Genomic DNA, 118,146 nt, shown 5'->3' on the forward strand with positions numbered 1-118,146 from the left:
TCCATGCAATATAGGTAGGAGGCTACATCATCTGGCCCCTGCAGATCTAACTCCTTCTCCGGCCATGCTCCACTTTATTTTTTAAGCCCCAATATAGCCGGGTCCTGCCTCAGAGCCTTTGCTATTAGCATCCCCTCTTCCTGGAAAGCTCTGCAGGCTAATCTACAGCTGTCTTCTTGTTAAACTTCAGATCACTTGTTTAGAGGTCTCCTCTGGCCATCCCCAATCTATGTCACTGCTTGCCGTATCACTGTCTTTCAATCTTCTCACAGCACTTATTAAATCTGAAAAGATCTTCTTTATTCCTTTCCTCTCTTTAAAACATAAGCTCCACAAGGGGCAGAAAAGTTCTCTTCTATCGGAGATGCTTTGGCCATGACTTTGGACAGTTCCTTCGATAGTTGTATAAAACCCACTAGATGCCCTGACATCAAAAGAGGGCACAATTCAGCGGACACACGCCGCTGGTGTGCCCTTCTCAGAATCGGGAGAGGGATGCCCACTAGCGCTGTCAAAGAGCATTGCCGCGCGTGACGTCAGCCCCCCCAGAGCGGGGCCGTGATTGGTGATTGGAATCTGGGTGGAGCAGAGCGCCCTTGGCCCCGCCTCTTACTCGGCCTCTTGTACGCATGCGCCCCGGCCGCAGCCTCCCTGCCGCGCCATTTTGCCGGGGTTTGAATGTGAGGTGTGGAGCGGCGGTTGGAGTGGAGAGTGCAGGCTACGGTCCGAGACTGGGCTTCCCTTCTCCGTCCCCGCGTCCCCACGAGGTGAGGCGCAGGCCTGCACGGCCTGGTATCGGGGCCTCTCGGGACCGGACTGGGGGAGGGTGGAGGCGCTCTCTGCGCTTCCGAACGCTGGGAAGCCAGGACCGCACCTCCGGGCGAGAGCGGAATATTGGCCCGTGTCTGGCGCAGCGCCCGGGGGCAGGGGCTTCGCCCTCGCGTGTCGCCTCCCCTGGCGACATCCCAGGTCTGAGGTGCAGGTTCGGTCAGCAACCCCACCCCCGCCCGGGCCTGTGAGGAGCGAGGGCGGCCCGGGTGAGGCCTAACCCGTGCGGCACGAGCGCCCGCCTCTTCCTCTCCAGCGCCGCGCTGATTGGCCGCGCTCTCGGGGCGGCCTGCTCTCATTGGTCGCACCCGTGCGTCCGTTCTCTGCGCGCCCGGCCGCCCGCAGCGTGAGGCGAGTGCGGCTGCGGGGCCTGGCCCGCTGAGGGGCGGGCGTGCGAGCCGCCGTCCGGGCCGTCGCCGCTACCCTGGACCTCCCTTTCCCGTTAGGGCGGCGGCGGCGGAGCGCCACACCGCAGAGGGCTTCGGTCTCCGCGACTGTGAAACGGGCCCGGTGATCTCACTTTGCTGAGTTGCTCGTGTGGGTTAGACTGTGGTCTGTGCCCCCGAGGGGGTCCGTGCACCTGTGGGGTGACCCAGGGTCCGCCCCTTGAGGGAACACCTACGGTGTGGTAGTTCGGAGCATTGGGATTCAGCTTAGGAACGGGAAGGCCTGGATTCGTTTCCATATTTAACCCCTCCTTAGGGCTGGTCACTTCATCTCTCCGAGTTTCCACTTCCTCATCTGGAAAAGCGGGGTTGAAAATATCTACCTCGTAAAGTGGCTGCGGGTCCCCTGAGTTCCTACCCTGGTTTACCAAGCCCCGTCTGGGGTGACCGGTGTCCACCTCTCCCACCCACCTCTTCTCCTCCTTGACCACTGTAGCCATGCTGCTTACGTTTTCTTTTTCATACATGTTCGGAGCGCATGTCCTCCAGAAAGCGTTCGGACGCGCCTTTCGTTTGCTTGGACTTGCCAGCAGCAGATCTTTGCAAGGCTGGTTCCCTGTCCTCCAGGTTTCACTCACATTACTCGTTTTTTTGACCAACCTTTTAAAGGATCTGTTTCAACTAATCACATCACTCTAGTTTTATTTACTTAATAGGTTTCTATCATGTTCTAGGACTTCCCTGGTAGGTCTGACGCTAAAGCGTCTGCCTACAGTGCGGGAGATCCGGGTTCGCTCCCTGGGTCGGGAAGATCCCCTGGAGAAGGAAATGGCAACCCACTCCACTACTCTTGCCTGGAAAAATCCCATGGACGGAGAAGCGTTCTAGGCTACTGTCCATGGGGTTGCAAAGAGTCGGACACGACTGAGCCACTTCAGTTTTTATCATGTTCTGGAAACACTAATAGTTTACTTGGTTATTGTTTTTTCCCAAATTGCGAAAGCCGATACCTTTACCTGTAAGCAGGTGGCCAGTGCTTGCCACTTGGTAGATGCACAGTATTATTCCTGGAAGTAGTCGTGCCCGGGAAGGGACTTTCTGCTCGGATTCCGCCGGTGCTCTTTCTCTCCTCCTCTTGGGCCGCCACAGTGACGCATTCTGCCCTTTTCTGTGTGTCTCCATTTTTCTCATGATTCGTGGGACTGGATCTACCCAGCTTCTTACTTTTCTAGGACCCTATATTTCTTTACACCAGTGCAGGAGAATTCTTCGTCCCTTCTGTTTACTTTGATTTTTGCTGGTTGGGAGCTAGGATAGAGGAGAACCATTTTCTGTAGAGTATTAGATAGGTTTGGGGGCAGTGCTCTACCTTTGGTATTAAAACTTGATAAATAAATTCATTTAATCCACTTAATCTCTTCTTTTTTTCCATAAATCCACTTAATCTCTTTGAATACAGTGAAATTTCTCTTTTTTGTCTCAAACAAAATGGACAGTTCCTTCCCTTGGGGAGCTTATATTCTAGTGGGGGAAAGACACAAGATTACAAATAAATGACCTCAATAATTCCAGACAAGTGACAGATGAAGGCGACTTCTCTGAGGAGGTGGCATTTGAGCTGAGACCAGCTATGGAAAGATGAGGGAACAGATCATTCCAGGCAGAGAGAATAGAAAGTACAAAGGGTTCAAGGAAAATGGAGCTTTCAGAGAGTAGTATGTGAAGGGACAGGTATCTAGAGGTCAGATCACATCCGGCTTTGTACAATGTAAAAAATTTGGATCTGCATCTCAGTGGTACATTCCTGTGATTAGAAAGCAGAGGGTGGACTGAGGTTGAACTGTGTTCTTAATGTGTGTGTGCCAGATAGTTTTCATTTATTGGATCTCTCTCCCTTCCCCCAGATGTAGGGCCTCTGGAGTGGTTCTCTAATGCAGAGGAAATATCTTAAGGAAGAGGCATACATCTTGGGTCAACTTACGTCACAGATGTCCGTGTGGTGGCCTTGGAAAGCAAAGCTTTTATTCCAAACGTCTTCATCTGTAATTGAGGACCTCTGAGAAGAGGCTAGACTTGGGTCCAGCCAGTCTTTCAACAAAAAGTCTGGCATAATTGATTTATTGTGGTACAAAAAGTGAAAGTCACTCATTAGTGTCCAGCTCTTTGCAACCCCATGGACTGGAGAGTCTGTGGAATTCTCCAGGCCAGAGTACTGGAGTGGGTAGCTGTTCCCTTCTTCACAGGATCTTCTCAACCCAGGAATCTAACCCAGGTCTCCTGCATTGCAGGCAGACTCTTTACCAGTTGAGCCACCAGGGAAGCCCATTGTGGTACGTGTTTTTCTTGTATTTTTTTGGTAGAGATTTCCAGAAATAGCTCAGTGGAGAAGTAAAGTATCACCCTTCATTTAAAGGCAAAAGTGAATTTTTTCATTTCTAGTTTGTCTTTAAAGTCAGTAATGCTTTTTACATTTATATATTGCACATATTTCAGAATGTCAGTGTACCTCCACCTCTGGCAAATAAAGATAACTAGACCTTGATCTTGCTGATGTATTGTGAATACCTGTGGAGTATTCTCTAAAATTACCTGATTTGTCATATTTTTACAAATCAGGACTAAGCTTTGGATTTAGAGACACTGTCACTGAGGAGACAGAAAAGGGATTTTTTTGACATTTAGTCCCTTAACATTAAAAATATAAGATTTATGTAGTATTTTAACTTTTGGGGGTTGTAGCATGCATGTTTATATTCCTCCAGCACCACCACCACCGCCACCACCACCACCACTACTACCACCACGCGCGCGCGCGCGCACACACACACACACACACACACAGAGTTTTAGCACATGTTTATATTTCTTCACCATTGTGCGTGCGCACAGACACAGTTTTAGCACACATGTTTATGTTCCTCCACTACCACCACACACCCAGTTTTCCCCCCATACACTTTTTTTTAAACCCTAGCACTTCAACTTCGTCATTTTGTGGGGGTCACTGTGCTCTTAGAATCAGTTGTCTCCAGCTCTTCCTGTGTCAGTTGACTGAATAAATGTGAAGAATGATAGTGCTTTTTGATGGGGGAAAAGAAGATCAATAAAGGGTATGTAGCTTTTGACAATAGCACAAATACATAGTACGTGCTCTTCACTGTTTTAAGAATCTAGGGAGATTACAGTGGACAAAACACAAAGTCGTTGCTTACAGTCTAATGGAAGGAGAAGCATAGCAAACAAGAAAACAGTTTACAGGCCTGATAAAATTTACCTGGAAAAGCAAGATCAGAGAATGGATGGAGAGAGACTGAGCTGGGTGCTGTTTTAGATAGGATGGTCCAGGGCAGCATCTCAAAAAGAAGAGACCCGAGTGAAGCAGGGAGTGAACTACAAAGCTCTCCGGGGGCAGAGCTGCTTAAGCAGAGGAGACAGTAAGTCCTAACTCCCGAAATAAGCACTGGCAAATATGAACAATAATACAGGATAACATTCAAACTCCCATCTTCTTTGAAACATTTTTGAATGAACAGAAACTAATTATGTCAGTATGTTGGTCACTATTTATCTGACAGATATAACTTGAGTTCCTACATTATGTCAGGCTTGCTAATAACTGATGCTCAGAGAATAGTCTCCAATCCACACTGGATCCATGTTTTAGCCGGTTGACTGACCTACTACTAGCTTATCCATTAGTTCATGCGCCAAATGCTTAGTGAATACTGTGTGCCAGGCAACGTTGAAGGTCCTGGGCTACAGAGATGAGCAAGACCTACAAAGTCCCTGCCTCAGAGAGCTTACAAATAAGAGATAAAAAGTCAAAGATATCTCAGATGAGAATAAGTGCTGTGAACAGTGCGACAGGGATGAGGTAGATGATGGTTGTGGAAGGCTTTTTTGAGGAGTTGACAGTGGGCTGGATAGATGCCTGATGTCAAATTAGAAGGCAGGGTTATTACAGTCAGGGAGAACTCTCATCTGGTTTGAGGAACAGAAGGCTTTGGTGGCTGAAACATAATCAGCAAGAAGGTCGGAGATAAGGTTGACAGGTGCCAGCTTGCGTGGGACTCTGTCATGAAGAAAGTTAGTAAAATGCAGATTTATTAAGGAGTGTGTTTAAAATTTAAACTCAACAAAATAGGTTCAATTAACCTCTGTAATCCCCTAAACACACATGCTACCTTGTGTAAATCCCAAAAGGTAGAATAATTTGCATGTAGCAAAAACTGACTTTTTTTTTTTTTTTTAGCTTATATATACTGATGTAAACGGTTTTCCTTGGCAACAGAAAACTTTGATGTTTGCATAACAGATTCAGCATTTCAACACAAAAAAGAATGGGAAATGAATTGATTAGATCACTGCTTTCCGGCCTGTGTTCCATAATAAAATGGTTCTGTGGCCAGGCTCTGGAGGAAGCTCTGGAGTAAACAATGTTAAACGGGTAACTTACTCTTTGGTTCTTGAAGCTTTTAAAGTGCATCTCCAAAAGAGGGTGAATATGATGCATAGCATTTTCCAAACCTTTGGTGTAAGAAACAGGAAGGGTTGCTTCTCAGTAAGTTGTGTGTGTGGTTGAGTGGAACTTCATGCCCATAGAGTGGTTTGCCCTGGATTAAAGGAAGTGAATATATAAGTGGTGGAGTCTACCAAATCAGCCAGCGTGTTGGCTTCCCTTGTGGTAAAAACGAGTGTGTTGAGAAGAACACAGATAGCTTCAAAGATTGGTCTCCTTAGAAGGCGGTGGTTTCTGGCTGTGGCGGAGTACTCTTCACAGCATTAGCTGTAGCCCTTTATGAAGCCTGTTAATCATTTGTAATTTCTGGGGACCCTGTCCAACCTCTGTCATCATCACAGGGGATGTAATACATTAGATGTAGGTTTTTTTGGTCAGTCATAGCATATTCTGTGATTTATATTTAGTTTTAAGGTTTAAATATTTGAAAAGTTGCTTTTCATTGAGATATAATTAAGATGTAACATTGTTAATTTTAGGTGCACAACATAATGGTTTGACGTGTATATATTGTGAAATGATCACAATAAACCTAGTTAATTAACCTCCATCAACACACAAAGTTACAAATTTATTTGTCTTGTGTTCTGAACTGTTAGGATTTCCTGTTCTAGTAACTTTGAAATCTACAACCCGCTGCTGTTAACTGGAGTCTCTGTGTTGGACATTGCATCCTTGTGATTTATATGTTTATTTCGTAACTGGAGGTTTGTACCTTTCTGTCCACCTTCATCCATTTGCCCCTGCCATGCAGTCAACCACCAATCTGTTTGGTTTTTTTTAACCAGTCTGTTTGTTGTCGTTTTGCCACACACCACAGTGTGTGGGACAAACAGAAGCCATGCCACCTGCATTGGTGGGCAGAGTCTTAGTCACTGGACCACTGAGGAAGTTCCCTGATCTGCTTTTTATCTATGAATTTTTGTTTTTAAGATTCCACATAGAAACATGATCATGTGGTATTTCATCTCAGTTCAGTTGCTCAGTCCTGTCTAACTGTTTGTGACCCCATGGACTGTAGTATGCCATGCTTCCCTGTCCATCACTAACTCCTGGAGCTTACCCCAACTCATGTCCATCATGTCAGTGATGCCATCCAGCCATCTCATCCTCTGCCGTCCCCTTCTCCTGCCTTCAGTCTTTACTAGCATCAGGGTCTTTTCCAATGAGTCAGTTCTTCGCATCAGGTGGCCAAAGTATTGGAGTTTCAGCTTCAGCATCAGTCCTTCCAATGAATATTCAGGACTGATTTCCTTTAGGATGGACTGGTTGTATCTCCTTGCAGTCCAAGGGACTCTCAAGAGTCTTCTCCAACACCACAGTTCAAAAGCATCAATTCTTCAGCACTCAGCTTTCCTTATAGTCCAGCTCTCACATCCATACATGACTACTGGAAAAACCATAGCCTGGACTAGACAAACCTTTGTTGGTAAAGTAATGTGTCAGCTTTTTAATATGCTGTCTAGGTTGGTCATAACTATTCTTCCAAGGAGCAAGCGTCTTTTAATTTCATGGCTGCAGTGATTTTGGAGCCCAGAAAAATAAAGTCTGTCACTGTTTCCCCATCTGTTTGCCATGAAGTGATGGACCAGATGCCATGATCTTAGTTTTCTGATTGTTGTGTTTTAAGCCAGCTTTTTCACTCTCCTCTTTCACTTTCATCGAGAGGCTCTTTAGTTCTTCTTTGCTTTCTGCCATAAGGGTGGTGTCATTTGCGTATCTGAGGTTATTGATATTTCTCCTGGCAATCTTGATTTTAGTGTGTGCTTCATCCAGCCCAGCATTTTGCATGATGTATTCTGCATATAAGTTAAATAAGCAGGGTGACAATATACAGCCTTGACGTACTCCTTTCCTGATTTGGAACCAGTCTGTTGTTCCATGTCCAGTTCTAACTTGCTTTTTGACCTGCGTACAGATTTCTCAAGAGACAGATCAGGTGGTCTGGTATTCCCATCTTTTGAAGAATTTTCCATAGTTTGTTGTGATCCACACAGTCAGACGCTTTGGCATAGTCAATAAAGCAGAAGTAGATGTTTTTTCTGGAACTCTCTTGCTTTTTCAATGATCCAGCGGATGTTGGCAATTTGATCTCTGGTTCCTCTGCCTTTTCTAAATCCAGCTTGAACATCTGGAAGTTGATAGTTCATTTACTATTGAAGCCTGGCTTGGCGAATGTTGAGCATTAGTTTGCTAGCATGTGAGATGAGTGCAATTGTGTGGTAGTTTGAACATTCTTCGGCATTGCCTTTCTTTGGGATTGGAATGAAATTGACCTTTTCCAGTTCTGTGGCCACTGCTGAATTTTCCAAATTTGCTGGCATATTGAGTGCAGCACTTTCACGGCGTCATCTTTTAGGATTTGAAATAGCTCAACTGGAATTCCATCACCTCCACTAGCTTTGTTCATAGTATTTTTGCTTCCTAAGGCCCCTCCAGGATGTCTGGCTCTAGGTGAGTGATCACACCTTGGTGATTATCTGGGTCATGATCTTTTCTGTATACTTCTTTTGTGTACTCTTGTTACCTTAATACCTTCTGCTTCTTTTAAGTCCATAACATTTCTGTCCTTTATTGTGCCCATCTTTGCGTGAAATGGTCCCTGGTATCTCTAATTTTCTTGAAGAGCTCTCTAGTCTGTGGTATTTATTTATCATTTATTTCACTTAGTATACTGCCCTTAGGATCCATCCATGTTGTGTCAAATGGCAGGGCTTTCCCTTTTTGTGTGTGGCTGGATAATATTCATTCTGTATGTATACTACATTGCATTATCCATTGAGGAATACTTAGGTTGCTTCCATGTGTTGACTGTTGTTAATAATGCTGCAGTGAACAGCAGTCAACGGGAGTACAGATATCTCTTCCGGTTAGAATTTTCATTTCCTTCAGATAAATACCTAGATGTGGAATAGCTAGAACATGTGGTAATTCTGTTTTAAATTTTTGAGGAACCTCCATACTTTCATAGTGGCTGCACCAATTTACATTCCCACCAACAGGGTACCAGGGTTTCCTTTTCTCCCCATCCTTGCCAAATGCTTGTTATTTCTTGTCTTTTTTATTATAGTTGTTCTAACAGGTGTGGGGTGATAATCTCATTGTGGTTTTGATTTGCATTCCCTTGTGTTTAGTGATGTTGAGCACCTTATCATATTTTCTTTGGAAAAATGTCTAGTTCAGTTTTTCTGCCCATTTTTCAATTGGACTCTTTCTGAGTTGTACGAGTGTTTTGTTTTGTTTTTAATTTTTTTGTTTTGGATATTAATTCTTTATCAGATATGATTTACAAATATTTTCTCCTATTTAGTATGTTGCCTTTTCATTTTGTTGATGGTTTGCTTTGCTGTGCAGACATTTTTAGTTTGATGTCGTTCCACTTGTTTATTTTTGCTTTGACTTAGCTTTTGTGTGGAAAGTTGCTTTTTAATTACAACCGCAACTGTCACCTTATGAACCCCAAAATTATCTTCCCAGGTGCAAATTCTCAGTATGTAGTTTGTTGTCAATACCTATGGCTGCCTGTTCTACACAAAAGAATTTACTATAGTTTCTTTAATCTCAGGACTCAATGGGATGCTTATTTTACTGCTTAAAAATTTTAATTTTTTTATTGTGACTTTTTTTAAAAAATCTAATAATTTATCTTTTTAACCTTTAGTTTGTGACATGTTTTTTCTTCTGTATCTCAAAATTGTCTCATCTCTGATTCAAAAAAGCCCATCTTCTGGAACCTTGTCTTGGCTAAGAATAAGGCTTATAGGCGATACCCAAAGCATGTCAAGTAGATGACTTTCAGAGAGGAGGACATCTATAATGTAAAATGATTCTCTTATGTGAATCCCTGTATCTTCACGTGATCAATTACCCAAACCTTATTTTTGTTTTAGGCTCAATGGCAATGGAGCTCAGTGATGCAAATTTGCAAACACTAACAGAATATTTAAAGAAGACTCTTGATCCTGATCCTGCCATCAGGCGTCCAGGTAAAGTGAATAAATGCTCTTTGTGGTTGATTTATTCTTTTTTTTTTTATTAGTTGGAGGCTAATTACTTGACAATATTGTAGTGGTTTTTGCCATACATTGACATGGATCAGCCATGGATTTACATGTGTTCCCCATCCTGAACCCCCCTCCTACCTCCCTCCCCTGATTTATTCTTTTTTTTTTTCCCCTGATTTATTCTTAAAGGACAGGTGAGAGAAACCTTTGTGCAATCTGTCTGTTTGTAAATTTTTAAAAAGAGATTAACACTTGAATTCTTAGGCATAGTTTATTTTTCATTTTCTGGCCTAAAGTGTTTAGATAGCTGCTTACGGCTGCTATAACATATGGTAGTGGATTTTTTCCTTGTTTGTTTGTTGTGTTTTTGTTTCTTGAGTAAAATAACTTTTATACCTTTTGGGATAAAAAGGACTTGTAAGTTTAGGATGCTTTGTTCGTTGACCTTCCTGAAAATCCCTACACCTTCCTGTTTTAGAGATAATATGCAGAACATAGAGGTAAGAGTTAATTGCCTTAAAAGTGTGTAAGTGAACGAAACTAGGTAATCCCCATGTTGGGTTTGATTTAATTAATATTTTAAGACCTAGGGTTCCTCCCCTTCTCCTCCTCCCAGATTTGACCAGTTTTCATTAGAGATTTAGTGTAAGCTAAACTTGAATGCCCATAGGAGTTGCACATGAAGGTAAAATGGGGGGGGGGGGGGTGCAGGCTGCGGGGTTAACTGCCGTTGGTTAAGGGGTAGTTATTATTAATATTTGGAACCATCTAACTCAGGGGGATTCAAACCAGTCTTGCAAGATCAGATTTCCAGCTTTGCTTGAAAAATACGGATACTTATATGAACCGTTGTCACTTTAAAATGATATTGATTAACTTCAAAAACTTTTGAAATAACACACGAACCAAACAAACAACTTCTGGGGGCCACATGTTTCTCGTGGGTAGTAAGCTCATGATCCTTGCTGTGAGCCATATTAACCAGAAATGCTCTTAATCTGCTTCTTCAGAATTTACTGATGTGCATTCTCACAAAGAGAATTTTGGAAGCACTCCATGAAGACCCAGATGAATGTGTGCACATATGTGTTGTACATTATATATAGTAAATAGAATTATTTGTTTATTATTTACATGTTAATGCATCCATCCTAGTCTAGAAAGGCCTTCGTGATTTCTGTGAGGGAAAATTGTGATTTTCCTGTTAGTGCTTAAAGAAGTAATTTATTCTTGGATAAAAGGAAATTAATGGTTCTAGTCTTAGACTTCGCCAGAAAGCCTCTGCCAACATTGTTTAATGAAAATTATTTTTAATAACTCTCTTTGTAAGGTGGAGGTGCTCTTGTCCTGAATCCAGGACAAAATATAGGAATAAATGGTTGTTTCTGAGAAGAGTTGCAAACATACATTTCACAGGGATTGCCGGATATGATATATTGACCAACCAAATATTGAAGCAACCAAAGCCTTCTATAAAACCGTATAAACCATAGTTTGTCCCCTCTTGAAAAATTTTTTTCAGTTCAGCATTCTTTATCTTTCAGTCTACTGTTGTGTCACATGGTAGACACAAAGCAGGGAGGATTTGAGGGTGGAAGTTACACTCCTGGACTCAATTAAGAAAGAAGGTGTTAAATCATACTAAATTGTAGAATAATAGATGCCAACTGCTGACCTTTTCAGCAAATAGTGAACCTTGGACTGGATGCTGCCTTATGAAGCTTAAGATAGGAAAAATTAGAAGTGCTATAAATTGTCATGATCTAATCTGTAAACCCAGGAGATTTATTATCCCTAACTGTAGTATGAGTTTTAAATATATGAGTAAAATCTTTGTATAAGGTTATTGATGATATTAGAAATGTTTAGTTTGAAAAGAATACTGAGGACTAGTAGGATAGAATAAGGACTGGACTAAAACTTTTTCAGTGATGAAATCTGCTAGCTCTGTGATCTTTGACAAGCTTACTTAATCTCAGTGGCCTTGTCCTTAAAGTGAGGGTAATACTACCTACTTCTCTGGGTAGTCGTGACAGCTTAACATATGTGAGTCAACATCAGACCCATATGATTAATAATAATATATATTAAAATGAATCAACAAATTTAACCTTAATCACAGTCCTATAAAAGAAATGTTACTGCCATTACGAATAGTACTAATAATAATCCTTCTGGAACAGGACAGGGTATATGATTTTTTTGCCCTAAAGTTGCTTAATCTCTCTGAAAAGCAGATTCTCTTTCACGTGAGGTGATCATCTGATAGGCCACTTCATAGGTTTGTGAGATGAGTTATTGGTGAGTTAATGAATAGTAAAGTAAACTGAAAACTGAGATATTATATAAATTTAATGTAATATCATGTACAGTTCTAATCTTTCTATTTGTTGATGCTTCAGTCAGGAATATACATAGTTCACATATACATACAGTCATAAGATTTGGTTTTAATAACACATCTTCTAACATGGGAATTGTTTTCCAGCTGAGAAGTTTCTTGAATCTGTAGAAGGAAATCAGAACTACCCACTGTTGCTGTTAACATTACTAGAGAAGTCCCAGGATAATGTTATTAAAGTGTGTGCCTCTGTAACATTCAAGAACTATATTAAAAGAAATTGGAGAATTGTAAGTATTTTGTGAGTGCCTAGTTTAAGACCCTTCATGTTTAGAAGATTTATGTGGGCAGCGTTCCTGAGTGATTCAGACACAGATTAAAGATAAAAAACAGCACCCTCCTCACCAAATGCTAAAAAGTCAAACCCAAAAACATACAGAAAGTATGAAAATACCATAACCAAGTGAGATTTATCCCAAATATGCATGGCTGTTTCAGCATTCAAAAACCCATAGACTGAGAAAAGGTAAGTCACATTATTATTTCAATAGGTGCAGAAAAAGCCTATGTCAAAGTCCAACATCTATTCATGGTTAAAAACTCAGTAAATCTGGAATAGAGGGGGACATTCTCAGCATGATAAGGACTGTGAAAAAGCTATAACTAATATACATAATGGTGAGAAACTTGAAACCTTCCCACTAAGATCAGGTGAAAAGCAAGGTGGTCCCCTCTCACGGCTCCTTTGCAATATTTCGTTGGAGGTCCTTGATAATGCAGTAAGTAAAGGAGTATACCATTTGGGAAGGAAGATATTTTTAAAACTGTCTTTGTTCACGCAAAGTTCCCATTTTATTTAAATTCATATTAAGTGAACTTCATAATCCGGCTACTCGAGAGAGTGAGACTTTGTTTTAACCTCCAATTTGTGTTCTGTTGTTGCTGTTTTGTTCTGTTTTTTTGTTTGGTCACGCCCTGTAGCATGTGGGATCTGAGGGATCAAACCCGTGCGTCCTGTGTTGGGAGCATGGAATCTTTAACTACTGGACCGAGAGGGAAGTCCCGTGGTTGAAATTTAACTTCAGCTCTCTGCTGAAGAGACATTATGTGGAAAGTTACCCAGTCTAAATGAATAATTGAAGCAGTTTCTATTGTGGACAAGGAAAAATTGCATAAAGTTGGAAAAACCACATTTTAAAAAAAAAAATATATATATATATATAAATATATAATGTGTATAGTGCATTTGAAGTTTTTGACAAGGGATTTGTCCTATGTCTTGGATATGGAAATACTTTCTAATTATAAGGTGAACATCTTAATATTCTGCAAGTTTAATGGGGACTTTCCAGGTGGCTCAGTGGTAAAGAATCTACCTGCCAAGCAGGAGATGCAGGTTCGATCCCTGGATCAGAAAGATCCCCTGGAGAAGGAAATGGCAGCCCACTGCAGTATTCTTGCCTGGGAAATCCCATGGACAGGAGCCTGGCCGGCTACAGTCCATGGGGTCACAAAGAGTCAGACATGACTTAGTGACTAAACTGCCACCACTCCAAGCTGAATCTTACTGTGCTCTAAGTTTAATGATCAGTATAATGTTATACATTGAGAAACAGAAACAGGTATTTTCCCTACCTTAGCTTTTGACAGAGGTTCTAAAATTGGGGGTGATTTTGCCCATCTGGGGATATTTTAGAGATTTTTTTGGTTGTCACTAGGGGTGGGGGTTGTTTCTGACAACCCGTGGGTAGAAGCCAAGGATACTGGTAACCAGCCTACAATGCACAAGAGAGACCCCCACAACCAAGATTTATCTGACCCAAAATGTCAGTAATGGCAAGGCTGAGATAACCCTGGGTTAGGATAAAGAAAAAGGAATGTTTTTAGTAATAATAGTAATCACATTTAGAAGGTATTAAAGTTGACAGAAATGGTCAGTTTTTCTAAAAATCAATTTGACATCTGCTTATTCATTGAGTCTTTTTTCTTAATTCCATAGAAGAATTTAAAAATAGTAAATACTGTTCTTGAACTTGTGTAGTCAAGTGTTCTCACATGTGGTGAAGAAATGAGTTGATGAATTTTAGAATGTTTAAAAATCCACGCGTCTACTTGTAGACTTCCAAGCCCCGTCTGTCTTATTTGGTAAAACTAGTTAGAATCTCTTTGGGCAATCTTGTCCTGGTTGCATTTGAACTGATAATGGTCAAGTAGTACTCACTGACAAGACCTTTCTTTAACTTAAGGTAATGATCAAATTGAGGATGAATATGGGCTGAGTAGCATATATCTGAAGATTTTAACCACGTTTTGATTAATTATCATATAGAACTGAGATTCTCAATTGACATCAGAGAGTTAGAGAAGCTGATTATTAAAGGAATCTGTGACCCATTCATACAGAAGAAAAGCCCTGTCTTCCTCTGTTTTTCTTAGGAAACCAGGAAATGAGAAATGGTTCTGTTTTATCTACAAAGGCATACAGTCATGGGTGTGAATTTATGTTACTTGCTCATTAATGTTTTGCTTTTAGGTTGAAGATGAACCAAATAAAATCTGTGAAGCCGACAGAGTAGCCATTAAAGCTAACATAGTGCACTTGATGCTTAGCAGCCCGGAGCAAATTCAGAAGCAGGTATGTGAGGCCCTGCTTGTTAGGGGGCTTGTTTGTAGAGGTTTCATCTAATTAGTGTCTTTCCACCCCCAGTTAAGTGATGCCATTAGCATTATTGGCAGAGAAGATTTCCCTCAGAAATGGCCTGACTTGTTGACTGAAATGGTGAATCGCTTTCAAAGTGGAGATTTCCATGTTATTAACGGAGTCCTTCGTACAGCACATTCTTTATTTAAAAGGTATTGATAATGTAAATTGATATTTCAAAAATACTTTTTTCGGGTGTTTTTGCTTGTGTGTATTTTTGTGACTATTGTCATTCTTTTATGATAATTCTAGAATAAGAACATAAGCCTCTTCATTATCATGTTTGTTTCTTGTTAAGTGTAGGATGTTTATTTCATATTGCCCTGTTACTTACAAAATACCTGGTCTTGATAAACTGTGCTTGAATTCCCTTTTTATTTCAGAAAGCTGTCTGGCCATAGATTTTTGTCTAATCTAGCCTTGAAGACCTAAAGTCAGTTAACAAAAATTTGTGAATTTACCTATTTTGCATTGATTTTTTTAGATATCGCCATGAGTTTAAGTCAAACGAGTTATGGACTGAAATTAAACTTGTTCTGGATGCCTTTGCTTTGCCTTTGACGAATCTATTTAAGGTATGCAATAACATTTTGGTGGTATTTTTTAGTTACTTAATATTTTAAAGAACTTCAATATTTGTATAAATTTTAAGAGATTGCTTTGAAAGTTTATTTGATAGGTCATGGTTTACTTTTGAAAATTGAAAACTTTCAAACCTATATCTAAATAGAGAATATGGTATAATGAATTCCCGTGTATTGACTGCATAAGTTTAACAAGTTACTAGCATTTTGTTTCTTTTTACTTTGTTTTATCTTTTTGATTTTGTATGAATAGTTAAAAGCAAATCCCAGGCATCATACTATTTCACTCAAGTATTTGTGTATCTCTAAAGGAATAGGTCTGTATTTTGATTTGACTGTTTATGGAATTTAATTTATATACACCATTGTATAGTACATAAGCAGCTTCCCTAAACATGTTCTTCATCTTTCTGAGAATCCTTTAAGATTGAAAAAGAAGTAATGTCAACCCTTTTTGCCCCCCATAAGGAAAGAGGAGAGTTTGGTCTCACAAACAATAAAAAGAGCCAGGCCTCAATAGTTTTTCTAACTCGAGAAAGGCGGCTCATTTCCTGTTTTCATAAAGGAAAGGTTGTGTGATTGTCACAACTTCTAAATTATAGAGTATGTACAGAATTTTTCATGGTTAGGATATCTTACTTATAGTACATTCTTACTTTCAAAAATAAAATTGGACAAAAAGTGATCATTTTTTTCATCTATTGGATTGGCAGAGATTTCTTAAAAGTTTTAGCCAGGAACAAGTAGAACTGGTTGGGGGATCTTTTAGCCAGAGTGCACTGAAATGAATACTAGTGTCCTCCCCATTGGATTATAAATGGTACTAGCTTTCTGGAGTTTTGACATTTCAATGAGAAAACCATAACATTTGTATTTCCTGACTCCAGGATATAGTTAGCAACATTTGTTGTGTGTCTTTTACATAATAGATGTGCACAAATTACCAAGACCTCTTATGTGTATTTTCTCATTTGATATATATTGGATAGGTATTAAAGTATTTTTCAAAAATCTTAAATGAGTGCACACTGCTATTTAAAAGCCAAATTTTGGAGAAGATATATAAATATTGAGTTGGCCAAAAGGTTCAGCATAGTACAAAGTTTTTTCATTAAGGTTTACGATACACTAAAGCCACCTTCCTAAATTCTTTTCCAAGGCCACTATTGAACTCTGCAGCACCCATGCAAATGATGCCTCTGCTCTGAGGATTCTTTTTTCTTCCCTGATCCTAATCTCAAAACTGTTCTACAGTTTAAACTTTCAGGTAAGTTTTATTTCTTGCTTTTGGTTCTTATTCTTTGATGTCAAATGTAAAGTTTTTCACTTGATAAAGACTTCTTTGCTAGCATGATTTCACCGCCCTCGCCCCCCAAAGAATAAGTATTAGTTGTTTTGTTTTCTGATTCCCCCCACTTTTTATCTACAAATTCTGTTCTATTTTATAGTACGGTTCCTAGACATGCTAGTGGGTAGATGTTTCATAGGGAAAAGTAGCATTCTCGTAGTCTAGTAAGTTAGGGAAACCCCACATCCTAAATGACTATTGGGGTGTCATCCTATATTCTATTTTATTGAAGACACAGAGCATATTCTCAGGCCTTCCTCTTATTCATTTAAGTGGGTATTGACGCTGGGGGAACCCTGTTTTGATTAGAGGCCTCTGGCTAGGTAATACCAAAAAAAGCTTACAGCTTTTAATGGAAGCATATCAGGGAGACAAAACAGGGAAGAAGCAGGCTTGGGAAAGTATAATGAACCAGAACCTCTGTGTTTCACAGGAAACATGGCCACAATCTTAAAGTAGAAAATGCTTGGTCACCCTGTTGCTAGTGAAGTAGTGGCCTCCAGTCATTGTTTCTGTTCTTGAGTCAATACTTTAAATAAGAGTCAGGGCTTCAGGACAAGAAGGCTTCAGGACAGGCTTCAGCCCTGTCTTACTGGTACAGTTTCCTATAGTGAGATTTAAGAGGAAGGATGTGGCCTTTTCGTTGACTTTAGCCAGAGCCAAGTACCAGACTTAATCCTCCCAACATTACTCTCTCATAGTGGTAGGGACAGCATTCCTAAAAGGAATAGATAGAATGAATAGGAGATAAATAACCCAAAATGGCATACCTTCATTCGTGTCCACCTGGACAGCAATTTGAGAAATTCTTAAAGGATACCACTGGGTTTTGTTTTTGTTTTTTTTAACACCTTTGAATTCTACTTCCTAAAAGTCAGGTAGAATGAGGTGCTTAATAATTTGTTAGTCACGAAAGCCTAAGTAGGAAGGAGGCATAATCTTTACCCTTGGGGGATTATTCCTCATTAAGAGGGCAGCACTGTGCCACAGGAAATCAGTAACTGTATCAGCCAGTAAGCCTGACTTGGTGGTCATCTTAAAAACATTGCAGTAATTCAGAAAGGAAAAGAAATGTATTGGTAAGCACTGTGTTGGTGTAAGGAAAGTCTTTAGCCTTAGCTTGACCTTAAAGGAATAAGTAGATTTACATTTACATTGGGACGGGAAATGGGCGGCATCCTTTGTGGTTGAAAGCTTATGGAGACAGTCAGAGTGGTTTACTCAGCTGGAGCAGCGAATTCTTGTCAAAGTAGATATTGGTTGACACAGCTGAGAAATGTGGACTTGAGTCTATAGGTATGTGGAAAACATGATAATTATTTCAACCCAAAGTCTCAAGTCACCATTTATTCTTTAGGATCTCCCTGAATTTTTTGAAGATAATATGGAAACTTGGATGAACAATTTTCATACCCTTTTAACATTAGATAATAAGCTTCTGCAAACTGATGTAAGTACTATTTATTTCCTAAGTAGGCTTTTTTAAACTAAGAATTATTTGAAATACAATATTAAATGTCAATTATATCTCAGTATTTTTAAATGTTAAAAAAGAACTATTTGAGTACCTCTGAGAAGATTGGAGAGAGGATAGTTAATTAGTCTTCAGAAAAATGTAAGTTATTGGAGAACATTAGCATTGTGTTTATTTATTTACTCTTGCATTGTTAATAGATAAAATTCTAAGAATGCAAGTAAAATTTGATTATGTGGGATGTTCCATATTTGATTATTTATAATGTGCAGAATTACTCTTCTTGTAGTACTGACTCAAGTCACAATTTATAGGTAAGGCTATTTCATTACATTATTGAAAGTAAGTCTTCAAGAATATTCACATTGTGAGCATTTTATGAAATAGAAAATCACTTGTCATTGAAGATACTAAGAAAACTTAAACCTTTATAATAACAGCCTCTCTTGCAAAAGTAATCTACAGTGTGGGAAAGAGGGTACATTAAAGTTTGTAATGTGTGTAAGTTTCTGATCTGGGTTTTGTAATAAGTGCTTTTCAACATAATAACACTTCTGTGTTATTCATTTGCTTGTTTATTATTATGATTTACTCTTTCTCAAGAAACAAAAAATGTAAAAGGTGATATAGTAAGAATACTTCAACACCAGATAAAAGTTACAATTGATGATGCAGATCTGTTTGGGGAGTGGTGTACAGGGGGAGAATATTACTGTGGGTATACAGCATGTTTTACCCGAGATTTACAGAGAGGATGCAACCAAGAAGAGGGTTCCTAAAAAATAATTCCTTTAGTCCACTAGGGAAGAAAGCACCCCCTCAGAAAACAAGCTTGTCTTTACACTTAAATCTAAAGGAAGTTTCTCACATAGGATTCATTTAACTGTGTGTCATCTGTGATATTTATGCTTTGAGGAGCTAGCTGTACTTTTTATCTCTTCTCAATTTGAGTTCTTTGACACATAATATAGCTAGCTCAAAAAGTATCTGTGGATTGCTGCTGTATGTCTTAAGGATTATTCTATCAGTCGCTGTCATGGTTGCGAGTGGGGCTGGCAGACTTCTCCTGTAAAGGTCACTTCCTTTGGACTTGAGTACTGTATGCTCAGCTCTGCAGTTGTAGGTGAAAGCGGCCATGGGTAATACTATAAGTTGTCTAAATGAAAACAAAGAATGGGTGTAGCTGGGTTTTAATAAAACTGTACTTCAGAAACTAGGCAGCAGCTTGACCCCTGCTTTAGGTGGTTGTTTAACATTTTACAGTAAACGTGAAAGTGTTAGTCACTCAGTCCCGTCCGACTCCGCAACCCCATGGACTGTAGCCCACCAGGCTCCTCTGTCCATGGGATTCTCCAGGCAAGAATGCTGGCCATTGCCTTCTCCAACATTTTATAACCAAACTATTACTTGTGAGAATGTTATAGTATTAACTTATGGGGAAGAGAGCATATTTTAATATATTTGAAAATGAGAACCTTTTGAGAGATAGCAAGACTACGTTAGAAATGGAAGTGTGATATGATTGATGTTTATTACTCAGGTTTTTTTAGGAGTATATTGTTTTCAATTTAATATGTAAATATTTTGTAATTCAGCAACCAGAGGGCTTTATTTAATTTGAAAACTTCTGATAACTGTTCTCATTGATGAATAAATAAGAAGCATTTTCATATTTTATTTATTTGAAACACCAGGTAAACAAATTTGCAGTGGCTTAGATGTGTTTACAGCACTTTGAATTTATAATTTTTGAAGAGTTTGGCTACTCTCCATGTTTATGGTAGCATTGAAGTTGTATGTTTGAGTCTTCTGTTTTCTCTTATGTGAGGATGAAGAGGAAGCAGGCTTACTGGAGCTCTTAAAATCCCAGATTTGTGATAATGCTGCACTTTATGCACAAAAATATGATGAAGAATTTCAACGGTACCTGCCTCGTTTTGTCACAGCCATCTGGAATTTACTAGTTACAACAGGTCAAGAGGTTAAATATGATTTGGTAAGATGATGGTGGAGACAAATAATTAAGACATCCCCTCCCTCCCCCATGAAGTAAATGATTCAGTTTGCTCTTAAATATGCTTATTTTTGTGTTTTATTCCAGTTGGTAAGTAATGCGATTCAGTTTCTGGCTTCAGTTTGTGAGAGACCTCACTATAAGAATCTCTTTGAGGACCAGAACACGCTGACAAGTATCTGTGAAAAGGTTATTGTGCCTAACATGGAATTTAGAGGTAATTGTGGAAAGCTTTTTCAGGAGATTAGTTAAAAGCTCATTTTTTAAAAGAGTAAATTAGTGTTTAAATTTATGTTAGTATAAAATTAATTTAATTAACATTAAATTAATGTTAGTGTGAATTTAAGAAGTCTTCTCTGTGTTGCTTTTTGTAACAAATTCAGTCTGCGTTTTATTGGATTTAGTATTTTACCAAGGCAAAAGCTATTTTTGAATAGCTGACATGAGGCTAAAAGTGATTGATAACTTTTAAGTACAGAATTGAAGCCCATGTAGTTCATGCTTTAAGATTAAAATAGTCCTAAGAGTATTTGTATCGGATGTCTTTCTTATGAGTAAGAAGAGCAGTCATTAGATCATTCAATCTAGAACAGAATGAGGAAATAAAAGTGTAACATGGGGTTCTATTTCCTTTCCTTTTCATAAAACCATATTCAAAGGACAGATCTTTATTCTGATACTGTCCTACTTGTTTTGGTGTTGAAGTGACTTTTCTGAAATAATGGTGATGGTAGTGGTTAGGCGGTTGGTTGTTTAATGTCTTTACTTGTCAGAATAAAGAGCTGGCCTCCCTGGATTGTCTCCAGCACTTGGGAAGTTGGTGATAAAGTGCAGTTCTGTGTACGCTCACATTAGAACAGTGAGCCTGTCTCACAGCTGTGTAAATTGCCTGTTACCTAAGCTTTCCGGCTAGCACTTACTGCTCTAAGAACAATTAATAAGAGTATGTGAAATAGTCACTGGTTGGCAAAGAACACTTGTGGTAAAGCACAGTGGTTCCACATGCTCTTCTGCATACCCAACTGTAAAGCTAGAATGACTTGGCTGTCTTGTAAGAGGTGATCTGAAATGTCATCTGGCTTTTGCAGCTGCTGATGAAGAAGCCTTTGAGGATAATTCTGAGGAGTACATAAGAAGAGATCTGGAAGGATCTGGTATGTTGATTTTTAACTGTTGGTCTCTTAGGAGCCAGTGTTAAAGTAGCTCTTTTTTTGATAGTTATGGGGAAGTAAGGGAGTCAGGGTAAGTGTCATTTCAGCTGTCTTTCTCTGGAGAACTGTTTTCCTTCTTTAATTTGTGCATGGTAAAAAGTAGCCCTTATATGAGCTATATCGAAGTATCAGATGTTGAATCATTTGTCTTCTCTTTTTTTATATACTTACTCGTATTTATCATACTATGATATTTTAGTTTCATTATCGTTTTTTGTTTGTGGGGAGAGAATTTTTTTTCATTGTTTTTTGTTGCTTACAGCTACCAGATGGCAATTTGTTTTCGTATAAACTTGATCAGTTGGTTGGTGGTTGCTTCTTTCTCCCATGATGTATTTCCCTTTGATTTTGTAGATATTGATACTAGACGCAGGGCTGCTTGTGATCTAGTTCGAGGATTATGCAAGTTTTTTGAGGGACCCGTGACAGGAATCTTCTCTGGTTATGTTAATTCCATGCTGCAGGAATATGCCAAAAATCCATCTGTCAACTGGAAACACAAAGATGCAGCCATTTACCTGGTGACATCTTTGGCATCGAAAGCCCAAACACAGAAGGTAACTTTTTTCAGTATATTTTTGTTTCCAAAACATAGTTGTCCTTTAGCACGGAAGTAAAAAAGAAGTGATGTATTTCTGGTTATATAGCCTACTCTACTAGATAATGTGTTCCGATTAGAATTCATAGTCTCTAGAAATGACTTTATATTGATGTATTAATTACATGTTTCTTATAGACCACAGTATAAATGGTACACTTGTTTCTTTAGGTGAGACTCAGTATAGGAGACTTGCTAAGCTTAAATTTAGCTGTTCTTTAATTTAGGGAAGTTTTTTTTTTTTTTTTAAGTTTCTTTATTATCTATTAAGCCAGTCTTATTTTATATGTAAGCAGCTTATGTTTTGAAATATTTATCTTTAACCTGGTTTTCTAAAGCTGCCTAAATTTCCATTGTGGTAGATTTATACAGGTAGTTCATGTTACTGTTATGAATGTTTTTTAGCATGGGATTACACAAGCAAATGAGCTTGTAAACCTGACTGAGTTCTTCGTGAATCACATTCTCCCTGATTTAAAATCAGCTAATGGTGAGTTTTGTGAAATGTTTTTAATACAACTTACAGTGTACCTGTAATCCTTACGTGCACTATTATTTTAAACTACCAAATGAATACTGTCCTGGCTCTATATCATTCATGATACTGAAAACGGTGGCTCCTATCCTTGCAGTTACTTCTGTTGGATAAAATTTCAGATGGTTGCCTTAGACCTTGCCAAGGTGAAATTAACTTTCCCTAAAGAAAATGTTGCTTATATAGAAGGAAAATAGGAACAAGTGAGACTGAATTGTCAATCAGTTTTGTTATCCTAATAATTTCACACTAGAAATCATACTTTGGGTTTTGTTTTCCTTCTCATTAAAAAAAAAAAAAACTCTTGGGAATTCCCTGGCGGTCAAGTGGTTCGGACTCTGTGCTTCACTGCTGAGGTCCTGGGTTCAATACCTGGTCAGGGAATTAAGATCTCACAACATGGCCAAAAATAAAAAAAAATGAACTCATAAAAATGAAAGTAAATTTAAAGCACCTGAGACTAATAGATGCTCAGGATACTTTCATATGTTTATAAAAGTATGTTAATCAAGATAGATAGATGTATTGTGGAAATTTAAAATCACTAAACAGTAGGGATAACATAAAGAATTTCCATGTTACTGTCATTCAGCTTCAAGAGTTTTTGACAATTGGCCAATATTCTATCCCTTTTGCTAGTTAGTGTACTTCCCACTGCTCGTGTAAGCTCATTTAGAGAGATTTGCTCCTGATTCAGAATAGCTCCAGTTCTGGGAAAAGATACTGTCATTATTTCCTGTGGCCCAAATCATTTTTGTTCAATTACATAAGTAACATATGTTCCTTTGTAGTGAAAATTAAACATAAAGGTGAAAAAAATAAAATTATTCTTAAACTTACCAGAATTAATAGTTGTGTGGTAGATCATTATATAATTAACTAACCTTTAATTACTTGACATTTGCTTACTGGAACCATGTTTTTAAAATCTATATTGTGACTGATTTGAGAGTAACAGTTAAAAAACTGACTTTTTATTTCTTTTAATAGTAAATGAGTTTCCTGTTCTTAAAGCTGATGGCATCAAATACATTATGATTTTTAGGAATCAAGTAAGTAACTTTTCATTTATACGTTACATGCCACTTTCTCAAGAGCTTTATTGTATACCAGCTTCTCTTCTCTTCTACTGTGCAGTCATATTTGGTATCCACATCTAACAAAATTAACAATATCTCCTTCAGAACTTAAGATACAAGGCCGTGATTAATTTTTCTTAGTTTCTCAAAAATACTGTTCACACATTGCTTATGGTTGATATGTCTCATGTCCCTTAGTTTGCAACAGAGGAGTCCTTCCTCCCCTTTCTACGCCTTTTTTTTTTTTTTTTTTTTTTTAAGGAAACCAGTCATTTATCTTGTAGAGTTTCTCATTCTGCCTTTGGCTGATTGCATCCTCAGTGGTATAATTTACCTCTTGTTCCTCTGTTCCCTGTATTTCTCATGTGAGGTTAAGAGTGATGATCACATTGTTTATTTGAGGTATAGGTAATTAATATAGAATTCACCATTTTTAAATGTATAGTTGTGTGGTTTTTATATTCTTTTGCACAGCTAACATTACTGCCTCGTAGAGTAATTAATTACCAATTTGAATGGGGAAAACTGGATACAAGTTTCTCTGTTTTTCCCCGTTATAAGTTCAGAGTAGTGAGTTTGGTGCCTTACCAACCTCCAGAGGACAAATGGGATTTTTCTTTTTTTACTCTCTAATGCCATCTTTGGCCAGTAGGGGCCCCATTATGTAGGGTTTTGTATCTTCTTTTTTTTTTAATTGGAGGATAATTGCTTTATAATATTGTGTTGCTTTCTGCTGTACATCAACATAAATCAGCCATAGGTATACATATGTCCCTTCCTGTGTCTTCTTGACATAAATTTAGTAACTTTTTAGCAGCAGCTTTTCTTTGATAATATGACACTGTTTCAGGTTCACCTTGTATATTTCCTGTCCCAGACCTGAGTTTGCTACCCTTGAAGGTGGGAAATGTTATTTAGAGACCATAATCTAGATGCTGGGGAAACTGATTCTATGCTTTTTCATGAAGAGATCCGGGAAATAAATAATACCAATATTATCAACAGAGTAATACTACTGAGTGCCATTTGATTTCTTTGTGTATGTTATATCCTTAGCATATTATCCTGTTGGATGGATAGTCAAGAAATGACTGTTTAAAACAACTTGAAATTATTCTGCATTTTTGCCACTAACTTGATAAATAATTAGATTCATACTTGTGGTGTTTTGTTTTTTGGTGGGAGACCTGAGAAAGGTTATTTTACATGCCTCCAAAGTCAGGCAGGGTACATTCAGAAAGGTCTAGCTTTCCTCCCTGTTCCTTCTGTCTTCCTAAAGGTAACCATTTTTTACTGAGTTTTGGTTTGTTTCCATTATTTAATTTTGAAAATATAACCTAAAATTGTCCTATATCTATTTATATATTTCCCGCTCTCCTATACAGAAGAGAGTTTGCTAAACAGTTTTTCTGCATTTTTTTCTTTTTTGGCTGCACCACATGGCTTGCGGGATCTTAGATATTCTAAAGTTTTAGAAGTTTTTAATGAAGAGTAGTATGCTTATGTTTATGACTCCCCTCTCGCCTTTGTTTTTTAAAGAAGAGAAAATGGGGCACAAAGAACTTGAGTGATTTTTCTAAGAAACTTGCTAGTGGAAAGTATAGTTCCCTAAGATGAATTAAATCAGTCTGCTTCTCCATGATTTCTTTTTTACCCTAAAGTCATAGTTTCATGCTCCAAGCTAGATAATTGGTTGGAAAAGTGAATGTGAGTTGAACCATTGCATGGAAGAAGTAGTTTTGATTTCTCACCTGTATCATATCATCTCCATTATAATAGTAGCTGGAAATTAGAATCAGATTCTAACTGATTTTTAAAATTAGGTTCTAACTTTTTAGAGTCAGCAAAGCACTCTCTTCCAGTTGGCTTTTACTCAAAGACTGCATCAGTGAGTTATGGCATATATATTGTTGTCTTTTTCAGGTACCAAAAGAGCATCTTTTAGTCTCTATTCCCCTCTTAATCAATCATCTTCAAGCTGAAAGTATTGTTGTTCATACTTACGCAGCACATGCTCTTGAGAGACTGTTTACTATGAGAGGGCCTAATAGCGCCACTCTGTAAGTATTTGACATGTATATTTTTTCATCTTGGGGTGGAGACCATCAGTACTGGTTAGAGATAGCTCAGTGTATTCATAATTTCATTAGAAGTTAGAAAAATAAATGTGAATATTTCACTCATTTATACAAATATGTCTCATTCCAGAAGGATTTGAGACCATGCCAGAGTAGCTATGTTATGACAGTAACGTTAAGTGGAGGAGACTGGAGCAAAGGAAAGTAACTGGGGTGTGAGGTTAGTAAAGAGAGGTTTGTCAGAGTACAGTATAGTAAGGAAACTCAGGACTTCTTTGTGGAATCCTGAGAAACCTGGTGGGTTAAAATGTCCATAATGTCTGTGAGATTAAAATTAGAATGGTGATTCAGAAGGCGTCTCAGAAGCAGGCCTTGGTTCAGGGAATACTGTGCAGTAGCCCTTTGACCTGGCTCTTCTTGTCATCTTTCTCAGTGCTGAGACAAGACAGAGCTGAGTGAAAGTAATTCTCTGGGTGTCAAGGCAGTGGCTCTTGAGGCCTATTGCAAGGATAAAAAGAAGGGGATTGGATGGTCTGAGTGCCTTTCAGACCTTTCTTCAGCAGTGTTATTTCTTGAAAACTGAGCTTTGGGTTAGAGATGGAAAGCATTCTGGGTTCTTTTCTTCATCAAGAACTTGAAGTCCAGATACACTCAGTGGCTAGTTAAGGATTATGGTTATCCTTTGAGGTGAGTTAAGACAGTACTGTCTTCAGGCTCAGAATTTATGCAGAAAAGAGTTCTGAACTTGCCCTACCTCCTGGAAAGCTAGGTGATTGAGAGTCTGAGTTCCGTTCTCAACATTGACGGGTATAAACTAATGATGACCTCAGCAGTTTAGACAATGTTGGGTTTGCCTGGTTTGGGGTTTGTTTAATTGTGATTGGTCTCAGACATGCCTTCTTAGGAACTTAACATGAGTACATGTAAAAGAAATCTTTTCCTAAGCGGTGTACCAATTGTCAGTGGTGGGAGATGGCTCGCTTTATGCCAAGAAGTGTGATTTAGTAGTTGCCAAGGGTATTCCAGAGTGACACTCAAGAGTTGGTGGTGACTGAAAGCTGTTTTTTCATCTATAGCTTTACAGCTGCAGAAATCGCACCGTTTGTTGAGATTCTGCTAACAAACCTTTTCAAAGCTCTCACACTTCCTGGCTCTTCAGAAAATGAATATATTATGAAAGGTAGGCCATTTCCCTGGTATACAGACTCTAAGTATCTAATCTCATAGACTGCAGGGGTGGTCAGCACTGAGTTGTAGTTTAGGTTATGTTGAGAATTTGGTAGGTTTAGATATTTTTAAATGAAAAACACTACTGTTAACAGTGTTTTCAGAGAAAGTTTTACCCTAACTTGATATAGAACTCCTCTTATTAAAGAAACCATTTCAAAAATAAATAAATAAATAAATAAACCGTATCAAACTCCTTTTTTCTTTTCCTTGACTGACACTCGAGGGCAGAGATGAGCTGGGACTGCATTTATTGACAGCATGCTCTGCTAGGTCTGGGTATGAAATCTGGGTGTGTCTGATGGACCCCACACAGATCTGCCTTCATAGATACCACTGCCGAGGAAGCAGGCAGCTAGCTGTAGGCACCTGTGCTGTGTTAGGGGAGTGTCTTAGTAACAGTTCTGGGACATTCCAAGAGTCCAGCACAGTTTATATGACACATAGGAAATGGTTTGGAGAAGGAAATGGCAACGCACTCCAGTATTCTTGCCTAGGGAACCCTATGGACAGAGGAGCCTGGTGGGCTGCTGTCCATAGGGTCGTACAGAGGTGAACACAACTGGAGTGACTTAGCAGCAGCAGGAAGTGCTTTTCGAAGAAACTGTTCCCAGTGCCTCTGGCTTGGTCGGTCAGAACCCTTAGGTGGATGGGTGGGTGTGTGTGCATGTATTTCTGTTTGTAAGTGTGTATCTAGGTATATTTGTGTTTTCAGCACTGTATTTCTCCCAACAGTGATGTGTAACTACTGTTGTTTAATGTCCATTTTTTGAGGCAGCCGACTGGTCCGTGGTCTTCATTGCTGTGTTCCTAGGGTGTTCAGGAGCATGTATGTAGTATGGAGCAGCTTCCCAGTAAAGACTGTTGTATGAGTGAATGCAGGGATTCTGTGCCAGCCCAGTGGAGGGACGCTAATCCATCCTGTAACCTCGGCTTTCTAGCAAGTGGTGTCTACGCTGAGCTGCAGGATAGGGAGCAGTTAGCTACTTGGAGGGCGAGCCTTTGGCATCACAGCAGTTTAGGAGGAAAGAGGATGACTTTCTGTCCTGTGTGCCTGGCATATCATAGATGCTGTACTTAGTAACCTTCTATTCCATTTGTGTAGAAACAGCCATCATGTACTTTTAGCCTAATGTATTTATCTCCGCTGCCCAGTGTTTTTTGGGTGTCTGTTAATGAACAGTTAATTTCACAGCATGGGCCCTCTGTCGCTTGCTGTGTATTTCTGGATTTTCCTCACGCTCCTCGTTTCTCTTTTGTGGGAAGATGGGCAGGTGGCCTTCTGTTTCAGCTTGTGGTGGGTTGTGATATTTCCAGTGGGCTGTAGGTAAAATCCCATGCCACTGGTTGCTGGTGAAGGAGACTCCCTTCCACACGCTGCTCCCTGTGTCTGCCTCCTACTTCACTCACCTCCTCTTTACCCACCTCTTTAGTCACTTCATTATTTCTTACTGTCCCTTAAGCCTTCTGGAAATAACAAATAAATAGATTTTGTTGCCTGATTTTAGAAGGGAAATTTTAGATTATTTTTAAATGTAGAGAGCTATCTGAGGGTTGTTTCAGAGTCTTAAAATTTTATTTTATGAATCAGAAGACTCTCTTCTCCCCCTAAGAAGTGTTATTCTGAGGTTTAACTAAACTGTTTCTGCTCTTGTATTTTACAGCTATCATGAGAAGCTTTTCCCTCCTGCAGGAAGCCATAATCCCCTACATCCCTACTCTCATCACTCAGCTCACACGGAAGCTGTTAGCTGTTAGTAAGGTAACAGAGCCAGCTGTGAGAGTGTGGTTGCTTTTTACCCTGAATGCTTCAGACTCTTTGAGCCTCAGAGCTGCTTGGCAATCAGTCGGACAGGGAGAGATCTATGAATTCTTCCTGACCAGCAGTTAATACATGATTCTGAAAGTGGGGGGTGACATAGATTGGAGACATGGCAGCAGTCACCTCTAAGTGTAAGCCCAGAAACTTGAAAACGTTTTATTCTCACTTTAAAAAGTAACGTGTTCGTTGAAGAGAATTGAGAAAGTACAATCTGAAATAATCTTAGATGGAAGAAGTAGGCTTTGCCCCAAATGGACACAAAAGAGGCTATTCAGATTAATGTCCTTCTTTCTGACTCATTTCCCCCAAAATAAAGTTCACTCCTTCTTTGATCAAAAATTTTTCAGATATTTTGATCCGTATTTAAATATTAATACCAAGTTTTAGAAAAGAAAAATCCAAGTCCAATAAAATTCATGTGCAGATGGTTCTTGTTAATTATTCTATTAAAAGGAGATGAAGTCCTAGGAAGTATTAGGGAGACTTTGAGAATACTGGTCATTTTTCTATTGAATCCTGGGTAAGCGTCTAGGGCCTGCTTGGGTTTTGGGGAATTGAGAGAGAAGAGAGTAAGGTGTCTCCACTTTGACCTGGCCCTCATCTTCAGTTCCTCAGCTTTACATGGTAGCCTTCAAAAGATTTTGATTGAAAGAGAAAATTGAAAACCGCTGGTTTGAAGGATTGCTGCTGCAGGTGTAGGCATACTGAGGCCTGCAGAGGTTAAGGTTTGCCTGAGGTCCAACACCAGGCCAGAGGCAGGGTCGGGCCCTATGTGTCCCAGTTCATCTCCTCCATCACTGTTACAGTGGCGGCGCTGGGGAAGCACACACAGGCCTACAAAAGTTCCTCATAAACACTGGGAGTGAGGTTTGTGCAGTCACCTTCCTGTGCCTCTCAAGTATTTCTCATAAGTAGACATTTGCCTGTTAAAAATGAAGCCCATACTGGCATTAGTATTACTATTTCATTTTCTGAATTTTCAAGTCACTATAAAATTTTAACATCTAGGCTTTTTGTATAATTGGTGTTTTTCTTCTTAATGTTTTCAGTAAGGTTAAATGTGTTTTAGGTAGTGAATTACATTATTAGACATAAGCTTTTTTTTTTAAATTTCAGAACCCAAGCAAACCTCACTTTAATCACTATATGTTTGAGGCAATATGTTTATCCATAAGAATAACTTGCAAGTCTAACCCTGCTGCTGTTGTAAATTTTGAGGAGGCTTTGTTTCTGGTGTTTACTGAAATTTTACAAAATGATGTACAAGGTAAGTAAAGAAAGTTATTTTCTTTCTGGTTGATTAAAAATTATTCAAGTGATAATAAAATGCAACCTGCCTAAGAGATATGTGTCTTTTGTGTCGGGGCCATTAATTCTGAAGCTGAAAGCTGTTTTTACTTTTATCAACAGAATTTATTCCGTATGTCTTTCAAGTGATGTCTTTACTTCTGGAAACACACAAAAATGACATCCCGTCATCCTACATGGCCTTATTTCCTCATCTCCTTCAGCCAGTGCTTTGGGAAAGAACAGGAAATATTCCTGCTCTAGTGAGGCTTCTCCAGGCATTCTTAGAACGAGGTTCAAATACAATAGCAAGTGCTGCAGCTGACAAAATTGTGAGTCAGATTTATTTTGATATAACTAACTTTTAAGATAACTGAGAAACTAGAGATGGCAGATTCTTTTTAATTTTTAAAAAATTTCTTAAAATGAACTTACTATAAAGGGATAGTAGAAAATGTTAACATACATTTTATTAGAACTAGGTATCCTTTAGTTGTTTATCTCTTTGGTAGAAACTTAACATTGAGGGCTTATTATTTGGGATTTCCCCCCTCCCCCATACTTCAGAGGTAAGACAGAGAAAATGCTATTTAGATAATTAAAGCATGCACTTTTCCAAAACAGATCACCTGTTTAACTTTCAGAATAATTAATCCTTGCCTCTTTAACTAATTATTATTTAATCTAATTTGTTGTAGCCTGGGTTACTAGGTGTCTTCCAGAAGCTGATTGCATCCAAAGCCAATGACCACCAAGGTTTTTATCTTCTAAATAGTATAATAGAGCACATGCCCCCGTGAGTATGAATACAGCTTCATTGTACATTTAATTGAGGATTCTGTTCGGGACTCAGAACAATGCTGGATTTATTTTGTTGCTTTTTTCTTCAATTCTTTAGCGAGTCAGTTGACCAATACAGGAAGCAAATCTTCATTCTTCTGTTCCAAAGACTTCAGAATTCCAAAACAACAAAGTTTATCAAGAGTAAGTAAAGTCATATGAGTTTTCCTACAGAAATTTTTTATCATTTATAAATTTTATATATAAAATATTTTAAGATGCTTCTGTTCTCTAAAACTAAGTCATTTTCAATATACTGTGCTCCAAAGGTTAGATTGTAAGTTTAAACATCAAAATATTTTTAATAGAAAAATCATAAAGAACTATAAATCAGAGAGAGACCATATGGAAACCTTTTGCCCCTGTTGGCTCAGATGGTAAAGAATACACCTGCAAATGCAGGAGGTGTGGGTTTGATCCGTGGATCAGGAAGATCCCCTGAGGGAAATAGCAACCCACAGCGGTATTCTTGCCTGGGAAATCCATGGACAGAGGAGCCTGGTGGGCTACAGTCCATGGGTTCGCAGAGTCAGACACGACTGAGTGACTCATGCTAAGTTGTATTAAAAGGCCAGTATTGATGCCAAACTATTTAGCAGACTTTGACTAAATTGCTTATTTAATGCAGTCCTCTGTATTGATACTCTGCATCTCCTTTCGACAGGTTTCTTAGTCTTTATTAATTTGTATTGTATAAAATACGGGGCGCTAGCACTGCAGGAAATATTTGATGGTATACAACCAAAGTAAGTCTGCTTTTATTATTTATCATCCTGTTTTCAAAAACAAAACATTTGACCTCTCAGTCTCTGTTTTATAGATGTCTGTATAGTTCTTGACACAGTGATAGTATCTTTGTCGTTTCCAAAATATTCTTGTGGGGGGGAGGTTGGGCTGTAAAGAAATCACCTGCAAGCATTTTTCTAATTCCTAAAGGTCCCTGCCCCTACCTGCTGTATTCTTTACAGCCAGGGCCTTATGTTGTGTTAGATGTCCGGCATGTCTCTAGGAGCCTCTCTCTGTTAAGGTCAGCAGTAGTTTTTCAAGTGAGAATAGTTTGGATCAGTGAAATTTTGCTCTTGACTTAGTATATATGCATTAAGAATACAGTTAAGCAGCATTACCCATTTACTAGGGAAGGAAGGCAGTAAAGTAATGATAGAGAATAACTTCTTGGAAAGAACTTTATAGATATCTGTACTGAGTAAAAAATAATTCCCGATTGATTGAAATGCGAAAAAGGAATTAACCTGAGAAGTACCAGAAAATACGTTTTCTAGCTATAGGAAGTCAGGAGGAGCGGAGCAGTTTCACTAAGTGCTCATTATGCTTAGACTTGCATGGTCTTTCCATAGAGCGAAAAGACACGCTTGTCAGAGATCAGAATGCCCATGTGCCTTGATATTTACCATTTCCACTTCAAAGAATTTAATAAGATAAATTCTTAATAACAGAAGTATAAACTTAAGAATTTTATACCATGTAGGATTACGGAAAACTTTAACTCCAGGATGTTTGCAACAATAATCATTGGCCAAATCATTTTTTTAAAATACAGCCTTTAACATTCACATACTTAGAGGTATGTAAGCGTAGAAAGTTGGAAAGTTTATAATCCAAAAATGTTAAAACTGGTTATTGCTGGATGGTGAGGTGATAGTGATTCTTTTTTCTTCTTGCTTATCTATGCTCTGATTGTTAGTTTTTCAGATTTCTTGAGTAATCTGAAAAAAAAGTGCAAAAAAAGGTGCAAGATCAAAAAATGGCTCTAAAGATTTTCCTTGAGCGTGGCTTAAGGTGTAGTATTCACAGAAGATGGTGGCAGTTGGTCAGAATAGCAGTTTAATTTTTTTAGATCTCTTCCTTTCTGTTGACCAAAATTAGCAGCCTTTTTTTGTATTTTATTATATTCCTAAGGAGTCACTGAGTGTAAATAAGTTAGACTACTGTAATTAAATATTGAGTGAATTTATTTTGCTTGGATTAACAGAATGTTTGGAATGGTTTTGGAAAAAATCATTATTCCTGAAATTCAGAAAGTATCTGGAAATGTAGAGAAGAAGATCTGTGCTGTTGGGATAACTAAATTACTAACGGAATGTCCCCCGATGATGGACACAGAGTATACCAAACTATGGTAAGTACTCCATTCTGGAGGTCTTGGAAATCCCAGTTTCCTTCCCCTGTGGTAACAAAATTAACCAAGCTGATTCTCTTGGGGGCCAAGAGAATTGGGTTTTGACCTCAGCCTCCTCTGTAGCTACCATCAAATCTAAGACATGACTTGTGGATTCTTCTGGACCTAGAAAGATTTTGTTTCCTGATTATTTTTATTTCTTTTGGCCATGCTTAGCAGCATGTAAGACCCTAGTTCCCCCAACCAGCGATCAAAATTGTGCCCCCTGCAGTGGAAGCGTAGAGTTTTAACCACTGGACCACCAGGGAAGTTTGGGGGGGGGAAATCACGGACCCCTTAGAGAGACTGCTGAGAGTCCCTGGTCCCGGTGATCTATAAGGCTTTTACACAGTCACTCCGTTAAACTGGCTTAAGCCTTTAAGAGGAGAAACTGAATAGGCGGAAGGTCTCACATGCTGTGCTGATGACTCGCCCCTTGATGCTCTGGCTTTTCTTGGCCGCTTGCCTCGCCCTTACAGTTTCAGTCAGGCAGCCTCTTACATCAAATGATCTGACAACTTGAAGCTTATTTCTTCTAACTTAAAACCATTGAATCTCCTCAATTTGACTTCATACACATGGCCTTCTAACTAGCCTGGGTCACACAGCCAGCACTGAGAGTTCTGGGCAAAGGACATCGGCATGCTGCGACCCAAAGAATTGAAGAATGCTTTCCAGTAGACAAAATCACTGGTGTCCGTCTTAATCTCAAGGATCCCTTACTCCTCCTGAGACGATGAGTCTATAGTTCCTGTCTCTGAAGACATTGCTCCTTTATTAATAATTTAAGTCTTCCGAGAAGTTACTTAAATCTTGTCCTCTTCCAATCCAGGACTCCTTTACTACAGTCTCTGATTGGCCTATTCGAGTTACCTGAGGATGATACCATTCCTGATGAAGAACATTTCATTGATATAGAAGATACCCCAGGATACCAGACGGCCTTCTCCCAGTTGGCGTTTGCTGGGAAGAAGGAGCACGACCCTGTCGGTCAGATGGTGAACAACCCCAAGATTCACCTGGCACAGTCGCTGCACAAGCTGTCTACTGCCTGCCCGGGGAGGGTAGGTGACTTGTTACCTCAGAGAGCTCTCCTCTTCTCTGAGCTAATCTGATTCATTCACAGAGCTGTGTGGGCAGGCACTGAAGGTGCCTGTTTTCCTTGTTCAGCAAGTCGACCTCAGATAGTTACAGGCAAGATCTCTCTCTTTAAGTGATAGGCTCTTTTTTCCTTTATGATGTGCAAATGATTTTAGGAGTAAAGACTTTATAAAGTGGAGGATAAAACCCTTTGACTGGAAATGTATTTATTTTGCAGAATGAAGTAATCCTTCCATTTTAAAAATAGAGGTATTAATGTTTTTAAGTGCAACATATTCAGAAATAATGGACCATAGAGTAAACCTAATAATGGTTTTATATTGCATTAGCCAGAAACAGTCTTACAAATTGTCAGAAAATCTATATTTTTGATTGTTTTATTATGGAAAATTTAGGACATAACTTAGTGTAATAAATACTCATGTTTATTACAGACCTTCACTAAGTAATTTGAGAGCAAGCCTTAGGCATCATGTCTTTTACCATGAGTACTTCATGAGGCATCAGTAACCAACAGGACTTGATTTAAGCAGCCATAATACCACTATCACACTGAACAATGAAACAGTAACTCCTGTGGCTCCACGTTTTAGATCTGTCATCTGTTTCCCATCTGTAGGTCCCCTCAATGGTGAGCACCAGCCTCAATGCAGAAGCGCTCCAGTATCTCCAAGGATACCTTCAGGCGGCTAGTGTGACGCTGCTTTGAACTGCCTTCTTTGAATTGGCTTAGTCCAGAATGGTTTCTGAGGACATCATGTAGACACCTGAGCACAGCTGCATTAAAACAAAGCGTGTTCTTTTTGAACTTGTCCATTAAATGTTGTTTTAAGCTGAACCGTGAGCAGATTAGTTTTGTGTGATCATAAATTGAGTGACTTTGTCAGTTTGCAGCTACAAAGACAAGTATTACTAGCTTAGTGTATGACATTGATTTCAGCATTTGCACTGTACTGTTCTGACAATTCTAAAATTTTGACGGACACTGACTGTGGAGACGTTTTTTCTGTTACTGAGTCCTTTTGTTTCGAGGCTGTTGCCATTTGTGTTTCTCTTGTCCTTTGTGTTTTTGTCTTTCCTTAAGCTTTTACTGAAAATGTGAATAAGCAAAGAAATCAGTTGTGTAACTTGCCAAGAAGTGCACATTTCATAGTTTTAAATCTGTAATCAGCAATAAAAAAAAGTCCTAAAATATGTATCTAAGAACATCTTAAGGACAGCTTTTTGGTGCTGATATTTTTATAATGAAGAATTTAAGTTTTTCCTCTCCTGGACTCCATAAAATCCTAATTTCTAAACAATTCACCTTCAGATTACCTAGTCTTTTTTTAATAAGGGAAAGAGAACATCGCTGCAGGTTTGAGGCTTGTGTGTTAGAGGCTTGGCAGCCTGAGCCTTGGGAAGTGGTTTCCTCTGGGTGTGGAGCCGGCAGAGCGTTTCCTCCCGAGGCTGTTGGGACTGCTTCAGGCGGTGCCGGTGTTTGCCCCTGTTGCGGTGTCTGTCTGCTCTGCAGATCAGAGGTTCCTTGGAACTTTCTGAACCATGGCATCTGTCTTGGCAAAGACTGCCAGCCTGGCTCCTCCAGGGTTCCATGGCCTCTGTCTTTAGAGGATAAAGAATCAGACTTACCGACGTGGGGAGGCGCAGTTTTTACGAAGGATGCGGGTGTCTCTTTAGTGCAGTTAGACCGGAATCTGATTCTGTACAGATTATGTGGTGTTTTTTTTCCCCCACCTGACTTGAATGCTTTATTTTCTTCATGTTGGTTTTGTTCTGTTGTTTGAGAGATTTCCAGTTTAATCTAGTTTACTTGTACCTACCAACCTAATTATTTTTTATTTGAGTAGTAATGGAAGCATTAGATCATATTTACTATGTGGCTAAAGCTGTCACTGGCAGATGAATACTGAGATGGCATTGAGATCTGTTTTTAAACTATGAGCATGATCGGGTACAGATGAAGCATCTGAAATGGCAGCGTTGGTGCCGCTTTGGCGCTTGGTGGACCTCTGGTTCTGAGCTTGCCAAAGCTGCTGGGTAACAGCTGAGTGGGTGCTGGCAGGTCACTGTTCTGGAGGACCCTGGTTTCAGCGTCCTCATCAGTCTTCTGAGTTCAAGTTCTGAATTTTTTCCTTCTTCGGTTAAAATGAATGAAAGACCATTTCACTTTGTGACTGCACCTCTTAAAATAGTTCCTGAAGGAAGGCTGGTAGTTGCATTCTTTTACTGTAGCATAGTTCATGAATATTAAATTTTTTTTTTAATGTTTAAAATTGAGATTTCTTACTGCATCCAAGACAGTTTCTATACCTATCTTATAAAAAGTTTAAAAGATGGGAGGCTGGAGTTGCTGTGGTGTGTTTTCCAGACGTCTCGGTGACCGTTCCTCAGTGGTGGTGCCAGTTCTCTGGGTGTATGAAGAGCTGGGTTAAATCACATGTCTGTCACTGAGGCCTTGACCTCCACGGTTCTGTTTCCTCTTCTGAAAAAGGAGAATACCACTACTTATCGTCAGGATGGTTTTAACAAATCAACTTGGAAGTACTTGGGAGAACCTGTAGAGGACTCGTCAGTACGAAGCGGTCAGTTGAGTTGTTGAGGTTGGGGGTGGGAAGACGGGGAGTCCCGGCCTCGGCAAAGCCCTCTTCTCAGGACGGTCCTAGACACGGGGCCGTTGTCACGGAAGAGTCCTTCATGAGAGTCTCCTGCTGGACCCAGTGATTCTCCCGCCGTTTGACCGTATCTCCTCTTTTATCAATGTTTTCCTTGTGGCAAACAGGAAAATATTTTAACAATTAAAAATCATTCATATTCCTACCTTCAAGCACTTTTATTCTTTCCTAAGCAAAGTTTAGATCATTCTGTAAATAAACTTTTATATGCTTTTTAGAAAAACCTTTTACCATTTAAAACATTTACTTGGCAAATATAATTTTCAGTGGTTATATACTTTTATCATTTGGATATATCATTACTAAATTATACAATCATTGTTATGTAGCATTTTTATTTTATAAATCTTGAAGTAGACAACCTTTTAGGCCAATTTTCATCTTTTTTCTGAAGGTGGAATTATTGGGCCAGTTATCCTGTGGGAAAGGTGGTGCCAATTTCTGTCACATGTCTCTGCCCACACTGGGCATTCCTTCGTTATTTGTGGGGCACAACGAATCTGGCATTCAGTCAGAATGTTAGCTGCATGTGGTAAAAGTCTAATAATAAATAGGGAGTCTAGCTCCGCTGGTAAAGAATCTGCCCGCAATGTGGGAGACCTGGGTTGGGAAGATCCCCTGGAGGAGGGCATGGCAACCCACCCCAGTATCCTTGCCTGGAAAGTCCCATGGACAGAGGAGCCTGGCGGGCTGCAGTCCACGGGGTCACAGGGCGGGGCACGACTGAAGCGTCTTGGCACACATGCAGTCTGTTAACAAAGGTGTGATTTGTGAGGCAAACACCAGCAATGTCGGCGGTCTCTCCACCCTGTTGGATTGTGATCTTTTACTCCATTTCAGAAAACCTGAGTATTAGCTCTGCAACCCAACTCTTAATCATTCCTTGCTCTCTGCTCCTTGGTTGAGAAACATGACCTACGTGTGTCATGTGCACCAATGCGGGATGGGTTTGGGTCCACCCTGGTGTGTTCCTGGTGGGAGCATTGAAATCCAGTGAAAAGAACGTACAGGGCAGTCTCGTGTGGGTCCTCTCTCTCAGCTAAGAATGCGGTGACAGACGAACACGCTGCCCCTGGGCAGGCAGCCACCCTCATCCACCCACCCTTCTCTGGGGTTGCTGTGTGATAGAGGAGACTTTTTTAAAAGTTAGAAAAGTCCACTTTCTCCCTCTAATAAAGTGGATGATGTGAGAGCAAAACGTGGCAACACGGAAGGAAGAGCAGAGCAGCCAATGTAGACGGGCCGGGGAAAAGCTGCTCAGACCTGACGACGGGAGGAGGGCTGGAGAGGGCGAGCGAAAGGAGGGGTTTACTTTGTACTGGAAGAGGGTCCGGCTCCTTGCAAGCAGTTGAGTCAACCCTTCAGAGTCTAGAGAGGGAAATGCTGCTCCAGGAAACTGGGTTTCTCAGATGTTCCTAAGACAACAGATCCTAAAGGGTCTCCAGGTGGGTCCGCAGAGCAGCGGGGAGGAACCTAGCTCCCACCAGGTCCCGCCACTCAAGACAGCGGAGCTGGGTGTCCTCGGAAGGCCCACAGCCCCACTCAGCCGCAGCTGAGCTGAAGCCAGCCCGAGTCATGACGGTAGGTCTCAGGCTGCAGTGAGTCCTTGCAGAGAAACCTTCCCAACGAGAAGCCGGGGTGCGGGCTGGAGGCAGCAAACGAATGAGGCCGACTGCCACAGGTTGAGCATTCCAAACCCCCGTCCTAACAGGCGGCTGAGAACACGGCCTCCCGTTTCAAGGACAGACAGGCTGGCACAGTGGCCTGCGGAGCCCACAACAGTGAGGCCAGAGCCGTCTTCCCTGATTAATCATTTGTGTTTTCATATCAGGATAAAAATCACTAGCAGTCATGGTCTTGCTGCTCAGGACACTAGTTCGAAAAGTACCTCTACATTACCTGGGACCTTATTAGAAACGCGTTCTCAACCCCAGACCTACTGCAACAGAAATCTCTGGGAATGACACCCAGCAGCCTCGAAACAGTCTCCCCAGGGAGTGGATGCTCCTGCCCAAGCAGCTGAACAAGGACTGGATGAAGTAAAGTAAAAGTGAATCAGAAAGACACGGCGTGGCAAAAGCTGTGGACACAGAGTCAACGTTTTATGGCCTCAAACGGGAGAAGGGATCATACTTCAAAGATAGGGAATGAACAGCTTCAGTTTTGCATGAAGGGTGGCAGACAGAGCCGAAGGCCTCGGGGCCTCTTCCAGAAGTCATCCGTTCCGTCCCACTGAGCTGAGACAGACAGGAACTCTTGCTCTCGTGGCCCTGTTTCTTGGGAGAGGCTCAGAAGTGGATGAGGGTCTGCGTCCCTGAGAAGAGCTCTGAGCGCGGGAAAGGACAGAATGAGGGAGTGCCTGGGAGGAGGCAGGAAGGCTCCGAGCGTCCAGCAGGGAGTCGGCCGATGCCTCAGCCCCCGAGCAGGGACTCTCAGAAGCGGCGTCAACGCCTGGGCTGCAGGAACAGTGGAAGGTGCTGACTAAGCAGTACCAGCCCTGCACACTGGGGAGCTGCTTCTGGGTCAGTGTCCACCCGTTACAACACCTTGGTCCTTCACGAGGTCATCTAGTTCCAGGCCCTCTTCACAGCACAGAAGACTTGGCCACACAGAGCCACCATCCCCCGGGCTGTCCCTCATCCGGGGCCTCGGCTGAGGGGAGCGATGACAAACCACTGCAGAAAGAGCCGGGCGGGGTCTGGGCCCACTCGGGTGGGGGACCTCGGACGGACACACACAACTGGCTGCCAACACAGCCGAGGCCTCGCCACCACCGCCCCCCACCCCCCTTGGCCATCCACCATTCCGGAAGTCACGGTCCTGGGCTGTGGAAGGTCTGAGCGTTCCCAGGTGTCTTAGCTGGATTCAGCCTGGTTTACACTGTTCTTTGTGACCCACAAGGAGCCAGTCGACAAAATTGTCATCACGGTCCAGAGAAGCATTTTCAGGTATGCGTTCTGAATCCACCAGGTGAGCATACGCTCGGCACACAGGACAGACACATCAGGCAGACAGACCCAGGCTGGGGAGTGTGCACAGAAAAACGAAGGCCCGGGGTAATCCTAGGCCACTTCCTGCGGAGACTGGCAGCTGGAGCCGATACACAGTTGAGAAATCAGCCAAGGGACTTACCTGGCGGTCCAGTGGTTAAGACCCCAACTTGCCGTGTAGGGGACATAGGGTCGATCCCTGTTTGGGGAACTAAGACCCCACAGGCCCAGGAGCAACTAAGCCCGTAACTAAGCCAGAACCAGAGAGTCCAAACGCTGCAATGAAAGATCCTGCGCCACCCAACGCAGCCAAATAAAACACACACACAGCAGGGAAGGCTGAAGAATGCCGAGGTGCCGAAGGCATCAGTACAAACGCGTGGCTTTTAAACAGATGCATGACTTGGCAGGCGCTCTCCTAGCTGCCTCCTAGGAGGCAGATGCTCTCCTAGCTGTCCACGGGGCCTCGACCCAACAGCCCGCTAGCAACAAGCTCCACACGCCCCTCGCTGGCAGCTCCGGCCCCAGCACCACGCTTCATGCCCTCACACCTTCCCTTACTTCTTCAGTTACTGCTCGACAGGACCAAACGTTCATTAGTAGCTGTTTATTGATCAATGGTTTTGATATAAAGTTATTTCAGATCTTCAGAATTTTGCCCAAATGGAATCACAAGCATTACAAAGTTTTTCTCTTAAAAATAAACAAGGGATTGGGGGCAGGTTGGGAGGGACCAACCTAGTAGTAGTGGCATTTGAGAATAAATTAACAAAAAAAAAAAAAAATTTAGTATTACCATTTATTGGTGACAAACACTAAGTTTTACTTACATTCCATGGGGAGAAAAAATTCCAGCGTAAACAATGAATCCAAGCAGTACTTAACTCGCAAGGCTGCCGTGCTTGTCTGGGCCGTTGCGCGGGGCCTCACCGCGCTCATGTCTGTGCAGAGCAACACGACATCAGAAGCAACAGAGTTACAGAGAGAAACGGGTCGTTCTTTTCAGCCCTCCATGGAGATGTAATCAACAGTATAAAGCACTCAAGGAAAATCAATCTGCAGTTGTATATGTGCTACATGGAGACCATATCCTGTAGTGTAGTGAGAGCTATGTGTCCTCAAGAGTTGTATTATATACACACAATTTAATAATCTTTAAAACAAAGATCAAAGTTCATTTAAATCCTGGTGCATTAATGAAAAATAAAATAGAAAAGGAACCAAATGATCGGTTAAAGTTTAAAATTCCTAAGTTGTCCAATTTATACCACTGTGGGAGACTTCGTCAAGGCCAGGACGGTTTCAGCTAAACCAGACGGCACACAATTTGCATCACTGAAATGGTCCTGGCTTAAGTCCAATGAAATAAAAATGTATAACCACATACACATGGATATGATCTTTGCCGGTTAGATTACTGATAAAGTCAGTCTTAGACAAGTTTCTAAACTGTGCTATGTAACTAGATACAATTGAGAAACTCTCAAATGAAAATTTATATAGTGTCATTTCAATCAAAAGAAACTAATGAAACTAAGAATACATCTCTCTTCTGGCAGAGAGCAGTGGTGTGTGGGTACCGCAGGAGGTGTGGCCGGAGTGCGCCGAGCAGCTCAGCTCCGGCCCGGCAGGAAGCGTGTGTGATTTTCTCCAGTGCTCCCAGCCCGGGAGCAGGCGGAGGCCTCGCAGCGCAGTGTCCAGGGTTTCCCCAAGTGTTCTGAGTGAGCCAGTCTGAGAAGGGGCGTGCCTTCTGCTGCTTCTTTCGCACGGCAAGAAAAAAATAAAAAACACCCAAAACAAACAAACAAAAGAACCCCACCAAAACCAACACTCAGGTGCCTGGGGCACGGGCCTGCGGTTTCCCAAGGGAGCCGGGGTGGCTGTGAGCCGCCCAGCCCCCACCTCCTCGGGTCCCGCCGTCTTCACCACTGCCGTCTCCAGGCCTTTACCCATCGTGTCTCTCGGCCCACTGGAGGTATCAGAAATTCCAAATTTTCAAAGCAGTTTCAGCATTTTCAGTATATATGTTGGGATTTTTCAATGATTCATGGCCAGGTAAAGTTCAGCACCTCCCACACCTTTAAGGAAGAAAAACATGAAAATGATCTAAGTTTTAAAATTTAAGAGAATTAAGCCCAGTCATGTTAAAAATGGAACTAGCAGATATCAAGAAGCCTGCTAGTTCAGGCCCTAGTTTATGATAACTGATATACACTGGGGGCTGGGGGCACTTCCCTGGTAAAGAATCCGCCTGCAGTGCCGGAGACCCGGGTTTGATCCCTGGGTTGGGAAGATCCCCTGGAGAAGGGATAGGCTGCCCACTCCAGTGTTCTGGCCTGGAGAATTCCATGGACTGTATAGTCTGTAGGGTCGCAAAGAGTCGGGTATGACTGAGCGACTAACACAATGGAGTGAAAACAGCAAAGGAGAGAATGGGGAGATAGGATGTTACCTCTGGGGGGTGGGGGTGGGGGAATCAGGAAAGAAATGTATTTGCATTAAAACAATACACAGGAAACTAACCCAGAGAATGGTGTGGCTGGACCGCACGAGGGCGAGACTGATCACCCTGGACGCCTTTTAGGGTGACTGTGACTCGCACCACGTGACTGTGTTACCTAGTTAAAGATTTTTTTTTTTTAAAGGTAGCACACTCTGCCCAAAACTCGGAAACCTTTCAGGGGAAAGGGACAGAAAGTGACTAGTCAACAAGTGTTTCACTCCTAAGCTGAGCAGACAATTTGAATTTAATGCAAATGAGGAAGAGAACTGCCTTTCCATGTAAATCAGCTCACTCACACAGACATTGGTCCATTTCCTGTCCTTGGCATCTCTGTATTCTGTTGGTCCAACTCAGACAGCAACTTTAAAATGTTCAGTGCAGCCTAGTGAGAATGAAAAGTCAAAGTCAAGCCATGCCACCACTCAGGACTACAGTGCACGACACTCAACGGCGACCTGGGGGCTTCTACTGCCCGACAAAGTACATGGGCCCACTGAACACCCCTCTCACGCTTGCATTTCTAATTAAAAATACAAATCAAAAAAGTTATCCATGGTTACCTCACTGAATCACACCCTCTGTTAATTTTATTATGTATTACATTACAATATTTTCATCCTGTGGTCACCAGACTACAAATTTGATATCCCCACTTTAATGTAAAACCTATGTTTCTGTGTTAGCATTAGAATACATTCCCCTCAGTGACATAATGAATGCATTATATTCTATCAGATACCATAGTTTATGTCTATTAATTTAATCAATTCCTTTTCTTGGTTTTAGTATTTCTTAACAGTAACAATTTCATCTGAACAGAACATTAAAATGAGAAGCTTTCCAAGCTGCTGGAACTTGGGGATGCAATTCCTTGTTCTGGTCAGAGGTGAAAGGAATACAGTATCTGGAGCCTTTCAGGATCTGAGTCCCCCTCAGATCAGCAAGGGAAGGCAGGAGAGGGTAGGCCAAAGCCCATGAGTTCTGATAAACAGATGAGACATCACGCCAGTAATCTAGAAGTCTTCAGAGATATGAACTCTACAGAGCAGTCCACTGTCCCACAGTCTGCGGAGAACCCTCTCCCTGTCTCCCTGAGGCCAGCAGCAAGCAGGGGACGTACCATGTCGTGGCAGGACTCCACGTCCTTCCCGATACCGTGGCTGATCAGGGGCGGCTGAGAGGAGCAGTTGATAAGAGATACAAATTCGTTCTTGTTGTTTTTGGGGAAGTCTTTGTATTCAACCTACAAAGGAGAGGAGAGCTGAGGCAGGGACCGGGCGAGGAGAGGAGGCCGAGGGGGCGCAGGGCCGTGGCTCTGGCTCTGTGTCCCTGTCTCAGCGTGGAGTGTCCACACCAGCTCCTGCTCTGCGGGCTCAAAAGGCCACCGTGGGGCCTGCTGTGAAGGAGCAGGCATGATACCAGAGCCCCAGCTTCCAGAATCTCCCAAGAACCTAGACATCTACTCAAAAACCCTGGTCTGGAAGCTGTGTCCTTTCCTTGCAGGCAGAAAGGGCCAGCACAACACAGCTGTTCTCACTGCAGTCTAAACTTGTAACGACCACTGGATTAGAGGCTTCATTATGATGGTTGCCCTGGAATTTTAAAATTCACCAAAGGTTGAGAATATTCTTACTGTCCAGGGTTCTAACACTTCCCATGCCTCCTCCCTCCCTCAGAATCACCCTTCACCAGGCTTCCCCCAACCACCCACCCAGACAGAGAGCTTGCTTTAAGAAACAAGGTGCTTCACTCCCAGAGGGGATCGCGCTGAGGTACAGACCGCCAGCCCGAGCTGGACGGTTACCTGGAAGCCCTGGACTGTGGAGAGGTAGTCCAGCTGCTCAGAGGGTCTCGTCAGAGGTCCGTGGGGCGCGTGGCCTGAAGAGACGTTACTCTTTAAAACGGTCTCGGCTGTAGGCGAGGTGCCCCCATACAAGAGTTCTCGGGCTATCATGGCAGTTACCGTGGCCTTGGCAGGGTTCGGAGCTACCCTGGCGAAATCTTTGGTGTGGTGTCCTTGACTGACTCCCACTGCCTGGGCAACCTCGGGCACCATGGGGAGGATCCCAGCAGGCAGCTGCTGATGACTAAGGTAAGGCATCCTAAACTCATCCTCTTTACTGCCTGGGGAGGGACACAGACAAATCAACGCAAGTCCAAATGCACTGCCTGGAAAAATGTTACAAAGCCCCACCCTGGCCCTCCCTCAGCACAGCACGGGGGGACACAGTGGAGCCAAACACCAAACTCTGTAACTCGCTCACCAGGCACCTGCTGCCACCAGGAACCACGCAAAGACCAGAAGCACAGTCAGATCAGGACAGTGTTAATATCACACTTACTAGTCCCATTTTCATCCCCAGAGCCAGGTTCAAAAAAGGTTACTTTTCTTCCATCCCCTGGTTTCTTTATAGGTGTCTTAAAAAAAAAAAAAAAAGGCCATGAGCATCAATGAAACCATTCAAAAATTAGTTCCTGCTGTCCAAAACTACACAAACACCAACCAGCAATTCTCGGTTTATTCACTTTTAAATAAGAGGGCGCAGGCAGAGCCCCGCCTCCTCCCCAGGCGCACACGCAGCCACGTCCGCCTGCCCGGGAAGAGCACCTAAGAGAGGGGCCTCTGCTCTGCGCTCACAGAAGAGGGGAACGTTTAACCAGGAAGCGCCGCAAGACGTCACACTGATAGAGCTGACCAAGAAACTTTTAGGTTGATGCTAAACAATTAAATAAAGACTATTTCCGGGAGTACATGTCCAACTAAAGGGTAAGTTGACAAATCAAAGGAGGAAAATATCACACGATAAAAATTATGCCGAACACAGCAGTCCCCTTTCTGGGAAGATAAAGGTTAGCCTATGATGCCCTGTAAGGTTCTGGAATGGAAACCCCCAAAGCCAAGTCCAGGATCTCTGCAGATTCTCTGGTGAGTGCTTGGGATCCCAGTTACTAACTATGTGGCCACAGCTGATGCCATCCGTCTGCCTCTGCTGACAGCACTGGCCAACAGAACTGAATCAGTCCTGGTATTTTCAAGTTTATCCCAAAAGGACCATCCAGCATCTGGAAACAAGGTCAGCCACGGCTTCTGTTGCGGGTCCTGCTTACCAACCTCGGCAGAAGTTCAATTTTCAACATGGGATCATTTCTATCTAATGTTCAGTTCATAATGAAAAAGAAACCGCAAACTGAGACGATGGCTTGGCCCTGGATCTGACATCACGCTATCCCCAGGTCCCAGGAAAACCAAAGCCTGTTCTAGAATTAACAAAAGCCTAAGGTTGATGAGTCATTTATGGAGGCCTCATTCTAAGAGCACAAATGACAGAATCACACACTGGTTTGGAGCAAGCTGGCCTCCAGCAAAGCATCCCAGACCACAAAGACACTGGAACAGTAATGACCTAACCCAGCGCCATGCCTGGAGCCACGGACGTGCGCCCGCTTCTGAGCACAGTGTAAGGTGCAGCAGGTGAGACCCTGCTCCGCAGGGCTGCTTTACGGCTGGGGCGGGCAGCCGTGCCCTGAAGCTCAGCCCCAGGGAAGCCAGAGTGCCCCGGGTGGTGAGAAGGGCATCTTGCAGTGGGAGCAAGGACACCAAGCCCGAGGGCGCACCTTCTCCTCCGACTTGAGGGCTGGTTTGGAGGGCTGAGACTGTGGGACTTTGAAACCGAGGATCTCCAGCATGTTTTCGGCTGCGTTGCGTTTGGCCACTTTCTTGTTGGTGCCTGAGCCCTCTGCCGCGTGGTTTCCCACCTTCACCTGCAGAAGAAGACAGGACTCGGATCAGTGCTCAAGCCTTCAGAATAAAGACCCGCCAGGAACGGAAAAGAGCCCAGAACGATCAGAAACTGGAAGGCTGCACAGTGCCGCCCTGGAGCTGGTTTGCACCAGCCCACGAGAGCGCATCATGAAATACTGAGAAATTTGTTGGAGAGCTGGTGGTTAAAGGTAGTTATTACTAAACTAATTATATAAGCTTATAATTAAATTACTTTAACCAACAGAGATAATGAATACTTAAAATGCATCACTTCCTAGCTGGACTCCATTTTAAAAGAATCTACGCTCTTGAGGTTCTTGAGACTTGCGCTATGTATTTGCTGTCCACTTGAGGCAACACAGCTCTCTCCTGCTCAGAGGGAGCACTCACACCAGACCCTGGCAGTACTACTTCTCAAGGATTAGGTGACTCTGCTGATTTACCTCTTCTTTTTTTTTAACTATCTAAAAAAAAATTTTTTTTTTATTGCGTTATAATCCACATACCATACGATTCGCTTCCTTTACTTGCACAATTCAATGATTTCTGGTATAGTGACAGAACTGTGTAACTGTCACTACAGGCATGGGTGTTTTCTTAGACATAAGTGATAGTTAACAATGCAGATTAAGCTTTACAGTGTCATCAAGCCTGCAGCCATGATGTAACCAGCACAGCAAACTGAAACTTCTAGTCTTGGAAAATTATCTGATACAGCAAAGAAGCTGTTGGTACTGTCTCTGGGAGTTAAGTTTTGATATGTCTTTGCTGTTAATGTAAATAAAAACAGCAGTCAGGACTCACGCTAGTAGCAGTCGCTCAACAACGACATGAGCAAACCTCCCTGCTGGACCGGAAAGAAATAAAGAATTCACACAAGTCTCATTTTGTGACACTGCTACAGGTGACTGCCACGCTGAAGTCACAGACACAGGAAATGTGCAAGAGGGTATTACACAGTCCCTGTAAACTGTGTGCTATACTTCCTACCAGTGAACTCCACCTCACACACACGGAGAGTCTCCACACCGCACCCCCCCTCCCAGCACACTGCCTCCCCTGAGAGCCACTGCTAAGCACGCAGCACACGTCACGGCTCACCACCCCTCCAAGCTGGTCGCGCTGGTGCTGTCTGTCAGTCACTCAGTCATGTCTGACTGTGACCCCACGGGCTGCAGCCTGCCAGGGGTCCTCTCCATGAGACTCTCTAGGTGAGAATAGTGGAGTGGGTTGCCACTTCCTTCGCCAGAGAATCTTCCCAACCCAGGGATTGAACCTGCCTCTCCTGCACTGGCAGGCCGATTCTTTACCACTGAGCCACCTGGGAAGCTGGTCTTGATGACAGACCAAAACCAAAAGCTTCGTGTCACAAAGGTCAAGGAAACCCTGGCCTGTGAAGAGAGGTGTGAGGCTGAATCCCAACCTGGCATCCACCAGCCATCTGATCCTGGGCAAATTACTGGGCCTCTCCACAAGCTTCAGTTCTCTCTTGTACGTGGAAGGATCATTCCTCTTCCTCCCCTGACGGTGGAGGGAGACACCAGGATAACTGCTGGTGCTCTATAAGCTCTACACTGCTGCACAGTTTTCTGTTTTTCACCAGAAAACACTATGAAATTCCCATCACAAATTCAACTGCCTGTACGAGCAGCTGTTCCCTCTGCACAACCTGAAGTGTAACCCCAGTCCACGGACTCCAGATCCTATGGAAGGATCAGGAGGAGCAGGAACAGATCCTTTACACAGTTTATAAGGCAATATAAACCTCTGAGGGATAACAGAAGAAACAGGCGCCTTCCTGCTGATACTGCAGGCCGGGCGCCCTGCAGCACGCGTTAAGGCATCAAGTTATGGCACAAGCAGCATGATCTCAGTGACATGTGCGGGCGGGGCGAGGCACCGGGCTCAGCCTGCTGAGGGAGGGCGAGGGCCTGGCCCTGGCCCGCCTCTGGCTGAGACGGGAGGACGCCGGAGCCCGGCCAGCCCACCTGCATGACAAACTCCCTGCGTCGTGGGAGGCCCCGCTCGGCGAGCAGCACGTACTCCGGCTCCTTCTCCTTCTTCGCCTGCTGGATCTGGGCCAGCCTGCTGATCGGGTTCATCCCCTGGCCATAGTCGGGGCCGCTCTGTAGCTGAGGAACAATCAGGGTAGAAAGCACGTGCTGAGTTAGTCACAGAAAGGACCCTGCCAATTCAGACACCGGGACATGACCGCTGAATACGTCTATGTTCATCTAATGGCTCAGAATTAATCACATCTTTTTTAAACCTTTTTTTTTTTCATTGAAAGATGCCTCAATGATTTTGATTGCTCTGAGGTGATTTTAGGTCTTCTTAGCAAACCAGCATCACCATTCATTATGAGTAGGCAAGCATCATCATAATGTCTGCTTTTGAACAATAAATATCAATGGATGATAATAAATGAAGAGGTAGAAAATTGGGGTAGTTTTAGGAAGAGTTTGTTCAAAGCCTGCCTTATCAGGATGGGTTTCCAGCTTTCTTAACGATGACTCAAAATCCAGAAATCATTTATACATTTATATATAAATGTGGAAATGCTGACGCCGTGTGGAAAGAACCTAAAATTCCCACAGGGAATCCTCACCTGCTCACTGGTAACACCCACCGGAGGAGACATTAAGTGGACAAAGGAAACTGCCGCAATGTGCTAACTTTCCTATGCAGAGAATGTTAAGTTGTGTGTGAGAAAAACCTGTATTCTGACAGAATGTGAAACTATATGGACAATCAGAACAAAACAGACCCTGGCATTTCTAACTGTCCCACAATGGAATCCCTCCCTTCTCCGGGAGGGTGGGGGATAGTATAATCTCTGAATGGTCCATGAGCATGACTCAAAAACCCAGAAGGTGCATGGGTCCTGACTCCTGGCCCGCCCCAGACACCCCTCTGCCCAGGAGTCTCCCGCACACTCAGAACCGTGCAGCAGGCACGAGACAAGCAGCGGGGGTTCCTCTCCCCGCAGATGACCACAGCTCCTCACGGGGAACACACCTGGGGCCTCCGCCGGGCCCGGCACCTGCCTGACCCGGGGCTCCCGGGAGCGGCACCAGGCAGCCCTGTAAGGACTCGCGGAGGCGGGTGTGTGCAGGCCAGCACCCCGCCTCTCTCACCAACCTTCCAAACCCCCAGCTGTCTTCGGGCAATGGAAACGCCCTCTTCTTTCAGGCACATTCTTACCCTGACTATGGATTTTGTTTTCTTTTTGATTCTAGGCTTCACCCGCTCCACTGTAGGCAGGGGTGGTAACTTCTTCAGCTCCTCGAGAACAGCTATAGCAGCGTTTTTCTTTGAAATCTTCTTGCTCTTCCCTTCACCTTCCCCCACAAACTCCCCAACCGACACCCTGGTCACAAAGCTCTTCATGTGGGGTGGGCCGCTCTCCCGGGCAACCTGTTTTGGAGGGAAAGACTGAGTGAAAGCGTGACAGACACGCATTACCGGCTGCGAGGCACACTGCTCAGCGTGAAACCCAGGGAAAGGGCGATTAAGGCCAAGACTCAGTAAATGAAGGCAGTGTCAATGTGGGGAATTCTGAATGCTTTTTCCCCCCTTTTCTTTCTTCCCCCTACTTGTTAAAGTTCTCAGGTCTGATGAGTCCAGAAGAGCCATGGAACAGGGCGCCATTTTCTGTGCCCACCACCCAGGGTCACAGACAGTCCTGAGTTTGGCGTGCTCCCCTGCAAATGGCAGCAAGGCAGCCGGCCCAGCAAAGCCCAGAAATAAATGCAGCACCAAGAGTTCAAGTTTAATGTTTGCTCTGAGCTGCCAGCCAAGACGGAGCTTATTAAATACTGGCTGCTCTGAGCTATAAAAAGGAATGAGAAAATCTCCAAACACGTAAAGTGATTTCTAGCACTTGGTAAGTAAAGAAAGCAAACTGCAAAGAGTGTTAAAAAAAAAAAAAACGGTGCAGAGTATTAAATCTACATATACATACACACACACATAAACAGACACACGTATGTGTTTATATGCTTCTTTTTTTGCAAAAGGAAACTCAGGAAGGATAAAACACAAACCAATGGAATTAAACAGTTTCCTACAGTAGGTGGGGGGAAGGACTGAGGTAGCGGAACAAGAGGGGACTTCTGAGTATCTTTTTGTGTAGTTTTGACACTTTGGACCATTTACTGTTATACATATTTAAAATATAAGTCAAAAGAAATGGGGGAAAATACGACAATGGATTATGAACAGAAACCTGTGTATTATAATCACACAGAAGGAAGATAAAAATCAAATCCAACCTACATTAGGAAAGATACCCTTGAAAAGAAACAACTGAGTCGGCAGACTTAAAATGCCAGACTTCAAGACTTCCTGTAGTTACAGAATCTGTGAGATCACGGTATTGTTTAGCAATAAACCAACAGATCAATAAAACAGAATGCAGAAACAGACCTGCACATATACAGCCTCTTGATGTTCAGCAAACACAAACCAAAGCAAAAGCAATGGCATTCTCTTTTTTTAATGGCACTGGAGCAACTAGATAACCAAGATCTCAAATTCTACCCAAAACAAAAATTAAGCTAAAACACCCAAATATGAAAGTTAAAACTATAAAGCTTTAGGAAGAAAACATAAGAGAAAACTTCATGACCATGAGGCTGGCAAAGAATTCTTGGACACAAAAAACACAAACCATAAAGTAAAATTAGAATTCCTCAAAATTAAAATACTGCTCATCAAAAGATAACATTTAAAAAGTAAAAAAGGGGGAGTTTGGGGGAGCATGGATATGTATGGATGGCTGAGTCCCTCTGCGGTTTACCTGAAACCACCACCGCATTGTTAACTGCCTGTATACCCCAACACAAAAAAAACAGTTTAAAATCTGGGGGGAAAAAAAGGTAAAAAAGGGAACTCAGAGTATGGGAGAGAATATTTGCAATATATGTACCAAACAAAATTATACCCAGAACACTGAAAGAAATCCTACAAGTCAATAATAAAAAGACAAATACTCAATTAAAAAAATACTTCAACAGGTACTCTTGGAAAGGATAGGGAGCAAGTGGTAGAAGTGTAAACTGGTACAATCACTTTGGGAAATAGCTTGACAATTTTTACATGAACACCTACCCTCTGACTTAGCAACTCTGACTGCACATGCACCCAAGACGACTTAGCACCCTTCTTTATAGTAGTTCTCAACTATCCAATGTCCATTAGTGGAACAATGGACACATTCCATTCCATTCATACAGTGGAATACCACTCAGCATTAAACTACTAAAACATATAGATGGGACTTAACAACAAACAATCCATACTATATTTACATGAAGTCTAAGAACACAGAAAACAAACCTACAGAGACTGCAGAAAGCAGCTGCTTCTGGGTGGAATGGGGCACAGGGACTTAGGTTATGATAAAGTTCCGTATCTTTATCTGGATAGTGAATCATGGGTTTTTACACATGCTAAAATTTAGTGGGCTGTGCACTTAAGATACCTATATTCACTATATAATAGACTGTTAGCACAGAGGAAGAATCATCCAAGAAGTCACGAAAGCAATGCTCTGAAAGGATACACCTTCAGTGTGAAGCTAAAAAGTGTGGAGATAACTTAGACTTTACTTAGGATGTTTGCTGTTGAAGGTGTGGATAAATATATTGATGTTGTTGGGAGCCCAAGTCTCATGATGGGAACAGACCCAAACATGGAGGCATGAAACAGAGGAAGAGCCCTGTGATGACGAACTGAAATTAGAGGGATGAACTTGTGGTTCTGTAAACAGTGTACCTACCTCCTAGTGCTATCTTCTGCTAACAGGGTCTGGAAGCAACGACTTGCAGCAGCAACGAGCCAGCCTCCCCTCAGCCCGGCCCCCACATGCCACTCTGTTAAAGGGAACCGCAACTCCTCGGAAGAACAGCTGAGACCATCTGTATTAGAATTTCCGTTTCTGCCAGGGCCAAAGTTAGAACAAGGAACCTTCCAAGTAAGGCGAAAAGACTGCTGTATCACAAAGGAAGGAAGGTCTCTCAATCAGAAAAGGGAAGCTGAGAGCCAGGACACGGGGACAATAAGACCTCCAAACACAAAACACAAAAGAAAAAAAAACCTTGCCTATTACCTCACGAGTACATAAAAAACTTCTAAGTCAAAATGAAACATAAATCTAAACTTAAGAGACAAAACTTCTAGAAGAAAACAAAAGAGAACGACCTTAGATTTGGCAAATTATCTCAGATGGATTACAATCACCATGAACCAATTAACAAACCTGACCTCTCCAAAATTAAATTATTTTTGGTTTTTGGAAGATATTGTTTAAAAATGAAAAGACAAGCCACAGACTGGGAGAAAGTATCTGGAAAATACCTAACTGAGAAAAGAACTGTATTCAGAATATATAAAGAACACATAAAATCCAATAATAAAACATAACTCAAAAACAGGACAAAAGATAAGAACAGACACTTCTCCAAAGATGTACAGATGGTAAATAGGCGTATGAAAACATGCTCAATATTGCTAGTATGCATGGAGATACAAATTTAAACCATAAGTTACGACTACACCAACTAGAAACCGACCCTATTAAGTGTTAGAGAGGGTACAGAACAACTAAAGCTCTCATACACGGTGAGTGCTGCGCTTTTACGTAGCTCAGTCATGTCTGACTCTTTGCGACTCCATGGGCTGTAGCCCACCAGGCTCCCCTGTCCACGGGGATTCTCCAGCCAAGAATACTGGAGTGGGTTGCCATTTCTTTCTCCAGAGGCTCTTCTCAACCCAGGGATTGAACCCAGGTCTCCTGCATTGCAGGTGGATTCTTTATCAGCTGAGCTACAAGGGAAGCCAAAGAATACTGGAGTGGGTAGTCTATCCCTTTCCAGCAGATCTTCCCGACCCAGGACTCGAACTGGGGTCTCTCCTCCACTGCAGGCGGACCCTTCACCAGCTGAGCCGTCAGGGAAGCCCAGTATACAGCTGCCTCGTCGCCTGTCACGCGCCTTCTTTAACGGAGGGCAGATGCTGAGTCCACATGTTGTATGTATCAGTAGCTCATCTTATTTCTGAGTAGTATTCCACTGTCTGGATCCATTTCCCTGCCAAAGAACATCTTCATGGTTTTTAGTTGTTAGTGATTATGAGATTATGTATGTACGTGATAGCTTTAATCATAATCACTGACAACTAAAAACCATGAAGATGTTCTTCAGCTGGGAAACGGACGAGTAAGTTGTGGTGAATTCAGACAGTGGAATACTACTCAGAAATAAGAAATAAACTACTAATGCATACAACACATGGACTCAAAATCTGCACTACATTAAAGAAGCCACATAATAGGCAATAAGATACCCTTGCCAGTACATCTGTAATCTTTTCAAATGATAACTTTCTTTTTTTCTCCCCCCCAATTATTTTTATTAGTTGGAGGCTAATTAGTTTACAATATTGTAGTGGTTTTTGCCATACACTGACATGAATCAGCCATGGATTTACATGTGTTCCCCATCCTGAACCTGCTCCCACCTCCCTCCTCATCCCATCCCTCTGGGTCTTCCCAGTGCACCAGCTCTGAGCACTTGTCTCACACATCCAACCTGGACTGGCGATCTGTTTTACACTTGACAATATACATGTTTCAATGCTGTCCTCTCAGATCATCCCGCCCTCACCGTCTCCCATAGAGTCCAAAAGTCTGTTCTATGCATCTGTGTCTCTTTTTCCAGATGATACTTTCTAAAGGGACAGCACTGAGCACACTGTAGCTGGTGGGCCCCTGTCCCAACGGGAGCGGTCTGAGGGGAGGAGCAGAACGGGACTGCGGCCTTTCTTATCATGGTTCACAATGTAATTACAGAAAGGTCTTGTCTGGGTTGGGTTCTTTAAGATGGCTTTGTATTTTTATGTGCTCTTTCCAAGCTTCTCAAAATGTTATTACCCACTCCTGTTAAATAAACAGACAAAGGGAAAGCCCCAAAAGACAAAAAAAAAAGGCAGTTATTCAATAATTCCACGTATGTAATATTTTGGAAACAAGCAAAACATATGGACAGACATCAGATCAGTGGCCGCCCAAGGGTGAGGATGGAGGGAAGGGACTGACTGCTAGGGAGCACGGGAAACCTAACAGCGTGAAAGATGTTCTTTATCACAGTGGCGGCGGTAGTTACACAGCTACACTATCAAAACACATCAAATCACATACACAGACAGGACCCATTTTACTTCATGTAGCACTCAAGAAATCTGACCCCTCATCCCCTCACCCCCCAAAAATAACCTGACAGAGGCATGTCAAAGGACATCAGAGCTAGTCTGAAGGGCAATCTGAACATTAAAATGACAAGCGAGAGTAATGAAGTAACATGTAGAATGAATCTATACTAATATAAATTAACGCATTCCCTGGTGGCTCAGTCAGTGAAGAATCCACCTGCAGTGCATGAGACTTGGGTTCAAGCCCTGGGTTGGGAAGGTCCCCTGGAGGAGGCAGGGCAACCCACTCCAGTATTCTTGCCTGGAGAATCCCCATGGACAGAGGAGCCTGGGGTGCTGCAGTCCGAGGGGCCGCAAAGAGTCAGACACGACTGAGCGACTACGCACAATATAAGGCAGGGAGAGATTTTCTTTGGACATGCAGAAAATGAACATTTGACATCCACCACAGGGGTAACTGGTGCTGGGAAGAATCATCAATGACTGCTAGAAACACTGAGGAACTCTCTAAGGACATACACAACCTTCAAGCATCTCCCCACAGGCTATGGGTTAACTACAAAGAGAAAGAAAGTCTCCTTGGAGGGGCACACATCTGGTGCAGACAACAGAACTAGCGTCACTGACTCAGATAAAATGACACCATGCAACACTGAGAAGAACTGACATTAGTTCTGCAGTGTTCCTGTTTTTAAAAAGAAGCACAAACTAGAACTAATCATGAGGCAAAAAATCCAACCAACCCAAATTTAGGGCCATTACATAGAACTGACTTTAAAAAATACCAATGTCATAAAAGACCAAAAAAAGGCCGAGTAACAAATTAAAGGAGACTAGAGAGATGCACCAGCTAAACACAATGTGTGATCCTGTACCAGGCTCAAGACCAGGAAAATAAAGGAGCATCATGGGGACAACGCCAATATGCGAATCTAGGATGTACATTAGGTACCAGTGTTACAGCAGTGTAACGCTTCCTGTGTGGACAATTAGACTGTAGTTATTAAGATAATGTCCGTGCTCTTAAGATGCACATACTGAAATATTTGGAGTCAAAGCTCATGGTACCTGCCTCTTGCTCTCAAATGAGTCAGCTAAATAAAATACAGAAAAATATGTACATTTAGAGAACAGAAAAGCAAAGGTGCTAAAATGTTAAGCATTGGGGATCCTATGTGAAGGCAACAGTCACGGTCCTATCCTTAAACTTTCCATTGGCTCGAAAAATTTCAAAGAAGTGGCAGAGACGGCGAGGAAAAGGCGTGTGAGCCCACATGTGCTGTGCCCCCAAGGCGAGAGCGGGGGCAACTCAGATCAGGAAGCAGCCCGCTGCCCTACAAAGGAGGCTGTGGCAAAGAGCCCTGCTCCCGAGGCGCCCGCAGGCTGATCTCAGCAAGCCCGCCGGCAGCCCCCCTACCCCGACGGCCCGTCTGCCGAGCACTATCTCCCTGAGCAGGGCTCTCCACGTCCTGAGACTAGACTCGAAAATTAACAGTAGCCACCCCAACGGTTCACGTCAAATCCACGCCCATCCTGGGCCCTCCAGCAGCCACTCTTATTGGCTGCTCACATCATAAACCCACCACCGAGCTGTGTCTGCAATCTGACCTGGAACATATTCAGTGGGATCAGGTCACGGCTGCCTCCCAGGGACTTGTCAGTCAGAGCCATAATACTTTTAACTACAACAATTTTATCAAAAAGCAAACCGTCTATAAACTTTTCTGAAAAATTATATGAATGGTTCTGGTCTTCTCCTATTGCTTCCAACATGACATATCTTGCTGTCAAAAAAAAAAACAACAAAAAAAAAAACCCTATTCATTTACTCAGTAACTGTTTCCTGAGCATCCAATATTCAATATACGCCAACTAATCTTCCAGGTGCCAGAGACAGAACTGTGGGGAAAAAATGAAAGCTCCTGCTCAACCTAATAATGGAAGCTAACATGAACATTTGATCAACGTGAGAGCTAATTAATAATATAAGCACTCATATTGATAAACTCAATGCCACACATACACACAAACTGTCGTGTTTTAAAAGTTACTTTAAAAGACAGTCACCACTAGAGGGCACTCCCACAATTTCCTCTGTGACTACCTGACGACTCCCTGCTGTGTGTTCCTTATTCAACAGCAAAGTCTGAAGGGCAAGTCTAAAACCTGAACACAAGTCGGCTGGGGCAGAGGCAATCTCGTCCCCGAATTCCACAGCAAAAATAGGAGTTGGCAATCCCTTACTGAGACCCAGGGAACTCGGGGACCCTCAGGCAGAGCAGAGATCAGCGTGAGCAGGCGAGAAGCATCACTGGGGTCGCGGGCCCTGGCCAGCAGTCACCTCTGTGACCTGAGAAGGCAGGCCTCTCCTACCCAGTCTTCGCACCCCTCCCCCTCAGGTCTTTAAACACGCATTCGTGTGCCACACTAAATCCTCAGCAGGGACTAGTGTGGGGAAAAGTGTTTCTTCCCTTTTCCACAACAGGTTCCCAGGGAGACCTTGTGGCTTCCTCAGGTGGAGCGCCCACCTGGGTCCCACCCAGCAACAGCCCTGTTACTCTGAACGTCCCGTCTCACTGCCTCCCTCCCAGAACAGGGAGAGAGGCCGGGAGGGATGCGGGGCCAGGGAGGAAGACTCCAGCCCCATCTGGCGTGCTGCGCTCTGGAAGGGGGGCAAAGACACTCCTGCCTGCTGGGGCAGGGCGGGGTGCTGCCGCGGGATGCAGGGTGGCCCTGTGACCCAAGGGCAGCTCCCCACCCTCATCTGGGCCTCATGGCAGCAGGTGAGCACGGCTGGCTAGGTCAGAATTCATCACTATTCGAATGAGAGAGTAAGGACTGAACTCAGGAGCCAGCTTAGGGCACTAGTATATAACAGGAGATGTCTTATAAAAGTCATGGAAGTCAGACATGAAATCTGGGGATTACCTATTTTACAGGATAATACATTTCAGGCAGGCTTTTTAAAACAGAAATAGGCCCAAAGAACTTATGAGCCACTTGGAATGGTTTTCAGCGGATGTGCTGCACTTAGTCACTCAGCTGTGTCTGACCCTGTGACCCCGTGGACTGAAGCCCACCAGGCTTCTCTGTCCATGGCATCTCCCAGGCAGGAATACTGGAGTGGGTTGCCACTTCCTTCTCCATTTAAGCAGATGTCCCACCTCAGATTTCATTTGTCTGAAGTAACTAATATGGTGAGCTTAAAGTGCTTTGGAAAACTAATTATATATATACTTTATAATTTTGAAAAACCAAATAATTGATTTAAAAAACTATTAAAACACAATCTTGCATAGCCAAGCACAGATCAAATGAAACAATTTGCAAATAATTTTCCAAAGCTAGGGAAACCTAAAATAAAAATTGACCTGCCTAATCAATCTGGACTCACTGTGTGTTTGAAGGAAACATACACTAAATGATCTTATTTTCCATTTTGAACTAGTGATTGTTAATTACTGTTCTTAGACCATGAAGTCTCCAACAACAGTTTGAGGTTATTAAATGGGCAAACTGGGAGGCACACGCTGGACAATGACAAAACCGAAGTTCTTTTACCAACTGCTCGGGCACTTAAGCGGAGTCTTGATATTTGGGGGGTAGCATACGCTTCTGAGAGTCTTATGAAGGCAATGGACCCTCCATCCAGAAGAAAACACATGGCAACATAAACATGATCCCCTTCAGGCCATTTTAGGAGGTTCCTGGACATACTGAGGCCACCAACGGACTGTCTGGAGACTCACGGCTGCCCTAGGACCAAATACTGCTTTGCTAAATATGAAGTCCAAATCTCAGATACGAAGATTCGCATATATGTGATCATCATTCCAATGTTATTTAAGAATACTATTTTGATGATGAACATCAAGAGTATAATAGATGCATAAAATAAGCTTACCTCAAAATTCACAGGCAAGTTCCGTTTAAGTGCAATCTCAAACACTTGACTTATTTCAGATTTATTGAGATTTTCTTCTTCTGACTCTCTTCCATTTACCTAAGGGAAGAATAACCGGTTAGCAGTTAACACATGTTAGAAAGCTGTCAAGATCCCAGCTGCGATGATAAACCTTAAAATTAAAAGCCCTGAACCTGTGTGGACTGAGCACTAACCCCGTGATCAGGGCGACACGTGCACTGTGTGTCAGTGAGATTTAAAAGGTTTTAAAAAATGTCCTATCAAATTTTAGTCAGTTTGGACCTCATAAATCCACCATAAACCATCCACACATAACAGGGCTCTACATGTAATCAGCCTGATGGTGAGAGCCGCGGCTGCTCGGGGAGCGGGGCTCCCGAAGCCCCTGGATCTGTGTCGTCGTTGCCCCGCCCGGGGACAGGCAAGCCACACCCTGGAAGAAGTCCAAGCACAGACAGTCGAGCTGGGCCACAGCAAGGACAAGGGCAGGTCTCGCCGCCGGGGTGTGTGGGTTTCTTATTTGGACAAAAAGTCGCTAGAAACCACTTTTAAAAAAGATGCAGTGAAAGAGTTACAAAACCACTACGGGTCTCACACGTGACTGCTGCTGGCAAAAATGCAAGATGCTAACGAACAGAACTGCCTGCCGCTCAGTCACGTCCGACTCTGCGACCCCAAGGACGGCAGCCTCCCGGGCTCCTCTCCACGGGATTCCCCAGGCAGGAATACTGGAGTGGGCTGCCGTGTCCTCCTCCAGGGGTCTTCCTGACCCAGAGATCAACCACATGACTTTTATGTCTCCTGCACAGACAGGCAGGTCCTTTACCACCAGGACCACGAGCCTTCAACAGAAGCGGCCTCCGGCTCTGTAACAAGGCTCGTTTACAGCCCTCCAGTGGGGGCTGAGGGGGCAGAGAGCTCCGCACACGTGGCCCACGTGGCCTCTATACTGCGCAGGCGTGACAACACGACAAACAAGATCCGCAGTGACCCCAAAACATGGCAAGGCACCGTGTTTTTCTTATTCCCGGGGATTCTTTAGTCAGAGAAGTTCTGAAGTCCTAGTTTAAAGATCAGAATTTCTATGACAGGAACCTGTGGCTGAAATTACTGAACAGGCAATGTGTAGCAAAATACAGGATTTGATCTGTTGTGTATTTCTTGAGGTAGAGCCTAACCCTAACTTAGGATCCATATTTCAAGCTATACATAAAAGCTCTAAATTAAAAAAATAATTAAGAATAGGATCCTATACACATACATTTAACCAGACAATGTAATTCTGTCTCTCCTTTCGTGATAATGTTTTCTTTCCATCTGGTTTCATTTCACTCACTGCCTGGTGATATACTGTTTACATAGCAATTTCTGATGGTTTAGTAAGCCGGACACATTTTTTCACTTGTTGGTAAACCCTGAAGAGGAAGAGGGCCTGCCTTTTTATGAGTGAATCTTTAAAGCCATAAGTCTCCAAGCAAGGTGTCTTAGAATTCTAGGGTTCCACAGAGGTTTGGCTAAAAATTTATTTTTTAAATAGGTTTAAACAAACCTATTAAAAAGCATTTTAAAAAGTAAGCCTGTTCAACAAATAGTGCTGGGAAAACCAGATTATCTACACACACAAAAAATGAAGTTGGACTCTTACCTCATACCACATTCACAGATAAACTCAATGGATCAAAGACCTAAATGTAAGGGCTAAAAGTATAAAACTCTTAGAAGAAAACACAGGGGAAAAACTCCATGACACTGGATTTGGCAATGATTTCTTGGATAGAACACCAAATGCAAATGTAAATTTTGACTTCATCAAAATTTAAAACTTTAGTACAAAAATCTACCCAAAAAATGTTGGTACACTAAAGGACACAAGAAAACAAAGACAACCCATAGGATGAAAGAAAATACTCACAAATCACATATTTGATAAAGAATTAATGTCCAGAATACATGAAGAACTACAACAACTCCACAACAAATAATGCAATTCAAAAATGGAGAAAGGATTTGAACAGACATTTCTCCAAAGGAGATACGCAAATACCCAACACATCACTACTCAAAGAGAAATGCAAATCAAAACCATAATGAGATACCACCTCACACACATAAGGACAGCCACAGAAAATGGCAAATGTTGTCAAGGTTGTGCAAAAATTGCAATCTTTGCACATTTCTGTTGAAAATGTAAGATGGTGTAGCCTCTGTGGAGAACAGTATGGTGGGTTTCTAAAAAATTTAAACATGGAGTTACAATATGATCCAGCAATTTCACTGCTAAACACATACTCAAAAGAATTAAAAGTAGGTATTCAGATACGTGTACACCAATGTTCACAGCAGTATTATTATTTACAATAGCCAGAAGACGATAATCACACAAACATCCATCAACAGATGAATGGAGGAAAAAAACATGGAACACAGATACAATGGTCAGTCTTAAAAAGGAATGGAGGGGGGCGGGGAGAACGGAATTGTGAAACAAGCTACAACACAGAGGAACCTTGAAAAATTATGATAAACGAAATAAGTCAGACACAGAAAACAAATGTGCACTTACACAAGGCATCTGCAACAGGTAAGCGCAGAGACAGAGGCAGGAGAGAGGCTCCCCGCAGGCCCGAAGACAGCGGGGGTGGGGGAGGCAGAGTTACTGCCGAACGGGCCCACGACTCCTGGACTTTCTATGTGACGTGATCAAAGGGTTTTGAAAATGGATCGTGGGACAGCTACAGAGCACTGTGAATGTATTTAAGGCCACTTTTTGTGCACAACCACATCTGTTGACAGCTGTTTATTTGAAGAGTTCAGAGATTTCTACAATACATGAGCTATTTTTCAAAAAATACATGAGCTATTTACATACTCTCATGATACGTAACTCTGTCAATGAGACTGTTTTCCTTAGGTGCAACCAGAACCAAATTTGGAAATAAACCAGGTGCTGCTGACACAAGACTTCAATTGCTATTCATGTACCCCAATTTTCCTTTTTTTTTGTTGTTCATTATACCAGTTCAATTCCTTTTAATTTTTACTTTTAGTTTTGACCTGTTTCAAACATACAGAAAAGTACAGATAATAATGTAACACACAACTCTACCGGATATAACAAACGGCAACACTAAACACCTCTGACATTATTTTTCTCCTTTCATAAAGAAAACAATGAAATCCTTCTCACACTCCTTCCCACAAGAGAGTTAACCACTACTCTAAAATGGGACTGGAACTTTCCCAGCCATGTGGGTTTTTGTTGTTGTTTTTTAATGGAAAAAAACAATATATAGAGTAATTTGTTGTTGTGAAAATTCAGATAAATCATTCTCACTGACTGCCTTTATAAATACTCTAAAATTCAGACTGACAAGTTCTGCTAATGAACTTAGTCACTTTTGTATTTTGCACACGGAGGTCCCGCCTAGTCTAGAAGACACCTAGTCTGGGGACCCCTGAGTCTACGGGAGCACCTAATCTAGGGGACCCCTGAGTCTAGGGGAACACCTAGTCTAGGGGACCCCTGAGACCAGGGGAATACCTAGTCTAGGGGACCTGAGTCTAGGGGAACACCTAGTCTAGGGGACCCCTGAGTCTAGGGGAACACCTAATTAGGGGACCCCTGAATCTAAGGGACCCCTGGTCTAGGGGACCCCTGAGTCTAGGGGAACACCTGAGTCTAGGGGAACCCCTGAGTCTAGGGGACCCCTGAGTCTAGGGGAACACCTGAGTCTAGGGGGACCCCTGAGTCTAGGGGACCCCTGGTCTAAGGAACACTTGGTCTAGGGGACCCCTGGTCTAGGGGACCCCTGAGTCTAGGGGAACACCTGAGTCTAGGGGACCCCTGGTTTCCCACTGAACCCTAACCCTCTGTCAGTGTTCCTCAAACACAGCAGCGGCAGCATCACACGGGAGCTGCACAAATACAGATGCCAGAGCCCCGCTCCAGATATGTGAACTCAAATTTCTGCAGGTAGGGCCTGGATATCTGTTTTATACATGGTATTTGTTTTTTTGTTTTTTAAAAAGTCCCCTAGCGACCACAGTTGAGATTCACGGCTCGAAGCTACTGCTTCAAACAAAACTGCAGACTGGACAAAGCAGCCAGTAAAATAAAAATGCAAATCAGAAAACAAAATATACATATATCTGGAAGAGAGATTATATTGCTCTTTTACATAAATAATTTTAATATTATCTAGACTGGACAAAATGTTGCAATGGGGGAAGCAGCAAATGACTCAAAAAAAATCCACAAATATCATTCCCAATGAGATGAGGAAACTGTAGCGGGCCCTTAGTCTTACCTTCAGGAAGTGGGAATTACTGTTAACATCAATCCCATAGTGTATGGTTCAGCAATAAAATCTAGGCAACATTAAGGAAAAAAAAACAAAAACATTCTGAACCATGCTTAACCCTCAACATGCCAGGGAAAAACAATCATCACCATTTACCATCCAGCTCCAATGGACCCTCTAGATTTTTCTATATTTAAAGTCATTTTATATAGCATTGAATCATGTATATTATCAAGCGTGAAACAGATAGCCAGTCCAGGGTGGATGCAGTGCTCAGGGCTGGTGCACTGGGATGACCCAGAGGGATGGGAGAGGGAGGGAGGTGGGAGAGGGGTTCAGGATGGGGAACACATGTAAATCTATGGCTGATTCATGTCAATGTATGGCAAAAACCACTACAATGTTGTTCAAAAAAAAAAAGTCATTTTACAAATAACATACAGAATAAAAGGACAAAAAAAATCATTCCATCATAGATTTTAATGAGAAAATTAAAATAACAAACCTAACTTTTTATTCTAGGTTTGTAGTCAGGAATGAAGGCAAATATACCCAAAACAGGCAAAGACACTAAACACAACTAATGGCTCACCAGCTGCCACGCCGGAACTTAAGAGCACAGCCCACAGTAACGATGCCAGACTTCAAACCCACTCCTGTGGGTTCCAGCTTATCATGATTCTAATTCTTCTTGTACTCGTATTGTCAAAACATATTACTTTTGAAAATGACTCATAACCGTTGAAGGGAGAACAGCCATCCCCTTTGCTCCATAACTACAAAATGCTTTCATTTCCAGGTTTATAAACACCGAGAGAAGGATCAGCCTAATGATCTTTTTGTCATTACTGTATCATCAATTTCCATCAATACACACACCTCCTTCTGCATGATCCAGTTATTTTCTGGATATTAAGTGGCAAGAAAATTCTGGTGGCTAAACATCACATGCAAGAAGGCTGTCACACAAATATTTTTAGAAAGTCAAAACAGGATGGTCCAGTTCTTGTAAAATACTGTGTGGTCCAAGTCCTTCCTGTTGAATGACTGGCCAGGAGAGAATGCATGTCTCTTTTTCACACACCACAGAAACACAGTCCCCTCGTAGACTCTTCAGTCTGGGCAAACTTATCTAAAGTATTATCTGAAGACTCCCAGTCCGAGTCACATCCACACTCAATCTCCCCGTCCCCATGAGAGCCCAGAGTGCTGCTGTCTGTCTCTCTGTACTCATCTTCCGATTGGTCTAGCAAGGAAAATGTCTTCCTCCATCAGTTTTCTTTTGTTTGCCAGTAGGAATGGAAAAAGAAAAATTCTGAATTCTCACCTGGGTTCAACAAAAGCTAAAAACAGAGTAAAAAGACCAGTATCTCCAGTCTTCTTTTGTATCTTCTTGAAAGATGGTATGATGCATTAGGCAATGCAATAAGAACATTAAAGATGATGCAACAGTGACAATTATTTCATGACTGTATCATCCATCGAGGGATTTCATCATTCTTCCACTTCTTTATTATTTTTGTCTTGTTTATTGCAGATTTGGGAGATAGTGCTGAAATAGTATGTAGGATGACAAGCAGCAAAATGTTTCAAAACACAAGAAAATTAAGAGTCCATAATGTTAAGATTTATAAAAGGGTCCAAAGGACCCTCATGATTGTAAGACAGACTATCATTCTATTTTCAAAATTAAGTATATTTTTACCTTGTTCTTTTAAACCTCTAGAAAAAGAATAAAAGTCACTAATATCAATTCTTACAGAACTAGAAAAAAGCTCAAAAATATAAATTGGGTCCAATGGACCTTGAGCGTATAATGAAGTATAGATAGCATAATGAAGAGTAAGGTCTCCAATTTTAGTTTAGTCCTACTTAAACACATCCCTGGCTCAAGCGAAGATAAGAATTCAAGAACAGGAAAAGCTGCATTTATTTATTTTTACAGAAGTAGTATTTAAAAACTGGGCTTCCCTGGCAGCTCAGCTGGTAAGGAATCTGCCTGCAGTGCAGAGACCCCGGTCTGGCTCCTGGGTCGGGAAGGTCCCCTGGAGAGGGGACAGGCCACCCACCCCCGTATTCTAGGGCTCCCCTGCTGGCTCAGACAGTCAAGAAACCGCCTGCAACACAGGAGACCTAGGCTGGGGAGGTCCCCTGGAGGAGGGCATGGCAACCCACGCCAGGACTCTTGCCTGGAGAATCCCATGGACAGAGGAGCCTGGCGGGCTACAGTCCATGGGGTCGCAAAGAGCCGGACACGACTGAGTGACTAAGCACAGCACAGCACAGTATTTAAAAAAAGAAAACTTCAAACAGTACAATTTTAAAAAGTCTGGCTTCTAACACCACCACCAAGAGAAAACTAAAGTTTGAGATAACCTTCAAGATAGAAACCATGCACATGCAAATATACAGATACACACACAGCTGGCGACCTCATTCACTTAACACAAACAATAGCACTATCCTTGCAGTAATGGCTCTGCATCAAGGCTCCCCCGCCCATTCAACAGATTATAAGCCTTCTTTTAGGTCCACATAAATAGATCTACCACACTCTGATAGTCTGGGGATAAATGTATTCATTTATTTAAATATTTAACCATTCCCTACGAATGGCCATATGAGGCTACTTCCTGCTTTTCCCTGTTACAGACATTGTAGCTATGACCATCTTAGTCCTAATGCCTCAACACTGAGTAAGTCATCTTTTATTAATACAAGTCACAGAAGAGAAAAGAAAAGAAAGCAACAGAATAGATAGAACAGAAAAGAACTGCTTTCCCAACTCAGGACCTTTGCACAAGCTGCTCCCTCTGCTGGGAAGTACTTGCCCTGTTCTCCTGTTCATCTTCACCCTGAGCTTAAATGACTTATCCCTTGGTGCACCATCAGCACGCCAACCCAAACAAGATACTCTGTGCTCTCCTGATACGTGCTACTTTCATCCGCGCATTCGTGGCACTTTTTGATGACACTCCATTCAACCGAGCTCCACATGGGCAGGGGCAATGCAGTTGTTTACCTGCAGGGCTGGCCGAACGCAGTGCCTGTTGTCAAGGGGTCAGACTACACCTGTCTCACAGACAGAAACTGCTGGCTTTACTGGCTATGCTCTAGAGAAGATGAACTGATCCACCACACAATCACAAGTCCTAAAATTATCAAGAACAAAACAGACAATTTACTTACAATGAGAACGTCCAACGCAGGTGGGCTGTGGGCAAACAGACCCCTCAGGCCCTGTTGGCAGAGGCCTAAACAGGTACCGTCTTCTTGGTGGGGAACCTGGCCACATACATTACCAGGCAATTCCACTTTGAGGACTATGGCTCACAAAAATAACCAGACATACAACAATGTTCTTCACCACCTATTTTATAACAGGAAAAACTGCAAGTAACCCAAAAATCAAGCTTCTGTTGTTGAAAAACTAAACTGGCATGCTCACACAACGGAGCACTCTGCTGCCGTTGGAAACGCCTTAGAGGCGCGCTGAATATGAGTCCTCCATGGAATTTTAAGTAAATCGCATGAACACATCATAATAAGCACTTCAGTGGGAAAAAAAACAAACAGCGGTTATTGTACAATATCACCCCATTTTTGTGAAACAGACAGGTGTGCGTGCTTACTTACATAGGCCTTGACATCCACAAAAATGTTTACAGTGACTACCTACAAGTGGGAAATTTATTTCGTTTTTTGAAGTTAAAAATTGTTACAATTCATAGGCATTCCTTGTTAAGAACAAAAAATTAAACTTATCTTTTAAAAATGTCTTTCTTCCCCTGCTGCCCACTGTCTGGAGGGCCTGGCAGACCAGCAACAGCTCCATTGGGTGGAAAGCCAAGTGTCTCACTCACAGCTTCAAAGAAAAAGTACTTCTTAAGCACTGTTCGGGCCAGTCGTTGCACCATTACTTCCTAAGGGAACTGTCTCTACTTCAAATCACACAGAACTAGAAAAGGGGTCAGGAGGAGGAAACAAGGGGACAAAAGATGCCCATGACTCCTAAACAAGCTGCGCACAGAAGTCAGAGGAGACGAGGAGAGGGCATCCGCCGCTCCAGCCTCTGCCCTCAGGCCTGAGGCAACCAACTGCTCCAGCGGGCAATGGGTCACTCTAAGGCTCTGACAGGCACCTTCCCTTTGCAGCAATATGGTGAGTTCAAACTTCCAAGGAGGATTCAAAGGCCGAAAACTGCCTAGGAAACACTGACAATATTTAGGACCTGTGATTCCCAAACTCTGACTGTTTGAGTTACTCTTGAGAGCTCATTAAAAAGAAAAAAATAAAAAATAAAAAGTCAGACTTCCCTGGCAGTTCAGTGGTTAAGACTCTGTGCTCCCAATGCAGGCAGCATGTGTTCAATTCCTGGTTAGGGAACTAAGATCCCACATGCCATGTGGCAAGGCCAGGAAAAAAAAGAAGAAAAAAAAAAAGCCAGACTCATGGGTCTTAGCCTACTGCATTAGAATCTAGAATCGTGTGGGTTAGGCCAAGGAATTTTTTAAGTTCTCAAGTGATTCCAAAGCAGACGACCCACATACCAGTGTTCAGTAATCGTTTAACAACTGCTGGCTAGAAGGAACCAAGAAATACCTACTCCATCTGATTCCAATCAGATTAGCACCAAAGTCAACTCAACAAATGCAAAGCCTCCAAAAATAACTCAAATTTCACTACCTTCAGTGCTTTAACAAATTTCACCACTAAGGACTTCATCCTTTCACTTCAATAAATCCTCCTAAGTTATAGTCCATTCCTTTCTATTTGGTCCTCAGTGAACTCTGAAAATAGAACATCTCTGTTAAAATGTGTGATTGCACTCAAGATGGAAATACACTGAAACAAAAGAAAAACAAAACCTTCCCATGCAGCTAGCCATGAAGCCACAGAGCACTGCCCTGAGCTGGGTGACCCTAGGGGACGGTTGGGCACAACAAACCTTTGCAAGCATCCTGCCAAAGGTCCCCAAACTTCATACCTATCATCACCCATTTGGCCCAACATTCTGTGCAAGATCTTCTGATTGTTTGAGAATTTGTTTCTCTAACAAGAAAAGTCAGATGCTTCCAAGGGACACGTTCAGGAGGCATTTCATGCTGTGATAGACAGAACCATGAAATCACGTTTTCTACTCAGTGGGCTCTCCTGGACGTCTGGGGATCCGACTGCTTTATCAGAGCCAGTCACTAATACTTTGGCCGCTCAACAGCATGGAGTCCTTTTAGTGATGACTTTGTGATGTTCTAAGACCTATATTCCTATTTAGTCACAACATCCTCTATCTATCTTGATCATTTTAAAACACAGTCCCCAGGGGAACGCCCTGGGGGTCCAGTGGACGGGGCTCAGCAGTCTCACTGCCAAGGGCCTGGGCTGGATCCCTGGTTGGGGAACAGTCCCACAAGCTGCACACTGTAGCCAAAAATAAAAAAAATAAGCCCCAGATTCTTTGATACTCCTCTCATCCACAATTGGGGTTTCTCAACATTGTGAACGTACCAACAGTCACTGACCTGTATACTTACAACAGTTAAAACTACGAAATTATGTGAATTTTACATACATACATACATACATACATACATAAATAAAAGTGAACTCCTGTAGCCCCTTCTTGAGCCTGGGCTCACGCCTGTTTGACCTACAGGATATGGCAGAAGTAGTGCTGGGCTGAATTCTGGGCCGGGGCCCTGAGACACTGGCGGTGGCTTCCACCTCCTGTCTTCTAGAACGCTCCCTCCTGTCCAGCCTGTCTCGTCTTTCCCTTCCCATTAAATTGCTGTCCTCCCACAGAAAGTTCAACTTGATAAAGTAACTTGATAAAGTAGACCGAACCACCATACCATGAGGATGTGTAGAGTCTCTGCTCAGGCCAACCAAGAGGGGAACCAAGGTCGTGGGACCAAGGCCCCCTCTTTGACCGCAGGCGACAGAGCAGCCGCCTGGCGAAAGCGCCACCTCAGAAGAGACCCTCCAGGCCCACGGCACTGCCTCGGCGTGAGCTGCGTGCGGCGGACATGAGGTCTCCGTGCCACGCTCTCCCTGGACCACAGGCCTGTGAGCAGGATAAAGGCCTGGAGGTATTTAAGCCACGAAGTCTTGGGACAGTTCGTTAAGCAGAAATGGTTAATAGGCATTTCAAGATAATACAGAAAACATCTGATCAAAATGGCTTCAGAAAATCCCCTAACCTGGTACCATAAATCACAGATTCCGACAAGAATAATGTTCAGCACGGAAGAGTTCATCCACGCGTGCTCTTCACCACTCAAGTGAGTCACAATCTTTCTAACATGTTCACTCAGAACTACGCCACTGAGTACACAAGGCGGCACCTGACTTTCCTGCTAGAATTTTTGAGGGGAATGGGAGGCGAGAAAGGCAAGAAACCTACAGGGTACCAAACTTGTACGTTACCTAACAATGAATATTAAGCACGGCTCTCAACGCACCCTCTTAGAAAACCCAGCCTGAAGCCGTGTCTCCTCGCGCCCTCCCGAGCCGGGGCCCCTCGCGGCCGGCGCCTCACCTCCAGCCTCTCGGCGGGGGGCTCACTCTGCAGGATCCTCAGGGCTTTCGCAGCAGCGTCGTGCTTCGCAGCCTGTCTCGTCTTTCCCTTCCCATTAAATTGCTGTCCTCCCACAGAAAGTTCAACTTGATAAAGTAAAGGTGGGACTGGAAATGGGTAAAAGTACCTAAAAATAGAAGGGGTGAGGAAAATTAGTCTCAGATAAGTCACCATACAGTCTCTGACAGATTCCAGGTACTTCCTTCATCACAGGTCCTAATTACAGCAGCGTTCGCTTGCCAATAATGAGTCCTCCTCAGCACACCCAGAGATTTCATATGTTTATGCTAGATTAGAATTGCCACACAGTATGAGCAAATACTGTTTACATTTCACAAAATAAGTTGGCTTACAAATTACATGAGTTCAATTTATAAAGCTAACCCATACTTACAAAATCTGAACTGGATTAGACTTTAATTAAGAAAAAAAACTTGACTTGCTCTACTTTCTCGTACCTGAAATTCACCCTTTCATGTCTCCAGAAAAAAATGGAAATTTTTTAACCAAAGTCTTGTAGAAAGGACCCTCATTTCTAGAAATCCCAACAGCCTGGAGCTTGGCAGAGGCTGGTTTCTATTTTTAAAATGGCTTTGGCCTCCACCTCACTCCCACCCCAAAGTAGGGTAGGGAAGTAAAGACCTCCAATTTGATCATCAGTCTCTCCACTAGTGTCTTTAGACCTCGAGCAGAAGGTTTTAAATGCATGGCACCTTCAGATTTCAATTAATATTGCACTGCACCTGTATACCAAGGCCATTTACAAAGCACATAAGTAAGTTCAAAAGTCAAAAAGTACCCAGTAAACAATCATCACGATATCTATGAGGGCTGAGAATTATGGTGTCACAGGAATCATGTTCAAATATGACTCAGTTGCACAAAGCAGTTACACGGGTGATCTTTAACCAGACTGCTCGGGGCACAAGCTATACTGCTTGTGAGGAATGTGCTGAAGACCTTTCCAATGAGAGGAGTCAGAAGAGCATCAAAATGCAGCTCCAGTGACACCAGGACGATGTAGACCGACAGCAGCCTTTGGCAGACCAGAGAGGACCAGACCATTATGCACTCTGCAATCTATACATCTTACTATTCTACATCAAAGAGCAAATATATTTTCACCTGGATCTAAAACAACACAGACACGTACCTTGGGGGATAAGCACCTCCTCTCATGTTGTAGTTATAGGTGGACTGCATCCGAGAGTAAGGGTCGACAGGCTTATACATTGGTTTTTTCCCAAGTTTCATGCACAGTGCATTTAGCTCTACAGTAGGCGTTAAGCTTTCTGCAACACAGAATCAAAACAAAGAACTTTTTTTCCTGTTATGAGAATGACACTCACTAAAATCAAATAGAACAGCATGCTTTCTACTAATTGGACTCATGATGCATTTCAGGAAAGGCTCTAAGTACTTCACTGCTAGGCATCAGGTCAGGAAATCCAAGAATCTGCTATGATTTCTAGGTATTAATACACAATCAACAGCACAAAATATACAGTAAGGGCTATTGAGGAGCAGCAACGTAACACAAGACGTTAGCAGTGAGAGTCAGTTGTCAGAAACAGGTTCCAATACACATCAAATTTCATGATTAAAAGATCCCACAGGACTGCCCAACTCATTTCATTGTTTGGCAATACTCAACCAATATAACTTTGGTTGTACTGACTGACTGGCTTACACTTAAAAGGATGTCCATACACATTATTTCATAGGACAATTCATTTATTCAGTACTAACTGGAGGCAAAGCACTGTGCTAAGCTTGAGAAACACAATTCTTGTCCCAGAGGGGTCCAGAGAACACAAGACACACTTCAAAAACTACGATACAACATTATATGTGCTGTAAGGAAAGGTGCAGAATCGCCGAGAAGAATACTGTAAATTCTATCTGGAGAAGTCAGACGAGACCCACAAAATACTTAGATGTCTTCATTCTTAAATATTTATAATGGGATTTGATTTGTGGTAATACTTGTTAGAAAAATGAGTTCTGTTTCCATATACAACAGGAACAAGTTTATCTCAGGTTATCTCAGAATTATCAACTTTAGAAAATACTCATCATTCATCCTTCTCTTTTTTCCCCCTCTAAGTTCATCCAATTCATAAACCTTTAAAAATCATTTTAAAAGAAAACCAACCTGGAAAGATTAGTGTCAGTGCACAGTCACATTTAAAATCAACAGCTTCATATCAAACACAGAACAACACTAGCAATGGCAAAGTTCAATTGAAATGCACACAAAAATTCACTTGAAAATGCTTCTTTAGGATGTAGGTAGAGGAAAATAAAAATGACTTGATTCTGTACCATAACTGGTTTGACTAATCTAGTGCATAAATCAAGCTTACAAGAATATCTTTGAGTCTGCAAAGTCAGAGGGTCACATGAGTAATTAGCCTTTTTTTTTTCTCTCTTAGCTAACATATGAGGTATATTTTTTACACAATTCAAATAGTTGTGTTTTAAGTAAGAGCAGCTCTGACCCATAAAATTTATCTGCAGCAGAGGGTAAACGTGAAGCAAAGATCCCACAGAGAAAGCGAAAGGATGAGAAAGGCGTGGCCGAGGCCTTCCTGGTCGCTCCTGCGTGCGAAGGGCCCGGCTGACTTCATACACTTGAGGGCGGACTCTCCTACAACAGCCACTTCTACCTACAGCTGCCAGGTCGGCGGTCCCCACGCTTTCACAGGACACTCCTCTTCAACAGTATTCTCCCCAACTGGCCCTTGCCTGAAGAGATACCTATCTATTAATCTGAATTTAAGAAATAAATATCTATATTTTCTCATTCTTGTTAATCATCAAGAGACATAACTGACAATCTGGGTTACGATCAACATGTTATAATCAATATTACCACACAAAGTTGAAGTGATTTTAGCTAAAACCCACCTTCTTACAATCTATACAACCCTTATCAAAAGGAAAAAAAAAAAATTCCTTTCATTAAGCTTTTCTGAAAGTCTCCAAAATCGTTTGGTGACATTCCCCACCTCCCGTGACCACCTCTCCAGATCATCAGGCATAGAGGGGCTGTAAGATTGGGAACCACTGTTTCAGAGTGCGGTTAAGATTCTGAAAAGATAAGCATTTGCCACTGGTAGTGCAGACTCTGTGCTTTCAAAATCAACGAGTTAGTTAAGAAAGAATTCATACACATACTAAACGGATACCTCTAGACACACTTTTGAAAGGAACCTGTCTTGGCCCACGCATAATACCTGGATTTCTTCCTTCGCTACGAAAAGGGCGGACTATAGGTTTAGGAAATTTTGTTCCTTCCAAAGCTTTGGCAGCAGCTGTGTGTTGGGCTTTTTTAATACTAGTTCCTTCAGCTTCCCAGTGCTGATCGCCAAGTGTGAGCTGCACTGTAAACACCTACAAATGAAAATCGTGAGCTCTCAATTCAGGAAACCTGATGTTGGCTACAATATGTCACTCGGACCTTGAACATAACTTATGGTCATGGTTTAAAAGGCCTGGTCATTATCTTTGTAATTTATCCCTTCATCCCCCTTTTCACTGTTTCTAGAAACATGAAAAGATACCTACATCACCAACTTGTATTGCATAGCACTCCATGAAAAAAGTATCTTTTGAAAGATGTGTACAAGTACAGAAATTTAAAACTGTTCTCTTATATATTAAAATATTAAATGTTGATTATCTGGAAGCCATCCAAATAAAAATTGTCTTCCCATTTCTTCTCATGGAAGAAATTTAGCAAGCTTAATTTAGACACATAATAGTACCTCAGACAAACGAAGACAGCATTTGTTGTAATTTTGTTCATTGATTCTTGTCTAAAAATACAACCCCAGCAGGCCAAAACCTCAAGCGAATTTGGGAATGTCATTCAGGTTTTACAAGGCTACCTTTTACTTTCCTAAGGCTGTACTATTCAGACACTGCCCCTCCTTTCAGAAGCTGAGATTCACTGCAAGCAAAGACCTAACATTTCTGAACTCAATTCTAAGGAGGCACTCAAAAGAGCTAATTTTGCCCTTAACAACTGCGGACAATGACAACCCTTTTTTTCCTTTTTAAGTATAAAGGGAACTTGTGAGCGCACTCTATTTGTAAAGTTAGGTTATGTTAATCCCATCAGATGGACAAATAATTCATCCAAAAAGCACTAGGACCCACCACAGTGCAGTGATTCTTTAACACTCGTGTGCATCTGAAGAGTAACCCAGGAAGCCTGGTAAGACACACGTGCCAGGGGTTCCGCCTGAGAAGAACAGCATGAGGGGAGGCCTGAGCCTGTGTTTTTAATAAGCTCCCAAAGTCACTCTGACGCACTTCAATGTTTGAGGTTCATCACTTTGGAGCTTCTATTTTTCTGATTTTCTTGATCACGGAATCACTTTATTTCACTTACAAATAATTCACGTGAGAAATGGTGATTTGAGTATGTCCAGGTCATTTAAATTTGGTGCCTCAAGGGATGAGGCTAACTTGCCTTTAGAGCTGATTTTTCTTGTAGGTCTTAACTTCAGGATTCCCTCAGTGCACAGCTTCCACTAAAGGGCGAAAAATTAAAGAATCCTTCACCCCCCTTGAAATATTAGGGGTCTCCTGTATTTATGTTGCAGTTCATAAAGTTACTCATTTAAGCACCAACAGCATGAACTCAAAACCCTGGCTGGCACGAGAAGTCACACCGCGGAAGCAGCCTGCAACGCTGTGATCCCTCCGTCATCTGCGTGACCCTTTCAGGGAAGACATGGAAGGGGGACAGCACTGTAAGACAGAAGAGAGTCATTCACGGTCCGTCTCGCCGTTCTCCGGGGCTGTCCCCCGGCGCTGCTGCCACGCTGTGCCTTCTGGGTGGAGGGCGGTGGTGAGGTGAGACCTCGGTTCAGACAGAATTAAAAGGACACCAGACCTCTGGCTTTTTAAACAGTCTAATAATCATCGAGGAGGGAATAAATTTTTCTCTTTGAACAACTTGTAGGCAAAAAAAAAAATGCAGCTACAGACTGAACACACAGCCAAATTACCTAAAAGGTACTAAAGTTCAAGTGAGAAAGTACATACTTCCAAAAATACAAAAACAGTTAATAAAGGGAATCCCAAAGTTAAGATCTGCAAAAAAAATCCTGTAGAAGAAACAGAACAGTTACCAAAAAATTGGCTAATTGCCTTCTAAAAGTAAAGAAATATTTCAAATATAATTATGCTTTAGAATAATATTAAAACTACCTTCATGAGAGTGGGAAATTTGTTTTTCTTAAATGTATAATTGCTTAATTGTAAAAGCTACCATTTCTCAAGCATTTACTATGTGCCATACACTGTACTCCACACTTTGATATATATTCTCACAAAACACCTATTTGGTAGGTATTACTATCTCCATTTTACAGATGGGGAAACGGAGTTTCAAAAAAAGTAGTAACCTGCACAAGGTCACCAAGTTAGCAAAAAGTTAAGATTCAAACCCAGATCTGTCTGACTCCAAAGACAACTAACCAAATCGCGCTACCCTATGGGGACTGTTCATGATTGTGGTCAATGCTACTTTTTAGTCCAAGAAAAAAGAGAAACTTGGTATCATTCAAGGTTTGAGGTTTGCACCTCAGGAAAACTGAGGCACAAAGAGACAAACAACTCATCCTTATAACACTGTATTATCTTACTTCAAGGCTAGAATCAGAAATAATTCTTTATAAGAAATAATTCCTTATCTCTCATACTGTAGCTGCAAAAGATAAAGCCAGATACACAAACATTTAGGGTCCAAGAGGTACCTTAGCACAGATATCAAGCAAACTTAAAAGACTGAACTCCTGAATAACAGATAGTAAAAATTCAAATTACAGTCGGTCTTTCATCGGCTAAGATGAGAGTGACAAGGGTACCTGAAATCAGAGATAATTCCATGTACTCACGGGGAGATTAATTTCTACCTCGCACATTTAAACCCTGTATCTGATTCTGAACAAGAGGCAACACTGATTTCCCATTCACCTCCTCTCCCTGACCAGACCTATGGTACCTATGCACGTGCAAACAAACAGGAAAGAGCCAGACAGAGGCTGCAACCAGGAGGCCCAGACCCTGGGAAACTCATAGGACACCATTCGCAGGTGCTTGGGACTTGCCTTGACTCAGAATCCTAAACAACCACACACTAACTGAAGTTTTAAAAGCCAAATATCCCCCAGAGGAGCACCTCTTTCGTTTGACCCACTCTGCAAGGATGGAAAAAAGAAGTGACTCGCCCAAAATCTGTACTTCTGCATCTCTTTAAAACCACCTCAGCAGTTTCAAATATGGGTTCTGAATCACTGCACCACTTGCAACTGTACGAAAAGAAAGAAAACATTCCTAGTGGGTTATAAATGCACAAGCAGTATGGACAATATTTACCTTACAGTGAGCTGGACCTTGCTCACGCAAAAGCTTATACTCAGGCTGAATCTTGTTGAAACGGGCTAACTCATTCACAAGACACATTGGGGTTTTCTCTTTAGGGTGTGCCATGTTAGAAGGAACTGAAAAATAATGTAAGAGCATTGAAGTCAACTAGCAGTGGTTGAGACTGCGGCTCTCCAGGGATATGAAGACAGGGAAAGCAAACACAAAGTCTAATGATTCAGAGCAACAGCGATGCAAAACTGCAAACCACACTGAGGGCAAATATCTGAAGACACAGCTGGGATCTTTTCTGAACCAGCTGAAGTCAGGTAACCTAGGAGGGGGGTGTGTCTTCAAAAGAAGGAACAGAAGTCAGAGGAATAACTAAGTCATGGCAAGCACGCAAGGTTTGAAACCAGATGAAGGACTGCGATCATAACCAAGGGAGGACCAGGAGGCCTTCTGAGCAGACACGCACGCACTGGTTACCGCAGCAGCTGTCCGCTGGGCCCAGCTCGTTCCCTCACAAAATGCAGCACGCCAATACCATTCCTCAAGCAAGACTGTCTCTTTCTCCAAACAGCTAATGCTTCTCATTCCTGGGGCATCTTCTCGTCTTATCTCCAGAGGCTGCATCCTCAGACTTTACCTGTCTTTAATAATTATGTAAGTAAAATAAAATGGTCTTGGAGGGCGGGAGTTTTATAAAGTCAACAAAATGTGGATATAAGAACACATTAGAAGAAAAAGCAATTAAATCCCAGAGGACTGAACTAGTCCATGCCATTTCCTATTAAGATGGTATTCAAATGGCAAATATGGGGAACACTGAACCTCTAGTGGACTATGACAAGTCCAGAACGCCATCTGGTGAGCTGGTCCAAGGAAGTCTAGAGGTAGCAGCATGAAAGAGTCTGTGCAGCTGAGAGTGGGACAAGCTAAAACTCTAAGAAGAGAGATACAAAGTAAAGGAAACGAGAGAATGGAAGAGGAAATGCAAGGGAAATGTCAGGCACCAAGGGCTACAAAGAGTTTATTACAAGGTGACTCTAGTATAGAGACACCTATGCTGATACCCCCTTTAATTGGCTTTGCAACTTGGGAGGAGGAGAGGGGACATTTGGGGAGCAGAATATTGTTTTTAAGGGTTATTATTTCCCCATGGGTTGCAAGTATTTTCCGATCCATGGATATTTTTATTCATTTTTGTTTTCCTAATATTCAAATTTGAGGGCTTCCTTTTTAAACATCTCTGCTGCTTTGTTCAATTTCTCATTGGCCCTCACTGTGATTTCTCAGCTACCTCTGGATGGCAACTTAAACTTACTTAAGTCAAAATAAAAATTAGCAAATGTCAACACATTCTTTTGTGTCCCCAAATCTGGCTGTCCCCTTGCTTGGGATAAATCTTACAGACCTCCAAAAAGGGCACTTACACCTACAAATCAGTTCTGGGAAATCATTTTAACAGCAGAATTTTCCCATATAACAATGAATATCCAAAGTGATATTTATTGCTCAATTTTTTTCTGCCAGCTACCAGTTTATAACAGAGTAGGCTTTATAGTTTGATTTCCAATTTTCTTCCCTACACTTTGAAATGGTCTGTAAAAGGCCTCCATCAAGCCAGTATATCATCAAGTGTGTTTTATATCTGGTATTAAGAAGTGTGGGTGGTATACTTTCTCCTGCTTCTTAAAGGTAAATGTACAAGAGCTCCCTGTATCTGCAATCTACTTATCAGGTCAGAAAACAGGCTAAGAAAACATTTGAAACAGAAGACACTTGGATCATACGCTTACCTGCAGCTGCACTGGTGGATGTAACAGATGCAGAGGGTAAAGCAGAGTTTTGAATAGGTCTACCTGCATTTTCAGAGGGCAGAGAGCTAGCAGTAGAAGGAATACTCATCAAAGGCTGTGAGAGAAGAGACTGGTTCTTGTTCAGTATTTGGCTCCCTGAGAGAGCAGCAGATGGGTTCTGAACTTGCACTTGAACTTGAGACATGGTCACTTTCAACAAAAGTGAACAACTGCAGGTAAACAGCTTTCAGTGCAGGTTAATTCAGTGCTATGAAGTCTAAAGTTCTACCTGAAAGTTGTAAGGGAAAGAAAATAAAAAGATAAATTATGGAAGAGATATGTAATTGCCAATATTCAGTCAAAAACTGGTGTCACCTACTCAAGTATGAAAACAGCCCGTTTAGTCTGTAACTGTGATGCACAGTAAGACTCACTAGCTTTGTGAATTTCTCTTTTCCACGGTGTTTCAAAATGACTTACAATGCCCACATACCCTGCATGTCCATTTTACAAAGAGAATCAGCAGGGTATAACAATGCTTATTGTTGAATATTAAGAATTATAAACTGTAGCCTACATTAAAAAATCAAATTAAAAACATGAAGAGGTTTTCCACTGAATATGGGATATGGTAAAGGTTTCTGGGCTCAAAATGATAAGAAACTGGAAGTAAACTGGGTTTGTAACACCATTATTGGTGAATGTAAACACTGCTTCCATTTTCAGGCCATGTACTCAGATTGACACCTTTGGAGCTCTCCTTTAAGTTGACTGAAGAAAGAGAAGAATTCCTCACTTTTGCCATTTCTTTTTCCTTATGATGATAAAAGACCTCTTTGTTCTCCCGTGAGGTTTGTTTGAGATAGTCTCATTTATTTACAGGTTCCAAACAAGAATTGTTGCACCCACAACCATGCTCATGGATCCTCAAAATAGCAAAGAACATTCTATAGTATGTTTATTATTAAAAGCAAAAGTGAAGAAGATGCAGAAGAGAGGAACAGATTTCAAGCTGACGATTTTACTAGGGTGGATTGTGGGGGGAGCAGAGAAGATTGTTTACTGTATCTTGTAAGTTCCAAAGGTATTAATTCTAAATACATTTAAATTTCTTCACACGTCAAAAATAAGGACAGTTCTGCTCATTTTCACGGCCATCGTTCAAAAAGCTGAAAATGTTTAAGCAAATCAAAAGTACTCAAAAATAACCATTAAGCAACAAAGAACAGAAAAAGCCAAGCAAGGCAAAAACCAGCAAACAAATGAGAGGTTCTACTATAAAGTAATTTTTGTTACTTTAGTTTTTTTCTTAAGTCTCAAAATGATTTTTAATTAAAGCCAAACCTCTACAAACAGATGAATGACCAAAGCAGATAAGTTCCTTGAAGTCTTGGAACACTCTCCCTTGTGGAAAGCAAAGTGAAAAAGTGAAGTCGCTCAGTCGTGTCCGACTCTTTATGACCCCATGGACTGTAGCCTGCCAGGCTCCTGTGCATGGGATTTTCCAGGCCAGAATACTGGAACAGGTTGCCTTTTCCTTCTCCAGGAGATCTTCCTGACCCAGGGATCAAATCCTGGTCTCCCGCACTGCAGGCAGACTCTTTACCATCTAAGCCACCAAGGAAGCCCTTTGCAGAGAGCAAGAAGGACTACAAAACTCAAAACAAGGCAAAAATCAGAAACAAAAGCACCTTGGCTAAATTATGACTGGTTAATAACAGGTATAAATACTACCTTACATGACAAAATTCTCCAACATTACAGCTTTTCTCTGTTTACTTTTGAAATTAGAACAAAATAACAGAGGAGATGCACTGAAGATCTGGGTAGTGGTCTTAGTAGACAAGCTGCCAGGGTCAAGCAACAAGTCCAGAGCCTTTAAGAAGGCAGCTACGACCTTCTCTCATTTTCAATCAGTTGCCAAAATATAAATATTTCTCTCTCAATCTTCCCTTCCTGCTCTTACTCATTCTCTCCCTCTCTCTCAGCTCTGACCTGAGGGCATTTTTCCACCCTCCCCTGCAAAAAAAAAAAAAACCACTGAGAACTGTACTCACAATTTCACAACACCAACCACACATCACAGGTCCAAACATAAGCCAAAAGCACAGTGTTTGCTCCAGAGTCTACCTGCATCCCAGAAGAAGCAACCCAACTCTGCCCTGGGCTCTTGAGAGCCTGAGACTGAATGAACTAAATTTAGAAAGGGTGGGGCCCAAAGGGATCTTTTTTGGCTAGCATTCTCTACAGCAGGCCCACTGCCAGCATTTCCAGTGACAGACATAAATTCAAAGGTTTGCTAGAAGTTGAGAAATAGAACAAACAGGATATTAATTAAGACTGCCCCAAAAATGCTAACCTCTGGTACACCTGGAAGTTATATCTTTCAAACAACTGGTTGAAATAAGTAGTTCAAAATTGCAGACAGAAAATATTTTAAACCCCAATAAGGCTCTATATTTCATAATTTTTTAGTTTGCAATATAACCAATAAAAATTCAGCACAGTACTCATTTTAAGTCATTTACTAATTTAACTTTTCTATGTGTCTTTAAGCCTGAAAAGAGAATCTAAAGAAGCAGTTCTAAAGAGGCAATTCTGCTCCCTAAGGACACCTGACAATATCTGGAGATGTCATCTGGCCGTCACATCTGGGAAATGGGAGAACCTACTGGTATCCAGTGGGCAGAGGAGCAAGGGTGCTATTTCTAGCACATATATATGCATTCACAGAATAAAATCTTACTAATGTATGAAGGAGCTTATATTCTCAGAGATGAAAAGAAAATCCCCTTTTCATCTCAAAAGGCTCTGAAATATTGATGCTAATATTTTACCCAAACACATGCTCCTCCCATAATAGAAGTCAGGCAGCTACAAATAAAGCTTTTCATTACTGCCCTCTATATAGTTCACAGAAGCATTCAGGGGAATCACAGAATTTCAGATATATTATTTCTACATAAATTAACAACCTTTTGCTCAACACTACATGATCCTGAGATTAAATCCTTAAATGAAAACTTACACTTTCCTTTACACTTGTCTTTAAGCATTGTTTTCCATCAGATAAATTTGGGACTTAAAAGATATTTAAATGCTTTATTAGAGTCTTCTTACAAAAGAACAGTATTTCACACACAGGAAAATGAGGTTGAAAAGTTTAAAACACAAAGACTGCAGTTTCCCCTGAGGCTGGAAACACTTGACTGTGAAGCCTGGGCTATGCGGTTCCCTGCCTCCTGCCTCCAGCAAAGATGAGAACCGGGCATCTCCTGGTTTTTTCCCCTAATTGAGGAGCTTGAGATACCAACTGAAGAAACCATTTTCATCCTATTCTCAAATCCTAAATTTATGGACTGCAAATAGAGGACTACAAAACTATGAGTGGTGAGATGACAAGAGTTTTGGGTACCTCTTTTAAAAAGATTCCTAATTCCAAGTCCCCCCAGATCCTTACTTGGGCCTGGCGACATAAAAATCTCATAAAAAACAGGCTCACCTGGCAATTTCCACTTTACAAGTGTCAAGTACTTTTTAATGGGTTGCAGTAAGGGGAATATGGGCACATGAACTATATAAAAGCATCTTGAAAAACTGTACATGATGTGCTAAAAAGTGATCAAGCACAAAATGCACATTCCTAACTCAGCAATGAATCTACCAAAACTGGCCCATACTGAGTGCACAGCCTGAGTGACTTAACACACAAAAAGGCAGATCCTTCTAGAAACAGTTTACAGAGCCACCTACAGTACTGCTTAGTACTAGTCCCTTTCAACTAACAGACTGCTAAATTGCTGCAGTATGAAACACCTACTTCAGCAATTATGGGAAAACATCATTTCTATTACTAATATCCATTTTTTAACAGGATTAACACATAACAATAAAGTGTCCATACTTTTGTGCAATCAACACATCATTCCCCTTTGTAATAAGTGATGTTTCCAAACAAGATGTGTTTTTTTAAAAGAAGGAAGGAAAGAAAAAGAAAAAAGTCATCCCAATTCTGGACAAGCTTTTAAGATCCAAAACAATGCACTAAATATTTCCCCTTCTTGCCTTTATTATTAGGTTGGTGCTAAAGTAATTGCGATTTTGCCCTGTTGAACTTTGCTAAATTTGATACTGGAAATATATCCTTAAATGTGGTTATATTGTATTAATATATCACTTTAATGCATATTTCTCACTTTGATTTTTGCTAATGACATTATTTACTATTTATTTTATATTTACTTTAGACTATGGAAATGATGTTACACAAACAGCAAATTCGAGCAAGTTTTTAATTCAAGTTCAAAATGAGTTGTAAAGCAGTGGAGACAACTCACAACATCAACAATGCATTTGGCCCAGGAACTGCTAATGAATGTACAATGCAGTGATGGTTCAAGAAGTTTTGCAAAGGAGACGGAGAGCCTTGAGATGACTGTAGTGGATGGCCATCAGAAGTTGACAATGACCAACTGAGAGCAAAGCAATCATCAAAGCTGATCCTCCTACAACTACACAAGAGGTTGCAAAGAACTCAACATCTACCATCTACAGCCGTTCAGCATTTGAAGCAAATTGGAAGTGTGAAAAAACTCAGTAAGCAGGGTGCCTTGTGAGCTGACCAGAAATTTTAAAAACAAATCATTGTCTGAAGTGTCATCTTCTCTTGCTCAACGCCAACAACAAACCATTTCTTGATCAGATTGTGACCTGCAACGAAAAGTGGATTTTATATGACAACTGGCGACGCCCAGCTCAGTGGCTGGACTGAGAGGAAGCTCCAAAGCCAAAGCTGCAGCGAAGAAGGGTCACGGTCACTGCTGGGTGGTCTGCTGCCTGTTTGATCCACTATAGCTTTCTGAATCCTGGCAAAATCATTACCTCTGAGAAGTATGCTCAGCAAATTGATGAGATGCACCAAAAACTGCAATGCCTGCAGCTGGTATTGGTCAACGAAAAGGGCCCAATTCTTTTCCACAACATCCAATTGCAAGTTGTACAATACTTCAAAAAGTTGAACGAATTGGGCTACAAAGTTTTGCTTCCTCCATCATATTCACCTGACCTCTCACCAAACAACTACCACTTCTTCAAGCATCTCGACAACTTTTGCAGGAAAAAAACACTTCCACAACCAGGAGGAGGCAGAAAATGCTTTCCATGAGTTCATTGAATCCTGAGGCATGGATTTTTATGCTACAGGAATAAACTAACTTATTTCTCACTGACAAAAATATGTTGATTGTAATGGTCCCTACTTTGAGTAATAAATATGTGTTTGAGCCTAGTTATAATGATTTAAAATTCATGATCCAAAACCACAATTACTTCTGTGCCAACCTAATACATCCTACATAGTACGGGTACACAGATACGAAGGGTCTGTGCTTCAGCATGACAGAACATTAGCAATACCAACAGCAATTTTAGGCTGCATTTATTCACTATTCAACAAACTCTATTAAGCCTCTACTACATGTGAACTCTTCTATGGCAGACTGTACATTCGCAAGTGCTAGAAACTACCTGTTAAACTTTTCCTCAAAGACACAAGAAGAGCCCTTTAAGCAACCAACTGTACATCTATTAATCTGTTCTTCACAGCTTCTGAGAGGCTTCACTCTCAGAGAAACTTTGTCAACAACAACAAAAAGCTAAGGAACAAACCACTTTTCCTATAAAAGTCTTGAAATATACCTAAAATACCCACATCATTCCCTTACATCCAACAGGTTACTTCCAAGATCCTTCTCCCAGACATCTTTCTAGCTGCAATGAGGTTATACAATTTTCTGCAAGTGCACTCACTTCCCCAACCACCACCTCACCCTACCTTCGCCACCCCCTACCAGCATCCTCCGGCCCCTACCCCCTGAAAACAGCAGTCCACTGACTCCAAAGGTTCTCCAAACACCTGTAGGCAGAGCACCAGAAGCAGAGAAACACAGCAGTCATTGTCATCCTACATAATCATTTCCAAAAGACAACGTCAAGCAAATCATGTTCAACAGCAGGTCCATATATCAAGTCACACAATAATAAAAGGTTCTTCAAAGGAAATATGACTGAACTACTTAAGAGGAAAAAAAAAAAAGAGGCCGCAATGTACTCGGCGCCCAGGAAAGACACAGGACAAACAGCCATGCTGAGAGGCACAATCACTTGCAAGACAATAAAGTGAGCCAAAAATAACGCCTGGAAACCCAGACTGGTCAAGACCTTTGCACCCAATACAAGTGCCTGGCTGCAGCCCCCTCACACAGTTGGCCCAATGCCATGTGGGCAATGGACAACTTTCTTTCCACACAAATGTAACCACTGGGTAGTCCATTTAAAGAAATACTTCCTAAAAGAGAATTCATTATTAACTGTTCATCACAGAAAAGCTATCACACCATACCATATGCTAAAGTGGGGGAAAAAAAGATTTCCTTCTGCAGCCTAGCAAGTTGCAAATCTTTCTTCTCAAGGCTTGAAACCTTATAAAGACCGCCCCCCCCATCTCCCTTCTTCTAGAAGTTAACTCTTAAAAATAACGCAAACACATTATTTTTGGAAATATGGAAGTGGGTTTGAGAGGTTAGTATGTTTTTTTGGCTATGCAGCGCAACTGGTGGAATCTTATATAATTCACCAACCAGCAACTGAACCGGACCCTCAGTAGTGAAAGCAAGGAATTCTAACCCCTGGACCACCAGGGCATTCCCAAAAAGGAAATGTTTTTCAATCAAAATGAATATCCATCTGTGATTCGCTGGAGATTTTTAAAAGTAGTACTGTGTACCATATCTTGAATAAGAAGGGGCTTGGTTCAACTCCATTAATTGGCTTTTCCTTTCAGAGAAGAGAAATTTTAGTCTATAGTTTTAGTCTGTGCCTACCTAGAAACACAACAGCATTTACCATCATCTTCAGGCAAAACGGACCAGTGCCAAGACTTAAGTTTCTAAGAAATCAGTCTTGCTGCTAAGTGTGTATGCTCAATTGTGTCCAACCCTTCATAACTTCACAGACGGTAGCCCACCAGACTTCTCTGACCATGTAATTTCCCAGGCAAGAATACTGAAGTGGGTTGCCATTTCCTTCTTCAGGGGACCTCCCCAACCCCGGGAACGAACCCATGTCTCCTGCATTGGTAGGCAGATTCTTTACCATGAGCCACCTGGAGGCCTTGTGCTGCTAAGTAGCAACCAACAATGTTAAATCAGATCAAACTTCTGAGTTGTAGCTTTCAGTTCCACTCCCAACTCAGACAGCAATTATTATGTCCAACTCCTGGCAATCCATTGCTTGCTTGCCTCAGTTTGCCCAAAGCACCAGGTACAGGGTCTTTGACAAAGCCTCAGTTGTAGTGATCTGAAAGCTACAGCCCTGAAGGAATCCTGAGGCACCATAGCAGTTACTCAGTTCTTTGAAAAGAAAAGCATTTTACAAATTCAGGGTGATGAGTGCATATATATCCATTTCTCTGGGCTTTGTATAACTCCTCTTAGTTTCTTTTGCATCAATGTCCTCATTCCCAAGGAAAGCAAGGGTTCACGTGTCTACGGATCCCCAGGTCAGAGAGAGGGTGTGATGCTGGGCTTTGAGCTCTTAGAGGGAGAGTGCTACAGAGCACAAAGCAGTGTGTCTGCAGTGTCCTGATCAAGGACTGTAAAATCCTGAACACACTTACTGTGAACATTTTTTGGTTGAGACGATCAAAAGCAGCCAGTGGGAAATGGAACTTGTTTTCATTCACAACAGAAAACGATGTTGAATTATTCCCACCAGCTTAAAAACAAAGTTTAGCAAAAATAAAAGGCAAATCTCTAAATCAAAGGCAAACTAAATAAAGTTTCTATGACCAAGATGCTATGTTTAATGCCACTTCAGTGGTCAATTTTCATGTCTCTACATTTAAAATACATGGTAGGGCTGGCTAGAAGGTTTCACATTATTTCAACAATTTTCCCTGTATTTACTTTCGAATAAAATCCCAAGTAAAAAGAACTCAAACTGCATAAAGTTTCTTCTGTTTCTCTAATATTATAGCCAGAAGTAAAAGCCATTTGCCACACAAATCACTGAATTCAAAAACATTACAGATTATGAACAAGCCTGAAATTATAGAGCCAAATAATGCATACCTTAAAAACAAGTGCTTCAGCAACAATGTCGTTTTGGTTCAGTTCTGAGAGGTTAAGTGGTTAGGAAACTCCTGGAAAATAAGAAAGCATGGTACTTTACTTAATTTTACTGAAAACAAAGATATATATTGCTAAAGTTTGGGGGAGACTAAAAATTTACAAGAAGGGAAGTTTCTGAATGCATGAAGTCAAGGCCTGCAGCAGCACACTGTAGCGTCTACTAGAAGACACAACTGCCTGGGAACAAAGCACTTTGCAGACACAAACCTAAGAGACAAGAGAAATTTCCTTTTTAAGTCTTAATTACTTCCTGCTAAGAGAACTATGAATACCTCGGAAATTAATTTTTTAAAAGGAACTCAAGGGAACTCCCTGGCGGTCCAGCAGTTGGGGCTCCACTGTTTTCAGTGCCTAGGGCTCGGGCTCAATCGATTGTTCACTGGGGATCTAAGATCCTGCAAGCTGCATGGCGTGGCCCAAAAGGAAAAAAAGGGCCTGAACATAAAATACTTTCCAACCACACAAGTCTGATTTTTAAATTTGCAGCCCCCCCAGGAGGAGCTAAGATGGCGGAGGAATAGGACGGGGAGACCGCTTTCTCCCCTACAAATTCATCGAAAGAACATCTGAACACTGAGCAAACTCCATAAATTTGCAGCCCCCCTCTTTTAACTACTGGTTAAATATTTTAGGGCATAAATGTCCTTACCATACGCTTGATGATTCAAATGCAATTACATGGGAAAATTTACAAAAAGGCACTCTGTACACAAGTATTCTTATATTAAACTGCAAAATATGAAAAAACACATTACCTCTAGTAAATCTAAAATCATAATCATTCTTTAGAACTGAATTTCAGGTTAACATACACGTTTAACTCTCAAACTCCCAAGTCTCATTTACCTAGCGGCTCCTCCTCTTTAAATGGTCAACAGTCAGTAACAAACAGAATTCCTTACCTTGAGATGCTTTTTGCATTCTTACAACATAAAATAATTTTAATGTTGCTTATTTCAATTTCACACTGCTACTGTGATTAATAAGCAATAAAAAGTAGCTTTGCTGTCCAACTAATTTCAGAAATAAAATCATGAGTTCTAATTGTTCTACAGTATTTTAACAACCCAAGTTCTTTCTGTAAATAGGATACTACACTAACAATCTTCCAATCTAGAACCCTACTGTTCCGCAGTCTTGCCCATTCAAAGACTAGCATGAACGGAAGCTGAAAAGGCCTGTGCACAGCCCAAACAGATTCTGAGACCACCTAATGGAGCCTGTGACTTTGATCAGTGGGCGCTTTCCTCAATTCAAGCCCATCTAAATCTATGCTGAATGCTTTTGGTAGCTTTGGTTTTCCAGCCCAAACCTGAAGTTAAAAAACTAAAATAAGGGATTTTCCTGGTGGTCCAGTGGCTGGAACTCCATGCTCCCAATGCAGGAGCCCTGGGTTTGATCTCTGGTTGGGGAACTAGATCTCATGCTTCCACCAAGAATTCACACATTTCAATGAAAGGTCCCGCATGCTGCAACTAAGACATAGCACAGCCAAATAAATTAATTAATATTTTTTAAAAATTTAAATAAAGCAGCTGCTATTAATAGATTCAGAAAACAGTGAGAAACAACTGCCAGCAACTTAACAGCAAGGAAAACGGGGGTGGGGGGGCAGTCTACAACCACTTGGATTTCAAACGTTTCACCACACATAAGTGATAGCTGAGATTCACATACACATTCACATTTTCATGAGCAAACTTTTTCTTTAAATCCCCAACCATTTCCAAAGCCATCATGGTTATTATCAGTGTGTGTTTATAGCAGTCACTCCAAGAAGCAGCAGAGAAGACTATAGGTTAAGCCCAATTCCATTTCTTTCCCACTCAAGAAACACACTAGAATGCAAGAGAGTGAATTAAACTCACTGCTGTATCCAGTCAACAACTCACTCCTGAAAACCTACTACATTGCAGGCACTATTCTGGGCACTAGGGAGAGAGGAGTACACAATAAGATGCAGTTCCTGTCCTCACGGGCTTCACATGCATATAGGAACAACCCTGAACCCAACACAAATTTAAATAAATCATTTACAGGAGCATTTTAATTGGTAGCAACATCATTTGTAATACACATTACCTCATCACTAAAGAAGACACAACAAAACATAAAAGGCACCTTGGCTGCAAGACACTGATGTAGGATAAGGGCAAGCTAGCTATCACACAGCTGTTTGGGTGAGGTACAGAAAACTTTTTTTTTTTTTAACAGCTTGATTACAGCTCAGAATTTTATTTGGTAAACAAAGGATAGTGCACCCTCAAGGCGCTGAGGGCAGGCCGACCCAGAAGGAGTGGCCAAGAAAGCTCTGGACTGGGGATCTGAGTCTGGGTCTCAACTTCAGTGCTCAGCTGAATCACCCTGAGCAACTTACTCTGTAGGCTCAACCTTTTAATATGTTAAACAGGGTTACTGCCACCAATTTCATATGATTAATAAACCTTAATCATATTATTCCTGGGTGGATTAACTGGTAATGTAGGTGAAATGCTTGTAAATGATGACATGTCACACCAAAGTCAGCTGTTAAACATCACTTTCTTAGGGTACACAGTAACCAACATTATAATACTAATAAATTATGTTTAAGATACAGTATTTGAGAAAGAAAAAAATATATAGGGCTTTCCTGGGGGTCCAGGGGTTAAGAGCCCACACTTCCACAGCAGGGGGTGTGGATCTGATCCCTGCTTGGGGAACTAAGCTCTCACATGCCTTGTAACAGGGCAAAAAAAGATTGTACAAACTTAAAAACAACCTCATCCCCTCCAAAAAATTTTTTTACTTTATTCTTTTTTGATGTTTAATCAATTCTGAGTTAACAGGGAAAAATAGTTCCCTGAAGCAGTCATCCTCTGTTTCAGACTCTAAAGATTCATTCTACTACAAACCAAAAGGTAACTTATTTACCTGACCATATTTGACTGTCATCTAGGTAAAGTGTCATGGAGCTTCAATGAGCAGGTTAAACTGTGCAACAAAGAACATAAGCCTCCAAGAATAATCAGGCTTATTATTACTTATAAATTCTCCTCTAACAGAGGCAAGGACCGCCTCGCATTTTGTACCAAATCACAATGGCAATGGCAGACAGGGGCCCTATTTCTATCAGGATGGAATCTGCAAGGGTAGAAAATTCATGCCTCAGCTAATTTTAATCTATAGAAAGCATGGACTTCAAAAAAGAAAAACTGTGCGAGAATTAGACAAGATCTAGGTAGATCCCAAAGCTCCTGCCTGAGAGGAGCTAATACAGTAACCACTTAAGAAGCATTATCTGCTCACTCCCTTCCCAGAAAAGACCTATTTCCAACACCTTTTCCTGATTAATGAGACACACTTAGAACACCTTGGCTGAGATTAAACACAGAATGGAAACTCAAACACCATCTCGCTGAAAGCCCAAAACCAAAGGCACACTCAGTTTCACTGATCTAGCCTTTTAAGACTAGCCGTAAGAGATGACGACTGCAGAGCTGGAGAACCAAAGAGGCTTCTCATTCAGGGGATCACGGATTCAAAGAAAGTAAAAAAGAAACTGTTTAAGAGGCAGTCCAATACCAAATAGAAAGTTACATTAAATATTCTGAGTACCGTCAGCCAGGAAATGAATGTTAGAAACGGCTGGGAACCAAAGAGGGCAACAGCCCTATAAAGTTAGAGGCTTAGTTAACTCACTTCCAATAAAGCAAAATAACATGACTCTAAAGAAACTAGTTTTCTTAGCAACAATCTTGTCTATAGTTAATCAATCATTTATAATAAACTTCATGAAGGGGGAATTATAGCAATATTTAGGGAAAGGCTAATGAAACCGCCTCCTCCCCATTTACTTCTAAGCCCTACCCTCAACCTTTGAATCAGCCTAACAGTTTAAGTTGACTGGAGCAATCTATCACAAGAAATAAAAGGAAACTGTAAATCCAAGCTACTTCAAGGAAATGACACAGCATTCATTTAAAAGACTGAGTATTACTAAGCCAGACTTTTTCCCAAATTGGTCTAAACCCTCAGTGAACAAAATTCATCCTAACTGCCGTGGGTGGGAGAACTGGGAAGAAAGCACTGTTGACACACAGAATCAATTATCCTAAACAAAAATCACCTGAGAATATTAGAAACGGTGTTGCTCAGTAGAAAGAGCTCGGGACCCGCTCCAGTAACTGGGCCTCCTGGACAGACCTCAGCACCTCAGTTATTACAACCCTTTACTGCGAAGACAGCTCAGAAGGATCAGAAATACAACATAAAGTGTCCACTTCAACCTCTAGCACAAAGGAAGAGCTCAATGAACAGCAGCTTTTATATTATTAAAAACATTCAATCTGACCTTTCAGATTCCTTTGCTGCATCAAGTAACTCTCACCCTGTAATCCTAACCTGGCACATGGTAAGAGCTCAATAAATAGTAGCAAATATTATTATCCAGCAAATTCACTGATCCTGTCCTCAGTCATAAAACATCTATAAATATAAGCTTACAGTTACATACCACTTGTAAAAAAAACAAAAAATTTTTAATGGAAGTAGAGAACATGCTGATTAAAATTAACCCACACTCACTGGGTAACCAACTGTACCGATACCTCAGGTAGACAGACAATCTGATGAGCAAATATTTTCATTTTGGGAAAAGACCCCAGGGCACTTAAATAGGTTTTCTTAGACTTTGCAGTTCAGTAGACATTTCAAAAGGCTTCTGGGATAATTATGACCTCTATTATATGATAAAACAATTTTCTGTTTTGCTTTCATTACCGTTAAAAACTCACAAAGTCATCACACTTTTCCAAATTAGATTCCAGTTTAAACAGAAGCAGATGGGCTACAGATTTAATATTTAGAAGACCAATTTTTAATTGAAAGCAAATACATTCTTGGATAGATTTTCCTACTTTTGTTTTCAGTAAATATACTTTGAGGGAGTCCCCTGAATATACTCCTTTAACAACTGAACATGTTTTATTTCAGAAAATATAATTAAGTCCGAAGAGAGTTTGCTTCTACCTCCATTTATCTGGTGACACAAATCACTTTACATCAGCCTTATTCACTTCTATGGAAATGTACATATTTAAAATAAATAAGCTATTGGCAGTAATTTCCTCATTCTACCATTTTATTAAAATAAATAATTCTCTTTGATAGTTCAGAGCATTTTTTAGTTCAGAGCATGAAGCTGTCAGCAAAATATATCCAAGCCATCCATCTGGCAGCATTTGTTAAGACCGACATAGCTGCATATTTATAATCTTATTATCTCCTTACGTGAGAAGAAAGGATCTGATCAACATTACTCAAACTTTATAATACTTGATACATGGATAAGCACATCTTCGTGCAAAAAGTTCTTAAAACAATTCCCTTTAGGAAGCAAAGTTCTGGGACTTCCCTGGTGGTCCAGAGGTTAAGATTCTAGATTTCTACTGCAGAGGGCACGGGTTCAATCCCTGGTCTGGGAAGTTCCACATGATGCACAGTGCAGTCAAAAAAATAAAGCAAAGAGTTCTGTAACTAAAATAAAATTTGGAAACAAAGGTCAACAAAGCTCGTGGCTTTCAGGATCAAGGAATACCTTGTAGAATTCTCTCAATTTAAGATTAACTCTGGTAGATAATCATGCTGTGTGCAGATATTATAATTTACTTGGAAATGTACTGAAAATAAAGCAGATTGATGAACTGAAAGAGATGGACAGACAGAAATGGCACGTGATAAAGCAAATACAGTAAAATAATGGCAGAAAGTAGGTGGTAAATATAGAGGTGTACACTGAAATTCTTCAAACTCTGTTATATGTGTGAAAAAATTCATAACAAAATGTTAAGGGAAAATAACCATAGCAACTAAAATGTCTTCTCATGGTTAAATGTATAAATTATATTTTTTGGAACAGCATAAATAAAACCTGGTCAAAACCAAGCATTTAAGGAAAAGCCCATGCAGAAAATTACACCAGAAGCATTTTAACTACAAAGGTCTCTGTCACAAGAAGTTAATCTGAAACAATCTGTTATAGATCTAATGTGAAACAAAAATATGCTATAAAATTCTCTAAACTTTAAGTGAATCTGCACCAGTACAACTTAACAACAGTAGCTTGTGAACTTCTGATTGAAAACATAATTTTACACAATTCAATGAACACACATATATAACACATATACATATATAAGTGAAACAAAAGCTCTCTAAATAATTTTGGAGGCCCCAAATCTTACTCTGAGAGAAATAAAGCAACTCCAAAAGCTCTCATTTGAGGGAGAGAAATTAGCATTTCCCCAAATAGAGCAATTTTTTGTTACTAAGTAGGACATCGAATATGATCCAGTTTGGAGATTCATAAACTAGGCTTCTAGTATTGCTATATGACATCCTACAGAAAGATACCTTTTTCATGAAAGTTTCATCTTTCTGCTGGTGAATTCCACTCTTTCTCACTCCATCCAGTCAAAGCACATCAGAGAAAATTGCAGCACAAGCTGAGACCCACTCTATGCCTCCACCCATCGTCAAGTCTTATTGGGGAGAAACTCTGGATAAAGCAGCACGCTACAGCCCAAGTTTAATAATTACATCCAGAATGTTAATGGCTTAGACTTCAGAATGGGGGGGGGGGGGGAGTTCCATGAGTCATGCTCATTTCTAAACTTCAGATAATCTGTATATAAACAGGCTCTCTGGCCGAATCTTAAAAGCGAGCACTTTAGTCTGAACAAACAGTAACAATTCCAAATATTGAAAAGTTTTATTTAACACCTACTGGGAAGCACTACACATTTTTTAAAAATAAGCTATATTTTGTGTCCTTTCTTAGATATCAAAATGGTTGGGCTTCCCCCCCTCCCTAATTTTAAGAGGCAGACATATTCCTGCTCATCTCCCAGGTTGTAGTAACTAACAGGTAAATTAACTGATTAAGCTCAAAAGTAAATTTGAACAATTGAAATAATGATGTGACAGGTCTACAAGTTGAAAACTGTTCATAACCAGAAATTTCAAAAGTAACAGTAACACACACAATATTCCTGTCAACCTCCATTCTAAGAGAGATCTCTTTTCAGATGAGAAAGAAAAACATGAATATTCATGCTGTGAATTCATTCTTATTTACAAAATTGGTTTGTAAATACAGCAGATTGTGGGGAGTGGCCATCTTTAAAAAATAATTCACAACAGTTTTGAAATAAAATATCCTTTGCTTAATTCTTAACCTAAGGTGACAGCAGTATGTTTACACAACTACTGTAAAGAAACTTTGGAGGTTTCATAATGAATTATTAACTGTACTTTAACTTTGACACAAAGCTTTTCTCCATTAAAAGTGGTTTAACAGGCAGGCCTCCACCAAAACCAGATTAGGGATATCAGTATTCCTGATTGCTTTTCAATTCCAGTCACTAACAGCCCAAGAACTGCTGCTATTGCACACGAAGGAGCAGGGCACATTTCGATGCGTCTGAGGGTGGTTACTTCCCCCCCCCCCCCGCCCCGATATACAGTAATCATGTATAAACAGCGATAAGAACCCCAACAAACAGAATGAGAACTATGATTCCACTAAAAGTAAACCTTGTGACAGATTAAGAGCCTGGGGCAATCTGGTAAAATTGTATGATATTTGGGATTTATTTCAAAATAGCCCAGTTTGGGGGAGGGGGTGCTACATGAAACAAGACTGACCTTGGCTATGAGTTAATAATTATCAAATGTGAATGATCAATTCAGGAGGTTCTCTATACTATTCAACTTTTATATGTTTTCCATAATAAAATTTTTTAATTAGATTATCAACTGCAGGGTTAAAAAGTCATTTCCCTAACACTACAATTTTGAATATGCCAGAAGACATGGTTTGTATTGCCTGTATAGCTGTTTTTAGAGAGTCATCCAAACAAAGACTCCATACTATCTCTTGGATGTAAGACTGTGTCAGAAAATTCTATGAAAACGTCAAAATCCAGGAGGCCACTTTGCATCTGGTGTGTTACTGAGAGATGGGTGTAAATCAAGAGAGTTTGAGTTCAGAAGGAAATGTACCACCTAGAACAATCCTATGATATAGGAGGGTCAGTCAGCAGAGCAAACACACCTTTCTCACTCTTCCGCAAGGTAGAACCCCCATAAACTAAGTTTCGTTAATGAAGGGGACAACTGTACAACTGAAAACAGAATTAAAGCAACTCAGTATCTTCAAATCAAGCTGCTGTTTTAAAAATCCCACTTGTTGGAAGGAAGGCTAAGGAGGGAAGGGATATATGCCCACATACAGCTGATTCACAAGCTTGGACAGCAGAAACTAACACAACCGCTGGAAGCAATAATGCTCCAACTGAATCACCACCACCAAAAGAAGTAAAAATTAAAAACTAAAAATCCCACCCGTGACCAGGATGACTGAAGCTCCCTCCACCATCCCATTGTATTTTTAGCTTTGACTTCAACAAGCTGCAGTGCAATCTACCTTTGGTAAGCCCACTGGAAAGTCCAAAATCAACCAAAAATCTGGTCTCTTTCCAGCACCCTCTAAACGATGAAAGCGACAAGCAGAAGGGCAAGAGTGACCTTAAAAACGTCCCCAGAGCCAGAGAACACAGGCAGAACAGACCGAAGCACACATCTTCGCCCGAACAGAAGAAACCTTCCTCACACGCAACTCTGCAACACCGAGGAGGGGCAAGGGCTTAAAAGCAAAGCCGGCCCGCGGGGACAGAGGGGACTTAAAAGCAAAGCTGCCGTGAGAGGAAAAAAAAAAAAAAAAAAAGTCAAAAGTTAGCGATGCAGCGGCGAGAAAAGACATTTTTCCAGCTCCGGGCACGGACACCCTCCCTCCAGAGCCTGGCAAACACAGCAAGTGCTCCAGAATGGTTTGCTAAACTCAAGGAAACTTTCCCAGAAATGGAATGACAAGAAGAAGCCGGACGATGGGTAGGGGGAAAAGAAAGAAAAAACAAAACAAAACAAGGACTGGTTGCTCAAAGACTTGAGGGAACTGGTGAAAATCTGCAGTGGACTCAGCAGAGGAGATGGAAATAACACTTATCTTTCAAAGACTGCCGGCTCACAGTGTCCCCACGAAACGGACGCCCCTTTTAGATGCTGACCACCCCAAAACAGTGCCCATGGGGCTGGCGGTGGGCACGAAGCTGAAACGTTTCCCCCTCTAAGAAAACCCAAAACGGGTAGGTAGGTCAACTCTGGTCCAATCTCTCTACCCATTAAGTTAGACCCTAATATCACGCTAATAAACTATGCAGGCGGTGTATTGGGACACGCTGTGGGTCTGGCACCCTGATAAGAGCTTCCCACGCCCCGTTTCACTGAACTCTACCAGGCTTCGGAGACAGGGACGGCATTCACCCCCCTTTTTTTTTTTTTACTAACCAAAACACAAAAGACTTCCAGCGACTTGCCGAAGGGAGGGGGACAGGGCTCGGATTTGCCCCCCAATCCCCGCGTCGGACACCTGGGCCACGCTCGTATCAAGCTCCACATCCGGTTGAGGTGATCTGGGTGCCCCGGATCCCCCAGGGACTGGAAGCGGGGGGACCACCCCCCCCCACCCTTCCCGCCCCGGCCCCGAGAATAACTTCGGCAACGCCGCGCGAGGAAAAGGAACGAGGCAAGGCGGCGTGGCACCTGTTTTCTGGGCCCCCCAGCGCCGGACGGAGGGGCTGGGGGTGTCCCGGGGTCCAGGCCGCGCGGGGCGCCCCGGGGCTGGGGGGCGCGGAAGAGCCCGCCTCCTCCGGGAAGGCCCAGCGGGCGGGAGAGAGAGGCCAGGGCGGGGGGTGGCGGGGAGCAAGGCCGAGCGCGCGCGGGCCCGCCGCGGCCTAAGCCCCAGGCGCGCGACCCACCGGCCCCCGCGGCCCCGTCAGGCCCGGCCGTCTCACCTGGCTGCTGCCCCGGGCTCGTCCCCCGGCCGGCGGTCCTGGGCGGCGGCGAAGAGGGGAAGGAGGAAAAAGGAAGGAGGAAGGGGCAAAACGAAGGGACGGCGGGTGGGGAGAGGCGGAGTGGCAGCGAAGGAGGCGGGCGCCGCCGGGCCGGGGGTTCTGAAGGAGGCGGGGAGCCGAGCCAGACGCGGCCGCCGCCGGCGCAAACGCTGAAGAGCCGCCCCGGCGCCCGCAGCCCCGCAGGAAGTGACGGGGGAGGGGCCTGCGCCAGCCCTCCCGGCCCCCGCCCGTCTCCGTGCCCAGCCCCACCCCCACCCGCGGCCCAGACTACAGGTCCCGGCGGGCGCTACGGCGGCCGCCGTCACGTGAGGCACGACGGGAGCCGGGCTGGCTGGAGCCGGGCCGACCCCGCCTGGGCCTCCTCGGCCGGCCCTAGGCGCCCGAGGCCTGCTGGGAGTTGTAGTCCTCTGGGGGGCGGGGGAAGGTGTGGGTTGCCCGCTGGAGCGGAGCGGAGGCTAGGCCTTCCTTCTTTCTTCCTTCCGCTTCGTTCTTCCCTTTTCCCGTTTCCGTGTTCGTCTCCTCCGAAGTGCGTTACTCCCTTCTCGCCTGTCAATTCCTCTTTTCATAAATGTTTATGAAACGCCGACTGCGTGCAGAGCACTGCTCCGAGGGCTGAAAATATAGTGGTGATCAGACAAAAACCCCTCCCCTCATGGAACTCACGTTCTAGGGAGGATAAAACACAATAAAAGCACCAACTTTTATAGTGAGTTAAAAGGCAAAAAATAAATAAATAAAAGGCAAGAAGGGCCGGGTTTTTAGTTCTTTCGCCGAGTTCTAAATGAACTAAGTAGTGTTTTGCAGCCCTCATATGAGATTGAGATTTGCGCATGGAGAACGTTGGATCAGACGCAGTCAAGAACTGCACACGTCGTGGGAGGTCGAGGGAACAGTAAGCGAAGGGACTGCTGATGTCCAGGCACGTTCTCTCTTGCTTACTCTAGGACTGCGTCCTTACTATTTAAAAATAGTTTCTCTATCTTTCTGTCAGTATCTCTCAATCTAACTATTGCTCAATCTCTCTTGCCAGGGCAATATAGTTTAATTTGCATGAGTTCATGATATCAAGTGGCTGATGGGGCTGCTCCAAACAGTGCTTTGGGACCTTGTCCCAGACATAGATAGAGGACTCCCTTTTCTGGATCGGGCAAGCCTCCTGACTTTGCACCTTATAAAATACAAGGAAGGACCTACGTATAGAATTCCATGTATAGCACATGGAATTCTACTCAATGTTATTTGCCAGCCTGGATGGAGACAGGGTTTGGGGAAGAATTGATACATATATATATGGCTGAGTCCCTTCCCTGTTCACCTGAAACTACCACAACATTGTTAAATCAGCTATGCCCCAATACAAAATAAAAAGTTTAAAGTTAGGGGAAAAAAGAAAATAATTCAAAAACAGTTGCAATAACAGCTTGTTGATGAGGAAGTAATATTGAGTTAAAAATTTTATTGTTTTTCCCCATTGATCTAAAAAAGTGACTTTTATCTCTCTTATTTTCCTTACTTATAAACTGTATATAAAATAATAAATTAGCTAAATAAAAAGGCACTTTTATGCATCTTAAAAAAAAAGGAACCTGAATTTTAGGACACCAAAAACAGTCAAAGGAACTTCACTGTCCGTTTAGTACCCATGTAAGACAGTACTAAGCAACATTCAGATATTATCCAGCCCTCTGCTAAAGGTGAATTTTTTTTTCTACTTTCTAATTTTCAAGCAAGCTGGATCCTATCGTTCACTTGGGTAAAAGAGCACAGAAAGGTTTCCTTAAACCCAATGCTGAGGTCTCTGCACAATCAGACAATCTCTTCAAAGGTTTAAAAGTAGAAGGTAGCGTTCTGACCCACTGTACTATCACCCCTTGTGACCCAGGTGATTGGCCCATGACTCTCAGTCTCAGCTTTCTTCCTTCCTATGTATTGAGGGGGATATTCCTCTTCCCCATCCCCCATCCCCAATGCAGCCCTTGGATGTTATCCTGTGCCTTGAGCCTCAATACAGCTGGGCCTCTGTTTTCCTCTTGGTTAAATAGGAACAAGTTCCCATTTGACCTGGGGCTCATGAGAATTAGTAGTTTGAAGACACCCTTTCTCAGCTTCCCCATCTAAAGACTCATAGGACTCACCTTAGTCTTATAAAGAGTTAAGTATGCTGCTCTGATCAGCGAAGGTGACTAACGGCTCTTTGTCTCTTTTTGGCTATGCTGTGTGACTTTCAAGATCTTAGTTCCCTAGCCAGGGATTGAACCCGGTTCACTGCAGTGAACGGACAGAGTTCTAACCACTGGACGGCCAGGAATTCCATCCTCCTTGATTCCTTGAAAAGATATCAAGCCTTTTCATTTATCTATTTTCTAACCGATACATGAAATAATAGGCATGATCTTTAGATAAAAATCAACTTCTCAAAGGACCATGAGCTCTGCAAGTTCCCATTCCTTATTACAAATACATATAATGTAAATTCTGGGAAGGAATACACAGGATTTAATGTAATTTAAGGTCACAATTCCTTACTTCCATCTTCTTCCTAAAGAAAAATAAGTAATTCCTAAAAATAATTTTTTTCTTTTTAATAATTAGGCAAGATTCAAGTCTTCTGGCCCTTGGAAGAGAATTTGACTGACAGTCTCTAGGTACAAATAGAGAAAAACAAACACAAGTGACCCACTCCTGAACCCTACCCAGCCAGCCTACAGCTAACCTGTGCCTCAGTTAAATACAGTTCCTTGGTTATGCAAAGTGAGAGTTCAAAGTTGTTCTAAAAAAATAAGGAGTATCAAATCTTCAGGTGATTGTTGTTTATCTTTTCTCTCCTTTTCTTTCTTCTGGTTTTTAGTTTTAATTTGTTGCTGTCATTGTGAAGTCAGTCAGTCCTGTCTGACTCTTTGCAACTGCCTGGACTGTAGCCTACCAGGCTCTTCCATCCATGGAATATTCCAGGCAAGAGTACTGGATTGGGTTGCCATTTCCTTCTGGGGATCTTCCCAACCCAGGGATCGAACCTGGGTCTCCCGCATTGCAGGCAGACACTTTACAATCTGAGCCACCACGGAAGCTGTCATTGTAACATTCACATAATAATCTGGGTTTGTGTCATGTCATTTCCTTAAAAATGAGGCAGATTTGGGACTTCCCTAGTGGTCCAGTAGGCTAAGATTCCACACACGCTATACTGGGGCCCGAGTTCTATCCCTGGTGGAGATACATGCCGCAACTAAAGACTCCAAGTGTCTCAACTAAGACCTGGTGCAGCCAAATAAATAAATAATAAATTTAAAAAAAAAAAAAAAAGGAGGCAGCTTTGGCTGCACAGAGCCTGTGGAGTGGTACCTGTGCCCTAGAGATGAGTACTTTTATTTCACCAAAACCCCTGCCCTCCCTGCATCTGTCATTTATGTTACTCCCCTGTTCCTGTTGATGTTTGAGTTTACAATACCTCGCCTACATTATAACTGCATGGACTGAATGCTGGTCTATGGAGCTGAAGACTTGTCAGAAAGACAAGTGAAAGAATCTCTAAGTTCAACTGTGACAAGTACCAGCGGTGCCTGGTGTTATGGGGGCATTATGAAATCCCAGTTTCAGGGTTTGGGGAGTGGAGCCTCCAGAAGTGTTGTAGCTTTACCAAGATCCAAGGGGACACGTAGGCGGTCACCAGGGAAAAGCAGTCCAAGTGTTTTAAGTAGGAGGGAAAGCATCTGCAAAGCCCTGTGTGGGGACACGTGGCCCGGGTCCTCTTACTACACTGCCAGACAAACCCATCCCAAATTTAGTAGCTTGAAAGAACAGCAATCATTTTATTATCTCTAGTAGATCTGTGGGTCTGGAATTTGGAAGGAGCTTGACGAGGATCTTCTAATTTGGGATCTCTAGTGTGAAACGGACCACTGGGGGATAGAGTGCCTGGATGCCGGCTGGGCCTCTGGAAAGCCTATCCGTGTGATCGATCTCTCAGTGGGCTACTTTGAGCTTCCTCACAGCATGGCAGCCTCAGGGCCATCAAATTGTTTACTTGGCAGCTGAAGGCTTAAAGAGAGAGGATCCCACAGAGCAAGGCGGAGCACCGAACAACAACAAGAAGGCAGACCTACACTCTTTATCTGCCTGAGCCTTGGACGGCACATAGAGCCACATCCACTGTAGTTCACTTGTTGTTCAGTCACTCAGTCCTGTCCGACTCTTCACAACCCCATGGTCTGCAGCAAGCCAGGCTTCCTTGTCTTTCACCATCTCCCAGAGCTTGTTCAGACTCATGGCCACTGAGTCAGTGATGCCGTCCAACTTCTCATCCTCTGTCGTCCCCTTCTCCTCCTGCCTTCAATCTGTCCCAGCATCAGGGTCTTTTCCGATGGATCGGCTCTTTTTATCAGGTGGCCAAAGGATAGGGGCTTCAGCTTCAGCATCAATCTTTCCAGTGAATATTCAGGGTCGATTTCCTTTAGGATTGACTGGTTTGATCTCCTTGCTGTCCAAGGGACTCTCAAGAGTCCTCCAGCACCACAGCTCAAAAGCATCAATTCCTCAGCACTCATTCAGCTCAGTTCAGTCACTAAGTCGTGTCCGACTCTTTGCAACCCCATAAGCAGCAGCACACCAGGCCTCCCTGTCCAGCACCAACTCCTGGAGTTCACCCAAACTCATGTCCATTGAGTTGGTGATGCCATCCAACCATCTCATCCTCTGTCGTCCCCTTCTCCTCCTGCCCCCAATCTTCCCCAGCATCAGGGTCTTTCCAAATGAGTCAGCTCTTCGCATCAGGTGGCCAAAGTATTGGAGTTTCAGCTTCAGCACCAGTCTTTCCAATGAACACCCAGAACTGATCTCCCTTAGGATGGACTGGTTGGATCTCCTTGCAGTCCAAGGGACTCTCAAGAGTCTTCTCCAACACCACGTTCAAAAGCATCAATTCTTCTGTACTCAGCTTTCTTTATAGTCCAATTCTCACATCCATACATGACTACTGGAAAAACCATAGCCTTGACTAGATGGACCTTTGTTGACAAGGCAATGTCTCTGCTTTTTAATATGCTGTCTAGGTTGGTCATAACTTTCCTTCCAAGGAGTAAGCGTCCTTTAATTTCATGGCTGTAATCACCATCTGCAGTGATTCTGGAGCCCAAAAAAATAAAGTCAGCCACTGTTTCCCCATCTATTTGCCACGAAGTGATGGGACCAGATGCCATGATCTTAGTTTTCTGAATGTTGAGCTTTAAGCCACTCATTGGCTCACTCACTCGGCACTCATTGGCTACAAGCAAAACACAAGCCAGTCCAGACTGAGTTAGGGCGATTAGACTCTACCTCCTGAGGGAGAAGTGGAAATGGAGTTTAAGGGAAAGTCAGGACTGGAGACAAGGCAGGTGAGTGAGCAGCGTTTGGGAGGTAATTGAAGCCTTCAGTGTGGGTGTTAATTGATGTTAACACCTGACAGTTATCACTGCTCCAATCTCATAGCCCCTTAGCAGAACTTTGCACCTTTATAACTATTCAATTATTTGCTGAGTTTGTCCTGTTTGGCTAGGACTATGTGATCAGCTTTCATGAGGGTGGGGACTCAGGTCACCATGGTATCCCTAACTGTCAACACACTATCTGATACATATAAATTTCCATCAACTGCTGAAGAACCAGAGCCCCGCTTTCTCTGCTAGAGTCTCTAAAAAACAAGCGACACCTGTAGGACTGAATGGCGTATGTCAAGGTCCCCTATAGTACCCGTTGCAAGGGGAACCTGGTTGAGAACTACTTGCTAGTCAGTGATTATTTACGGCAGACTGATTTCCTAACTATTTCAGACGTCTTAGGGATACAACAGAAGATATAATGGAAGACCCCATTTGCAAAGCAAGAACTATTTAATTCCTAGGAATAAACGTTACAACAAAAATTCACAACTTATATGAAGAAAAATTTTAATTCCATAGATTGACACAGGAAAAACTTCGACAGTTAGAAATATAAGCTATGTTGATGGCTAGCAAGACTCTACATTATTAAGATATCAGATAGTTAATGAGATATAATATAGACATTTAATAAGAGCCCAAGAACAACACAAACAGGGTCTTGTTTTAGAACTAGATTAACCACGACTGAAATTCCTATGGAAAAGTCAACAAGAAAACATTTCTGAAAATGCCTGACCACGTAGCAAATGTATCATAAAGCCTTTACTATTATAATTACGACTATTAGGTACTAGTACCTTGTAAGTTCCATGAATCAGTGGAGGAGAAAAGAAATTCCCAGATAGACCCAAACACATGTAGGCATTTAGTATTCAATAAAGGTGCCAAACTGGTTAAGATGGATTTCATTCAATAAGTGGTTTGAGAAAACTGCTATGTAGCGTCTTCAAGAAAAAAATAAAAAGAGTTAAATCCATACTTCAGGGACTTCCCTGGTGGTCAGGTGGCTAAGGTCAGGTCACATTGCGAGGAGACAGAACCCAGAACCCTGCTTGGGGAACCTGACGTGCGTCGTCTGAGGAGGCTTTACACATAGCTGAGAAAAGAAGAGAAATGAAAGGCAAAGGAGAAAGGGAAAGATATACCCAACTGAAACATGCAGAGTTCCAGAGAACAGCAAGGAGAGACAAGAAAGCCTTCTTATGTAGCAATGTAAAGAAATAGAGGAAAACAATGGAATGTGAAAGACCAGCAATCTCTTCAAGAAAACTGGAGATATAAAGGGAACATCTCATGCAAGGGTGAGCAGCATAAAGGACAGAAACGGTAAAGACCTAACAGAAGCAGAAGAGATTAAGAAGAGGTGGCAAAAATACACAGAACTATACAAACAAGGTCTTAATGACCCAGATAACTACAACGGTGTGGTCATTCACCTAGAACCAGACATCCTGGATTGTAAAGTCAAGTAGGCCTTAGGAAGCATTAGTATGGACAGAGTTAGTGGAGGTGATGGAATTCCAGCTGAGCTATTTCAAATCCTAAAAGATGATGCTGTTAAAGTGCTGCAGTCAATGTGTCAGCAACTTTGGAAAATTCAGCAGTGGCCACAGGACTGGAAAAGGTCAGTTTTCATTCCAATCCCAAAGATGAGTAATGCCAAAGAATGTTCAAATAACCATACAATTGTGCTTATTTCACATCAAGGCTGTATGTTATCACCCTGCTTATTTAACTTATATGCAGAGTACATCATGAGAAACGCTGGGCTGGAAGAAGCACAAGCTGGAATCAAGATTGCCGGGAAAAATATCAATAACCTCAGATATGCAGATGACTCCACCCTTATGGCAGAAAGTGAAGAGGAACTAAAAAGCCTCTTGATGAAAGTGAAAGAGGAGAGTGAAAAAGTTGGCTTAAAGCTCAACACTCAGAAAACAAGATCATGGCATCTGGTCCCATCACTTCATGGGAAATAGATGGGGAAACAGTGGCAACAGTGTCAGACTTTATTTTTTGGGCTCCAAAATCGCTGCAGATGGTGATTGCAGCCATGAAATTAAAAGACGCTTACTCCTTGGAAGGAAAGTTATGACCAACCTAGACAGCATATTAAAAAGCAGAAACATTACTCTGCCAACAAAGGTCCGTCTAGTCAAGGGTATGGTTTTTCCAGTGGTCATGTATGGATGTGAGAGTTGGACTGTGAAGAAAGCTGAGTGCCGAAGAATTGATGCTTTTGAACGTGGTGTTGGAGAAGACTCTTGAGAGTCCCTTGGACTGCAAGGAGATCCAACCAGTCTGTCCTAAAGGAGATCAGTCCTGAGTGTTCATTGGAAGGACTGATGCTGAAGCTGAAGCTCCAATACTTTGGCCACCTGATGCGGAGTTGACTCATTTGAAAAGACCCTGATGCTGGGAGGGATTGGGGGCAGAAGGAGAAGGGGACGACAGAGGATGAGATGGCTGGATGGCATCACCGACTCGATGGACGTGTGTTTGGGTAAACTCCGGGAGTTGGTGATGGACAGGGAGGTCTGGCATGCTGCAATTTATGGGGTCGCAGAGTCGGACACGACTTAGTGACTGAACTGAACTGTGCTTATTTCACATGCTAGTAAGATTGTGCTCAAAATCCTTCAAGTTAGGCTTCAGCAGTACGTGAGCTGAGAACTTTCAGATGTACAAGCTGGGTTTAGAAAGGCAGAGGAACCAGAGACAAAATGGCCAGCATTCGCTGGATCATGCAGAAAGCAAGGGAATTCCAGAAAAACATCTACTTCTGCTTCATTAACTACCCTAAAGCCTTTGACTGTGAGGATCACAACAAACTGTGGAAAATTCTTAAAGAGATGGGAAAACCAGACCACCTTACCTGTCTCCTATAAGCAGGTTAAGAAGCAACCATTAGAACCGGACATGGAACAAGGGACTGGTTCAAAATTGGAAAAGGAGTATGTCAAGGCTATATATTATCACCCTCCTTTTTTAATTTATATGCAGAGGATATCATTCGAAATACCAGGCTGGATGAATCACAAGCTGGAATCAAGATTGCATGGAGAAATATCAACAACCTCAGATATGCAGATGATACAACCCTAATGGCAGAAAGGGAAGAGGAACTAAAGAACCTCTTGATGAGGGTGAAAGAGGACAGTGAAAAAGGTGGCTTGAAATTCAACATTAAAAAACGAAGACCAAAAAAAAAAAAAAACCCAAAAATGAAGGCCATGGCATCTGGTCCCATCACTTCATGGCAAATAGAAGGGAAAAAGTGGAAGCAGTGACAGATTCTATTTTCTTCAAAATCACTGCAGATGGTGACTGCAAACATTAAATTAGAAGACACCAGTTCCTTAGAAAGAAAGTTATGGCAGACCTAGACAGCATACTAAAAAGCAGAGACATCCCTTTGCCAACAAAGGTCCATATAGTCAAAGCTACGGTTTTTCCAGTAGTCATGTATGGATGTGAGAGTTGAACCACAAAGCAGGCTGATGGGAGGGAGGTTTAAGAGGGAGGGGACATGTGTATATGTATGGCTGATTCATGTTGACGTATGGCAGAAACCAACACAGTATTGTAAATTAATTATCCTCCAATTAAAAATTTAAAAAAGAAATTTTAAGAGGGCTGAATGCTGAAGAATTGCTTCTTTCAAATTATAACACTGGAGAAGACTCTTTTGAGAGTCCCTTGGACTGCAAGGAGATCAAACCAGTCAATCCTAAGGAAATCAACCCTGAATACTCATTGGGAGGACAGATCTTGAAGCAGAAGCTCCAATACTTTGGCCACTTGATGTGATGAGCCAACTCATTGGAAAAGACCCTGATGCTGGGAAAGATTGAAGGCAGGAGGAAGAGGAGGCGGCAGAGGGTGAGTTGGTTAGAGAGCGATACTGACTCAATGGACATGAATTTGAGCAAACTCCGGGAGATGGTGGAAGATAGGGAAGCCTGGCACACTGCGGATCAAGGGGTCACAAAGAAACAGGACTTAGTGACTGAAAACAACCACAGCGAACTGGACCCCACACGCCGCACCTGAAGATCTTGAGTGCTACAACTGAGACACAGGCAGCTGAATAAATAAATACATATATAAATAACCAAGTCCGTACTTCACACCTCATACCTGGAAAAGCACTGAAAGGATAAAAGTTTATTTTTGTTTTGTTTTTGCTCATGTGAGATCTTAGTTCCCAGGCCAGGGATGGAACCCATGCCCCCTGCAGTGGAAGGATGAATTCTTAACCATTGGACCCCCAGGGAAATCCCCAGGATCAAAGATTTAAATGGAAAGAAGGGAACCATGTGAGTACCAGCAGAATCCCTGGGAGAATTCTTTTATAACCTTGAAGTGGAGAAGATCCTTTTAACTATAACACAAAATTCAGGAGCCTGAGGGGGAAAGATCAATGTATTTGACTTCATGAAGATACAAAGAATAATCGTGTGAGGTAAAAAGACAAACGACCAACTTGCATCTCAATTACAGAAAAGGCGAATTTCAGGAATCCCCTGGCGGGCCAGTGGTTACGACTGCACTCTCAGTGCCAAGGGCTTTGCTTCCATCCCTTTATAGGGAACTGAGATCTCATAAACTGTGGCATAGTGTGGCAAATTTTATAACATGTAAAGAGGACTTAAGACGTAGGGGGAGGGGAATTAGGTGAAGGTCATCAATAGGTACAAACTTTTGGTTAATTATAAGATAAATAAGTACTGGAGATGTAATATACAACATGATAAAGATGATTAACACTGTTGCATGTTATAAATAAAAGTTGTTAAAAGACTACATCCTAAGGATTCTTATCAAGTGAAAAAAAATTTTTTTCCTAGTTCTTGAATGTATCAATAAGAAATGATAGATGCTCATTCACCTCTTATAGACATCATTGCATGACATGTATGTGAGTCAAATCATTATGCTGTATACCCTAAACTTACACAGTGCTGTAGGTCAACTATATCTCAATAAAACTGGGGAAAGAAGAGTTTCTATGAATAACAAAACAGTTAGTAACCCAAAAGAAGAATGGATAGGGGAATTCCCTGGCGGTCAGTGGTTACAACTCTGAGGTTCACTGCTGAGGGCCTGGGTTCAATCCCTGATGGGGGAACTAAGATCCCATAAGCTATATGGTGCAGCCAAAAAAAAAAAAAAAAAAGAATTAAAGGATAGCATCAAACAGTTCATGGGAAATGAAAAACAAATTGTTCTTAGAAATAAAACATGAATCCAAGAAAACACAGATTTTAATAGCAAGAGTTTAGAAATAATATCAATGTCCATCAACCAAAGACTGGCTAAATGAATTATGATGAATTTATACAATGGAATAACAATCAATGGTTTCTTTTAAAAAGAGGAATGATGAAAGACACCATAAAGAAAATGAAAAAATAAGACAGACTTGGAGAAAAGTATTTGCAAGTCACATACCAGATAAAGGATTTGTATCTAGAATACATAAGAACTCTTAAAAGTCAATGATATGAAAATAAACCCAAGTGAAAAAAATGGTCAAAAGAACTGAATAGACACATGAACACATATAAACACATGAACTACAAATAAACACATGAAAATATGTCATTAGGGAAATGCAAATAGAACACACACACACACACAATGAGATACTACTACATACATGACAACACCAAATAGAAGAATGCAGAGCAACAGGAATGCTTATTCATTGCTGATGGGAATGCAAAACAGTATAGCCACTGGGAAGACAGCTTGCAGTTTCTTATAAAGTTAAACATACTTATCATACAACCCAGAAATCCTAGTTCTAGGTATTTATAGAAGTGAATTAAAAAGATATTAAAACCCTACACTAATGTTTACTGTAACTTTATTCATAGCAGTCGATCCTGGGTAAAGCCAAGATGTCCTCCAACAGGTGAACGGACAAACAGATGGCAGTCTGTCCACGCCGTAGAACACTGCACAGCAGTAACAAGGAATAGGAGCCAAGTTCGTGAAATAACAGGATGAAACCAGACTGCATCTCTTTAGATGAGAAAAACAAAACCCAAGAGCCCACATATGTTTGCCTCCAATCATATGACATTCTGAGAAAGGCAAAATTATAGGGACAGAAAACAGATCAGTGGTTTCCAGGGTTGGGGGAAAGGGATACAGTTGACCAAAAGGCTACAAAGAAGAACCTCTAGGTGTTTAAGTGATTAAACTGGTCTGCAGGCCACAGAAGTGGTGAATACATGACTCTGCATTTTCCAAAACCATTACAGAATGAACTTTATCGTATGGAACTGTTTAAAAATCAACAAAGATTCCAAGATGGAATGAAGACTATAACAAATGGATCTCACTGATGGGGTGAGATAAGAAAGCAGCTGACCTAAATAACATTGGAAAATGGTGTTTTGACTGGTAACTGTAAAGTTAATAGCAAAAAGAACTGCATAAAAACACTCGCATTAAAGTAAAATTAAAAAGAAAAAATAAAAAACACTAGTTCTAGTTGGTAAATTTGTTTCTCATAGGAATGAGAAATCTAAAAGTATTTTGAACTGAATGAAAATGCAATTATAACACATCAAAAAATTTGGAAATGCAATTAAAGCAATACTTAGAGGAAAATTGTCTAGGCACTCTGTCTATCTGACTGTGTGGATCACAACAAAATATGAAAAATTCTCAAAGAGATGGGAACACCAGACCACCTGACCTGCCTCCTGAGAAATCTGTATGCAGGTCAAGAAGCAAGTTAGAACTGGACATGGAACAACAGACTGGTTCCAAATCAGGAAAGGAGTACGTCAAGGTTGTATATTGTCACCCTGCTTATTTAACTTATATGCAGAGTACATCATGTGAAATGCCAGGCTGGATGAATCACAAGCTGGAATCAAGATTGCCAGGAGAAATATCAATAACTTCAGATATGCAGATGACACCACCCTTATGGTAGAAAGTGAAGAAGAATTAGAGCCTCTTGATGAAAGTGAAAAAGAGTGAAAAAGTTGACTTAAAACTCAACATTCAGAAAACTAAGATCATAGCATCCGGTCCCATCACTTCATGGCAAATAGATGGGGAAACAGTGGAAACAGTGACAGACTTTATTTTTTTGAGCTCCAAAACCACTGCAGATGGTGACTGCAGCCCTGAAATCAAAAGATGCTTGTTCCTTGAAAGAAAAGCTATGACCAACCTAGGCAGCATATTAAGAAACAGACATTACTTTGCTGACAAAGGTCCATCTAGTCAAAGCTATGGTTTTTCCAGTAGTCATGTATAGATGTGAGAGTTGGATTATAAAGAAAGCTGAGCACCAAGAAATTGATGCTTTTGAACTGTGGTGTTGGAGAAGACTCTTGAGAGTCTCTTGGACTGTAAGGAGATCCAACCAGTCCATCCTAAAGGAAATCAGTCCTGAATATTCATTGGAAGGACTGATGCTGAAGCTGAAACTCCAATACTTTGGCCACCTGATGCAAAGAACTGACTCATTGGAAAACACCCTGATGCTGGGAAAGATTGAAGGCAGGAGAAGGGGAAGGCAGAGGATGAGATGGTTGGATGGCATCACCAATGTGATGGACATGAGTTTGAGTAAGTTCTGGGAGTTGCTGATGGACAGGGAAGCCTGGCATGCTGCAGTCCATGGGGTCGCAAAGAGTCGGACACAACTGAGCGACTGAACTGAACTGAGAGGAAAATTTGTAGTGTTTAATGCTTATCTCAGCACAGCATAAAAGTCTCAATCCTAGTCTCTTAAGAAACTTTCTTAAGTCTCTACTTAAGATAGAAAAAGATCAAATTAAACCCAAAGCAAGCAAAAGGAAAGAAATAACAAAGATATCTTAACAAAGATAAGAGTAGACATCAATAAAATTGAAAGCAGGGGGCACAGGTTCATTCATTCAACATTTAGTATTGCTTATTTCCATGCATTTCTGGGGCTTCCATGGTAGCTCAGCAGTAATGAATCTGCCAGTCAATGCAGGAGATGGGGGTTTGATCCCTAGATCAGGAAGATCCGCTGGAGAAGGAAATGGCAACCCTCTCCAGTATTCTTGCCTGGGAGATCCCATGGGCAGAGGAGCCTGGCAGGCTACAGTCCATGGGGTCACAAAGGAGTTGGACATGACTTAGCAACTAAACAACAACAACATGCATTTTTATACTTTCACTGCAGATGAAGGCTTTGGAAACAATATTCTTTGGTATATTTAAAAATCTTATATAAATGGCATCATACTATTTGAATTCTTCTATGAGTTGCTTTTTTTTTCCTTCAACATTACATTTTTTGGTGGTTCATCTATATTTATATACAAAGCTTTAGTCTGTTCATTGTCACTGTTATAGAGTATCCCATCAAATGAGTATACTGTCTTGTATTTACCCAGGCTTCTCTTGATGGACTTTTAGGTTAGTGCCATTTCTTGCTGTTATAACTAGTGTCAACATCTTCACATATCTCCTCTTGCACTTGGTAGATTTTGCGTTTCCAATATTTGTAATTGGCTGTTTCATAAGACATCTAGTGAGACAACCTTATCTAAGGGCTCTTATCTGTTGATTTTTCTAGATTTATGGTAGATATAACTTTTTCCCAATGACCCTAGATCTTGGGAAAATTGGGGAGTTAGGGTCACTTGTTGATTTGTTTATTCAATAAATAAATAAATAAATAAAATTAGATATTTACTGGGCATTAACTAGACACTGAGAATACTGAAATGTTCAAGACAGACCCCTGTTCTCATGGAGGTTACATGAAGAACATACCTCTCTTTTTCATTTTTTGGTCATTTTCTCCTGCCCATTGTCCAAAAAAATCTTTTTAAAAAAATTATTTATTTGACTGTGCTGCATGCAGGGTCTTTAGTTGCACCGTGTGGGATTAATTCTCTGACCAGGGACTGAACTCTGCATTGGGAGCATGGAGTCTTACTATTGAACTTCCAGGGAGGTCCCTGTCCTAAAAAATCTTGCTTGAGTTTCATTTTAGGGATGTTATGGGCTCCAGGATAAGTGAGGTGAGATGTAGTGATCATGAGTTACTTCTAGGGCAATGAGGTAGCCCCTGTTGGCTTAGCCGATCTGGTTATCTCTCAAATTTATTACTAAATAATCCAGTAGGGAAAACAGATCCTTTATGATATAAGTTTAAATTGAGCCTGTAGGAGTATCCACTGCTTATCTCAAGGTTATTTGGAAATAAGATGATGTATTTTTATATTATCCTGCAAGCAGAAGGCTACAGGGAGCAATTTTCTCTGTAACACTAGAAAGCTTTCTCGTCATGCAAAATAACTTCTGGCTTCGAGCAAATAATTTCTCATTAAGGGCACTTTTCTTTTTGGCTGTCATGATCAACTTCTGGGATCTTATTTCCCTGACCAGGGATTGAAACCCGGGCTCACGGCAGTGAAAGCTCCAAATCTTAACCACTGGACCACCAGGAGATTCCCACAAGTGCTCTTGTTATACTCAAATATTATGTAGTCTCTAGATAGGTTTTGTATTTTATTACAGTTTTTAAAATTAAATCGCTTGAAAGGAAAGCAAAAGTGAAAGCAAAAGTTGCTCTGTCGTGTCCAACTCTTTGCGACCCCATGGACTGTCTAGTCCATGGAATTCTCCAGGCCAAAATACTGGAGTGGGTCATCTTTCCCTTCCCCAGGGGATCTTCCCAACCCAGGGATCGAACCCAGGTCTCCCGCATTGCAGGTGGATTCTTTACCAGCTGAGCCACAAGGGAAGTCATGTATTTTATTACAGTTTTTAAAGTTAAATCACTTACTCAATGTAATACATTCATAGTTTTAAGAATCAAATAGTTTTAAGAAGCTTATCATGAACCAACACCCCAAGCCACTTGCTGTGAACTCTTTCAGCTCTTCTAGTATCTTCTTTTGTCTTCCTTTCTTTCTTTTATTTTGCTGGGCTGGATCTTAGTTGTGGCACTTGGGATCTTTAGTTGCTGTGGTCAGGACTTTCAGTTGAGGCAAGTAGGATCTTGTTTCCCGACCAGGGGTTGAATCTCGGTCCCCTGCATTGAGAGCGTGGAGTCAGTCACTGGACCACCAGGGAAGTCTCTTCCTCTGTGTTTCTAAATGACATGCCTGTGCAGATAGTTCTTGATTCTTCAGTTTAGACTTCTACTGTTGCTTGCTTACCATGGTATAGAGAATTTTGTTCTCTTAGTCCTATTCCAACCCATTCCACAACACAAATTTCTCCTTTTCTCATCCTTCCAATATGTTTCTATCACAATTCTTGATTCAATATTTATATTGACTGTATAAGTAATGGTATTCACCACTGATTATACAGAGTATTACGGTTCAATTGCATTTCTGACATACATTTTCTTCCCTGAAGTTATTATTTGCCTTGATTTTTCATTTCCTCATGTAACAGGATGTAATAGAGAACTATTTCAGTCTCAGTTTCAACTGATGCTTCCCTATTCCAAAGTTAAATCCACCCAGGCAGGATGTGTAAAAGAGGTGATTAAAAACTGGTTATGGCAGCTTTATCCATAATTGCCAAAATGTGGAAGCATGTCCTCCAGTAAGTGAATGGATAAATTGTGGTACGTTTAGAGAATGGACTATTATTCTACACTAACAAGAAATGAGGCATCAACCCACGAAAAGACATGACGAAAACTTAAATGCAAATTACTGAGAAAAAGCCAATCTGAAAAGGCTACATACCATGTGATTCCAATTGTATGACATTCTGGAAAACGCAAAAGTATGGAGACTGTTAGGAGAAGATTAATGGTTGCCAGGGGCTTGGAGGGAAGGAGGGATGAGTAAAAAGAGCACAGAGGATTTTTCAGGCAGTGAAACTATTCTACACGACACTATAACGATGGATGCATGTGTGCTCAGTTGCTTCAGCCATGTCTGAGTCTCTGTGACCCCATGGACTGTAGCCCGCCAGGCTCCTCTGTCCACGGGATTCTCCAGGCAACAATACTGGAGTGGGTTGCTGTGCTTCCTCCCGGGGATCTTCCCAGGGATTGAACTCACACCTCCTGCAGCTCCTGAATTGCAGGCAGATTCTTTACAGCTGAGCCACTAGGGCCACCCCGTAATGGTGGATGCGTGCCATTATATGTCTTTTCAAATCTGTAGAATACAGAACACCAAGAGTGAATCCAAATGTGAACTATGGACCTTGACAGTAATGTCCGTGTAGGTTTTTGCTGTTGTTAATTTTTGGTCACTGCGAGTGGCATGAGGGATCTTAGTTCCCCAACTAGGATTGAACCCATGCCTCCTACATTGGAAGCGTAGAGTCCTAACCACTGGACTGCCAGGGAAACCCCCGAGTAGGTTCATGATTGTAATACATGTGCCAGTCTGGTACAGGCCATTGATAGCGGAGGAGGCTATGTATCTGTTTGGTCAGAGCATACATAGAACATTTCTCTACCTTCTGATCAATGTTACTGTGAACCTAAAACTGCTCTAAAAATAATAATAAATTAAATCTACTAAATTACAAAAACAAAAAACTGATTTTATCTTTGGTCCCTTACCCATTCAAGAGCATGAAAGGGAGAGGTTGAAATTTCCAGAGATTATTAAAAAAAAAGTTTGGAGAGAATGAGATGTGATAATACATTTGCTTGTTTGTGGGGAGGGGAGGAGAAAGATGTTTTTTCTTTGAGCCTAAAGAAAGGCACTTCTGTAAGACCTCTTGAAGAGCTTGATGTGTCCCTGGAAGCCCAGATGACACAGTGAGTGCTGTCTGACTCACGCCTGAGAGGCGTAGATGAAAGGCCCTGAGACTGGCTGACTGCTTTGATAGAGGCAGAGGGAATAGGGAGGTGGTGTTCAAGGGTGCAAGATAGTGTCCTGAGGACCAGATTGGGCTGTGCTGGGGAAACACCAGCTTGCATCTTTTCTGAGAGGTTTGCCCTGTGGTGTGAGGCGACCCCATCAAAGAGGTTGGATGCCTAGGGGCTAAAAGTGGAATTGTAAGCAGTCATCAAATCGAGGGGTCTTCAGGTTGACCAAGACCCCACCCATGGAGCGGAGTGCAGGCTGGTAGGTGGGGGGGTTGGAGGAGTGTCTCTGGAGCCTCACAGATGGGAGAGGTAGAGTTCCTTGTGAACACCTGCCAAGGTCACAGAGCACCCACATCGCCTCTTCTCTTTTGCCTCCATAGCCCGCTTCATTCCTGGAGGCACCACAGGCTGACTCCTGAGTGGAGGAGGGTGGTGGAAGGCCTGAGTGGGGAAACAGAGAAGCCCACCAGGCTGCCCCTTCTCACCTCGGGTGACCAGTCCAAAGAGGCAGAAGGGGAGATGATTTTTATTTTAAATAAATTTGAAAGTTTTGACTCATTAGAGTGAGTCAAGTGAAACTGCCAGTATTCAACCACCTATGTTCACAAGAATGACAATTTCATGTGATTCAGCAGAATGCATAAAAGGGGACATTGTAATTACTGAACTGAGACTGCTTGGGAGTTTTAAGTGATGAAGAGAGTTTTATTACCTCAGAGTGAGATTTGCTCTAGACTTCATCAAATGGGTATGAGGGAAGAACTGGCTTCCCAGAGACAATCTGAAGATGCGAAGAATAAACTTCGCATCCAAGAATATACTTCTTTTCTGCCTACACCTCATAGGTCCCATCTGTTCAACAAATTGGCTACACTTAGTTTTCTATGTGCTTATCACCAGTCGACCCACAAAGTCTCTGACAGGAATAGAAAACCTCTCAATAGATTCAAATACATAAGATAGTCTATTAATGTTTTTCTTTTTCTTTGTCCTGGATACATTCCCCCGTGCTTCTCTGTCCTCTTGGTCTGGTTGGGACTGATTCCTCTCTAGCCTGCTAGAAGTGGCAGCACCAGCCCTTCCTTTTGCCTCTTTCCTGAGCTAGATCTCCTGTTTTCTGGATCCCATAAGTTCCTTTTTCATGGCTCTCTCCCTCATGCTCCATTCACTTTCTGAGAAAGAAAAGATGCTGAGAGCTTACATATCTGGAAATGTCTTCATTCTATCCTCCCAGTTCATGGATAATTTGGCTGGGTATAGAACTTTAGTTTAGAAAACACTGTCCCTTCAGAACACAGAATTTTTCTATCTTATTCTGGCAGAGGGGATGGGGGGAGTGGAAATCTGTTCCTTAGAACCTTACACTTAGATGGGAAACCAACTTTTCTCTTATTTCTTCCCTTTCTCTCTCTTTTCTGCCTTTCTTTCCCCCTCCTCCTCTTTCTTCTTGCTGTTGGTGGTGGAGAAAAATTCTATATTGTCAGGTTCTCAAACTGTAGGGCTATCAGAAAGCACACAACTGTTTTCCTGTCATAGAATTGTATTTACAGAGCAGAGAAATTTTGGCTCTTACACCTTCTGTTCTGTTTGACCTACTGCGGTAGTGAGACCACACATGTATCATGTAGATGAAAGGCACTTTGGCTGGCTAACTGCTTTTGTCAATAAAAAGACCTTGAAAAATGACTTCCCTATCATTCCTAATATTACACCTAGCCTTGGGATGATGTAGGGTAGGGGAAATATTGGTTTGATGAGTGCATTGGCTTGATGAGTGAGTTAGATAAGGAGGTGATTAGAGTTATAGACTAGAGATTTGTTGGCTTGTGTATGAAAGATGTGCTCTGAGCTGAGCCCTTTGCTATCTCTAAGGACTGAGTAGCTCTGGGAGGAGCAGTCTCTTCCCTATCAACAAGTTGTTGTTTTTTTTTTGGAGGGGGAGAGGGTGCTGCACTGGGTCTTCGTCGCTGTGTGCAGGATTTGTCTAGTTGTGGTGAGTGTGGGGCTACTCTTTGTTGCAGGGCGTGGGCTTCTCACTGCGGTGGCTTCTCTCATTGCAGAGCACAGGTTCCAGGCTCATGGGCTTCGTCAGCTGTAGCACGTGGATTCGGTAGTTGCGGCTGGCAGGCTCTAGAGCACAGGCTCCGTAGCTGTGGCACATGGACTTGGTTGCTCTGTGCCATATGGGATCTTCCTGGATCAGGGATTGAACTAATGTTGCCACATCGGCAGGCAGATTCTTAACCCCTGGACCATGAGTGTGCCGTGTTTTAAGATATCATAACATAAGAAAAATACAGAAAATTTAAAACATGATCAATCCTCCCAGGGGATTGCATTACTCTTTCAGATGCTAACCTAATAGCTTCCATCAACTATGAGAAGGGAGGGGCTTCCCAGGTGGCGCTAGTGGTAAAAAGCCCACCTGCCAATGCAGGAGACATAAGAGCTGCGGGTTCGGTCCCCGGATCAGGTAGATTCCCTGGAGGAGGAAATGGCAACCCACTCCAGTAATCTTGCTTGGAGAATCCCATGGACAGAGACTGGTGGGCTACTGTCCATGGGGTTGCGGAGAGTCAGACATGACTGGAGCGACTTGGCACACATCCATGAGAAGGAAGAGTAATATTTAGGTAGACATTGCATAAAGCAAGTATGTTACTCACAGCTGCACTGTTGCAGGCCTAGATCAAAGATCATGAACAGCATCACTCAGATTAAGTGTCCTCCTTACTTAAAAGAATAATATAACCCAAGGCAAACAAAGTGTACCAGTGAAGCAAAAGTTTTTGGAGGGTGTGGACACAGGCCTTCTGAAAGGGTGGAGCTGGCTTGACAAGTTTGTGTGTATCAGTGCTATCAGTGCTTAGGAGAATGCAAAAGGAAGTAACTGCTCCTGGGGCGGGAGAAGGAACATCCTTCAGTTTGCATCAAGGTTTAGGAGAAGAGAGGGAGAATCATGGCTCAGTTAATGTTGGGACAAAGTGTTGCTGGTAAGTTCAGGTTTTGGTTTCCAGTGGACTTCGGTTCAGATCCTGCACTGAAACCACTCATTGGTTTCTTTGGACAAGTCAGTTAATGATAATAAATAATATTTATGGAGGAACACTATGTGTCAGGCACTCTTTTAAGTCCTTGACATGTCCTAATTAACTCCCGACAACAATCTTATGAGGTAGATACTATAATTTCTTCCATTTTATGGATACAGAAACTGAGGCACAGAGTAGTTAAGTCACTTGCCCAAGATCAACAAACTTTTATTAAGTGGAGGAGCTATTTCCAGCAGAACCTGCCATATATCTCACATCCTTCCAGTCAATTCCTTTTCTTGCTTAAGTTACAGCAGGTTTCTGAACTCTATGTGATATGATAAATTATAGGGTTTTTCATGCATGTTGTCACACACGTATAAAGAATTTAATGCTACATAAATGGTAGCTATTATTAATATTCAATGAGATATGATTATAAAGTGAAGATTAATGTTAAAATAATTGAGAAAGTATGAAACCACATTGGAAAATGGCGTATGAATTTTTTTTAACAGCATAGATGGATGATTTTCTTTCTTCTTTTTAAAAAATTTGTTTATTTTTATCTTTTTTTTGACTGTTCTGGGTCTTTGTTGCTGCAGGGGCTTTTCTCTAGTTGCAGCACATGGGCTTTAGGTGCCCAGGCTTTAGTAGTTGTGGCATGTGGGGTCAGTGGAAACTGGTGTATGGATTTTTAAAAACAATATGATATGCAGAAAAAAGTTGCAAACATGGTTCAGATATTTTGTCCTGAACCATTTGAGGGTAAAGGATAACTTGATACCTCATCATCCCCAAACACTTTAGTGCGTATTTCCTGCAACAAGGACTTTCTTCTATGTGACACACACATCCAAATAAAATTAATATGATACAGAACTATTATCTAATCCTCAGATCCCTTTCAGATTTGCCGATTCACCAAATCATGTAACCTCCAGCTCTAAGATCTTTGCATTCAGATTGTTCTGTTTCTTTCAGTGTAGAACAGTTCTTCAGTCTCTCCTCAACTTTCATGTTTGAAGATCGCAGGGCAACTATTTTGTGACATGTTCCTCCATCTGGGTTTAATTGAGGTTTCCTCATGACTCTATTTAGGTCTTAGGCAGGAAAATCAAACACCAGCCATGGAATATTCTCACTGACATCTGGCCAGGCGACGTGGGACTGTGACCTGTCCCCTCGCTAACGGGGTTCACTCTGCACGCTTGACTCCGGCGGCATCTGCTGGGCTTCACATCTGTATAGTTACTCTTTTTCCCTTTTTATTATGTATTTTGTAGAGAGGCACTTTAAAGTTAGGTAAATACTGTATTCCTCATCAGACTTTTCTTTCTTTAAAAAATTTTTTCCATTGAGGTATAGTTGATGTACAGTATTTCATGTTTCAGGTGTAAAACACAGTGTGTGAGAATTTTTAAAGATTATAGTCCATTTACAGTTATTACAAGTATTGGCTACAGCCCTTGTGCTGTACAATATATCCTTGTACCTTATTTTATGCACAGTAGTTTGTACAGATACAGACTTTCAATTTATTTTTCTCTTGTATTGAACAGGTTATAATCTATTGCTTTATTTTTAACTGAGATGTTAATTCACATACCATTAAAATCACTCTACAGAAACGGATAATAAATGAAACCTAGCATATCCATACCATGGATTATTGAGCTGTGTATAAAAGAATGAAGTAATGATACATGCCACAACATGGATTAACCTGGGGGAAAAAAACTAATGAAAGAATCCAGTCAAAATGTTATACAATTACATGAATTTTCCAGAAGAGGCAAATCCATAGAGATAGAAAGGAGATTAGTGGGTGCCTAAGGCTGGGGTGTGTGGGGAGGATTTCCAAGAAAGCTTCATTTGGTGCCTTTCTTCACCTTCAGTTCTCTGCTTTGGAACAGTCCCCTTATCAACCTCCCTTGGCTTCTTCATCTTACTTATTATCTGTTTTCACTGGACTATAAGAAAGCTGAGCACCAAAGAATTGCTGTTTTGGAACTGTGGTGTTGGAGAAGACTCTTGAGAGTCCCTTGGACTGCCAACAGATCCAACCAGCCCATCCTAAAGGAGATCAGTCCTGGGTGTTCATTGGAAGGACTGATGCTGAAGCTGAAACTCCAATACTTTGGCCACCTCATTCAAAGAGTTGACTCATTGGAAAAGACCCTAATGCTGGGAAAGATTGAGGGCAGGAGGAGAAGGGGACGACAGAGGATGAGATGGTTGGATGGCATCACCGACTCGATGGACATGAGTTTGAGTAAACTCCGGGAGTTGGTGATGGACAGGGAGGCCTGGAGTGCTGCAGTCCATGGGGTTGCAAAGAGTCAGACAGGACTGAGCGACTGAACTGAACTGGTTCTACAACCTAAAAAGGGTGTGACCTTGGGCAATTTCCTTCATCTCCCTGTGTCTCAGTTTCTTCACCTGTACAATGAGGATATAGTAGCACCATT

General features: G+C 42.0%; 2 protein-coding genes and 1 long non-coding RNA gene across 10 annotated transcripts; 1 reads left to right on the top strand and 2 right to left on the bottom strand.

Annotated features, from left to right (window-relative positions):
* Positions 1-627: 627 nt before the first annotated feature.
* CSE1L (chromosome segregation 1 like) lies at positions 628-34,991 on the top strand. The gene is made up of 25 exons (XM_020906208.2): positions 628-767; positions 9,624-9,719; positions 12,226-12,368; positions 14,612-14,713; positions 14,786-14,931; positions 15,264-15,354; positions 16,523-16,630; positions 18,069-18,161; positions 20,014-20,181; positions 20,287-20,416; positions 21,288-21,353; positions 21,765-21,967; positions 22,414-22,498; positions 23,534-23,595; positions 25,546-25,682; positions 26,777-26,880; positions 28,592-28,689; positions 29,866-30,016; positions 30,160-30,368; positions 30,735-30,832; positions 30,935-31,020; positions 31,541-31,622; positions 32,867-33,013; positions 33,885-34,116; positions 34,773-34,991. The coding sequence occupies exons 2-25, from the start codon at positions 9,629-9,631 to the stop codon at positions 34,860-34,862; spliced, it is 2,922 nt and encodes a 973-aa protein (XP_020761867.1). The 5' UTR covers positions 628-767; positions 9,624-9,628; the 3' UTR covers positions 34,863-34,991.
* A 5,416-nt stretch (positions 34,992-40,407) lies between these two features.
* Positions 40,408-95,618, bottom strand: STAU1 (staufen double-stranded RNA binding protein 1). Of its 8 annotated transcripts, none has more exons than XM_020906212.2 (16): positions 95,361-95,448; positions 85,408-85,478; positions 77,279-77,567; positions 75,489-75,613; positions 72,335-72,491; positions 70,249-70,387; positions 69,057-69,222; positions 58,197-58,295; positions 49,286-49,498; positions 48,070-48,213; positions 45,934-46,080; positions 44,661-44,736; positions 44,123-44,442; positions 43,439-43,561; positions 42,615-42,700; positions 40,408-41,893 (listed from the first exon to the last, which is right to left on the bottom strand). In XM_020906212.2, exons 3-16 carry the CDS (start codon positions 77,481-77,483, stop codon positions 41,878-41,880), a joined length of 2,016 nt encoding a protein of 671 aa, XP_020761871.1. In that variant the 5' UTR covers positions 77,484-77,567; positions 85,408-85,478; positions 95,361-95,448; the 3' UTR covers positions 40,408-41,877. The 8 variants fall into 8 exon arrangements, with proteins under 8 accessions (XP_020761871.1, XP_020761869.1, XP_020761874.1 ...); XM_020906210.2 differs by having other exon boundaries at positions 49,286-49,516; XM_020906215.2 differs by lacking the exons at positions 72,335-72,491; positions 75,489-75,613.
* LOC139036795 (uncharacterized) lies at positions 60,115-62,518 on the bottom strand. Its single transcript, XR_011489657.1, has 2 exons — positions 61,759-62,518; positions 60,115-61,690 (listed from the first exon to the last, which is right to left on the bottom strand). It is a non-coding gene; the product is annotated as an uncharacterized lncRNA (long non-coding RNA).
* Positions 95,619-118,146: the final 22,528 nt, after the last annotated feature.

Source organism: Odocoileus virginianus, chromosome 9 (assembly GCF_023699985.2).
Source record: "Odocoileus virginianus isolate 20LAN1187 ecotype Illinois chromosome 9, Ovbor_1.2, whole genome shotgun sequence".
Lineage (NCBI taxonomy): Eukaryota > Metazoa > Chordata > Mammalia > Artiodactyla > Cervidae > Odocoileus > Odocoileus virginianus.

Coding starts and splice junctions, on each gene's coding strand:
- CSE1L (XM_020906208.2), top strand. CDS start 9,629: ATGGCAATGGAGCTCAGTGATGCAAATTTGCAAACACTAACAGAATAT. Junction 21,354..21,764: donor AAGAGATCTGGAAGGATCTG/GTATGTTGATTT, acceptor TTGATTTTGTAG/ATATTGATACTAGACGCAGG. Junction 21,968..22,413: donor CGAAAGCCCAAACACAGAAG/GTAACTTTTTTC, acceptor AATGTTTTTTAG/CATGGGATTACACAAGCAAA.
- STAU1 (XM_020906210.2), bottom strand. CDS start 77,483: ATGTCTCAAGTTCAAGTGCAAGTTCAGAACCCATCTGCTGCTCTCTCA. Junction 44,737..45,933: donor CCCTCAAGTCGGAGGAGAAG/GTGCGCCCTCGG, acceptor TTTTTTTTTAAG/ACACCTATAAAGAAACCAGG. Junction 43,562..44,122: donor CCACAGTCCAGGGCTTCCAG/GTAACCGTCCAG, acceptor TCTCCTTTGTAG/GTTGAATACAAAGACTTCCC.